The sequence below is a fragment of the Lissotriton vulgaris genome, chromosome 1_1, assembly GCF_964263255.1.
Source record: "Lissotriton vulgaris chromosome 1_1, aLisVul1.2, whole genome shotgun sequence".
NCBI classification, from domain to species: domain Eukaryota; kingdom Metazoa; phylum Chordata; class Amphibia; order Caudata; family Salamandridae; genus Lissotriton; species Lissotriton vulgaris.
This window is the reverse complement of record NC_141685.1, coordinates 128,994,460-129,138,638: the sequence shown is the minus strand read 5'-3', so window position 1 is coordinate 129,138,638 and position 144,179 is coordinate 128,994,460. Positions and strand designations below refer to the sequence as shown.

General features: G+C 40.9%; 1 protein-coding gene across 1 annotated transcript; it reads left to right on the top strand.

The window, feature by feature from the left end:
* Positions 1–1,694: 1,694 nt before the first annotated feature.
* On the top strand, positions 1,695–2,984 carry LOC147737757 (uncharacterized). The gene has a single exon (XM_086935254.1). The coding sequence runs from the start codon at positions 1,695–1,697 to the stop codon at positions 2,982–2,984; it is 1,290 nt and encodes a 429-aa protein (XP_086791380.1).
* Positions 2,985–144,179: the final 141,195 nt, after the last annotated feature.

Genomic DNA, 144,179 nt, shown 5'->3' with positions numbered 1-144,179 from the left:
GTTTGGTGCCAGTCCACATGACTTTAAGATCTGCCTTTGGGATTCTATGTTACAAGTCCATAGGGTACATTTATCCTTTGTGAGCTTAATAAAATGTTGGAAATTCTACAAATCCTGACTCTTACATCCAAGTACTCTCAGGCTACCATTCTACACTTTGCTCTGTCTGAAGAACAGCTCAACATTTTCAAAATTCTGCAATTCTGTATTGATATGGCTTGTAAATTATATTTGGGGAAATTTACATGTATTATGTATTAACTATTTAATTTTAATACTATAGGTGATTGAAATTACGGACGAAGAAAGCAAGATTTAGCACCAGGCAACTGAATGTTAGTGCCATAAGAAGGATTATTTTGAAAAACTGAAGGACATCCAGCATTCTAAGTTTAAACAATTTCCAGAATCTAGGTGTGGCGAGGAAGCGGGAGCTGAGGAAAGTACTATACTTGTAAGTGAAGTCTCTAATTTAGCATTTCATTAACCCTGAGCAAAGCCATATCTGTGCACACAGCATTAGAAATAATCACAGAAAGAACAATCACAGCATCCTCATCTGAAATATTATCAAAAAGACAAATTACCTCAGCATGACAGAATAACGTTCATCTAAAGCATCATGTCATTTCAGAGAGGAAGCACACACTGCATAAAAGAAAGATATAACAAAAGGTTTCTTCTGCAAACCATCAAAGAAAAGACTCTGAAAGAAGACTCCGAAGCTGACTCATTAACAACCAAAAGATTGGAAAATCGCCTCTGTTCAACAACCGTTTATAACCTGTCACACAAGTTTGAGACTATCTGCCTCGGGATATAACACCTCGACCCACTCTGCTCACTCTGGCGAAAACCTTAAAAATCCACCACTTTATTGTTTTCATGACCATCTAAGATTGTTTCCTTTTTAATGTGTACTGTTCTGTAATTCTATGTAAATCGCCTCAACATTCTGTTGTGCAGGAGGGATATGTAAAAACTGATTAAATGAGCACCGTTGCACTATAGCTAATGGTAGGTAGAAAGCTTTATTCGAGTTGCACAACATACATTTTAGCTATAGCTAATGTAAATAAATCCTCGTCTTCAGAACTACACCTTACACCAAACATAGAAAGGGTAAAATTAACTGTTGTTCTGCGACTGGTGAGCCACAATAGTACTGTGCATGTTCTAATGTTCTCAGTTACTGCCATTACTTCAGTGCAAAAAGGTACTTCTGAGTTTAATCATTAAATATCAGACTAACACCTTATCACTGCATTGCTAAGAACCTATACAAATAGATTTGAGAAAAACTTCAGTCACAAAATAAGTTGCTGCCGGAGAGGCTATAACCAAAAGACTATTATCGGCTAGAAACATTTCGACATGTGTTACAGGGCTGCATCCAGACATATTTTGCTCAATTCAAGTGTTAAGAAGATTACACACAATTTCTTCTACAGATAAACACTGAACATTATCTAAACAAGCTTGACTCTAAAATCGGGTTCCCTCGTACCGTGGCATATAAGCAAGAGAATACTAAATGTAACTCTAGGAATACACCTTATAAAAACACGTGCTGTGAGAATAAATTCAGTGTTCAAACCCGCCTCAATCAAAGCAAAATAACCCAAGTTGGGGAAATAAATTACCTGTGCCAAAAAAGATTCAGCCGTCAATCTCATCTCACTGAATTTGAGAGAATGCACACTGGGAAAAACATCTCTCAGTGCTCTGAATGCCAAAAAAGTTTCAGCAGTAAATATTATCTCACTGAGCATATAAGAATCCACACTGGAGAAAAACCTTATCAGTGCTCTGAATGCCAAAAATGTTTCAGCTTTAAATCTAGACTCACTGCACATGTGAGAATCCACACTGGGGAAAAGCATCAGTGCTCTGAATGCCCAAAAAGTTTCAGCTTGAAATCTCATCTCACTGCACATGTGAGAATCCACACTGGGGAAAAACCTTATCAGTGCTCTGAATGCCAGAAAAGGTTTAGTATCAAACCAAGTCTATATCGACATGCATTAACCCACTCTGTGGAAAAACCTTACCAGTGCTCTGAATGCCCAAAAGGTTTCAGCTTGAAATCTCATCTCACTGAACATATGAGAATCCACACTGGGAAAAACCTCTCTCAGTGCTCAGTGTGCCCAAAAAGTTTCAGCAGTAAATATCATCTCACTAAACATATGATAATCCACACTGGGAAAAACCTCTCTCAGTGCTCAGTGTGCCCAAAAAGTTTCAGCAGTAAATCGTATCTCACTGAGCATATGAGAATCCACACTGGGGAAAAACCTTATCAGTGCTCTGAATGCCAGAAAAGGTTTAGTATCAAACGGTGTCTATATCGACATGCATTAACCCACTCTGTGGAAAACCCTTATCAGTGCTCTGAATGCCCAAAACATTTCAAACTTAAATCACTTCTAACTGCACATTTGAGATTCCACACTGGGGAAAAACCTTATCAGTGCTCTGAATGCCAGAAATGTTTCATTAACAGAAACAGGCTCACGCTGCATATAAAAACCCACACTGGGGAAAAACCTTATCAGTGCTCTGAATGCCCGAAATTTTTCTGTCACAAAGGAGAACTCACTAAACATACTAGGACCCACACTGGGGAAAAACCTTATCAGTGCATTGAATGCGACAAATGTTTCAGTAATAAAAACCGTCTCACTCATCATATAAGAACCCACACTGGGGAAAAACCTTATCAGTGCTCTGAATGCCAGAAATGTTTCTATGACAAAAGAAGACTCACTAAACATACTTGGACCCACACTGGGGAAAAACCTAATCAGTGCATTGAATGCAACAAATGTTTCAGTGATAAACGCCATCTCAAACAGCATATAAGAACCCACACTGGGGAAAAACCTTATCAGTGCTCCGAATGCCAAAAATGTTTCATCCGTAAACGTGATCTCACTGCACATGTGAGAATCCACACTGGGGGAAAAACATCAGTGCTCTAAATGTCAGAAAAGATTCAGAGGTAGAGATGTACACATGCACCATAAGAAAACTCACCATCAAAAATTATTCAGTGCTCCAAATGCGAGAAAAGCATAAATTGTAAACGCAATCGCACACTACATGAGCAGACGCACAGAGGGGAAAAACATTACCAATGCTATGAATGCCAGAAATTCCTATTTAATAGGCACACTCTCACTAACCATAAGCGACTCCATACTGATGAAAAACCTTATGAGTGCTCTGAATGCCTGAAAAGCTGCAGAGAAAAACACAATCTCACCATGAGAAACTCCACACTGTAGTAAACCCTTGTGCCATAAAAGCTTGAATCTGAAAGATAGTGTTATGCTTCATGAGAAGTCCCACTCTGGGGAAAAGCCTTACGAGTGCTCGAAATGCAAGCAAAGTTTTGGTTACAAATTACTTCTCACTTGTCATGAGCCAACTCACACGGGAGAAAAAAGCCTTATGTGTGTTCTGAATGTCAGATAAGGTTTAGTCTTGAATACATGTCACTTCACATGAGAGAATTCACACTGGACTAAAGCCATATACAGGAGGGGAAAGCCATAAACGTTTTACTCAGAAAGGAGATCTCACTAAACATGACAAATGCATCCACACCAGGTGAAAAGTAAGGCCTATCTTGAGTTGCAGAAAAGCTTCTAACAACCTGACTTTACATGAGAGAGCACATATTGCAGTTGCAATAGGATTCATCAAGAAACTCTTGCAGGATAACTTAGGCTGCCCGCATGCAACCTCCAAAGAAATTTCAGGTTTTGAAAATGTTCTAATTGCAACAAAATCCATAATTTAAGTATCTGAAAGTTACAAAACTCTCAAGGTCTTTACTTGACACAGAGAAGTGTTAGTACTTGCAAAAATCAACTAATTACCAAAAAATTCACAATATTAATGTCTTAAATTTTCTCCACCCAAAAGGTTTCTACTCACCCTTGTTTCTTAACATATGACTGAAATCTAGATTTTCATGATAAGATTAAGCCTAGGCGGTGTTCCTCAATAAAGAACTGTCAAAAAAAACTCTGGCGGTCTACATGGAGTTCTACGAGCAGCAGAGTGTGTTAGGGTCATGCCGTTCGTGGTGATTTTGATCTCCGATTGTTGTCATTGTGAATGGCACCATGTGCAGCGCAAGAGGGTGCAACTGCTTCTACTCGAGCGGCAGCTTTGTCAATGCGAAGGAAGGTTTCTCAACGCGAGTGGTAGTGACCTGCCGCGACCACTCGCATTGAGATATCCGATAACGAATCTCACCAGGAAGTTGATTTTGCTCGCCAACTAGACCTTGGCAGCGCAAGCAAGTAAAATTTCATCAGGAGGTGGATTTTCCTCGCTCCAGTACATGACGTTGAAGAGCGCGAGCTTGAAAAAGAACCTTGCTACGCTCCACGGTGCAGAGTTTTTAGGAACTCCGCAAGCTCCGCTGAGTACGGGAAACTCTGCAAGCAGAGTTTACCACCCGGAATTAGATAATAAACAACAGCAGGAAAACATAACAAACCAGTTACTTGCCTCCGATACCGCTCTTTCTGGGGGATACTCCTTTAACTACAGATTCCTTACCGTGTGAATATTTCCCACACGCCATACCTGATCCTCAAACTTTAAAGCAGTCCTGCTGCCCGCAGTAGGAGACATCATGCAGCTCAGTGTCGACATCATTCTGCTCTAGAAGTGACAAGCGTAGACACATAGAAGCAGTTCCCATGCGCACTGTGAACAACTACAGAGGTCGATGAGTTTATTATCTCACAGGTCTGTATCACATATGCAGGTCCTGGGCAGATATTAATTCACCATTTTTATCATGATTAGAATTCAGACGAGGCCTTTTCATTTCCAAAAAATCTAATTGTATTTTCAGCAGCAAGTGTATATATAAATCGTTGAGTGATGACTGCACAGTGCTCAAGATGAAAGTGATATGATGAAAAAACCGTCCGATCCACATTTTGTACACAGAAACAGGGCTGTAAATACTTTTGTACAATACAAGTTAAGCAAAGGCGATTCTTAGAAGACATAATTTATATGAAATAGCCCCTGTATAGTCAATGTTTCGACCGTTCCAGTTAATTACCGTGGTCTCAACAGGACGGTAGATCGCCGCCTCTCCAATATGCTTCTCAACTATATTCTATACAACCCAGCAAGGATTCTTCTGTATCTCGGGGCAGCGTACCTGGGAGGAAGTCACATTCAATTAAGCAGATCCAGGGCCCGTTCGTCGGACCAAACAACTGCAGCCAGTGAATCCTCAGCTCACTGTCAAACAAGTTCAAGTGTGACTTGTTGTGGAGTTGGGTCTCTGCCGGTCACAAGGGTTCCCTAGTCTCTATCTCCCATATGGCCTTCCCATTCCAGAAGTAATACATCCGTCGCCACTGTTAAGTCTGGGTGGAATAGGAAGAGGGGTCTGCCACTGGCATAATCTAATTCACTGGAGAAAATGTTGGATACTGCCTACAATAGGGTGAGTCAGTGTCTGGAGGGACACAAAGAGGTTTTGCAGCTGCACCAGTTGTAGCAGCAGGTCCCTCAGTGGCATGATATCCCGGACTTTGGCTTTATGTGCTATGGCTTTGAAAGAACTGGGAGACCTGTTGGGTTTGCAGCAGGGTCTGGCGCTGGCAGTATTGAAAAACCCTACAGTAACCAAAAGGGGACGAGATTTGTGATGAAATTGCGTGGCGGAGGCAGACAGACCAAAGGAATCTGCCTGGGGCCTAGTCCACTTTCTTGCTTAAAAGGCGAGAGCCATCGAATAGCTTGGCCATTAACGATGCTCGGGTATCTTTAGAGAACCATATAGACCTAATCTTGGCAATGCACTGTAGTTCTATACTCAAGCCAGTCGCCTGACCCAAGCAAAAGGCTAAGTCCAAGTCACAACATAGTACAAACTTTGCTGCAACACATCTATCCTGAATAGCTTGTGTTCGCCGGCAGAGTTTGGGGCACTGTTTCCCACAGGGCATGATTACATTTGGGAGCATTGTCATTGAGACACTCCAGGATTTAGCGAACTGCAAAAAAAAATCGCCAGTTTTGTAACAAATCTGCATTTTTCATAAAAATTCCAGTGAATGCTACCTCGTCCTTGCATTGATCCAGCGCTCGCCAATGGGCCAATAAAGGACGAGTTTTAGCAGCAGGCAAGTGATGTGTTCTTGGTTTATTTACTCCTCACCGGCCTGCCTGCTGTTTTGCATTCATCTGGAGGGCTTCGGACTCCACCACCAGAGAGTAGGACCTTTCTGGCTGCAGCATGGACTCTTCTGCAGCCAGAGGAGAGAACAGACTGTACGTCGTAGAACGGGGCAAAAAGAATATCAGGTATGTTATACTGGCATGCTGCAGCAGTGTGCGCCTGTCTCCTCCACTCCTACAGCTTGCCCGTTCTTCCTTATCCTCGCCAAGGGCTGTGGGTGCCCTAGGCAAGGAAATCGAAGGGGGCGTGGGCAAACCAGCATGGTGGCCCCTGAGAGGGGGCAGTATATTAATGCAGGGGTCCAGCTCCCATGGGGGATGTGGTGGGACCGGACACAAGACAAGATTTAAATGCAGTGGAACACCGGGGCCAGTGGACCAATATTTTTCTAAAGGGGCCCACCAAACGCGCCAGTGCCCCATCCACTGCTTGAAAAAACAAATGGTTGAGCCCTCTGGTCTTTATTTGGTGGCTCCCACTCACACCTTCTCATCCAGCTTTCCCTCACTAGTGTTTTGGTGCTGGGGGTCCAGTGTTTTCAGGATACAATGGTGAGTGTAGACGGTAGTGTTTGGCAATAGGCACAATGGTAGGGTAGGGGTCACTTTGGGTGGGGGTGGCAGGATAGAGGGCAGTGTTATGGCAGAAGCAGACAGTGTAGCCATGTAGTGTTTTGAGGGTAGATTGCAGTGTGAGGGAGTAGCTTTAGGGCAAGCAGAAAGGGCCAGTGTTTTGTGGAAACGGATGATGGCAGTGTTTTGGGGAAAGGGGCTATGGTGGTGGGTGGGGTTGGTGGCAGTGCTGTGTGGTAGGGTGGCATGGAAAAGGGCTAGGCTATTCGAACTCCTTTTTGTTCTTTTGTGGAGTCTAGGAGGGTAGATTCTGCTGGTTCTAGATCTCTTGGGCTGTCTGGTAACTACAATATACTCTTGCTGCTTCAAGGCTCCGGTTGGTCTGGGGTTCAGTACACTTCTGGGAAACTCAGAACCTTGTGGGATGGATCCATATTTTTGAACTCCCACTTGCAAAGGGTGGAAGTAACATGTGTGCCCATCTCCCTTTCACAATTTGCATCATGCCTATCCTATCTTTTACAGGACTGGCCCAACGGAAACTCTTTGTTTTGTAGCACATTTCTGTTTTTTTTTTTGCATTTTTCAAATTATTTGATTTTGAGGATATTAAGTGTTTACAACAGGGGTCTTCAACCTTTTCTGAAGTGAGAGCTACTTCTGATCAGTGAAAGTCTTGAGCTACTCAAGGCTAATCATCTTGCACATTGTTACTAGTCAGTTTGTCAAGTAGGGCCTTTTAGATTGAAGACTAACCATCTGTCTGCGCCTTTCGCGCCATGGTACTCCTATGATCTCAAGAAATGTAAAAGAAAATGTAGGCACCAATAGCAATTTTGGAGGAAGAGTTACAGCCTACTGTTCAACACAGTTAAATCACTTTCATCCTTTGGTTATAAAAATTAAACAACTCCCAACCAAAAAGCTGTGATGAACTAGCCGAATTCTTTTTTCCAAAGTAAATAAAATATTCCTGGATTTTAAGATAACACCAGATAATCTTCAGGGACAGATACAGTGGAGGAACGTACGGTGAATAAACTAACCTACAATTTCCTGGTAATAAGTACATTCACCCCACTTTCTGAAGAGAAAGTCTCTAATCTTATCAACACTATGAAATGTGGAGCCCTGCAGATTCTTGCCCTCCATCCGGTGGTTCAACACCTAACAGGTTCACTGTACGGCAGGACGGACAAACTCAGCTGCCGATGCATAATGGATTACAAATGGCATCTTCTCTCGAAGGTGGTGCAAGGTCTCCTTCAGCAGTGGAAAGAGCCTTGGTTAGATCTATTCACCACCGAAGAGAACGCTCAAATGTCAGCAGTTCTGCGTGTTAGAGTTTCCAAGGCGGCTCTCACTCGGCGACCCTTTTCGTTGCGAGTGGAGTTGCGGCCTCCTGTACGCCTTTCCGCCTGTACCACTTCTGCCAAGATTGCGGAAGTAGATCAAACGCGACCAGTCCCAAGTCATTCTTGTGGCTCCTAACTGGGCACGAAGAGTCTGCTACGCTGAGCTCTTGAGCATGGCCATCGATCCTATTGTTAACAGATTTCTGAAGTGCATTACTCATCTCTTTCCTCCTTCTCCTTTCGTAATGCCCCAGTAGGATTTGAATCTTGTCCTCACTTATCTGATGTGTGCTCCCTCTGAGCGCCTACATAATTGTCCTATTTGCTTCCTTTGAAGACTGCTTTTTTGCTTGCCATCACCTCTGCTTGCATTTTAAAAAATCCACCAGGTCAGACAGAGAGATTGTCTGCAACGCAATAGCACTTTTAACTACACTTTTAATAATGGTATCTAGCGCCGCTTACCTGCCTTGTACGTGTTCCCCCTGGTCCGCCGCGGCTTGTGCCGTTTGTGCTGAGGGGATTAACACGGCCATCTTTGCTCCCTTGCTTCCCTGGATGCTAGATCAGCGGTCCATGCGCTGTTGTAGTCCCACCCACTTCCTCTAACTAAAAGGAGGTGCGTCGAGCGGACACCCAGCTGAACATTTTAAAAAAACCACCAGGTCTGACAGTGATTGTCTGCAACGCAATAGCGCTTTTAACTTCACTTTTAAAAATTATATCTTGCGCCGCTTACCTGCCTTGTACGTGTTCTCCCTGGTCCGCCGCGGCTTGTGCCGTTTGTGCGGAGGGGATCAACACACCCATCTTTGCTCCCTTTCCTCCCTGGAGGCTAGGTCAGCGGTCCATGCGCTGGTGTAGTCCCACCCACTTCCGATAGCTAAAAGGTGCCCCGAGCGGACACACAGCTAAACATTTTAAAAAATCCACCAGGTCAGACAGAGCGATTGTCTGCAACACAAAAGCGCTTTTAACTTCACTTTTAAAAATTGTATATTGTGCCGCTTTCCTACCTTGTATGTGTTCCCCATGGTCCGCCGCGACCTGTGCCGTTTGTGCGGAGGGGATCAACACGGCCATCTTTGCTCCCTTGCCTCCCTGGACACTAGGTCAGCGGTCCATGCGCTGGCGTAGTTCCGCCCACTTCTTTTAGCTAAAAGGAGGTGCGCCGAGCAGACACACAGCTGAAGATTTAAAAAAATTCCACCAGGTCAGACAGAGCGATTGTCTGCAACGCAATAGCGCTTTTAACTTCACTTTTAAAAATGGTATCTTGCGCTGCTTACCTGCCTTGTGGATCACTGACAGAATATCGACAGTCAAAATATCGACTTGCCAAAATATCGAGGTAAAAATATAGAATGCCAGAATATCGACTTCCTATCTACAAACAGGTAAGTACAAAAATATTGACTCCAAAATATCGATAAGAAAAAATATAGACAGTAAAAATATCGAATTTTTTAAATATCTTAAAAGTAATTTAAAACTAATATAATAATAAATATAATTAATTTAAACATACTTAAAATACTTAAATAAACTTAAAATTAATAAATAATTAATGTAACCTAAAAATTTTTTTTAAAACATATATATATATATCTCCTTCTATGCTGGCGTAGCGTACTATCGTGGCTACGCAAGGCGAAGCTGCAAGGAGTTGATTTTCCATATATATATATATATATATATATATATATATATATATATATATATATATATATATATATATATATATATATATATATATATATATACATATTATAAACAAAACATATACAATATTTTTTTCGTAGGATAGCGAGAGGGTTAAATTTACTATTCACACTCCAGAGAGTGCAACAGTAGGGTAAGCGTTGGAAAGCGTTGGATAGCGTAAGGTTAAAAATTACTATTCCCACTCCAGTGAGCGCAACAGTAGGGAAAGCGTTGGATAGCATAGGGGTAAAAATTACTATTCCCACTCCAGTGAGTGCAACAGTAGGGAAAGCGTTGGATAGCGTAGGGGTAAAAATTACTATTCCCACTCCAGTGAGTGCAACAGTAGGGATAGCGTAGGGGTAAACATTACTATTCCTACTTCAGAGAGTGCAACAGTAGGGAAAGCGTTGGATAGCGTAGGGGTAAAAATTACTATTCCAACTCCAGAGAGTGCAACAGTAGGGAAAGCGTTGGATAGCGTAGGGGTAAAAATTACTATTCCCACTCCAGTGAGTTCAATAGTGGGGAAGGTAAATACTTCATATATAAATATAAATAACATAAATATTAATACCAATTAAAAAATAATTAAAATAGTTTACAATTTTATAAAATATATTAATTAATCAATTAAAATTACAAATAAAAATTAACTAATAATTAAAATCACCTACTAATACTAATTATTTACCAATTAACAATAAATTCATTTACAATATAAAAATAAATAAAAATTAGACACAAAAGTATATTTAAAAAATGTAATTACTTACAATTAAATTACTTCCCAAGCTATTCCCCTATAAACACACAACCCACTACAGAAACTAATGTAATAAAAGTAACATATTTATCAATTAAGCATTTACAATAATTTACAAATTATATTTTAATTAATTACCAATTAATAATTAACAAATAATTCTTAAAAAATAATAAATAAAATAACATATTTAATTAATTATAATGAAATTACTTCCCACCCTATTCCCCTATAAACCCACAACCCGCTACAGAAAATAAATTACTAAAATTAACATATTTATCAATTAAAATTAATTACCAATTATATTTTAATTAAATACCAATTAATATTTAATTAACATTTAATTCTAAATAAATACCAATAAATAAAATAACATATTTCATTAATTATAATTAAATTACTTCCCACCCTATTCCCCTATAAACCCACAACCCGCTACAGAATTATATTACACAAAAATTAAAAATTAATATTAACTTACCTTAAATTCGATATTTTAGTTGTCTATATTCTGTCTAGTCGATATTCAATCCATTCTATATTTTTGATTCGATATTATGTCCATTCTATTTGATATTAAAATTTCCTAGTCGATATTTTGGTAGTCTATGTTATGTCTAGTCGATATTATGTCTTTTCTATATTTTTTACTCGATATTATGTCTAGTCGATAATAAAAAAACTCGATATTTTGACTCTATACCCTGCCTTGAATGTGTTCCCCCTGGTCTGCCGCGGCTTTGGACGTTTGTGCGGAGGAAATCAACATGGCCATCTTTGCTCCCTTGCCTCCCTGGACGCTAGATCAGCGGTCCATGCGCTGGTGTAGTCCCGCCCACTTCCTTTAGCTAAAAAGAGGTGCGCTGAGCGGATGCGCGCCAAAGGCAAGCCCGTCTGCGTCCGTCCGCGCCAGACCGACGCCAAACGCCAGACACCCTGCCCATTTTCATCCACAACTCCCTCCTAATTCTCCCTTACCATTAACAATGACTCCGATTCAATATACCAGCAAGGAGCTTCTCTCACTTACCAAAGCCTACCCTTTGGTAGCTGGCCCCATTCCCTCTTATAACATCAGGGCACCCTCTATTCAAAAACATCCTCCTATCAAAGGACAAGCCAAACAAATAAAAAACAAAATTAAACCTCCTCTACTCAGTCCAGAACAACCAGAACATAAACACCGAATTGGTCTATACTGTAACTGTAATCACAGAGACATGGCTTCACGAACTCTTGCAACCCGACCTCTCCGTGGCTCTCCCACCTGACTACCAAATAATTAGACTGGGCAGAAAAACTAGAAAGGCGGCGACATAGCTATTGCCTTCAGAACCACTACCATAATTAATATGGTAGAGGCCGTGCAGGCCACTTGGGGTGAAATCTGCATTTTCTCCATGGAGAACGCAAAAGGGGGAACCTGGAAAGGTGCCCTTCTCTATAGGCCACCCGGAAATAAAACCCATTTTCCCAATCAATCAATCAATCAATCAAGGCATTTGTATAGCGCACTACTCACCCGGAGGGTCTCAAGGCGCTTAGGGGAAGGGGGGTCTGCTATTGCTCGAACAGCCAGGTCATGAGTTGTCTCCTGAAGGCGAGATGGTCCTGGGTCAGACGGAGGTGGGTGGGGAGGGAGTTCCACGTCTTGGCCGCCAGGTACGAGAAGGATCTTCCTCCGGCGGTGGCTCTTCGGATGCGTGGTACAGCGGCGAGGGCGAGGCTTATCGAACGTAGCTGGCGGGTGGGCGTGTAGAAGGTCAGGCGGTCGTTGAGGTACTTGGGGCCCAGGTCGTGGAGGGACTTGTGTGTGTGGGTGAGGAGTCTGAACGTGATTCTCTTGCTGACGAGGAGCCAGTGCAGGTCCCTCAGGTGTCCGGAGATGTGGCTGCGTCGGGGGATGTCCAGGATGAATCGGGCGGAGGCGTTCTGGATGCGTTGGAGCCGTTTCTGTAGCTTGGCTGTGGTTCCGGCGTAGAGGGTGTTTCCGTAGTCCAGTCGGCTCGTGACGAGTGCCTGGGTGACCATCTTCCTGGTTTCGGTCGGGATCCATCGGAAGATCGTACGGAGTGTGCGTAGGGTGTTGAAGCATGATGAGGAGACGGTGTTGACTTGTCTGGTCATCGAGAGGGAGGAGTCCAGGATGAAGCCCAGGTTGCGTGCGTGGTCTGTTGGCTTGGGTGCGCTGCTTGGGGCCGGGGGCCACCAGGTGTCGTCCCAGGTGGAGGGCGATGACCCCAGGATGAGGACTTCCGTCTTGTCTGAGTTCAGTTTCAGGCGGCTGTTCTTCATCCACTCGGCGACGTCTTTCATCCCTTCGTGTAGGCTAGTTCTGGCGTTGGCGGGGTCACTGGTGAGGGAGAGAATCAGTTGGGTGTCGTCGGCGTAGGAGATGATGTTGAGGTTGTGTTGGCGTGCGATGGCTACAAAGGGTCTCATGTAGACGTTGAAGAGGGTGGGGCTGAGTGATGATCCTTGCGGTACGCCGCAGATGACTTCGGTGGCCTCGGATCGAAACGGGGGGAGGTGGACTCTCTGTGTTCTTCCGGTGAGGAACAAAATGATCCATTCCAGAGCCTTCTCTTGGACACCTGTGTTGCTCAGGCGATGGACTAGGGTGCGGTGGCATACAGTGTCGAACGCTGCCGAGAGATCCAGGAGGATGAGGGCCGCTGTTTCCCCGTTGTCGTGCAGGGTTCTGATGTCGTTGGTGGCTGCGATGAGGGCGGTCTCTGTGCTGTGGTTGGCTCGGAAACCGGACTGCGAGGGGTCAAGGGATCCGTTCGTCTCGAGGAAGGCGGCCAGCTGTCTGTTGACGGTCTTCTCTATGACTTTGGCAGGAAAAGGGAGGAGCGAGATGGGGAGAAAGTTCTTGAGGTCGGTGGGGTCCGCTGTTGGTTTCTTCAGTAGGGCGCTGAGCTCGGCGTGCTTCCAGCTCTCCGGTAAGGTGGCGGTGTTGAAGGAGATGTTGATGATGTCCCGCAGTTGGGGTGCGATGATGGAGTGGGCCTTGTTGAAGACGTGGTGGGGGCAGGGGTCGGTCGGAGACTTGGAGTGGATGGTGTTCATTGTGCGGGCTGTGTCTTCGGTGGTCACCGTGGTCCAGGTGCCGAGGGTGACGGTGGGGGGCGTTGGTTCGACGGTGGGGAGCGTGGCTGGTGCGCCGAAGCTGTTGTGGATGTCGGCGATCTTGCGGTGGAAGAACGAGGCGAGACAGTCGCAGAGGTCTTGAGAAGGAGTGATGTCGTTTTTGCCGGTGCTGGGGTTGGAGAACTCCTTGACGATGCTGAAGAGTTCCTTGCTGTCGTGGGCGTTGTTGTCCAGTCGTTCCTTCAGTGTTTTCTTCTTGGTACTGCGGATGAGCTGGTGGTGCTTGCGGGTGGTTTGTTTGAGGGTGGTCATGTTGTCTCTGGTCTGTTTGAGGAGCCAGGCTTTCTCGAGGGTGTGGCAGTTCTTCTTGGAGTCCTTGAGTTCGTCGGTGAACCAGCTGGCTTTCCTGCTTCTGGGTCTGCTGGGAGGGTTCTTCAGTGGCGCGAGGACGTCTGCGCAGGAGGTCAGCCACTGTGTGAAGTTGCGGGCTGCTTCGTTGGGGTCCGTTGTGCTTGCGGGCGGGTTCTGGCTGAGGGAGGTGGTGATCTGCTCGGCGGTGATCTTGCTCCAGCTCCTGTGAGGAACCTGTTGCGGGTGGCGGTGGGTCATTGTTCTTCTGAAGCTGAAGTGGACGCAGCTGTGGTCGGTCCAGTGAAGTCCGGTAGAGTGGCTGAAGGTGATGTCCTTGCTGGATGAGAAGACGGGATAAAGCGTGTGGCCTGCGTAGTGAGTGGGGGTGTTGACCAGTTGCTTGAGTCCGAGGTTTGCGAGGTTGTCCATGAGGGCAGTGGTGTTGCGGTCCTTGTTGTTCTCCAGGTTCCCTAGTAACCTTACCGAGACGATAGCACCACATGTCCTAGATGCCGATAATTTTCTGCTACTAGGCGACTTCAATTTTCACTCCGAGCTTAATACAGACCCTCATACCCATGACCTTATCAACAGTCTTGAAACCCTAGGTCTAAAACAAATGGTGACCGGCCCCACGCATGACGCAGGCCACACCCTAGAGGTGTGGCGCCGCGGCCAGGGCAACTGACACTGTAATCTGGGGATCACGGTTCGATTCCCGGTGCCGGCGGCAGATTAGCCCAGCACCATGTGACTCTGGGCAATAGCTCGCTTAATCTTCCCGACGGCCCCCAGCGCCTGGAGACCCTTACGGGTGATTGTTCTCGCTTTACAAATGTGGATAATTATGATTATTGTTATTATTATTTACCAACTCCCCGAATGTAAATATAGATCAACCTACCCCCATCCTATGGTCTGACCACTAGGTAATAAAGTTTCATTTGAATGGGTTATTAACACAATCCCACCCCACGAAAGAATATAAACTAAGCAGATCCTGGAATAAAATGAACCTAGATTCCTTCGCTGCCAATTACATTCCGCTTGCTCTCTCCGAAAACAACAAATTTCAACCAGGCTGCCAAAAGCTTTGATTTTAAATCCGTACATCCCTGGACATTATTGCCCCCAAGAAAATAACTAAATGTCCGAAGAAAATATCCCCATGGTACACCCCTGATCTAAAAAGTGAAAAACTCATCGTAAGGAAGGCAGAACGCAAATGGAGACATACGAAAGACATCATGGATAGGCAGCACCATAAAACTTTACACCACCATTACATGGAAAGCATAGCGACAACCAAAATAGCATATTTAGTCAACCGAATCAAGCAAGCTGCGAACTCTCATAAGGAACTATATAAGATCGTGAAGGAATTCACCAATCCCCCTTCCAGTCTACCATCTCAAACCGCCTCCCAGGAATGGGTTGACTCCCCCTCAGATTTCTTCATTTCCAAAATAAATGATATCTATAAAGCGTTCCCTCTAAAAAACAATACTCCACCGCAGCAAAAATCGGCAGTATCTCTCCCCAGCCCTGTCAACTACCTGAAAAATGTCAATGCAATAACAGAGGAAAACACCTCTGTAACACTTAGGAAGATGCAATCAGGTTCGCCAGAAGATCCAGCGTCCCCACAAATCCTATCTAAAATTGAACAAATTCTTATCCCCTTCTTAACCAAAATCCTGAACTTATCACTAGCACAGTCAACAGTTCCTTCTCATTGCAAAAAAAACGTGGTTAGGCCAGTCATGAAAAAAACATCTGCTGACCCCAAACAACTATCGAACGACAGGCCTATCTCACTGCTCCCCCTGTTTGGGAAAGTAATAGAGTCAATGATCAATAAGCAATTATCAAATCATCTACAAAACAACAAAATCCTTGATCCGTCACAGTCGGGCTTCCGATCCCATCACAGCACGGAAACGGCTCTGGTCGAGATTGCCGACAACATCTGGCTCTCTCTAGATGCCAGGCAGTCTGCCATCCTAATCCTGCTAGATTTGTCGGCTGCCTTCGACACCATATCTCATACCATCCTTCTGGAGCGCCTAAAGGAGTGTGGTGTCGAAAGACCCCGCTCTACAGTGGATCAAAAGCTATCTCTCAGACGGGTCCTTTAAGGTAAAAATTGATGGATTCTCGTCCAAAGGCCAGACTATCGACAAGGGCGTTCCCCAGGGATCAATCTTTTTAACCTATGTATGTCACCCTTGGCTAAAATAAATAATCAGAGCACATGGTTTCGATACCGTGTCATACGCCGACGACACACAGCTATTGATCAGTCTTGGCCCCGATCATATCAATACGTAGCACAGATTCATATCAATGACTGGATGTCCAACAACCATCTTCTGCTCAATGCGAGCAAGACAGAGATTCTGCTCTTTGGTGACACCCAAAACATTTGGTCCCCTAACTGGTGGCCACCCTCATTAGGGTCGTGCCCCTCACCCAAGCTAGCTGTCCGCAACCTAGGAGTTATAATGAACAACAAACTCTCTATGGCCGACCACGTAAATACCGTTAAGCATACATGATATGGCATAATGCGATCCCTCAGGAACATTTTTAAATGGATCCCACTTCACTCTCGCTTGCCCCTTATTCAGGGACTAATTATAAATCACCTAGACTATGGAAATGCACTGTTTGCATCCATAAATGATGAGCTCCTATCTAAACTCCAAGTACTGCAGAACACCGCAGTTAGGCTGGTGTTAAATCTCCCTCCACGCTCACCATCGGCTCCCAGCCTAAAGACTCTTCACTGGCTCCCTATCAGAAAGAGGATTAATTTCAAGATATGCCGTCTAGTACATAAAACAGTCAACAACAATGGCCCAACCTATTTAGCAAAGAAACTGACTAAATATCAGCCAGTAAGAACGCTCCGATCGGTCAGCAAGCACCTGTTGACCATCCCAAAGGTCCGCACTGTGAAAAACAGTTGTAGGTCTTCCTCCAGAACCACGCCTGAGCAATGGAATGCATTGCCCCTACAGCTCCGTCTTGAAACCAACCACAAGTCATTTCGGAAAGCCCTAAAACATGGCTTTTCTAAACACTCTGTCCTGATCTGGCTTTCAGCGAGCGCTATGAGACCTGCGGGTGACATAGGCGCTTAACAAAAACCAATACATACAGGGTGAGTGAGCTTCAGGCTTATCTTGCAGACCTCCCTTTCTTGCTGTCCATCCGGACAAAGTAGTCCTCCGTATAAGCCATCTTTTCTGCCCAAAGTGATTGCTTCTTTCCACATAGGTCTGACCATCACATTGACTACCTTCATCCCACCTCTGCACCCTTCCAAAGAGGAGGTGAGATTCCACTGCCTGCACCCAAAACGTGCACTTTCTTTCTACCTTGACCGCACTAAAGACTTCCGGGGGGATGATCAACTCTTTGCGGATTTTGTGGCCACCCAGAAAGGTCGGGCAATGCACAAAGGTACCATCTCTCGATGGGTCGTCTTATGCATTAAGATCTGTTATTTTTGGCACCGACTCCACCAGGGCGACGGCAGCCACTACTGCTTTGGGACGTGGAGTTCCGCTGGTTGACATCTGTCACACAGCCACGTGGGCATCCCTGCACACGTTTACTACCCAATTACTGCCTGGATAGCCGTTCTGTTCTCCAGGACTTCTTGGTGTGAACTTAGTGTGGTATTGCTGGGGTATCTGTTCTATGGTAAGGAATCTATAACTAAAAGTCTCTTTCAGATGAACAAGTTACTTACCTCCAGTAACGATGTATCTGTAAGAGGTATATATTTGTTATAGATTCCTTACCGCCCCACCCATCCTCCACATTCTGCACACTGACTTTTAGGGATAGGGACTCCCTTGCAGGGCCCTAGTTTTGTGCACCAATGGTCAGAGTCTTGCATGGGTCTGCGCTTCTGGCATTGAATGTCGTGTCAGAACTGAGGTTAGTGCTCAGGAGAGGAGTCTAAGTAGACACTGCACCATCATTCCGGCGACCAGGACGCCAATGACGGACGCGGAGTCGACCGATGCCACCTACCGACACGCAGGGTTACTGCTAAGAAAAAATTCCTTGGATCCTGTCTTGACGCCTAGGGGCAATTCTAAGGTAGGGAATCTATAACTAACATATTTTTCTTACAGATACATCGTTACCGAAGGTAAGTAACTTGTACGTTTTGTGCCTGCCAGGTATGGTGCATCAATTGAGGGGAGATAATGAACAACATTAAGATATAAAGAAAACTGGGTGGGTGCCAGTGCACAGCCTTGGCGAACACCTTAATTTATAGGAAATCGTTCAGTCACCTGGCCCTGGGTTCTCCAGCGAACCTGGGCATAATCGTGGATATCTTCTTCCTAAAGCCTGTCTGAAAGGAAGACACGTTGGCCTTAGCAGCAGTCCATTCCTCAGTCTTGCTCAAGACCAGTTGGGCAGAAATGTTCTTCGCACAGTTGATCAAGCTGATCAGCCTGTAATTGGCTGGATGGAATCTATCCCCCTTCTTATATATCGGGACAACGTCCGCTCCCTTCCAAGAGTCAGGTACTGGGGCACCACCGATAATGGCATTAGTTAAGGAAAGGTTATACTAAGACAATTTATCTCTTTCTAGCAGAAGGATATATGATGCAATGCTGTCTAATCCTAGAGCTCTACCTCTGGTTATTGCATCCAGAGCTGAGGATGTCGGCTAGGTCAAGGAAAGGGCAAGGTACAGCTATAGAGTTGTCTGTTTACACAGTCCCCAGCACAGTGTCCAGCTCATTAAATGGAGTTACTGAATAAAGATTGTAGAAATGATTAACCCAGGCCTGGGGATAAATGTTATTTTGCAGAGGTGATGCAGAGACATCTCTCCCCTCCACTTTGCAAGTGCCCAAAACCTGGTGGAGTTCTTAAGAGACCAAGACAATTTGAGTTGTTGCCCTCTTTCCTCCGCCCATTCTTTCTTAGCCCGAGCCTGGGCCCTTTTGTACCTCTCTCCACCCAGACTGATTTCTGAGATGTCCTTTGTGCAAAGTCGATTCAGAAAAGGGGGTGGTGATGAACAGAGTGTCTGAATTAAGCAGACCACTCTTACCCAGTCCAAGGATCAGGGCTTGATCCATCACCGTTATTTATCTCACTGCACCATCCCAGCTCAGAACCTGGCTATATGCAAATCAGTCTGTCCCTGGCCCAGTGCATCATGGGAACAGGGCAGACTAAACTACCAAGCCAATTCTTCACCAGAAAGGAGACAAGCTACCGGGGACCGGTTTCTGGCATTTCAGCCGTCTTCGGCCCGGCTTGCTTGAATCCTGATGGTGCAGTGAGAAAGGGACTCATGTCTGAGTATACCCTGCCACACCTATAGTGGCCAAAAACGATTCAGAAAAGGGGGTGGTGATGAACAGAGTGTCTGAATTAAGCAGACCACTCTTACCCAGTCCAAGGATCAGGGCTTGATCCATCACCGTTATTTATCTCACTGCACCATCCCAGCTCAGAACCTGGCTATATGCAAATCAGTCTGTCCCTGGCCCAGTGCATCATGGGAACAGGGCAGACTAAACTACCAAGCCAATTCTTCACCAGAAAGGAGACAAGCTACCGGGGACCGGTTTCTGGCAAAGTGCCTTACCCAGATATCTACGTGAAAGTCTGAATTCCTTATTAAACCAATTGTTTACTTTAGGAAAATTCTGTTTGTGCCAGTAAATAGGGACTATAAGGTAGGACAATATTTTCTTGAAGTTGTTGTGGAAGCAGTCATTGGCATGCCACACTCTTAGTTCTTGCAAATCAATTTCCCGAAGGTAGTGATAGATTGATCTTCACCTCGCCAGATGACCAAAATATCATTGATACACACATATAACTGAAATCCCAATTGGCACAGACAAACCATGGGAACAAAAGCAGTGATTGGGATAGGACCGGGCCTGAATACCATTTTCCCTTGTCCATGTAGGATAGTCCCAAATCTCCATTGGTTGCAATAGGAACAAGGGAGTTGTCCCTTCTCTGACGAAGGGGGCCCCATTAGACTTGACCTTTTCCACGTGAGCGATTTTTCAGGGTGTGTGGTGAAGTGCCACAGGTCACCTAACATACAAGAGAATACGTATGGCTAACCATATAGAACTATGGCTCCTGATAACCAGATGCCTTAGAATATGTGCGAGGGACACTGCCTGTTCTTTTCTATATTTTCAGATATATATCTTTTTTTTATTGTCCTCTCATGAGCTCAGAAGAAGATGACCACCACCAGATTGTAATTGTAATTGTAATTGTAATTTGGATTTATATAGCGCCTATCACCCAGGAGTCTCTAAGCGCTTGCTTTGGGAACCCGTCCTGGCTTTTCCCTGTGAGATAGCCCCTACTGGGCATCCCCAAGGTGAAAGCCAGGCATCCCGCCGCGGGGGGGCATAGTGGAGATTAAGCAAGCTATTGCCCAGAGTTGCAGAGTGTGAACCCGTGATTCGAGTAGGCGCCGAAGTGAGAATTATCAAGTCCGTGGACATTTTGGCTCAAGACCCTGCCGCGTCTGGAATTGAACCCTGGTCCCGGGTCTGACCTCTGCTTCAGGGTCTGCCTCCTCTAACAAGTGAGCCACACTTCTCCACCGGTGGACATGGCCCAAACATCTTACACTTATCCATACAAGATTGGGCACTCTGATTCGAGTGCACCGACATCTCTATACCCTTAAACATATGGGGCTGACCTCTTGCAACAGGATACATGCGTAGTACAAGGGACATGGTTTACACACCCATCACTCATTTCTGCTATGAGCAATCTGGTTTTCGGGTGTGCTGATTCTTCTAATGGGTCTTCTGCCCTTGGGTATACGGCGCTGACCCTTTAAAAACACATCCCAGTACATTGTGGTATTTGCCTTTAACTTCGATGGAGGCCCGTCTTTAGTGATTCTATTCCACGTGAAGAAGCGGCTGTGTGTGACAGAGGCACGAAAGCCTTCAGCATTTAGTGCACGTTGATTCAGATTCATGCTGCCGGCATGGGACTACATTTCCCAAGTACACGTGGTCACGCGACTGCATCAGAGTGATGCGATTATACAACCTGAGTGAGTAGCCACACACCTTAGCTAGCCCCGGGTCCTCTATTCAAGCAATTACTCTGGACACCGTCCTCCATCTGCTGTGGTGTAACTGATTGCTGGCTCCCCGTATATAGGTATGGCTCTGTGACCCTACGTTTGTTATATCTTGAATTGTTTGTGCCTTGAGACGTCTTTTCTTTTTTTTCTTGCAATGAAAACGTAAAGAACGTAAAGAATGTTGCATTCGTGTTAAAGATATGAACGTTTCAAAGAACACTCTCTCATGTCGTAGGAAAGTTCTCAGTGCACATGTGGCAGGTGTTGTGTCTTGAAAACAAAGCACGCTGCACCCATTCTGAGGTCAACTATTTTAAGTGCATTTCCTCCATTGCATCGCAGCCTTGTTATTGCAGTGCACATCAAACATGTCTGCTGTTTTCAACTTGAAGGATGCTGCATGTATGTTTAAACTAGGCAGTGTCATCATGTGCCTTACCGCTGCATATTTTGATGGGGAAGTTGGTTCTGAAATCTAAGCACACTGTACTTGTGTATCTGAAAGAAACAGGTTAGTATTAGATTCCTTACCTTAGAATATCCCCAGGCGTCAGACTGGATCCAGAAACATTTGCGTAGCAGTACCCTTGCTTCGTCGTCTGCGGCTCCATGTCTGTCGTTGGTGCCGGGATGACGTTGCCGGAGTACTTAGACGCCGCCCTCGCGCGCTGACGTCAGTTCTTCTTTTTTCCGCGCCAGTACCCTTTAGTCAATTTTTGACTAAACTTTTTGATCTGTTTTTTCGAGTCGATCGACTCCCGACGGTGCCGGTAGGGATGCCCGTGTTCAAACCCTGCGTCGATTGCAGCCGACTGATGTCGGTTACCGACCCCCATCGCCGGTGTCTTCATTGTCTGGGCCCCGACCACGACAACTGAGCCTGCTCCGACTGCCGGGCCCTGACGTCCAAGGCTAGACGGGAGCGGTCCCGCAAGCATCTTAAGCTCCGGCAGTCGTCCCGTGCCGTTCGATGTCCCGACGGAGGTCGAGGGACGGGTCGCGGGGTCGGAGCCATCATAGCTCCAGGAGTCGGCATCGGTCTTCGGGCTCAAGATCCTCAGGTAGGAGGCATGAGAAGTCAGGAAGGCGTCATCGCTCTTCCAACCCCCCCCGACGCTCGCGCGACACGGCCGGGGGTTCGGGTGACACTGCCCACGCGGCTCTGACGGAGTCGCGGGCGTCGCGGCCTGCTCCATACCCGCCGGTCCCTGGGCATGACGCGACGCCGGAGGAGATCGAGCACTTCCTCATGGCCATGAGGTCGCTCCCTCCTCCATCGGGTTCCGAGGCGCCTTCGGGCCCAGCGGCCACGGCTAGGGGGCCTAGCGGGTCGGGTGCTTTGGCCCCGACACCGTCGGGTGCTTCGGCCCCGGCGCCGCCGGCGACTTCGCTCCCGGCGCCGCAGGCCCCCACTGGATCCGGTTCCGGGTCGTCGCCGGTCGACCTCACAACCTTACCGGCGCCGACCCCTAGGGTGTCACTCGATCCTACCCTCGATTCGGTTACGGCGCCGCTGGGCACCGCTCTCGACGCCGCTTGGAGATTTTTACTTCAATGAACCGGCCCCATCCTTTGAACCAGAATATCAAAAGATGGGCGACGAGGGGGATTGGGAGGGGTCTGAGGACCCTCTGGCACAGGAGTGTCAGTCTCAACAGGACTGGACAGGTGAGCTAGGTAATGCCAGTGGGCTGGACACTTCGCCAGACACTGGTTTTGTCACCCCTCCTACCATGGCTTCGTAGGAGGGGGCTGCCTACAGTGTGGTGCTGATGCGGGCGGCCAAGGCCTTGGGCCTAGAGCTCCCCGTCGCGGCCGTGAGGACTAACCTCCTCACTGAGGTCCTTAAACCGCAGGCAAGCTTGGCTGAGCCTCTACTGCCGTTTAATGAGGCCTTGTCAGACGTTCTTCTGGGCACTTGGTCCAAGCCCGCTACAGGACAGCCTGTAGATAGGAACATATCCAGACGCCACCGCCCGGCTCCAGGCGACCCTTGCTTCCTGTCCACCCACCCCACCCCCGAGAGCCTGGTCATCCAGGCCTCTAACTCCCAGACCGCATTCCCGACGGCTCCACCCGATCGGGAATCCAAGAGGTGGGGAACAGCCTTTACAACGCGGGCATTACCACGCGCTGCAATTACTACACTGCTTTTACAATGCAAGTCATTTCAATGACTTGCGCTGGAGGGCGCTGTTAGACAATAGGAGAAGTTAATTTACTTGGGTTCCAGACCTTTCACACACCTGCAATAACAAGCCCTCAGGGCAGAAATAAAGGGGGTCTGTGTACATTTGTCTCCACTACAGGGGGGATTAAAGTACTTAGTTATTCGTTTACTGAGTACTACCAGATCCTAACAATCAGCTGGGGCCATGCCAAGAATATGATTTTAATACATTTTTATAATAATGTGCCTATAAACACTTTGGAAAACGTAATTAATAATTTGATGCATAGCTTCACCACTATCAAGGACCATAGAACAGGGGAGATTATTTTGTCCTGGGTAGGTGATTTTAATTGTACTGTCTGCCCCAATAGCCCGCAGGGCATTTGCGGCCTAGGTGAGCATAGGGACGACAACCCGACCCATTTCATCCACTCTAATCTGGGTGACATGCTGAATATTATGATTTTTCTTTTTAATTTGTCTTATATAAATGAGTTATGCTCCCCAACTATCCAGTTTCAGCCAACCTTCCATGGGAGGGGGTGTAACTCAACGATAGATTTTACTCTTTTATCGACAAACCCATGCGCGGTTAGCAACGCCATGGGAAACATTGGATGTCATTTTCGTAGACCACTACCCGATTTCCTTTAAAGAAAAAATTGAAGGGTGCCATCAGACTTCGGGGGACAGATTTTTATATCAACCGGTGATCAACTTAGCAAGTCAAAACGGATACTCCATTAAATGGGATAAGGTGGAACCAGCGGGTCTGATAAAAAACTTAGTATTAGCAACCAATGAATATATTTATATTTGTCTGTCACTAACTGAGGAACCATCGAAAATTCTGGGTTCTTTCTTAAAAATCCAAGCAGAATTAAAAAGGTTATTGACCAGAGAACACCGACCAGAATCAAACCGACCAAATGGCTGGTTTGACAAAAATTGCACTAAAACACTCAAAGCTCTACATGCAGCACCAAGATCTTCCCTGGAGATTCGTCAGGCTAGAAAGCTGTATCGAGCAGCAGTTAAAACCAGGAAAACATCACTGAAGCAAGAGGCCTGGTCGGCTCTGCTTGTAGCTTCAAAAAGAAGGGACAACACCGCTTTTTGGAAACCGGTTAATGCCCCTTACTTGCAGAACAAAGAGACAGACGTTATAGATGTAGCTATTAACGGGGAAACCTGGGTTAACCATTTTAAACACCTTTATTATAAAGTAAATCCCTCGGACCCTGTAAATTCTATATCCGAAAATATGGTTGCAGATTATGATAACAATTCATTGGTTTCATTCCCGCTGGGTATCACCTTTACTTGCGAAGAGGTCATCAAGGCAATGAAAGAAAGCCCTTCAGGTAAAGCTCCAGGCCCAGATGGAGTCCCAATAGACGTTTATAAATCTGAGATCAGTCTTTGGGCTCCCTTGCTAACTAACGTTTTGAATAACGCAAATTATTATGGGTTTATACCGACCTGGACTGAAGCAATAGTTGTCCCTATTTTTAAAAAAGGAGACAGGAATTACCCCACCTGCTACCGGCCAATCTCGCTCCTTGATGCACTAATGAAGGTAGCAGGCCGTATAGTTTTAAACAGAATTCAAACATGGGCAGAGGAGGGTGACATCATTTCAAACCTACAGTACGGATTTAGAACGGGTAAAGGTACAGTAGAGCAGGGATTAAACCTGGCCCTCATAAAAGCAAAGTACACACAGGCCAAAAAGGGAAACCTCTTCGTCACCTTTGTGGACCTGAGTTCCACTTTCGATTGTGTGGACCATGAGAAATTATGGTCTACACTATCGGACATGGGTATAGATGATCAAATTCTCATATTTATTAAGGAATTATACAGGGGCGCGGGTGCCAGGGTACGCTATGGCAGAATGGGGGAGTACTCAGGAAAGTTCCCCATTAGGAGAGGTGTGAGACAGGGGTGCATACTAGCACCCCTTCTCTTCACCCTATATATAAATTCCATTGGCAAACATCTCAAGGAGTCACAGTATGACTACCCGTCCATCAAGGGGTCACCGGTGCCAATATTTCTATACGCTGACGATGCCGCTATTATGTCCCAAACTAGGGTCAGCCTACAGAGGGCTGTCTTGAAATTTACCAACTTCATGAGAGAAAGGGGGTTAAAAGTCAACATCCCGAAAACCTAAACTATGGCTTGCGGGCCTGGCACTAAGAGGGCACCCTGCCCAATTTTCCTCGAGGGGAGGAAGATTGAGACCACAGAACAATTCTCCTACCTCGGAAAAAACTTTGATAGGAGAGGCATCTGGCACACAGCAATGAGCGCCAGAAACCTAGCCTTCTCCCGGGCAGTGGGAGCCCTGAACAACTTTGCGGCTAAATTAGGGGGTAGACCTGTGAAAGAACTGTCTCTAATATATAAAGCCAAATGCATTTCAACAGCAACATATGGATCAGGAATTTGGGGAATTGAGAACACACTACTGATTCAACAAAGTGAGAACCAGTACCTTAGATACTTGTTAGGGTCCCCCAAATCAACTGCCACTTATATCGTACATATTGAACAGGGCCTACCGTACATTTCAGATGCCATAAAAATTGCCCCCATATTATTATGGCACAAGGATTGGTTTAACCCCTGAGACATCGCTAAACAGAGACCTAATTTCTGTCTGCCTCACCCTTGACGGTGTTAGCAAGATCAAATGGCTAGCCTACGTAGAAAATATGATGACTGAGATTGGTCACCCAGAGGACTTTACGAGGCCATCTAGTATGGAAGTAGTTGCAAGAAAGTTACTGAAAAAAATGGCCCTTGACGATTTAGCCAATAAGAGATGGGGTTCGGAAAAAGCTAAAATTTCAGTTGTGGATTATCAGCAAATTACTACACACAAAGGACCCCAAATGTATCTCTTATGTCATTTAAACTGTTATACACGTATGTTATTGACCCGTTTCAGGTTTGGTACCTGCTTTCGTTTAACCACTTTCCCAGCCTGCAATAACTTGTCAAGGGAGAAGCTTATTTGTCCCTGTGATGACACTTCTGTCCAATCAAATATTCAAGGTATATTATTTTATAAATATTATACAGTGCCCAGGGGGATCCTTCTGAAACCAATCTTGAGGGTGTGGGGGCATCATACTTACAGAACAGCCTTTGTTAGGCAAAAAAAATGTGATCAAGTTCAGAAACTCGATGTAAATAATCATGACAACTAACTATATTTTAGACTTTTTTGTATTTATTGGAACAATAAGTTTTTAACTTTGGAGAACTTAATAATTTGTATAACCGCAACTAATGTGTTAGGCACAATCTAAATGTACACTTTTATGAATTCAATTTTGAGCATCGAATAAAGCTTTTTGAATTTGATTTGAATTGATATATACCCGGTACACAATCAAAAACCATTGCAAGCCACAGCCCAATTATCGTCTCTAGGTACCTCGGGTTCTTGGTGAACCTATAATTCCTATATATCCCAGCAACCAGAAGGGTCCAGCAGACTACTTTTCAGAAATGTGTAGTTTTCTAGGATCCAATATTGCTTTCACATCCATTACTGCCACTAACTGGAAGGAGGTTGAAAGCACAAAAAACAGGCTATGTCCCAGAAAAATGCCAGCCGTTTTCTCCTGCAGCACTTTGTCCCCATTTAAAAAATAATAATAATAATAATTGCTGTATTTTGGCAAATTTCTCAGTTCCTTCCAGGGAAATCCACCAATCCTGGGTATCTTTAGAATCCTCAAGATGTTAAAAGAAAAGGATGCAAATTTGGCGTAGATACCTTATGTGGACAGAACGTTACGGCTGAATCGCAAACTACCCCAAGTAGGCTTAGCACGGGGGCAAGTAGGGGGGAAGCCTAGCAGCGAAGGGGTGAAGACTGCTTCTATATAGGTTACATCAACTTTTTACCAGTTCCTGCATGGACAGGAAGCATACCTCTGTCATCCAGAAACCTAATTTCTAACAACACCTTAATGCTGAAGAGTAACAACTTCCTGATTAATCTACTGAACTTCTTCACACAATCACTGCAATTATATGGTTTTACCCCATTGTGTGTTCTCTGGTGGTGTTTTAGGTTTGATAAACATATAAAGCTCATCCCAGATTCATTGCAATCAATCAATCAGAGTACTTGTAAAGCGCGCTACTTACCCGTGAGGGTCTCAAGGCGCTGAGGGGAGGGGGGTGCCGCTACTGCTCGAAGAGCCAGGTCTTCAGGAGTCTTCTGAAGGCGAGTAGGTCTTGGGTCTGCCGTAGGTGGGTAGGGAGGGTGTTCCAGGTCTTGACGGTGAGGTAGGAGAAGGATCTGCCGCCGGAGGTCATTCGTTGGATGCGGGGGACAGCGGCGAGGGCGAGGCTGGCGGAGCGGAGCTGGCGGGTGGGGGTGTAGAAGCTGAGTCTGCTGTTCAGGTATGCTGCTCCGGCATTGTGGAGTGCTTTGTGTGCGTGGGTGAGGAGCTTGAAGGTGATCCTCTTGTCGACGGGGAGCCAGTGTAGGTCTCTCAGGTGGAGGGTGATGTGGCTGCGGCGAGGGACGTAGACGATCAGTCGGCGGAGGCGTTTTGGATGCGTTGTAGTCGTCGTAGGTGTTTGGCTGGGATTCCTGCATAGAGTGCGTTGCCGTAGTCCAGTCTGTTGCTGACGAGGGCCTGCATCACCGTTCTTCTTGTTTCGGTTGGGATCCACTTGTGGATCATGCGGAGGGTGTTGTAGCAGGAGGAGGAGACGGCGTTGGCCTGCTTAGACATGGAGAGGGGAGAGTTGAGGATGAATCCTAGGTTGGGTGCATGGTCGGTGGGTGTCGGTGCTGTTCCCAGTGTGGTCAGCCACCAGGAGTCGTCCCAGGCTGAGGGGGTAGGTCCGAGGATGAGGACCTCCGTCTTGTTCGAGTTCAGTTTCAGACGGCTGCTCCTCATCCAGTCGGCGACTGCCTTCCTTCCCTCGTGGAGGTTTGTTTTGGCGGTGTGTGGGTCCTTGGTGAGGGAGAGGATGAGCTGGGTATCATCGGCGTAGGAGATGATGTTGAGGTCGTGATGGCTCGCCACTTGTGCGAGGGGGGCCATGTAGATGTTGAACAGCGTCGGGCTGAGCCCTGGGGGATGCCGCAGATGATGTCGGTGGCTTCGGATCGGAAGGGTGGTAGGCGGACACTCTGGGTTCTGCCGGAGAGGAAGGACGTAGTCCAGTCAAGGGCATTCTCTTGGATTCCGGCTTCTTGGAGGCGTGTCTTTAGAGTGCGATGGCAGACCGTGTCGAAGGTGGCTGACAGGTCCAGGAGAATGAGGGCTGATGTTTCGCCGTTGTATAGTTGACGCCTGATGTCGTCTGTGGCGGCGATGAGGGCTGTCTCGGTGCTGTGGTTTCGTCTGAATTGCATGTCGGCGATTTCCTCGATGACCTTCGCCGGGAATGGGAGCAGGGAGATCGGCCGGAAGTTCTTGAGGTCCTTGGGGTCCGCCTTGGGCTTCTTGAGGAGGGCGTTGATTTCGGCGTGCTTCCAGCTTTCCGGGAATGCCGCTGTTTCGAAGGAGATGTTGATGACCTTCCGTAGTTGGGGTGCGATGGCTGCGTCTGCTTTGTTGAATGCGTGGTGTGGGCACCGGTCTGATGGAGATCCTGAGTATATGGAGTTCATGACCTTGCGTGTCTCGTCGTCGTTGACGTTGGACCAGGAGGTCAGGTGGTTGGCGCTGGTGGTGTTTGCAGGGGAGGTGGAGTCTGGCGTAGCCGGGGCGGTCGTTGTGTTGAAGCTGTCGTGAATGTCAGCGATCTTGTTGTGGAAGAAGATGGCCAGTGAGTCGCACAGTTCTTGTGAGGGCGGGATGTCGTTGGCATTGGCGCTGGGGTTCGAGAGTTCTTTTTACGATGCTGAAGAGCTCTTTGCTGTTGTGTGCGTTGTTATCCAGGCGGTCTTTGAAGGAGGATCTCTTGGCTGATCTGATGAGGTGGTGATGTCTGCGGGTGGCGTTCTTGTGGGCTGCGTGGTTGTCTGGTGTGCTTTCGTGGAGCCGTTTCTTCTCCAGTTTCCGGCATGCGCATTTTGAGGTCTGGAGCTTGTCGGTGAACCAGGTGGCTCTCTTGCTGGCGTGGCTGTTGGATGGTTTCTTGAGTGGAGCGAGGGTGTTGGCACAGTCGTCGATCCACTGTCTAAAGTTGCGGGCTGCGGCGTCTGGGTTGGTGGGATCGGTGGGTGGGTTCGGGGCGAGGGTGGTGATCAGCTGGTCTTCAGTGACTTTGCTCCAGCAGCGGCGAGGCAGCTGTTGGGTGCAGTGGTGCGTTGTTGGTTTCTTGAAGGTGAAATGGATGAAGCGGTGGTCGGTCCAGTGGAGTTCGGTGGTGTGGTCAAATTCGACGTGGGTGCTTGTGGAGAAGATGGGGTCCAGCGTGTGGCCGGCGGCGTCAGTGGGTGTGGTGACGAATTGTCTGAGGCCGAGGTTGGCGAGGTTGTTGATCAGCGTCGCGGAGTTGGCGTCTTTGTTGTTCTTGAGGTGGACGTTCAGGTCCCGAGGAGGATGTAGCCCCTGGAGGTGAGTGCGTGGGTGCTGGCGAGGTCGGCGATGGAGTCACTGAACTGAGCCCGGTGTCCGGGGGGTCTGTAGACGAGTGTTCCTCTGAGGGTGGTGTTGGGGTCGGTGTGGATCCGGAAGTTCAGGTGTTCGGAGGTGTTGAGGGTGTTGTCTGCGTGGGTGGCGACCTTGAGGGTGGACTTGTGGACGATGCCTATTCCTCCTCCTATTCTGTTGGCGCGATCCCTGCGGGTGATCTTGTAACCGTCCAGGATGGCTATGGCGATGTTGGGCGCCGAGGAGTCGTTCCACCAGGTCTCAGTTCGGAAGGCCACGTCTGGGGAAGAGGTGTAGAACAGATCCCAGAGCTCAACGGCGTGTTTGTGTGCAGAGGGGGTGCTGAGGAGTATGCAGCGGAGGTGGTTGGGTCCAGTCCTTGGAGGTTTGGTGGCTCTGTCGCTGATGAAGCTGCAGCTGCGGCAGGAGAAAGGTCCGTGGGTCCGTTTCGGGCGGCCTGGAAGTGGTGTGGTTTAGGCCGGCGTTGAGTGCGTGGAGGGTGCTGGGGCCGTAGGGGAGTCTGGTGTTGTGGCATTCGCGGGGTCCAGGGGTTCTGGCGCGGGGCGCGGACGGGCGCAGACTGCACATCTTCTGGCATATATATATGGGAGGTGGGAGGGAGGAGCAGCTGGGAGGCGGGAGCAGGGAGTGGGCAGAAGGACGGGGAAACAGTGGGACAGAGAGCAGAATGGGGTGCAAGGAGGGTTAATACAGTGGCACTGAGGGCAAAAACGGGGCACACAGAGGGGGAAAAACAGTGGCACGGAGGGCAAAACGGGGCACAACAGAGGGGAAAACCGAGTGGCACAGAAGCAAAAGCGGGGCACAGAGAGGGGGAAAAACAGTGGCACAGAGTACACAACGGGGCACAGAAACGGGGGTAGAGCACACTTACCAGCGGGTACTCGACAACGGCAGCAGGGGCACACAGGTGAAGCTGCGTGGAGGGGGAGCGACCTACCAGGAGGGTCAGGGGTCGCTTAATGCGCAGCCTCCGGCTTATATGGGGAGGTGGGAGGGAGGAGCAGCTGGGAGGGGGGAGCACCGAGTGGGCAGGGGGGCGGGGAAACAGTGGGACAGAGAGCAGAATGGGGCGCAAAGAGGGAGAAAACAGTGGCACAGAGGGCAAAAACGGGGCACAACAGAGGGGAAAAAGGAGTGGCACAGAAGCAAAAATGGTGCACACATAGGGGGAAAAACGAGTGGCACAGAGAGCAAAAGCGGAGCACAGAGGAGGGGGAAGACAGTGGCACAAAGGGCAAAACGGGGCACAGCAGAGGGGAAAAATGAGTGGCACAGAGAGCAAAAGCGGAGCACAGAGGAGGGGGAAGACAGTGGCACAGAGGGCAAAACGGGGCAAAACAGAGGGGAAAATCGAGTGGCACAGAAGCAAAAACGGGGCACAGAGAGGGGGAAAAACAGTGGCCCAGAGGGCGCAAACGGGGCACAACAGAGGGGAAAAACGAGTGGCACAGAATCAAAAACGTGGCACAGAGAGGGAGAAAAACAGTGGCACAGAGGGCAAAAACGGGGCACAACAGTGGAAAAACGAGTGGCACAGAGGGCAAAATGGGGCACAGAGAGCGGGAAAAACAGTGGCACAGAGGGCACAAACGAGGCACAACAGAGGGGAAAAACGAGTGGCACAGAAGCAAAAACGGGGCACAGAGAGGGGGAAAAACAGTGGCACAGAGGGCAAAATGGGGCACATCAGAGGGGGAAAACGAGGGGCACAGAAGTAAAAACGGGGCACAGAGGGGGAAAAACAGTGGAACAGAGGGTAAAACGGGGCACAACAGAGGGGAAAAACGAGTGGCACAGAAGCAAAAACGGGGCAGAGAGAGGGGGAAAAACAGTGGCACAGAGGGCACAAACGGGGCACAGAAACGGGTAGAGCACATTTACCAGCGGGTACTCGGCAGCGGCAGCAGGAGCACACAGGCGGAGCTGCGTGGGGGGCGAGCGACCTACCAGGAGGGTCAGGGGTCGCACTTGAATGGTCTTTCCCCGTGTGTGTTTTCTGATGCTGTTTTAGGTGTGATAATTGACTAAACCTCTTCACGCATTCACTGCACTTGAATGGTTTTTCCTCTGTGTGTTCGCTGATGATACTTTAATGTTGATGAATGCCTAAAAGTACTTCCACATTCACAGCAGTGCTATGGTTTTTCCCCAGTGTGCATTTTCTGATGCTGTTTTAGGTGTGATAACTGACTAAAGCTCTTCACACATTCACTGCATTTGTATGGCTTTTCCCCTGTGTGTGTTCGCTGATGATTCCTTAATGTTGACGAATACCTTAAACTACTTCCACATTCACTGCAATCATATAGTTTTTCCCTTGTGTGTGTTTGACGATGTTTTTGGTGAAATGATAATGGACTAAAACTCTTTACAGATCCAGTGCAATGGTATGGTTTTTCCCCTGTATGTGTTCGCTGATGTGTTTGTAAGAATTTCATAAAGCTCTTTACACATTCAGTACATTTGATTTGTTTTTTCCCAGTGTGCATTTGCTGAGGGGGCATTATTTCTGATGACAAACTAAAGCTCACTTTGCCTGCGTCTGAGACTTCTCTCTTGGTTAGTGTCTCTGAGTCGGGTATATATTTGTTTACATCCCATGACTGCTTCATGATGGGCCAACATGACTGATAAAGAACTTGTGATATTATCACATTGCCTGTGTGTGGAAATTTGCATATTGGCTTTGCGATATAATAATAAAGTGCAATCGTCACCGAATACTTCCCACACTCATAATATGTATAAGGCTTCTTTGTGGGGTATTGTGTCTTTAGACTGGATAATGGTTCTGCACGCTTGCGGGTAAAGTTTCATCCTTCTTCTTGTCTGTGCAAATTGGGACAGTACATTGTATTTTAGATAGTAGAACTCCTATTTCTTTTAGCTTTCAGTTGTCTGGCCCCACTCCATTGTGCTTTTCTCTGGTTGCTATGAAATGGCCTGAAAGATACTGAAAATACACTTCTAGCACTGAATGGTGGTCTGATATAACTTTAGAAATGAAAAAAGTGCTGTAATCAAATCCGATGAATCGCACAATCAAAGCTAGTATTAGACACGTTTACAAAGGAGCTGGTTTATCTGTGTTGTCTTAATTTTGTAGAGGTAATTTTTTTGTCTTGAGGCATGGAGCTGCCCAGCTCCGACTCGCAGAATCACTCAATTTCCCACGGCGCTTCTTCCAGGATCTGTCAGTTTATGTTCGTGTTCGTCTGTCTCTGACTGCATTTATGTTTTTATTAACACTGGAACTCAATATTTCAGACTGTGTTTTTGCAGATGTATAATATTACCTTCATTGGTCTGAAACATTTTGAACATTCAAGTATTGCTTTCTGTCGGATGGAAAGAGATTTAAAATTAATTAAATGATAACATAATGGAATGTGCATACAGAATTTTTAATTGACTGTAAAACATCTCTTCAGTACCATCTTTGAAACTTATGCAGGCACATTTAACCATATACAGATATTTAAATAAAGGTTCTATTGAACTTGTCTCATCTTATTTAGATTAGCAAAGGTGGTCATTTACCAGTATTCATAAAGCAGCTTAGTTAATAAAAAGGGCGCTTGCATCCCACTCACAAACTAGTTACAGTTACAGCCTTGACACATCACCGCCATCTTTTAAAAAGGACACTTGTCACCACTTTTTTCCTGCAATGAGTTCAAAAGGTACTTTACCAGTGATCAAATGAGGTGTAGATCTATAAGCCCACATCAAATCTGATAGCTACTTCACAGTCTACTCTGGATGTCACGGTGCTCTGGATACACTCTACTAGAAACTTGTTTGAATCTCTTTACTTTTCTGTTGGCTTTAGGGTGATTCAATGGCGTGGGTAAATGTTTCAACCCACACTTGCCTAAAAACTCTGTCTTGGTGTAAGAAATGAATTGAACTCCATTGTCCATGAGCAGCTCCTCAGGAGTCCCATTTCTAGCAAACAAGCCACATACTACAGCCCACCTGGAAAGATGATCCATCATGACAATAAAGTGTCTCATATTGGAAGGTAATACATGAAAAGGTCCCAAGAAAAATTAACCACAATTGTCTGCCACACCTTCCCAGGACATAAAACAGACACAGCAGTAGGCACAGTCGTCACTAAATGTTTACGACTCAAACAGCATTGTGCACAATTGCTCACTAATGCTTCTACCTCCACATTCACTCCAGGCCACCAGATATGATTTCTTATTTTACGCTTAGTGGCACTCATACCCAGGTAACCTACATAAGCTGTGTCAAAAATCCTTTGGTGGAAATATCTCTGGAAACAACTTATCACCTCTTAGGAACTATCCTCCTTCCAAAGGTAAAGCATCCACCACCTTGCAATAAGATTGCAAAGATATACCCAAAGTTTTTTCCCTAGGCCACTCAAAGTTCACAAGATTCATGACCTTTTTCAATACAGCATCCTCCTGCAACCGAACACACAATACCATCATATCGGAACAAATGGCCACATTTTCAAATTTGCCAATGGTACATTCCTCAATTTCTACATGTACATCGACCTCACACAAATCTCCAGCATCTGGTAACTGAAACAGAAAATCTGTTCTTACGTAATTTTGTCCCACAATGTGATTCACACTAAAATTGAACTCCAATAATTTGATAGATAATCTGGCAGTGGCTTTCTTAATTTTGTTTCCAGACAAAATATGAACGATTGTTCTGTGATCTATCCTCAAACAAACTTTGTTTCCCCAGAGACATGGCTTAAACTTGTCACACCCTTAACACACACCAACTTTACTTTTTCTATTGCAGAATATCTTGTTTCCACTTCTTTCATCCTTCTGGAATAAAACCCTACAGTGCCTTCCTCGCCATCCTTCACTTGTGACAAAACAGCCCCCATGCAATAGGCACTAGAAGCACAAAATGATGGGTCCTTCAACATAAGGCTGTAGTGCAGGAGCACATATAGTACTTTGTTTGATGCAATCAAAACTTTGTTGACATACTGCAGACCATTCAAATTCTACATTCTTTTACCAATTGCCTAAAGCATTCAGTCAGGTCTGCAAATTATGTAATAAACTTTGCACAGATTCCGTACAGACCTAAAAAAGACCTGAGTTGCTCCTTATTAGTTGGATTTGGTGCATTTACAATAATATCAACAATGCTCGGTTAGGGTTGAACCCATTCAGATGTCAACACATGGTCTAGGCACTCAACTTAATTTACTCCAAAGATACATTTGCCTTCTCTGATAGTAACCCCACTGGACACCACTCTTTCAACATATTTGTCATGCACTGCTTTCGTATTAGCAAATATCAAGATGTCATCAAAAAATATCACTACATTTGAGATGTTCTCGAACATTTTGAAACTCAGAAGCAGTGGAGACCAGCCCAAACGGCATGTGACAAAACTGGAACACACCATTAGGAAGGGACGAAGACAGTAAGATGCCGAGATTGTTCATTCAATACCACCTAATGATATGCTGCTACGAGGTCCATTTTCAAAACCATTTAGACTGATCTACAGCAATAATCAAGGCTTCAATGTGTAGAAGAGGAGCATTTCCCACCCAAATCGCACTGTTTAAAGAAAAGATCCATGGTACACCACAATCAGAACAGCTTTATGCCGACCAGGGGCTTATGACATTGTATTAGAAGGTTAAATATGCAATTAGCTTGTCTGGGTTCCATCCACAATCCCACGGCCTTAATGCAGTTAGACTTGGAAAAGGTCTTTGACTCAGTCGAAAGGTCCTTCTTGCAAGCTATTCTGTGCTTAAGTGAAGCTGCTATATACTAAACCCTAGTCCAGAGTCTGTGTCAATGTTATTCTATCTCAACAGTTCTTTGTTATCAGTTGGGGCACCCATCAGGGCGGTCTCCTCTCCCTTCTCCTATTCGCCCTCGTCATAGAAGCCCTGGCTAAATTAATCAGAACGGATGCCCAAGTTTGGGGGGGGGGGGCTTAGGTGGGGTGGAGACCTGAAGGAACGAATCTCTCTGTAGGTGGACGGTGTCCTACTAAATATCCAACACCCAACCCGTTTGATTCCAAGGTCGATGCATATGCTGGAGATATACGACGAGGTGGATGGCCTGAAGGTAAACTCGGGCAAGTCTGCTGTTATCTCATTAGTGGGCGCTCCCCTGGAATTGCCTATGATATCTAAGACAATTAGACTTGTAACGGGGTCATTTGAATACCTAGGGATGCATATAACCAAGGAACCTGGGGGCCTGCTGGGAACGCAAAAGGAACATTCGACGAGAAGGAGCACCCTCCCCCTCAATATGTTGGTGTGTTTAACCCATTTCAAAAGGGTGGCACGTCCACCACTGCTCTATGTCCTGTAAAACAACCCATTTAACGTCCCCCACATGTTGGTTCATGAAAGTACAGTCCAGCATCAATACCTATGTGGGTCTCTCACAGGAATTGCATACAGTCCCCTGAAGACAGAGATTTGGGGGCAGTGGATCCGAAACTAAACTACTGGGTGGCTCAGATGTTCCCGATTAGTGGATATTTGGAGATCGGAAAGACCCGACCACAAAACTTAAATATACAGCTCTTACCGGGAGCACCCCATAGTCCTGTAGAGGGAGACACTTCTTCCAGACCTACCAGCACTCACGGCTATCCCTATTGTCAGTAGGAGAGAGACAGTGCATTGGGTGGATTGGCACAAGGCATTCACAAAGGAGAAACCGCTATGGAGGAGTATATTTCTGGCAAAAACAGTGGGGCTCCAAGGTTTTGTGAAATGGGATAGACTAGGGATCTCCAACCTAGGTGACTTTTGGCGGACAGACCATATGATGTCATATGAACAAATGATTGTTCAACAACAACAAGGGACCCCAATTTTAGTCAGCAGGGACCTCGGGGAGCATACTTTTATCAAACAACATTGGTCCCCAACATAGGAAATTTTCAACACACAATGAAATATAGACAGAGTCAATCTATATTTTTAGAAAGGCATGTCCAGCCGGACAGTGGTCTTTCAGAGTTTTTTACTCTAAATTTATGTATTCAAATCACATGAAAATGCCTTCCAACAATCAGCCAGAGTGGACCACAAGCCTGTGTCCAGTACTAACAGAGCAGGTACATAGGGTTGATATACAAAGCAAAGAAGGGCTTTATAAGGCAAAACAAATTACTCTATAAACAATACAATTGTACAGGGTATCACAACTAAGCACTTCACATCCTATAGTAATCATAGTTTGATATATGTGCTTATAAGGTCGACAGCGTTTCGGACCCTTAGTAAATCACAGGGTCCATCATCAGGACAGATACAATGAAAAGCCTTATGGTTTTTAGCCTCTAAATGCCTGAAGGGAGGAAGAGGAAATATTCACATTAAGTTCCACAAACAGTATCTACAAGAAAACAAGTGACTAGTGGGTGACCAGTGTCCAACGCAACACTAATAGGGTGTACAAGGTGGTGTGTGCGACGCATAGTTGTGGAAGATCTTATCCTTGTGGGGAGAGGGGAAGGGCGGACTTTCTGTCAGTACGGTAGTGCAAGTGCATAGTGAGGCGGACTATGTGATCGAGCCCGTCGTGACTTAAAATACCGCAGTGACTACAGCGGAATGGGGGAGAGAGTCACAATAGGCAACAAGGGTGAAAGTGCTAGGTTAGGCGGGCTATGCGATCGAGCCCGTCGTGGCTTAAAACCATACCGCAGTGTTTACAGGGGGCTCGGCGGACTAGAGGGAGCCAGGGTTGGCAGCGTGGTATATACCGTGGGGGCTCGGCGGACTGGAGGGAGCCAGGATTGTCAGCAAAGTGCTTACCGAAGCGCCTCACAAGGTAGAGGCTAGATCCTAGGATGGTGGAAATTGATGCGTTCACCCTAAAAAACATTAGAGAGAAAAAAACAACGCGGCCAGCACCGGGGAAGCCCGCGAGTAATTGCGGAAGAATTAGTCTTACCACAATCCGGTTGCCGAAGCCGCGGTAATACGTGGTTTTCAACGGCTGCCAGGGGACCTGGGGATGAAGAAGGAGTAACTCAAGTATGGCAGTGAACGAGGGGAGGCATGGGTAACAAGGGTCAAGGGGATAAACTTACCGGGTTAGTCGGTATAGAGTCTACTTCCTGGCGTGCTCACAGAAGAATGAGAAAAGCAATGTATTTGCTTCTGATAGGTCAAAGGAAGGGGCATAGAAATAAACGAGGGGCTCCTATAAGCGCCATCTTAGAGCAGTGAAAAAGTGAGTGAGGGAGTGATAAAAATAAGGGAAGGACCATGGTGAATAATAGAGTTAGTGACGGGCTTGAGAACAGGCAATTAGACAGTACATTTAAAATGCATGGTTAAAACAGGTTACAATTCTGACTACATTCAGCACCAGGAATTAAATAAGGGCAGTCCATTCATCTTGAAGGTTGAGACCAGAGTTAAGACTATCAGTCTTCAAAATCCATTTGAGTTCCTCTCTGTTCAGGAGGCGGGTGAGATCACCACCCCTAGGTGGAATGATGATTTGGGAGATTACGGTCCAACGGATATCATTCTCCGAGTGTCCTTTGTAAATGGTAAATTCTGAGTGTGCTCCTACACCAAATTCTTACTGTGCTCCCAACCTGATACCTATCTTTAATATTTCCAACCACTTACTTACTGACCACGAATCATCGCTCCTCCAAAGAGGATTATCCTTTGTCCCTTCCTCCTACCCCAATTTCTTGGACTTACAATCTGAATTGATGACCTTCTTTCGCAAATTAAGACTGCGCTCCTACTTTGAACTCAATCCTTCTGAACCTAAAATTACTGTCACACCTTTTAGGCCACCATCTACTTTTTCCCCTACTACTAATATGATACCTAGAGAGATTGTCACGTTTGAGAAGGTTATTCTAAAAGAAATTTCTGAACTAGAAAAGTCCCATCTCTTCATACCTTTTAACATCCCTATTGAAGAAAAGAATGCCATCTCCACCTTGAAAAACAACAATCAGCTAATAATTAAACCGGCTGACAAGGGCGGTGGCATTGTCCTACAGGACATTGACAATTATAAAGAGGAACTACAACGTCAGGTTTCCAATACTGATCATTATTGTAGGTTACCCTGTAATCCTACAAAGGAACTGCAGTCGGTTATCAAGCAGCTTACTGCAGAAGCCATGTCTAACGGCATCATTAGCCAACATGAATATAACTATCTCAACACCACCAACCCCAGAATACCAGTGATCTATACTTTACCAAAGATCCATAAAAGACTTGACAGACCCCCAGGGAGGCCGATAGTGTCAGGCTGTGGTTCGGTTTTAGAACCACTTGGCCATTACGTCAACCATTTTCTAAAGGACTTTGTACCAACAACCCAGTGCTATATTAGAGACAGTATGCACATGATAAACATCATAGAAAATCATGCATTCAATCCTGAAACTGAGACCTTGTGTACATTAGACGTAGAGTCTTTGTACACGAACATACCTCAGAGAGACTCCCTTTGTGTGATGGAAGGAATCCTTAACACCAGACCAAGTCCCCACAGGGTTCCAACCCTATTCATCATACAACTCTTAGAAATTTGTCTAACCCAGAACTTCTTCATGTACGATTCTCAGTACTACCAACAGGTACGGGGTACATCTATGGGGGCTATTTTTGCCCCCACCCTGGCAATACTGTACATGGACTGGTTGGATACTAACACTATTTTGTCTCCTACAAACCCCTTTTACCAAGGATTGAACATGTGGAAGAGATATATAGACGATATCTTTTTAATCTGGGGGGGCACTGTCTCCTAGCTTCAGGGCCTTCTGCACTGGCTGAACCATAATTGTAATGGCCTTACTTACACCATTTCTCACAATCAAAACAGTATTGCCTTTCTTGACTTGAATATCCAACACCAAGAGGGCATTCTATATACTTCCCTGTTCCGCAAACCAACGGAGAGAAATACTTTATTACGGTATGACAGCTGTCACCCCAGGGCTCTGAGGGACAGTCTGCCATACTCCCAGTTCCTGAGACTGAGGAGAAATTGCTATAAAAAGGAAGATTACTTTTGGGAGGCGAATATACTATCTGAGAAACTCAAGTTCAGAGGGTACCCTAGACGTCTAATTAAGAACTCTATGAAAAGAGCCTGGTACTGTCCACGTGAGACTCTCCTGGAACCCAAACCTAAACAGTTGGCAGAAAAACTGGTGTGTGTTACTACCTACTCTCCAATCTCCAACCGGGTTAAACAATGTGTCAAGAAGAACTGGCACATCTTAAATTCAGGGGTGCTCAATTGGGATACTCCCCTCTTTGCCTTCAAGAAAAATAAAAACCTCAAAGACCAACTGGTGAGGGCAGCATTACCATCTGTTAGAAATGTGACCCTTCATGATCATTGACAATTACCTCCACTCTTGGGCCACTCTCGCTGTGGGTCCTGCATTGTATGTGATTTCTCAGTTGATGGCAAGGAATTTGTGTATAAAAATGTAAGAAATGTACTTAAAACATTCACAAATTGCAATAGTCAGAATATTGTATATGCCATTTTTTGCTCATGCAACATGATATACGTGGGCCAAACTAAACAAAAAATTAAGATGAGGATATCGCAACATCGCAGCCGTATCCGGTGTAAAACAACGAATGCCCCGTTGGTGGAACATTTCCTGGAAAAAGGACACTCGGAGAATGATATCCGTTGGACCGTAATCTCCCAAATCATCATTCCACCCAGGGGTGGTGATCTCACCCGCCTCCTGAACAGAGAGGAACTCAAATGGATTTTGAAGACTGATAGTCTTAACTCTGGTCTCAACCTTCAAGATGAATGGACTGCCCTTATTTAATTCCTGGTGCTGAATGTAGTCAGAATTGTAACCTGTTTTAACCATGCATTTTAAATGTACTGTCTAATTGCCTGTTCTCAAGCCCGTCACTAACTCTATTATTCACCATAGTCCTTCCCTTATTTTTATCACTCCCTCACTCACTTTTTCACTGCTCTAAGATGGCGCTTATAGGAGCCCCTCGTTTATTTCTATGCCCCTTCCTTTGACCTATCAGAAGCAAATACATTGCTTTTCTCAGTCCTCTGTGAGCACGCCAGGAAGTAGACTCTATACCGACTAACCCGGTAAGTTTATCCCCTTGACCCTTGTTACCCGTGCCTCCCCTCGTTCACTGCCATACTTGAGTTACTCCTTCTTCATCCCCAGGTCCCCTGGCAGCCGTTGAAAACCACGTATTACCGCGGCTTCGGCAACCCGATTGTGGTAAGACTAATTCTTCCGCAATTACTCGCGGGCTTCCCCGGTGCTGGCCGCGTTGTTTATTTCTCTCTAATGTTTTTTAGGGTGAACGCATCAATTTCCACCATCCTAGGATCTAGCCTCTACCTTGTGAGGCGCTTCGGTAAGCACTTTGCTGCCAATCCTGGCTCCCTCCAGTCCGCCGAGCCCCCACGGTATATACCACGCTGCCAACCCTGGCTCCCTCTAGTCCGCCGAGCCCCCTGTAAACACTGCGGTATGGTTTTAAGCCACGACGGGCTCGATCGCATAGCCCGCCTAACCGAGCACTTTCACCCTCGTTGCCTATTGTGACTCTCTCCCCCCATTCCGCTGTAGTCACTACGGTATTTTAAGTCACGACGGGCTCGATCACATAGTCCGCCTCACTATGCACTTGCACTACCGTACTGACAGAAAGTCCGCCCTTCCCCTCTCCCCACAAGGATAAGATCTTCCACAACTATGCGTCGCACACACCACCTTGTACACCCTATTAGTGTTGCGTTGGACACTGGTCACCCACTAGTCACTTGTTTTCTTGTAGATACTGTTTGTGGAACTTAATGTGAATATTTCCTCTTCCTCCCTTCAGGCATTTAGAGGCTAAAAACCATAAGGCTTTTCATTGTATCTGTCCTGATGATGGACCCTGTGATTTACTAAGGGTCCGAAACGCTGTCGACCTTATAAGCACATATATCAAACTATGATTACTATAGGATGTGAAGTGCTTAGTTGTGATACTCTGTACAATTGTATTGTTTATAGAGTAATTTGTTTTGCCTTATAAAGCCCTTCTTTGCTTTGTATATCAACCCTATGTACCTGCTCTGTTAGTACTGGACACAGGCTTGTGGTCCACTCTGGCTGATTGTTGGAAGGCATTTTCATGTGATTTGAATACATAAATTTAGAGTAAAAAACTCTGAAAGACCACTGTCCGGCTGGACATGCCTTTCTAAAAATATAGATTAACTCTGTCTATATGAACAAATGATGGCGGAACACGAGCTGCATAAATCACGATTGTTTCTCTATCTACAGCTTCGGCATGTGCTGGATAACTGCAGACAACATGCCAAGGCGCTCCAGGACAATAGCACCTTAAAGGACCGACTAACAATGTTGGCAATTCAGGTTAAGGGCAACTCCTGCTAATACAGGACTTTGGGATGTAATATCTTGCACTCATTAACCAGATTAAGAGAGCAATGGGAGGTTGATGTGAGGCTCCAGAAGTAAGAAGAGTGAAAGGAGGCAAAAATGGCGGTGTGAGAACTAATGATTCTAGCCCACTTGAGACAAATTCAATTTAAGTACTTCCAAAGAATACACAATGTCACAGTGAGGTTCTGGGAAATATGACAGGGCAGCGGTCCCGAGTGCCTCCACTCCAGTAGTGCTAGTGGCACTCTGATACATGTGGTGCTGGAACGTCGAATGATTCAGCGATACTGGGATTCAATATTCCGTGCACTGGAGGTGGTGATTGAATTCATGATGGACAGCGACCAGAAACTGACAATCTTTGGAGTGTTTCCAGGGTGGACGGAAACTGGGTCACAAATGACTGATTGGGATTGGGTGAATTCTGGCTAAGTGTGACATCGCAGGCTACAGGCGATCCAGCGAGGTCCCCTGTTGGTGGAATGGTAAAGGTGAAAGTTTCTGCTCGCTGGCAGAAGAGGAAGTAAATAGGTCTAGAGGCTGCCCTAAAAAAAAAAAAACAACATCTGGGGGCAATGGAGGGAGCAATACAACATTTCTTGACTGACGTAAGTGTAGAGCAGTCCAACAGGAGGAGAGGAACGACCATTCACTTGAGGCAGGGGAGAGAGCCTTATGGCGGTTAGCACATCTATTCACTATGGAACAGACAGGGAGCCCGTGTGGGCATTCGAGGACCCAGAGCATTAAGCAAATACTGCAACTGGGACCAGTCGCCCACAAACAGGAAAAGCCACCAGTTAACGCCAGAGTCATACCATTGCATCCAATGAGAGGGCCCAAACATGGTGACTTGGCCCATACAGTGACCACTGGATAGGTGTTAGAGAATGCACCCCACTCTCCCCAGCTCAACCTACAACTGAGGCACGAGCAACGCTATGCAAACAACGCTGCAAGGTATGACTCTCATGGAGGGCCCATCTTCAGACACCTTGAGTGGAGGTTATACCAGTGAGAGTCAATCAGCAAAACATGAGCGAGAGAGAGAAGGAAACTGAGGACTTGGTCACATCCTTAAGGGCTGACACCACTACCCTGAAGCAATAGGTCAAAGAACTGCACACAACTACAGAGGTCCTGGGGCGAAACTTGAAGACTTTGAGGATCGCTCAAGATGAAATAATATTCGCTTGCTAGTGGTCCTGGAAACAGCATAGGGTCCAACAGTTGATGTCATTGTTGAGAGCATTATTCTCAAATTGTTACAACCCAGAGACTACTTCTTTGTTGAGTGGGCCCATAGGATCCCTGGTGCCCGTAGCAAACCGGGAGTGCCCTCGTTCATGATAATAGCCCGCATCTTGAACTTCAGAGATTGGGACTTCATTCTTCAGGCAGGGTGCTGGGCTCCACCGGTCAAATTTGAAAAACACAGTCATTTGTTTTTTACCTACACTTTACCCTCAGAGTCTAAAGACTCTGCTGCAACTTTGCAGAGGTGAAACCGGTTCTAAGGAAGTGAGATGTTAATTCCAGCACCGCTCAAACTGGTAGCAGAAGAAAAATCCTGGCACTTTGTGCCCCTAGAGATGGTTTGGGAGTGGCTCGAGGGCTCGAAGGTGCACGACTGAAGAACAACTCCAGACGACAGCAAAATGAATGTACCACCATAGACCGCAGAACGGAAAGCAACACTGCACGCAACAAAAGTTGGTCGATGCAACCACCCTAAACCCAGGAGATGGCGTCTCTGAGAGTGCAGTGGGACCGGTTTGACGGAGTTGGTTGACACTGATTACAATGCAGGCTATTCCCACCACAGTATAGCAATAACACATACAGCTCTTTGTGACTCAAAACAGCCATATTTAGAATGCTGCAGCAGTCAATAAACAGATGCCAGTCCCATTCTGATAAGGTAAGTAATTTCAGAGGGAAGGGCGGGTGGAGCACCTACTGGTGGGAACCACTGTGTCCTACTGTTTAAGTAATGGTTATGGGCGACAGGCACTCTGTAATGTTAGGGGGGTGGGCAGTTCCATGTCCGCTATGCAAGGAGGCAGAGAGAGTTTCTGTGTTTTACTGTGTTTTTTTGTTTTCTCTGATGATTTGCATAGGGAAAACATTGAGGTTTTAAGGCACTGACATCACACTTTGACACAAACGCACACTTAGTTCCCCTGCCCAATTTCTCGGCCCAGCCCACGGCCCTGCAGGGCAGCAGCCATCGCTGCCTTGTCCACACACCCAGATGGAGGGAAGGGTAGATAAACCAGATATCAAGCTGTTATCCTGTAAATGGCCTGGGCGTCAAAATTAAAAGGAGTGTTTTAGTGCAATACCACAAGTGGCAGTCCCTGATGTGGACCTTCTCCTGGTCTCACCTGAAATGCAGCACTTACAAAGCCCTTGATAGAGGGGGTTATAAATTAGTGGCCACTGCTGCTTACACCACAGGCTCCAGAAGGGTTGGGATTCTGATAACAAAGTTGCTCCCATTTATCGTGCAAGGGGTCCGGCCGGATACCCATGGGCGGTATGTGGCACTCACTAGAGCGGAGAGGGGCAGACGATTAATATATGCTGGGACTATGTCCCGCCACGCCTCCATGGCACTTCGCTCCTTGATTTGGGTGCCTTCTGCTCTGACTACTGGACGGCATATTGATTATGGGGGAAGGGGTGACTTCAATCTGACAGTGTGCGAGGAACGCGATCAATGGCTACCCAGACAGGCAAGTTCCCCCCACCACCTGCTCTTTGACTTCCTTACAGCCCTAGGGTTGACTGACATTCGATGGGCACACACAATTCCAGGGAACAGCAGTTCACATTCCACTTGGGGGCACACAGCAGTCTCTCCCGTATAGACTATCTTTTGACCTTGACTCAACATCTCCATTGTTTCTCAAAGGTCCGTCACCTGGCAAGAGAAATTACAGGTCATTGCCCCATATGGGTGATATTCGGCCTGGGTGGAAACACTGCAAGGCGAGCCATATCAATTAACCCCAAGTATCTTAAACTACCCCAGATCAGAAAGGTTGATAGATGCCACTAAGCATTACTTTACTGAAAATGGGACATCAGTAGACTCCTCTCAGACCCGCTAGGAGGCGTATAGGGCGGTGATAAGGGAACAGGCCTTCTCCCTCATAGCAGGACACGAAAGGAAAAGAGGCCCAGCTTGAAACGCTGGAACATGAAATTCACACGCCAAAGAGGGACTTGGTTGTACAGGACAGTAGTAACACCAAACACACACTCCTTATGAATCCAAGGGAATACAGAGATGTGGCTACTGATGCCCCCGAATGAGTCATAGGACCTCACAGAGTTTACATGAGTCAGTAACAAAGTGGGCAAACTGTTGGCCTGGTTAGATAGGAGGGAATAGACGGGCCGCTGGGTACTGGAGGTGAGGACACTGGAGGATAACTTAGTAAAAGTGGAAAAAGTGTGGTAGACGCAATTGGCGCCTATTACACCCAGTTATACTCCCCTGCGGTGATAACCACAGTGGAAGAATCCTGAGATCTACTAGCCAACATCCATCTGCCAAGTTTCCCCACCTCAGATCGCGATCCCCGTGAGGGAGGAAATAATGGAGGATGAAACTGCATAAGCCATATGGGATTCGTCATCGGGCGAAGAGGTAGGCCTTGACGGGATACCAATCGAGCTGCATAAATGAATCTATGATGTTACAACGCAAACAATTACAAAGCATGTCTTTACAATGCAGGTTTTACATCACAGCTATCTTTACAACGCATGCCATTACAATGCATTTGTAGAAACTGCCTTCACAACGCATTCTATTACAACGCATACCATTACAACGCATAATACTTTTAGGGTAACAGTGGGAAAAGTGTTGTTTAGTGTAGGGGTAAAATTACTATTCCAATTCCAGTGAGTGCAACAGTAGGGTAAGTGTTGAATAGTGTAGGGGTAAAAATTACTATTCCCATTCCAGTGAGTGCAACAGTAGGGTAAGTGTTGGAGGGTGCAGGGGTAAAAATTACTATTCCCATTCCAGTGAGTGCAACAGTAGGGTAAGTGTTGGAGGGTGCAGGGGTAAAAATTACTATTCCCATTCCAGTGAGTGCAACAGTAGGGTAAGTGTTGGAGGGTGCAGGGGTAAAAATTACTATTCCAATTCCAGTGAGTGCAACAGTAGGGTAAGTGTTGAATAGTGTAGGGGTAAAAATTACTATTCCCACTCCAGTGAGTGCAACAGTAGGGTAAGTGTTGGAGGGTGCAGGGGTAATAATTACTATTCCCATTCCAGTGAGTGCAACAGTAGGGTAAGTGTTGGATAGTGTAAGGGAAAAAATTACTATTTCCATGTGCCCACAAACCCATACCCACCCTAAAACAAAAAAAACTCCATTACTTACCTTAGAAATGCAATGTATTGGCATGCGTTGTAATGGCATACGATGTAATGGCATGCGTTGTAAGGCCATGCGTTGTAGTGACATGCGTTGTAGTGACATGCGATGTAAATGCAGTTGCGTTGTAACACTCACGTTTTAAAGGTTGTAATGACTGCGTTGTAATGGGTGCTTCCCGTATAAACTGTTGGTTCAGGACATAGTCCCTCGTGTGCTCCAAATGTTCAAGGAGAGCCGCCAACGAGGCTCAGTGCCCAGAGACCAGATGCTGGACACAATAGTGGGCATCTCAAAAGACGGGAACACTTCCCACGACTTAGCCTCATATAGGCCAATTTTGCTCCTTAGCACCAAAGCTAAGATCGTGGTTAAGGTCCTGGCTTCCAGACTCATCAAAATTATTAAGGACCTGGTCTACCCAGACCCGTCGGGCCTTATGCCGTATCATAGCACCTGCCTGGCTTTATGTGATAGATCCTGAGAACCCTTTGGACAGAATAATGCAGAACCTTACCACTGCTGGCTGCTATTCAGGATATACAATAAACTGGCGAAAATCTCAAATATATAATCTGCAGAGTTGACTGCCAAAATTGCCCCGTGAAATAGACCCCACAGACTTCTATTCTCAGGCTTTATGTGACCACTGACCCGGACTCATTTTTTCCACAACAACCAGTCACCACCGATAGAGAGACAGACGAGGAATGTCCCACACTGGAGGTTTCTCCCACTATCGCTCCCGAGCAGAGAAGCACTTTTTAAGATGATGTCCCGAACTTGTTTTCTTTGTCTTGAAAAACTAGCCATACACTCTCCCTAATTTGTATTTTCAGAAAATCAAGAGTGAGGTTGGGCCATTGCTCTTAGACAGAGACCCTGTGAAGTTAGAGCAACACAAATCGACAAAGGGATGGTATGACGGGGGACTGGCACTACCAAACATCCAGAAATATTATTGGGCTGTGCAGCTGACCACTATTAATGAATAGGTTTTTCGCTCCACATAGGAACTGGTCTGCCGGATGTAAATGTATGTAAATGTATTGGCATTTATATAGCGCACTACTTACCCGTAGGGTCCCAAGGCGCTTCGACCGCTGCGAAACCCTTCCTGGCTTCCCTGAGAGATGGTCCCTTAATGGGTATCTCCAGGGTGAGACCAGGCATCCCCGGCGGTCTGGTGGGGCCGTTAGTGAAGATGAGGCAAGCTAATGCCCAGAGTTGCCGAGTGTGATCGCAGATCAGAGTGGGCACCGAGGCGAGAGAATTATCGAGTCCGCTGACCCTGGTCCAGAAACCTGATACAAAACGAACAATTGATGGACAGAATGTGGAACAATGACAAACATTCCCTCCAGTACAGAGATCTAGGCCCAAATTCATAGTTTTTTCGCTTTCCACGCCATTCAGTTTAAACCCAGCCATATGCAAATCAATCTTGATCCTGTGCCCAATGGGAACAGGCCAGGTCCTCCCTGGAAACAGGCAAACTGGGACCGGATTTGTGTATCATCCCCATCAGCCAGGCTAGCTTGATTCCAGTGGCATGGAGACTGCGGGACCCATGTCTGGGCATACCCGGCGCACTTGGGGTGACAAATGCAAAAAGAACAATTGATGGACAGAATGCAGAACAATGGCATACATTCGCCCCAGTACAGAGATCTGAGCCTAAATCAATTTTTTTTGCCATTCCAGTTTGGACCCAGCCATATGCAAATCAATCTTGACCCTGCAACCAATGGGAACAGTCAAGCTCGAACTGCCAGGCCCTCCCTGAACTGGAAACAAGCATCCTAGGACCGGTTTCGGGCTTTCAGCCCTCATCAGCCAGGATATCTTGACTCCAGTGGCATGGATAGTGTGGGACCCACGTCTGGGCATACCTGGCCCACTCGAGGTGACAAATGCAAAACAAGCCTTGGCATAGCCAATAGGTCTCACTTTTGGGACCTTATAAGTATTTAGTTATGCAGCACAATATCCTTGGTGCAACAACATCAAAGTCCCAAAGGCGAGACCTATTGGCTATGTAAATGCTTGTTAATGTATGTTGAATATCTAATTAACTGTAGTACAATGTAAACAAGCATTGGTAAAAGCAGTAGGTTTCTCCTATCTGATTAGTAATTTTTTTTCAAGTTTTAGCTTGGTGAGCAGTTCGGCAATATAATTTAAAGGAACTTTGAAAAAGCGTTATGACTTGTTTGAGAAAGGCAAATAATGAAAGGTAACGTGTGCAGTTCTATGCAGGGAAGAAGACTAGTTATCAGTGGTGTAAGTTACAAAGAAGAGACCACGAGCAGAAGAATGTGAAAGCGCTAAGTGTCTGTATGTCTTGCGTGACGTCATTCATTTCTGGCAGGCTTCACTTTCCCAGATCATTGAGAGTGCACTATGGTTCTGCGGGGACTGTACCGATCCGATTTAAATGCACTTTCTTTTCTTAAGTCACAAATGTATGAAACAGTTAAGAGTCTGGAAACCACTATACAGCCCATTGCCCTGAATGTTTACTCTCAGTGTCCTGAATATGCACCCATGCGAGTTAGTCACCCTAGTTGCATAAGATAAAAAAGCAACGACAATGGCTTCGTTGTTTAGAATATTGAAAATGCTTCACTTCTGAAATGATGAGACTGTGAAAGAACTATAAGGAGTCTCTTTGAATTGACATACATAGTGAAGGGTGGTCCTGCTAGAGAGAGACCCGTCCCACTTAAAGCCCCGCGTAGGACAATATGAAAGAAGCATGTGAACAGATACAAACACTATTCCTCTGTAGAAAGTACGCATGTTTACCTGATAATAAACAGAAAGCATCACTTCTGAAATGATGAGACTGTGAAAGAACTATAAGGAGTCTCTTTGAATTGACATAAAGAGTGAAGGGTGGTCCTGCTAGAGAGAGACCCGTCCCACTTAAAGCCCTGTGTATGACAATATGAAAGAAGCCTGTGAACAGATACAAATACTATTCCTCAGTAGAAAGTACGCATGTTTACCTGCTAATAACCACAAAGCATCATTTCTGAAATGATGAGACTGTGAAAGAACTATAAGGAGTCTCTTTGAATCGATATACATAGTTAAGGGTGGTACTGCTAGATAGAGACCCGTCCCACGTATGACAATATGAAAGAAGCCTGTGAACAGATACAAATACTATTCCTCTGTTGAAAGTACGCATGTTTACCTGCTAATAAACACAAAGCATCATTTCTTCGCGGGTGCTTATATCAAATGAAATGAATTCATGCCCTGAATCTCTGCTTTAAAAACAGACTTGTCAATGAAACCCATCGACTTGTAAACTTGGTACAGACACTATGGCTGCAGGTCATACTTTCTGTCATGACCACAAATGCTGCAACCCTATGAGCTGCTGCCACACGGTAAACCACTGGCTTAGTAATCCTCCCTGCCAAGAGGCTCCTTGCGGCCTCGTTTATATTGGGCATGTGTCACCGAGCGCTCTCTGATTTGGAATCAAACCTTTTCTTCCTACCGGATTGCCTCCTCGGATATCATTTACTTCCGTTTCTCTTCAGCAGCGACGCACAGGCTGTTGGTGGTTATTCGGAGTTTAGCGCAGCTGATTCAGGGCTGACACCATCTACGCTGGAGGGCAATCTTCCTGTTGATACAGTAAAACTATTTATTATCCCCCCCCCCCCCAGCCTTGCAATGCAGTTTTCTTGCGCCCGAAGCGCAGAGGCTTTGAGGAGGAGGTCGGATCATCACCAGGACTCCCAGCAGACGACCTTGGGGGGCCCTTTGCTCACCGAGGACGGACGGTATCCGTGTGGAAACCCCCACAGAAAAACCAGCAGCGAGACACAAAACCCACCCTCGAAATGTGCCCACGCCTGACGAAGTCATTACATTGGTACTATTTATAAGATTAATTTAAATAGAAGGCAGCAGAACACCACTTCCTTAAGAGCAGCTACGACGGGTATAAATACATCTACAGGAATGCAGCTGAATGAATGGATGAATGAACCTGCCATCACTGACCCGGAAGAGGAAAGTCCATTTCGCCTTTCACCAGCAGAAAAACACAAATTAATAAAACTACCAGAATGCTAGCCCCAGAACTCCCAAGTGCATTATGGTATATGCAGTTCACTGTAATGTTTCAAGCATGCGACATTCACCAACAGGGAACAGTCCATTTGGTCTGTGGGGCCTCATTTTCAAATGTCACTAGCTCCATTTTAGCAACGAGCGCACCCCCATGTTTCGTCAACTGCATTGAACCCACAGATCCAGAGGCGCTTGACACAAAGAGCTGAACGCTGCAGGTTAGTCAAACCGCAACTGGCCAGACCTACACACTATGTCACAGCTGCGCACGAACAGGACCACGCGTCACAGGTGCGCACGAGCAGGACCGCGCGTCACAGCTGCGCACGTGCGGAGCGAAGATACCAACTGAAATCGCTGAGTTAGGACCTAGTCCTGGACAGTTCTCACTCAACCTGCGCAGAGGAAGGACACTTTCCCCCGCATAGAGGAGCCAAGCCGAGGCGCTTAAAGATATCTCAGCATGTGCGGTGTGTTGTCCTCAACGCATGCGCAGTTAATCTATGTTGTCCTCAACGCATGCGGAGTTAGTCTAAGGCCTCTTTACCCTGCGCTGTGGGAAGTTATGTCAATCACCAGCGCATGCGCAGTTGTTCATCCTCAGGCCCTCTTTTAACCCGACCATAGCAGGGCCCACAGGACCCACATGAAACCCCAGGTGAGGTCAAGAGGCACAAAGATTATCTGGTGCTGGGGGTCTCCAGCCTGCTGTACGGGATTCATTTTGTTGTTGTCTGCATTGATCGATGATTAGTAGTGTGGCTCACTGGTTAGAGGCGGCAGACCCGAGAGCAGAGGACGGCCCGGGACCAGGGTTCGATTCCCGGCGCGGCAGGTTTCTGGACCAGGGTCAGCGGACTCGATAATTCTCTCGCCTCGGTGCCCACTCTGATCAGCGATCACACTCGGCAACTCTGGGCATTAGCTTGCCTCATCTTCACTAACAGCCCCACCAGACCGCCGGGGATGCCTGGTCTCACCCTGGAGATACCCATTAAGGGACCATCTCTCAGGGAAGCCAGGAAGGGTTTCGCAGCGGTCAAAGCGCCTTGGGACCCTACGGGTAAGTAGTGCGCTATATAAATGCCTATACATACATTTGTATCAAAAATGCTCATTGACCCTCATTGGTCATCCATTCCTATGTGACCCTTGAGTATATCCAGTCATATCCCTTCCCTATGTATATAGAGATAACTCTAATCACTAGTATATGCAGTAGACCTTTGTACTCTACCATTCCTATGTGACTCTTAGAGTATATCCGTTCGTATCCCTTCCCTATGTATATAGAGATAACTCTAATCACTAGTATATGCAGTAGACCTTTGTACTCTCTACCATTCCTATGTGACTCTTAGAGTATATCCATTCGTATCCCTTCCCTATGTATAGAGATAACTCTAATCACTAGTATATGCAGTAGACCTTTGTACTCTACCATTCCTATGTGACTCTTAGAGTATATCCGTTCGTATTCTTTCCCTATGTATATAGAGATAACTCTAATCACTAGTATATGTAGTAAACCTTTGTACTCTACCATTCCTATGTGACTCTTAGAGTATATCCATTCGTATCCCTTCCCTATGTATAGAGATAACTCTAATCACTAGTATATGCAGTAGACCTTTGTACTCTACCATTCCTATGTGACTCTTAGAGTATATCCGTTCGTATCCCTTCCCTATGTATATAGAGATAACTCTAATCACTAGTATATGTAGTAGACCTGTACTCTCTTCCATTCCTATGTGACTCTTAGAGTATATCCATTTGTATCCCTTCCCTATGTATAGAGATAACTCTAATCACTAGTATATGTAGTAGACCTGTACTCTCTACCATTCCTATGTGACTCTTAGAGTATATCCATTCGTATCCCTTCCCTATGTATATAGAGATAACTCTAATCACTAGTAAATGCAGTAGACCTTTGTACTCTACCATTCCTATGTGACTCTTAGAGTATATCCGTTCGTATCCCTTCCCTATGTATATAGAGATAACTCTAATCACTAGTATATGCAGTAGACCGTTGTACTCTCTACCATTTCTATGTGACTCTTAGAGTATATCCATTCGTATCCCTTCCCTATGTATATAGAGATAACTCTAATCACTAGTATATGCAGTAGACCTTTGTACTCTCTACCATTCCTAAGCGACTCTTAGAGTATATCCATTCGTATCCCTTCCCTATGTATATAGAGATAACTCTAATCACTAGTATATGCAGTAGACCTTTGGACTCTTAGAGTATATCCTATGTGACTCAGAGTATATCCATTCGTATCCCTCCCCTATGTATATAGAGATAACTCTAATCACTAGTATATGTAGTAGACCTGTACTCTCTTCCATTCCTATGTGACTCTTAGAGTATATCCATTTGTATCCCTTCCCTATGTATAGAGATAACTCTAATCACTAGTATATGTAGTAGACCTGTACTCTCTACCATTCCTATTTGACTCTTAGAGTATATCCGTTCGTATCCCTTCCCTATGTATATAGAGATAACTCTAATCACTAGTATATGCAGTAGACTTTTGTACTCTACCATTCCTATGTGACTCTTAGAGTATATCCATTCGTATCCCTTCCCTATGTATATAGAGATAACTCTAATCACTAGTATATGCAGTAGACCGTTGTACTCTCTACCATTTCTATGTGACTCTTAGAGTATATCCATTCGTATCCCTTCCCTATGTATATAGAGATAACTCTAATCACTAGTATATGCAGTAGACCGTTGTACTCTCTGCCATTTCTATGTGACTCTTAGAGTATATCCATTCGTATCCCTTCCCTATGTATATAGAGATAACTCTAATCACTAGTATATGCAGTAGACCTTTGTACTCTACCATTCCTATGTGACTCTTAGAGTATATCCATTCGTATCCCTTCCCTATGTATATAGAGATAACTCTAATCGCTAGTATATGCAGTAGACCTTTGTACTCTACCATTCCTATGTGACTCTTAGAGTATATCCGTTCGTATCCCTTCCCTATGTATATAGAGATAACTCTAATCACTAGTATATGTAGTAGACCTGTACTCTCTTCCATTCCTATGTGACTCTTAGAGTATATCCATTCGTATCCCTTTCCTATGTATAGAGATAACTCTAATCACTAGTATATGCAGTAGACCTTTGTACCATCTACCATTCCTATGTGACTCTTAGAGTATATCCATTCGTATCCCTTCCCTATGTATATAGAGATAACTCTAATCACTAGTATATGCAGTAGACCTTTGTACTCTCTACCATTCCTATGTGACTCAAAGTATATCCATTTGTATCCCTTCCCTATGTATATAGAGATAACTCTAATCACTAGTATATGTAGTAGACCTGTACTCTCTTCCATTCCTATGTGACTCTTAGAGTATATCCATTTGTATCCCTTCCCTATGTATAGAGATAACTCTAATCACTAGTATATGTAGTAGACCTGTACTCTCTACCATTCCTATGTGACTCTTAGATCCATTCGTATCCCTTCCCTATGTATATAGAGATAACTCTAATCACTAGTATATGCAGTAGACCTTTGCACTCTACCATTCCTATGTGACTCTTAGAGTATATCCGTTCGTATCTCTTCCCTATGTATATAGAGATAACTCTAATCACTAGTATATGTAGTAGACCTGTAATCTCTACCATTCCTATGTGACTCTTAGAGTATATCCATTCGTGTCCCTTCCCTGTGTATATAGAGATAACTCTAATCACTAGTATATGTAGTAGACCGCTGTACCATATACCATTCCTATGTGACTCTTAGAGTATATCCATTTGTATCCCTTCCCTATGTATAGAGATAACTCTAATCACTAGTATATGTAGTAGACCTGTACTCTCTACAATTCCTATGTGACTCTTAGAGTATATCCATTCGTATCCCTTCCCTATGTATATAGAGATAACTCTAATCACTAGTATATGTAGTAGACCTGTACTCTCTTCCATTCCTATGTGACTCTTAGAGTATATCCATTCGTATCCCTTCCCTATGTATATAGAGATAACTCTAATCACTAGTATATGTAGTAGACCTGTACTCTCTACCATTCCTATGTGACTCTTAGAGTATATCCATTCGTATCCCTTCCCTATGTATATAGAGATAACTCTAATCACTAGTATATGCAGTAGACCGTTGTACTCTCTACCATTTCTATGTGACTCTTAGAGTATATCCATTCGTATCCCTTCCCTATGTATTTAGAGATAACTCTAATCACTAGTATATGCAGTAGACCTTTGTACTCTCTACCATTCCTATGCGACTCTTAGAGTATATCCATTCGTATCCCTTCCCTATGTATATAGAGATAACTCTAATCACTAGTATATGCAGTAGACCTTTGTACTCTCTACCATTCCTATGCGACTCTTAGAGTATATCCATTCGTATCCCTTCCCTATGTATATAGAGATAACTCTAATCACTAGTATATGCAGTAGACCTTTGTACTCTCTACCATTCCTATGTGACTCAGAGTATATCCATTCGTATCCCTCCCCTATGTATATAGAGATAACTCTAATCACTAGTATATGTAGTAGACCTGTACTCTCTTCCATTCCTATGTGACTCTTAGAGTATATCCATTTGTATCCCTTCCCTATGTATAGAGATAACTCTAATCACTAGTATATGTAGTAGACCTGTACTCTCTACCATTCCTATTTGACTCTTAGAGTATATCCATCCGTATCCCTTCCCTATGTATATAGAGATAACTCTAATCACTAGTATAAGCAGTAGACCGTTGTACTCTCTGCCATTCCTATGTGACTCTTAGAGTATATCCGTTCGTATCCCTTCCCTATGTATATAGAGATAACTCTAATCACTAGTATATGCAGTAGACTTTTGTACTCTACCATTCCTATGTGACTCTTAGAGTATATCCATTCGTATCCCTTCCCTATGTATATAGAGATAACTCTAGTCACTAGTATATGCAGTAGACCGTTGTACTCTCTACCATTTCTATGTGACTTCCCAGATCATTGAGAGTGCACTATGGTTCTGCGGGGACTGTACCGATCCGATTTAAATGCACTTTCTTTTCTTAAGTCACAAATGTATGAAACAGTTAAGAGTCTGGAAACCACTATACAGCCCATTGCCCTGAATGTTTACTCTCAGTGTCCTGAATATGCACCCATGCGAGTTAGTCACCCTAGTTGCATAAGATAAAAAAGCAACGACAATGGCTTCGTTGTTTAGAATATTGAAAATGCTTCACTTCTGAAATGATGAGACTGTGAAAGAACTATAAGGAGTCTCTTTGAATTGACATACATAGTGAAGGGTGGTCCTGCTAGAGAGAGACCCGTCCCACTTAAAGCCCCGCGTAGGACAATATGAAAGAAGCATGTGAACAGATACAAACACTATTCCTCTGTAGAAAGTACGCATGTTTACCTGATAATAAACAGAAAGCATCACTTCTGAAATGATGAGACTGTGAAAGAACTATAAGGAGTCTCTTTGAATTGACATAAAGAGTGAAGGGTGGTCCTGCTAGAGAGAGACCCGTCCCACTTAAAGCCCTGTGTATGACAATATGAAAGAAGCCTGTGAACAGATACAAATACTATTCCTCAGTAGAAAGTACGCATGTTTACCTGCTAATAACCACAAAGCATCATTTCTGAAATGATGAGACTGTGAAAGAACTATAAGGAGTCTCTTTGAATCGATATACATAGTTAAGGGTGGTACTGCTAGATAGAGACCCGTCCCACGTATGACAATATGAAAGAAGCCTGTGAACAGATACAAATACTATTCCTCTGTTGAAAGTACGCATGTTTACCTGCTAATAAACACAAAGCATCATTTCTTCGCGGGTGCTTATATCAAATGAAATGAATTCATGCCCTGAATCTCTGCTTTAAAAACAGACTTGTCAATGAAACCCATCGACTTGTAAACTTGGTACAGACACTATGGCTGCAGGTCATACTTTCTGTCATGACCACAAATGCTGCAACCCTATGAGCTGCTGCCACACGGTAAACCACTGGCTTAGTAATCCTCCCTGCCAAGAGGCTCCTTGCGGCCTCGTTTATATTGGGCATGTGTCACCGAGCGCTCTCTGATTTGGAATCAAACCTTTTCTTCCTACCGGATTGCCTCCTCGGATATCATTTACTTCCGTTTCTCTTCAGCAGCGACGCACAGGCTGTTGGTGGTTATTCGGAGTTTAGCGCAGCTGATTCAGGGCTGACACCATCTACGCTGGAGGGCAATCTTCCTGTTGATACAGTAAAACTATTTATTATCCCCCCCCCCCCCCAGCCTTGCAATGCAGTTTTCTTGCGCCCGAAGCGCAGAGGCTTTGAGGAGGAGGTCGGATCATCACCAGGACTCCCAGCAGACGACCTTGGGGGGCCCTTTGCTCACCGAGGACGGACGGTATCCGTGTGGAAACCCCCACAGAAAAACCAGCAGCGAGACACAAAACCCACCCTCGAAATGTGCCCACGCCTGACGAAGTCATTACATTGGTACTATTTATAAGATTAATTTAAATAGAAGGCAGCAGAACACCACTTCCTTAAGAGCAGCTACGACGGGTATAAATACATCTACAGGAATGCAGCTGAATGAATGGATGAATGAACCTGCCATCACTGACCCGGAAGAGGAAAGTCCATTTCGCCTTTCACCAGCAGAAAAACACAAATTAATAAAACTACCAGAATGCTAGCCCCAGAACTCCCAAGTGCATTATGGTATATGCAGTTCACTGTAATGTTTCAAGCATGCGACATTCACCAACAGGGAACAGTCCATTTGGTCTGTGGGGCCTCATTTTCAAATGTCACTAGCTCCATTTTAGCAACGAGCGCACCCCCATGTTTCGTCAACTGCATTGAACCCACAGATCCAGAGGCGCTTGACACAAAGAGCTGAACGCTGCAGGTTAGTCAAACCGCAACTGGCCAGACCTACACACTATGTCACAGCTGCGCACGAGCAGGACCACGCGTCACAGGTGCGCACGAGCAGGACCGCGCGTCACAGCTGCGCACGTGCGGAGCGAAGATACCAACTGAAATCGCTGAGTTAGGACCTAGTCCTGGACAGTTCTCACTCAACCTGCGCAGAGGAAGGACACTTTCCCCCGCATAGAGGAGCCAAGCCGAGGCGCTTAAAGATATCTCAGCATGTGCGGTGTGTTGTCCTCAACGCATGCGCAGTTAATCTATGTTGTCCTCAACGCATGCGGAGTTAGTCTAAGGCCTCTTTACCCTGCGCTGTGGGAAGTTATGTCAATCACCAGCGCATGCGCAGTTGTTCATCCTCAGGCCCTCTTTTAACCCGACCATAGCAGGGCCCACAGGACCCACATGAAACCCCAGGTGAGGTCAAGAGGCACAAAGATTATCTGGTGCTGGGGGTCTCCAGCCTGCTGTACGGGATTCATTTTGTTGTTGTCTGCATTGATCGATGATTAGTAGTGTGGCTCACTGGTTAGAGGCGGCAGACCCGAGAGCAGAGGACGGCCCGGGACCAGGGTTCGATTCCCGGCGCGGCAGGTTTCTGGACCAGGGTCAGCGGACTCGATAATTCTCTCGCCTCGGTGCCCACTCTGATCAGCGATCACACTCGGCAACTCTGGGCATTAGCTTGCCTCATCTTCACTAACGGCCCCACCAGACCGCCGGGGATGCCTGGTCTCACCCTGGAGATACCCATTAAGGGACCATCTCTCAGGGAAGCCAGGAAGGGTTTCGCAGCGGTCGAAGCGCCTTGGGACCCTACGGGTAAGTAGTGCGCTATATAAATGCCTATACATACATTTGTATCAAAAATGCTCATTGACCCTCATTGGTCATCCATTCCTATGTGACCCTTGAGTATATCCAGTCATATCCCTTCCCTATGTATATAGAGATAACTCTAATCACTAGTATATGCAGTAGACCTTTGTACTCTACCATTCCTATGTGACTCTTAGAGTATATCCGTTCGTATCCCTTCCCTATGTATATAGAGATAACTCTAATCACTAGTATATGCAGTAGACCTTTGTACTCTCTACCATTCCTATGTGACTCTTAGAGTATATCCATTCGTATCCCTTCCCTATGTATAGAGATAACTCTAATCACTAGTATATGCAGTAGACCTTTGTACTCTACCATTCCTATGTGACTCTTAGAGTATATCCGTTCGTATCCCTTCCCTATGTATATAGAGATAACTCTAATCACTAGTATATGTAGTAGACCTGTACTCTCTTCCATTCCTATGTGACTCTTAGAGTATATCCATTTGTATCCCTTCCCTATGTATAGAGATAACTCTAATCACTAGTATATGTAGTAGACCTGTACTCTCTACCATTCCTATGTGACTCTTAGAGTATATCCATTCGTATCCCTTCCCTATGTATATAGAGATAACTCTAATCACTAGTAAATGCAGTAGACCTTTGTACTCTACCATTCCTATGTGACTCTTAGAGTATATCCGTTCGTATCCCTTCCCTATGTATATAGAGATAACTCTAATCACTAGTATATGCAGTAGACCGTTGTACTCTCTACCATTTCTATGTGACTCTTAGAGTATATCCATTCGTATCCCTTCCCTATGTATATAGAGATAACTCTAATCACTAGTATATGCAGTAGACCTTTGTACTCTCTACCATTCCTAAGCGACTCTTAGAGTATATCCATTCGTATCCCTTCCCTATGTATATAGAGATAACTCTAATCACTAGTATATGCAGTAGACCTTTGGACTCTTAGAGTATATCCTATGTGACTCAGAGTATATCCATTCGTATCCCTCCCCTATGTATATAGAGATAACTCTAATCACTAGTATATGTAGTAGACCTGTACTCTCTTCCATTCCTATGTGACTCTTAGAGTATATCCATTTGTATCCCTTCCCTATGTATAGAGATAACTCTAATCACTAGTATATGTAGTAGACCTGTACTCTCTACCATTCCTATTTGACTCTTAGAGTATATCCGTTCGTATCCCTTCCCTATGTATATAGAGATAACTCTAATCACTAGTATATGCAGTAGACTTTTGTACTCTACCATTCCTATGTGACTCTTAGAGTATATCCATTCGTATCCCTTCCCTATGTATATAGAGATAACTCTAATCACTAGTATATGCGGTAGACCGTTGTACGCTCTACCATTTCTATGTGACTCTTAGAGTATATCCATTCGTATCCCTTCCCTATGTATATAGAGATAACTCTAATCACTAGTATATGCAGTAGACCTTTGTACTCTCTACCATTCCTAAGCGACTCTTAGAGTATATCCATTCGTATCCCTTCCCTATGTATATAGAGATAACTCTAATCACTAGTATATGCAGTAGACCTTTGGACTCTTAGAGTATATCCTATGTGACTCAGAGTATATCCATTCGTATCCCTCCCCTATGTATATAGAGATAACTCTAATCACTAGTATATGTAGTAGACCTGTACTCTCTTCCATTCCTATGTGACTCTTAGAGTATATCCATTTGTATCCCTTCCCTATGTATAGAGATAACTCTAATCACTAGTATATGTAGTAGACCTGTACTCTCTACCATTCCTATTTGACTCTTAGAGTATATCCGTTCGTATCCCTTCCCTATGTATATAGAGATAACTCTAATCACTAGTATATGCAGTAGACCGTTGTACTCTCTGCCATTCCTATGTGACTCTTAGAGTATATCCGTTCGTATCCCTTCCCTATGTATATAGAGATAACTCTAATCACTAGTATATGCAGTAGACCTTTGTACTCTACCATTCCTATGTGACTCTTAGAGTATATCCATTCGTATCCCTTCTGTTAGATCTGGGGGTCTCTAGTTGGCAGAGGTAAGTACCTTAGACCAAGTAGGGACCCTTGCTTCTAGTCAGGGTGAAGGAATATACACAGTAGATAACCTCCGCTCTCCTCTAGGTAGCTTGGCGCGAGCAGGCAGGCTTATCCCCAAGGCAATGTGTATAATATTTGCACTTAACACAACAATAATCCCCAATCCACCACAAACTGAGACCACACAGGTAAGTATATTTTATAAAAATATATATAACTTTATCTGGTTGCAGCAATGTAAATAAGGCAGTTGCACGATAATCACTTTAGTATAGGAATGATGCACTTAATCTTAATTGGTGGTACTTAATTTCAGGAAGTTCTCAGGTAAAACAAATGTCTCAAGTCTCTGTCATCAGTTAGAACTAATGCCACTGATTTCTAATGGATGCGCTCTAAAAACGAGCAGTCCAAACAATGCCAGCGTTAAAGAAATATGCCACAATGAGCCCCTGGCGTCAGGGACTCTAAGCGCTTCAAGCGCGTCTCACCCGGATGCTTGGAGGGGGGGGGGGACTTCCTTCCCCGTGCTCGTAGTGACGTTGGGCCCCCAGGCGCACCTCGCGGGTGAAGGCTCAGTAGTGCTCCAGCCCGGCCGGTCTCAGGACGCTCTCCGCCCGCTCTTGATCCTTCAGAGAGCAGCGGGGAGCAGAGACGGCAGGCCGGGGGCTGGAACACTCGATAAGATCCCTCGGCGAGGTCAGGTCAGTCTTCCCCGGGCCCGGCGGTGATCTCGGCGAATTCTCCCGGCTCCTCGGCAGCTTCAGTCGAGGCAGCCAATCCTGTCGCAGCCCTCAGGTCGAGCCCCTCTGAGCGCGAGGCCGCCAACCAATGGCAGCGCGGCCTCGCCGATGACGCTCCGCCGGCTCAGCCAATCCCGTCGCGGCTCTGGTGAGGGGGCTCGGCTCTCTCACCCTATCAGAGCGCGGCGGGCTCGATCTTTAGCACGCAGTCACCGGGAAGATTCGGGACACTTTTCACGGGGGTTACTGACCCCGGGCTGCGACGGTGACACGGCCAGCAATTGTTTTCCAGCGCTCCTTGCGCTGAGGAGACCCACAAGCTCAGATCTTCGCCCCACACGTGTCGATGTACACGGCGACCTCGGCCACACGGCAGGCTGGTTCAGCGCGGCGCCCTCACTCGGGTTAGAGAGCAGCCAGTGCGCTACACAGCCACACACAGTGTCTCACGATCTTTGCACTGCACAGCAGCTTCAGGGGGCGCAGCAGAATCTTGTGGTCCTTGGGCAACCTTTATGTTCCTGGGTTGCAGACAGGGAGCCAGCTCTTCCCAGGCCCTTGGAGATTCAGGTTGCAGACACAGCACACAGCAAAGTCTTAGCAGTTTCAAGCAGGCAGGGTCACAGCTCACAGCAAAGTCCCTTTCTTCTCCTCTCCTTCAGTTGGATAGCAGGATAGGTCAGCCCTTAAAGCACACAGCAAGGCAATCTTCCATCAGCTCCTTCAGCAGTCCTTCTTCTGGCAGAGGTTCCTCTTGATTGTAGAATCTGAACTTCTGTTGTCAGGGGTCCTTCTCTTATACCCCAAAACGTCTTTGAAGTCCTTTGAAGTCTTTTGAAGTCTTTGTGCAGAAGGGGCCCTGAGCCCTGTCTAAACCAGTTCTGGGGGTTGCTGGAGCACTGGGGTGTTTCTGGTTTCCTTCTGGGAGTCAGCTTTATGGTCAGGCAGGCACAGCCCTTTACTATCAGATGCTATCTCCTCCCACTTCCTTGGCAGCAGATGCTGCCTTTCATCCACGGGCTGGCCCAGATAACCCCCTGGGGGCTCTGCAGACCCTGTCATCCTCAAACCAGACAGTCAATCCACAACCAGTCCCAGGCACACAGAAAGGTTAGACAAGAGAACAGCCACTTTCTAAAAGTACTATTCTCAAACACTGAATTTAAAAACAACCTTTACTAAAAGATGTGTTATTAAATTCTGAGTTCAGGGATATCATTCACTTATGTCCCATCTTGTTCCTATGGGAAGATAGGCTGGTATCCTTTGGGACCAGCCTCCCCCATGTTAATCTATGGAGCAAGATAGCCTTACAGCAGTGAGCACCCAAAATGGCTGCTGCTCACTACCAGAGCATGTTACCTGCACAAGTACATGCTCTACCGTATCCATGCACTGCACCCTGCCCAGGGGGTTACCTTGAGCCTTCCATAGGGGTGACTGGGGTGCACAGACAGGGAAGGGTTAGGCCCAGCCAGTGGGGACACTGGCCAGGCGGACATGGCAGTCCACTGACTGCACACAGGCCCTGCGCTGGCAGGCCTGAGACATCATTTTAGGGCTACTCATGTGGGTGGCACAATCTGCGCTGCAGCATCTGTCATCACCAGCCCTGGCACACACGTTGCACTTTACTAGGGACTTCATGGTGATACAAATATGCCAATCAGGGATACCCAATCAATATGACAATTTACAGAGGGAGCACTTACCCTCTGACACTGATCAGCAGTGGCAGAGGGTCCAAAGCATCTAAACCAGCAAAAACGAAATCCAGCACAGCATCAAAAATACATGAGTCAGAGGCAAAAAGATGGGGGAAAAACCACGCCAAGGATGTCAGGTCTAACACCTTCCCTATGTATATAGAGATAACTCGAATCACTAGTATATGCAGTAGACCGATGTACTCTCTACCATTTCTATGTGACTCTTAGAGTATATCCATTCGTATCCCTTCCCTATGTATATAGAGATAACTCTAATCACTAGTATATGCAGTAGACCGTTGTACTCTCTACCATTTCTATGTGACTCTTAGAGTATATCCATTCGTATCCCTTCCCTATGTATATAGAGATAACTCTAATCACTAGTATATGCAGTAGACCTTTGTACTCTCTTCCATTCCTACGTGACTCTTAGAGTATATCTATTCGTATCCCTTCCCTATGTATATAGAGATAACTCTAATCACTAGTAGACCATTGTACTCGCTACCATTTCTACGTGACTCTTAGAGTATATCCATCCGTATCCCTTCCCTATGTGTATATAGAGATAACTCTAATCACTAGTATATACAGTAGACCGTTGTACTCTCTACCATTTCTATGTGACTCTTAGAGTATATCCATTCGTATCCCTTCCCTATGTATATAGAGATAACTCTAATCACTAGTATATGCAGTAGACCGTTGTACTCTCTACCATTTCTATGTGACTCTTAGAGTATATCCATTGGTATCCCTTCCCTATGTATATAGAGATAACTCTAATCACTAGTATATGCAGTAGACCTTTGTACTCTCTACCATTCCTATGCGACTCTTAGAGTATATCCATTCGTATCCCTTCCCTATGTATATAGAGATAACTCTAATCACTAGTATATGCAGTAGACCGTTGTACTCTCTACCATTTCTATGCGACTCTTAGAGTATATCCATTCGTATCCCTTCCCTATGTATATAGAGATAACTCTAATCACTAGTATATGCAGTAGACCTTTGTACTCTCTACCATTTCTATGTGACTCTTAGAGTATATCCATTCGTATCCCTTCCCTATGTATATAGAGATAACTCTAATCACTAGTATATGCAGTAGACCTTTGTACTCTACCATTCCTATGTGACTCTTAGAGTATATCCATTCGTATACCTTCCCTATGTATATAGAGATAACTCCAATCACTAGTATATGCAGTAGACCTTTGTACTCTACCATTCCTATGTGACTCTTAGAGTATATCCATTCGTATACCTTCCCTATGTATATAGAGATAACTCCAATCACTAGTATATGCAGTAGACCTTTGTACTCTACCATTCCTATGTGACTCTTAGAGTATATCCATTCGTATCCCTTCCCTATGTATATAGAGATAACTCTAATCACTAGTATATGCAGTAGACCTTTGTACTCTCTACCATTTCTATGTGACTCTTAGAGTATATCCGTTCGTATCCCTTCCCTATGTATATAGAGATAACTCTAATCACTAGTATATGTAGTAGACCTGTACTCTCTTCCATTCCTATGTGACTCTTAGAGTATATCCATCCGTATCCCTTCCCTATGTATATAGAGATAACTTTAATCACTAGTATATGCAGTAGACCTTTGTACTCTACCATTCCTATGTGACTCTTAGAGTATATCCGTTCGTATCCCTTCCCTATGTATATAGAGATAACTCTAATCACTAGTATATGCAGTAGACCTTTGTACTCTACCATTCCTATGTGACTCATAGAGTATATCCGTTCGTATCCCTTCCCTATGTATATAGAGATAACTCTAATCACTAGTATATGCAGCAGACCTTTGTACTCTCTTCCATTCCTACGTGACTCTTAGAGTATATCCATCCGTATCCCTTCCCTATGTATATAGAGATAACTCTAATCACTAGTATATGCAGTAGACCTTTGTACTCTACCATTCCTATGTGACTCTTAGAGTATATCCGTTCGTATCCCTTCCCTATGTATATAGAGATAACTCTAATCACTAGTATATGCAGTAGACCTTTGTACTCTACCATTCCTATGTGACTCTTAGAGTATATCCATTCGTATCCCTTCCCTATGTATATAGAGATAACTCTAATCACTAGTATATGCAGTAGACCGTTGTACTCTCTACCATTTCTATGTGACTCTTAGAGTATATCCATTCGTATCCCTTCCCTATGTATATAGAGATAACTCTAATCACTAGTATATGCAGTAGACCTTTGTACTCTACCATTCCTATGTGACTCTTAGAGTATATCCATTTGTATCCCTTCCCTATGTATATAGAGATAACTCTAATCACTAGTATATGCAGCAGACCGTTGTGCTCTCTTCCATTCCTATGTGACTCTTAGAGTATATCCATCCGCATCCCTTCCCTATGTATATAGAGATAACTCTAATCACTAGTATATGCAGCAGACCGTTGTGCTCTCTTCCATTCCTACGTGACTCTTAGAGTATATCCATCCGTATCCCTTCCCTATGTATATAGAGATAACTCTAATCACTAGTATATGCAGTAGACCTTTGTACTCTCTTCCATTCCTATGTGACTCTTAGAGTATATCCATTTGTATCCCTTCCCTATGAATAGAGATAACTCTAATCACTAGTATATGTAGTAGACCTGTACTCTCTACCATTCCTATGTGACTCTTAGAGTATATCCATTCGTATCCCTTCCCTATGTATATAGAGATAACTCTAATCACTAGTATATGTAGTAGACCTGTACTCTCTACCATTCCTATGTGACTCTTAGTGTATATCAATTCGTATCCCTTCCCTATGTATATAGAGATAACTCTAATCACTAGTATATGTAGTAGACCGCTGTACCATATGCCATTCCTATGTGACTCTTAGAGTATATCCATTTGTATCCCTTCCCTATGTATAGAGATAACTCTAATCACTAGTATATGGAGTAGACCTTTGTACTCTACCATTCCTATGTGACTCTTAGAGTATATCCATTTGTATCCCTTCCCTATGTATATAGAGATAACTCTAATCACTAGTATATGCAGTAGACCTTTGTATTCTACCATTCCTATGTGACTCTTAGAGTATATCCATTCGTATCCCTTCCCTATGTATATAGAGATAACTCTAATCACTAGTATATGTAGTAGACCGCTGTACCATATACCATTCCTATGTGACTCTTAGAGTATATCCATCCGTATCCCTTCCCTATGTATATAGAGATAACTCTAATCACTAGTATATGCAGTAGACCTTTGTACTCTCCACCATTTCTATGTGACTCTTAGAGTATATCCATCCGTATCCCTTCCCTATGTATATAGAGATAACTCTAATCACTAGTATATGCAGTAGACCTTTGTATTCTACCATTCCTATGTGACCCTTAGAGTATATCCATTCGTATCCCTTCCCTATGTATATAGAGAACTCTAATCACTAGTATATGCAGTAGACCGTTGTACTCTCGACCATTTCTATGTGACTCTTTGAGTATATCCATTCATATCCCTTCCCTATGTATATAGAGATAACTCTAATCACTAGTATATGCAGTAGACCTTTGTACTCTACCATTCCTATGTGACTCTTAGAGTATATCTGTTCGTATCCCTTCCCTATGTATATAGAGATAACTCTAATCACTAGTATATGTAGTAGACCTGTACTCTCTTCCATTCCTATGTGACTCTTAGAGTATATCCATCCGTATCCCTTCCCTATGTATATAGAGATAACTTTAATCACTAGTATATGCAGTAGACCTTTGTACTCTACCATTCCTATGTGACTCTTAGTGTATATCCATTCGTATCCCTTCCCTATGTATATAGAGATAACTCTAATCACTAGTATATGTAGTAGACCTGTACTCTCTTCCATTCCTATGTGACTCTTAGTGTATATCCGTTCGTATCCCTTCCCTATGTATATAGAGATAACTCTAATCACTAGTATATGCAGTAGACCTTTGTACTCTCTACCATTTCTATGTGACTCTTAGTGTATATCCATTTGTATCCCTTCCCTATGTATATAGAGATAACTCTAATCACTAGTATATGTAGTAGACCTGTACTCTCTTCCATTCCTATGTGACTCTTAGTGTATATCCATTCGTATCCCTTCCCTATGTATATAGAGATAACTCTAATCACTAGTATATGCAGTAGACCTTTGTACTCTCTACCATTTCTATGTGACTCTTAGAGTATATCCATTCGTATCCCTTCCCTATGTATATAGAGATAACTCTAATCACTAGTATATGTAGTAGACCTGTACTCTCTTCCATTTCTATGTGACTCATAGAGTATATCCGTTGGTATCCCTTCCCTATGTATATAGAGATAACTCTAATCACTAGTATATGCAGTAGACCTTTGTACTCTCTTCCATTCCTATGTGACTCTTAGAGTATATCCATTCGTATCCCTTCCCTATGTATATAGAGATAACTCTAATCACTAGTATATGCAGTAGACCTTTGTACTCTCTTCCATTCCTATGTGACTCTTAGAGTATATCCATTTGTATCCCTTCCCTATGTATATAGAGATAACTCTAATCACTAGTATATGCAGCAGACCGTTGTGCTGTCTTCCATTCCTATGTGACTCTTAGAGTATATCCATCCGTATCCCTTCCCTATGTATATAGAGATAACTCTAATCACTAGTATATGCAGTAGACCTTTGTACTCTCTACCATTCCTATGTGACTCTTAGAGTATATCCGTTCGTATCCCTTCCCTATGTATATAGAGATAACTCTAATCACTAGTATATGCAGCAGGCCTTTGTACTCTCTTCCATTCCTACATGACTCTTAGAGTATATCCATCCGTATCCCTTCCCTATGTATATAGAGATAACTCTAATCACTGGTATATGCAGTAGACCTTTGTACTCTACCATTCCTATGTGACTCTTAGAGTATATCCGTTCGTATCCCTTCCCTATGTATATAGAGATAACTCTAATCACTAGTATATGCAGCAGACCGTTGTACTCTCTACCATTCCTATGTGACTCTTAGAGTATATCCATTCGTATCCCTTCCCTATGTATATAGAGATAACTCTAATCACTAGTATATACAGTAGACCTTTGTACTCTACCATTCCTATGTGACTCATAGAGTATATCCGTTCGTATCCCTTCCCTATGTATATAGAGATAACTCTAATCACTAGTATATGCAGTAGACCGTTGTACTCTCTACCATTTCTATGTGACTCTTAGAGTATATCCATTCGTATCCCTTCCCTATGTATATAGAGATAACTCTAATCACTAGTATATGCAGTAGACCTTTGTACTCTCTACCATTTCTATGTGACTCTTAGAGTATATCCGTTCGTATCCCTTCCCTATGTATATAGAGATAACTCTAATCACTAGTATATGTAGTAGACCTGTACTCTCTTCCATTCCTATGTGACTCTTAGAGTATATCCATCCGTATCCCTTCCCTATGTATATAGAGATAACTTTAATCACTAGTATATGCAGTAGACCTTTGTACTCTACCATTCCTATGTGACTCTTAGAGTATATCCGTTCGTATCCCTTCCCTATGTATATAGAGATAACTCTAATCACTAGTATATGCAGTAGACCTTTGTACTCTACCATTCCTATGTGACTCATAGAGTATATCCGTTCGTATCCCTTCCCTATGTATATAGAGATAACTCTAATCACTAGTATATGCAGCAGACCTTTGTACTCTCTTCCATTCCTACGTGACTCTTAGAGTATATCCATCCGTATCCCTTCCCTATGTATATAGAGATAACTCTAATCACTAGTATATGCAGTAGACCTTTGTACTCTACCATTCCTATGTGACTCTTAGAGTATATCCGTTCGTATCCCTTCCCTATGTATATAGAGATAACTCTAATCACTAGTATATGCAGTAGACCTTTGTACTCTACCATTCCTATGTGACTCTTAGAGTATATCCATTCGTATCCCTTCCCTATGTATATAGAGATAACTCTAATCACTAGTATATGCAGTAGACCGTTGTACTCTCTACCATTTCTATGTGACTCTTAGAGTATATCCATTTGTATCCCTTCCCTATGTATATAGAGATAACTCTAATCACTAGTATATGCAGTAGACCTTTGTACTCTACCATTCCTATGTGACTCTTAGAGTATATCCATTTGTATCCCTTCCCTATGTATATAGAGATAACTCTAATCACTAGTATATGCAGCAGACCGTTGTGCTCTCTTCCATTCCTATGTGACTCTTAGAGTATATCCATCCGCATCCCTTCCCTATGTATATAGAGATAACTCTAATCACTAGTATATGCAGCAGACCGTTGTGCTCTCTTCCATTCCTACGTGACTCTTAGAGTATATCCATCCGTATCCCTTCCCTATGTATATAGAGATAACTCTAATCACTAGTATATGCAGTAGACCTTTGTACTCTCTTCCATTCCTATGTGACTCTTAGAGTATATCCATTTGTATCCCTTCCCTATGTATAGAGATAACTCTAATCACTAGTATATGTAGTAGACCTGTACTCTCTACCATTCCTATGTGACTCTTAGAGTATATCCATTCGTATCCCTTCCCTATGTATATAGAGATAACTCTAATCACTAGTATATGTAGTAGGCCTGTACTCTCTACCATTCCTATGTGACTCTTAGTGTATATCCATTCGTATCCCTTCCCTATGTATATAGAGATAACTCTAATCACTAGTATATGCAGCAGACCGTTGTGCTCTCTTCCATTCCTATGTGACTCTTAGAGTATATCCATCCGCATCCCTTCCCTATGTATATAGAGATAACTCTAATCACTAGTATATGCAGCAGACCGTTGTGCTCTCTTCCATTCCTACGTGACTCTTAGAGTATATCCATCCGTATCCCTTCCCTATGTATATAGAGATAACTCTAATCACTAGTATATGCAGTAGACCTTTGTACTCTCTTCCATTCCTATGTGACTCTTAGAGTATATCCATTTGTATCCCTTCCCTATGAATAGAGATAACTCTAATCACTAGTATATGTAGTAGACCTGTACTCTCTACCATTCCTATGTGACTCTTAGAGTATATCCATTCGTATCCCTTCCCTATGTATATAGAGATAACTCTAATCACTAGTATATGTAGTAGACCTGTACTCTCTACCATTCCTATGTGACTCTTAGTGTATATCAATTCGTATCCCTTCCCTATGTATATAGAGATAACTCTAATCACTAGTATATGTAGTAGACCGCTGTACCATATGCCATTCCTATGTGACTCTTAGAGTATATCCATTTGTATCCCTTCCCTATGTATAGAGATAACTCTAATCACTAGTATATGGAGTAGACCTTTGTACTCTACCATTCCTATGTGACTCTTAGAGTATATCCATTTGTATCCCTTCCCTATGTATATAGAGATAACTCTAATCACTAGTATATGCAGTAGACCTTTGTATTCTACCATTCCTATGTGACTCTTAGAGTATATCCATTCGTATCCCTTCCCTATGTATATAGAGATAACTCTAATCACTAGTATATGTAGTAGACCGCTGTACCATATACCATTCCTATGTGACTCTTAGAGTATATCCATCCGTATCCCTTCCCTATGTATATAGAGATAACTCTAATCACTAGTATATGCAGTAGACCTTTGTACTCTCCACCATTTCTATGTGACTCTTAGAGTATATCCATCCGTATCCCTTCCCTATGTATATAGAGATAACTCTAATCACTAGTATATGCAGTAGACCTTTGTATTCTACCATTCCTATGTGACCCTTAGAGTATATCCATTCGTATCCCTTCCCTATGTATATAGAGAACTCTAATCACTAGTATATGCAGTAGACCGTTGTACTCTCGACCATTTCTATGTGACTCTTTGAGTATATCCATTCATATCCCTTCCCTATGTATATAGAGATAACTCTAATCACTAGTATATGCAGTAGACCTTTGTACTCTACCATTCCTATGTGACTCTTAGAGTATATCTGTTCGTATCCCTTCCCTATGTATATAGAGATAACTCTAATCACTAGTATATGTAGTAGACCTGTACTCTCTTCCATTCCTATGTGACTCTTAGAGTATATCCATCCGTATCCCTTCCCTATGTATATAGAGATAACTTTAATCACTAGTATATGCAGTAGACCTTTGTACTCTACCATTCCTATGTGACTCTTAGTGTATATCCATTCGTATCCCTTCCCTATGTATATAGAGATAACTCTAATCACTAGTATATGTAGTAGACCTGTACTCTCTTCCATTCCTATGTGACTCTTAGTGTATATCCGTTCGTATCCCTTCCCTATGTATATAGAGATAACTCTAATCACTAGTATATGCAGTAGACCTTTGTACTCTCTACCATTTCTATGTGACTCTTAGTGTATATCCATTTGTATCCCTTCCCTATGTATATAGAGATAACTCTAATCACTAGTATATGTAGTAGACCTGTACTCTCTTCCATTCCTATGTGACTCTTAGTGTATATCCATTCGTATCCCTTCCCTATGTATATAGAGATAACTCTAATCACTAGTATATGCAGTAGACCTTTGTACTCTCTACCATTTCTATGTGACTCTTAGAGTATATCCATTCGTATCCCTTCCCTATGTATATAGAGATAACTCTAATCACTAGTATATGTAGTAGACCTGTACTCTCTTCCATTTCTATGTGACTCATAGAGTATATCCGTTGGTATCCCTTCCCTATGTATATAGAGATAACTCTAATCACTAGTATATGCAGTAGACCTTTGTACTCTCTTCCATTCCTATGTGACTCTTAGAGTATATCCATTCGTATCCCTTCCCTATGTATATAGAGATAACTCTAATCACTAGTATATGCAGTAGACCTTTGTACTCTCTTCCATTCCTATGTGACTCTTAGAGTATATCCATTTGTATCCCTTCCCTATGTATATAGAGATAACTCTAATCACTAGTATATGCAGCAGACCGTTGTGCTGTCTTCCATTCCTATGTGACTCTTAGAGTATATCCATCCGTATCCCTTCCCTATGTATATAGAGATAACTCTAATCACTAGTATATGCAGTAGACCTTTGTACTCTCTACCATTCCTATGTGACTCTTAGAGTATATCCGTTCGTATCCCTTCCCTATGTATATAGAGATAACTCTAATCACTAGTATATGCAGCAGGCCTTTGTACTCTCTTCCATTCCTACATGACTCTTAGAGTATATCCATCCGTATCCCTTCCCTATGTATATAGAGATAACTCTAATCACTGGTATATGCAGTAGACCTTTGTACTCTACCATTCCTATGTGACTCTTAGAGTATATCCGTTCGTATCCCTTCCCTATGTATATAGAGATAACTCTAATCACTAGTATATGCAGCAGACCGTTGTACTCTCTACCATTCCTATGTGACTCTTAGAGTATATCCATTCGTATCCCTTCCCTATGTATATAGAGATAACTCTAATCACTAGTATATACAGTAGACCTTTGTACTCTACCATTCCTATGTGACTCATAGAGTATATCCGTTCGTATCCCTTCCCTATGTATATAGAGATAACTCTAATCACTAGTATATGCAGTAGACCGTTGTACTCTCTACCATTTCTATGTGACTCTTAGAGTATATCCATTCGTATCCCTTCCCTATGTATATAGAGATAACTCTAATCACTAGTATATGCAGTAGACCTTTGTACTCTCTACCATTTCTATGTGACTCTTAGAGTATATCCGTTCGTATCCCTTCCCTATGTATATAGAGATAACTCTAATCACTAGTATATGTAGTAGACCTGTACTCTCTTCCATTCCTATGTGACTCTTAGAGTATATCCATCCGTATCCCTTCCCTATGTATATAGAGATAACTTTAATCACTAGTATATGCAGTAGACCTTTGTACTCTACCATTCCTATGTGACTCTTAGAGTATATCCGTTCGTATCCCTTCCCTATGTATATAGAGATAACTCTAATCACTAGTATATGCAGTAGACCTTTGTACTCTACCATTCCTATGTGACTCATAGAGTATATCCGTTCGTATCCCTTCCCTATGTATATAGAGATAACTCTAATCACTAGTATATGCAGCAGACCTTTGTACTCTCTTCCATTCCTACGTGACTCTTAGAGTATATCCATCCGTATCCCTTCCCTATGTATATAGAGATAACTCTAATCACTAGTATATGCAGTAGACCTTTGTACTCTACCATTCCTATGTGACTCTTAGAGTATATCCGTTCGTATCCCTTCCCTATGTATATAGAGATAACTCTAATCACTAGTATATGCAGTAGACCTTTGTACTCTACCATTCCTATGTGACTCTTAGAGTATATCCATTCGTATCCCTTCCCTATGTATATAGAGATAACTCTAATCACTAGTATATGCAGTAGACCGTTGTACTCTCTACCATTTCTATGTGACTCTTAGAGTATATCCATTTGTATCCCTTCCCTATGTATATAGAGATAACTCTAATCACTAGTATATGCAGTAGACCTTTGTACTCTACCATTCCTATGTGACTCTTAGAGTATATCCATTTGTATCCCTTCCCTATGTATATAGAGATAACTCTAATCACTAGTATATGCAGCAGACCGTTGTGCTCTCTTCCATTCCTATGTGACTCTTAGAGTATATCCATCCGCATCCCTTCCCTATGTATATAGAGATAACTCTAATCACTAGTATATGCAGCAGACCGTTGTGCTCTCTTCCATTCCTACGTGACTCTTAGAGTATATCCATCCGTATCCCTTCCCTATGTATATAGAGATAACTCTAATCACTAGTATATGCAGTAGACCTTTGTACTCTCTTCCATTCCTATGTGACTCTTAGAGTATATCCATTTGTATCCCTTCCCTATGTATAGAGATAACTCTAATCACTAGTATATGTAGTAGACCTGTACTCTCTACCATTCCTATGTGACTCTTAGAGTATATCCATTCGTATCCCTTCCCTATGTATATAGAGATAACTCTAATCACTAGTATATGTAGTAGGCCTGTACTCTCTACCATTCCTATGTGACTCTTAGTGTATATCCATTCGTATCCCTTCCCTATGTATATAGAGATAACTCTAATCACTAGTATATGTAGTAGACCGCTGTACCATATACCATTCCTATGTGACTCTTAGAGTATATCCATTTGTATCCCTTCCCTATGTATAGAGATAACTCTAATCACTAGTATATGGTGTAGACCTTTGTACTCTACCATTCCTATGTGACTCTTAGAGTATATCCATTTGTATCCCTTCCCTATGTATATAGAGATAACTCTAATCACTAGTATATGCAGTACACCTTTGTATTCTACCATTCCTATGTGACTCTTAGAGTATATCCATTCGTATCCCTTCCCTATGTATATAGAGATAACTCTAATCACTAGTATATGTAGTAGACCGCTGTACCATATACCATTCCTATGTGACTCTTAGAGTATATCCATCCGTATCCCTTCCCTATGTATATAGAGATAACTCTAATCACTAGTATATGCAGTAGACCTTTGTACTCTCTACCATTTCTATGTGACTCTTAGAGTATATCCATCCGTATCCCTTCCCTATGTATATAGAGATAACTCTAATCACTAGTATATGCAGTAGACCTTTGTATTCTACCATTCCTATGTGACCCTTAGAGTATATCCATTCGTATCCCTTCCCTATGTATATAGAGAACTCTAATCACTAGTATATGCAGTAGACCGTTGTACTCTCGACCATTTCTATGTGACTCTTTGAGTATATCCATTCATATCCCTTCCCTATGTATATAGAGATAACTCTAATCACTAGTATATGCAGTAGACCTTTGTACTCTACCATTCCTATGTGACTCTTAGAGTATATCGGTTCGTATCCCTTCCCTATGTATATAGAGATAACTCTAATCACTAGTATATGTAGTAGACCTGTACTCTCTTCCATTCCTATGTGACTCTTAGAGTATATCCATCCGTATCCCTTCCCTATGTATATAGAGATAACTTTAATCACTAGTATATGCAGTAGACCTTTGTACTCTACCATTCCTATGTGACTCTTAGAGTATATCCGTTCGTATCCCTTCCCTATGTATATAGAGATAACTCTAATCACTAGTATATGTAGTAGACCTGTACTCTCTACCATTCCTATGTGACTCTTAGTGTATATCCATTCGTATCCCTTCCCTATGTATATAGAGATAACTCTAATCACTAGTATATGTAGTAGACCTGTACTCTCTTCCATTCCTATGTGACTCTTAGTGTATATCCGTTCGTATCCCTTCCCTATGTATATAGAGATAACTCTAATCACTAGTATATGCAGTAGACCTTTGTACTCTCTACCATTTCTATGTGACTCTTAGTGTATATCCATTTGTATCCCTTCCCTATGTATATAGAGATAACTCTAATCACTAGTATATGTAGTAGACCTGTACTCTCTTCCATTCCTATGTGACTCTTAGTGTATATCCATTCGTATCCCTTCCCTATGTATATAGAGATAACTCTAATCACTAGTATATGCAGTAGACCTTTGTACTCTCTACCATTTCTATGTGACTCTTAGAGTATATCCATTCGTATCCCTTCCCTATGTATATAGAGATAACTCTAATCACTAGTATATGTAGTAGACCTGTACTCTCTTCCATTTCTATGTGACTCATAGAGTATATCCGTTGGTATCCCTTCCCTATGTCTATAGAGATAACTCTAATCACTAGTATATGCAGTAGACCTTTGTACTCTCTTCCATTCCTATGTGACTCTTAGAGTATATCCATTCGTATCCCTTCCCTATGTATATAGAGATAACTCTAATCACTAGTATATGCAGTAGACCTTTGTACTCTCTTCCATTCCTATGTGACTCTTAGAGTATATCCATTTGTATCCCTTCCCTATGTATATAGAGATAACTCTAATCACTAGTATATGCAGCAGACCGTTGTGCTGTCTTCCATTCCTATGTGACTCTTAGAGTATATCCATCCGTATCCCTTCCCTATGTATATAGAGATAACTCTAATCACTAGTATATGCAGTAGACCTTTGTACTCTCTACCATTTCTATGTGACTCTTAGTGTATATCCATTCGTATCCCTTCCCTATGTATATAGAGATAACTCTAATCACTAGTATATGTAGTAGACCTGTACTCTCTTCCATTCCTATGTGACTCTTAGTGTATATCCATTCGTATCCCTTCCCTATGTATATAGAGATAACTCTAATCACTAGTATATGCAGTAGACCTTTGTACTCTCTACCATTTCTATGTGACTCTTAGAGTATATCCATTCGTATCCCTTCCCTATGTATATAGAGATAACTCTAATCACTAGTTTATGTAGTAGACCTGTACTCTCTTCCATTTCTATGTGACTCATAGAGTATATCCGTTGGTATCCCTTCCCTATGTATATAGAGATAACTCTAATCACTAGTATATGCAGTAGACCTTTGTACTCTCTTCCATTCCTATGTGACTATTAGAGTATATCCATTCGTATCCCTTCCCTATGTATATAGAGATAACTCTAATCACTAGTATATGCAGTAGACCTTTGTACTCTCTTCCATTCCTATGTGACTCTTAGAGTATATCCATTTGTATCCCTTCCCTATGTATAGAGATAACTCTAATCACTAGTATATGTAGTAGACCTGTACTCTCTACCATTCCTATGTGACTCTTAGAGTATATCCATTCGTATCCCTTCCCTATGTATATAGAGATAACTCTAATCACTAGTATATGTAGTAGACCTGTACTCTCTACCATTCCTATGTGACTCTTAGAGTATATCCATTCGTATCCCTTCCCTATGTATATAGAGATAACTCTAATCACTAGTATATGCAGTAGACCTTTGTACTCTCTTCCATTCCTATGTGACTCTTAGAGTATATCCATTTGTATCCCTTCCCTATGTATATAGAGATAACTCTAATCACTAGTATATGCAGCAGACTGTTGTGCTGTCTTCCATTCCTATGTGACTCTTAGAGTATATCCATCCGTATCCCTTCCCTATGTATATAGAGATAACTCTAATCACTAGTATATGCAGCAGACCGTTGTGCTCTCTTCCATTCCTACGTGACTCTTAGAGTATATCCATCCGTATCCCTTCCCTATGTATATAGAGATAACTCTAATCACTAGTATATGCAGTAGACCTTTGTACTCTCTTCCATTCCTATGTGACTCTTAGAGTATATCCATTCGTATCCCTTCCCTATGTATATAGATAACTCTAATCACTAGTATATGTAGTAGACCTGTACTCTCTACCATTCCTATGTGACTCTTAGTGTATATCCATTCGTATCCCTTCCCTATGTATATAGAGATAACTCTAATCACTAGTATATGTAGTAGACCGCTGTACCATATACCATTCCTATGTGACTCTTAGAGTATATCCATTTGTATCCCTTCCCTATGTATAGAGATAACTCTAATCACTAGTATATGCAGTAGACCTTTGTACTCTACCATTCCTATGTGACTCTTAGAGTATATCCATTCGTATCCCTTCCCTATGTATATAGAGATAACTCTAATCACTAGTATATGCAGTAGACCGTTGTACTCTCGACCATTTCTATGTGACTCTTTGAGTATATCCATTCGTATCCCTTCCCTATGTATATAGAGAACTCTATTCACTAGTATATGCAGTAGACCTTTGTACTCTACCATTCCTATGTGACACTTAGAGTATATCCGTTCGTATCCCTTCCCTATGTATATAGAGATAACTCTAATCACTAGTATATGCAGCAGACCTTTGTACTCTCTTCCATTCCTACATGACTCTTAGAGTATATCCATCCGTATCCCTTCCCTATGTATATAGAGATAACTCTAATCACTAGTATATACAGTAGACCTTTGTACTCTACCATTCCTATGTGACTCATAGAGTATATCCGTTCGTATCCCTTCCCTATGTATATAGAGATAACTCTAATCACTAGTATATGCAGTAGACCGTTGTACTCTCTACCATTCCTATGTGACTCTTAGAGTATATCCATTCGTATCCCTTCCCTATGTATATAGAGATAACTCTAATCACTAGTATATACAGTAGACCTTTGTACTCTACCATTCCTATGTGACTCATAGAGTATATCCGTTCGTATCCCTTCCCTATGTATATAGAGATAACTCTAATCACTAGTATATGCAGTAGACCGTTGTACTCTCTACCATTTCTATGTGACTCTTAGAGTATATCCATTCGTATCCCTTCCCTATGTATATAGAGATAACTCTAATCACTAGTATATGCAGTAGACCGTTGTACTCTCTACCATTTCTATGTGACTCTTAGAGTATATCCATTCGTATCCCTTCCCTATGTATATAGAGATAACTCTAATCACTAGTATATGCAGTGGACCTTTGTACTCTACCATTCCTATGTGACTCTTAGAGTATATCCATTCGTATCCCTTCCCTATGTATATAGAGATAACTCTAATCACTAGTATATGCAGTAGACCTTTGTACTCTCTACCATTTCTATGTGACTCTTAGAGTATATCAGTTCGTATCCCTTCCCTATGTATATAGAGATAACTCTAATCACTAGTATATGTAGTAGACCTGTACTCTCTTCCATTCCTATGTGACTCTTAGAGTATATCCATCCGTATCCCTTCCCTATGTATATAGAGATAACTTTAATCACTAGTATATGCAGTAGACCTTTGTACTCTACCATTCCTATGTGACTCTTAGAGTATATCCGTTCGTATCCCTTCCCTATGTATATAGAGATAACTCTAATCACTAGTATATGCAGTAGACCTTTGTACTCTACCATTCCTATGTGACTCATAGAGTATATCCGTTTGTATCCCTTCCCTATGTATATAGAGATAACTCTAATCACTAGTATATGCAGTAGACCGTTGTACTCTCTACCATTCCTATGTGACTCTTAGAGTATATCCATTCGTATCCCTTCCCTATGTATATAGAGATAACTCTAATCACTAGTATATGCCGTAGACCGTTGTACTCTCTACCATTCCTATGTGACTCTTGGAGTATATCCATTCGTATCCCTTCCCTATGTATATAGAGATAACTCTAATCACTAGTATATGCAGTAGACCGTTGTACTCTCTACCATTCCTATGTGACTCTTAGAGTATATCCATTCGTATCCCTTCCCTATGTATATAGAGAAACTCTAATCACTAGTATATGCAGTAGACCTTTGTCCTCTCTTCCATTCCTATGTGACTCTTAGAGTATATCCATTCGTATCCCTTCCCTATGTATATAGAGATAACTCTAATCACTAGTATATGCAGCAGACCGTTGTGCTCTCTTCCATTCCTATGTGACTCTTAGAGTATATCCATCCGTATCCCTTCCCTATGTATATAGAGATAACTCTAATCACTAGTATATGCAGCAGACCGTTGTGCTCTCTTCCATTCCTACGTGACTCTTAGAGTATATCCATCCGTATCCCTTCCCTATGTATATAGAGATAACTCTAATCACTAGTATATGTACTAGACCTGTACTCTCTACCATTCCTATGTGACTCTTAGAGTATATCCATTCGTATCCCTTCCCTATGTATATAGAGATAACTCTAATCAGTAGTATATGTAGTAGACCTGTACTCTCTACCATTCCTATGTGACTCTTAGTGTATATCCATTCGTATCCCTTCCCTATGTATATAGAGATAACTCTAATCACTAGTATATGTAGTAGACCGCTGTACCATATACCATTCCTATGTGACTCTTAGAGTATATCCATCCGTATCCCTTCCCTATGTATATAGAGATAACGCTAATCACTAGTATATGCAGCAGACCTTTGTACTCTCTTCCATTCCTATGTGACTCTTAGAGTATATCCATTTGTATCCCTTCCCTATGTATATAGAGATAACTCTAATCACTAGTATATGCAGTAGACCTTTGTACTCTCTACCATTTCTATGTGACTCTTAGAGTATATCCATCCGTATCCCTTCCCTATGTATATAGAGATAACTCTAATCACTAGTATATGCAGTAGACCTTTGTATTCTACCATTCCTATGTGACTCTTAGAGTATATCCATTCGTATCCCTTCCCTATGTATATAGAGATAACTCTAATCACTAGTATATGCAGTAGACCGTTGTACTCTCGACCATTTCTATGTGACTCTTTGAGTATATCCATTCGTATCCCTTCCCTATGTATATAGAGATAACTCTAATCACTAGTATATGCAGTAGACCTTTGTACTCTACCATTCCTATGTGACTCTTAGAGTATATCCGTTTGTATCCCTTCCCTATGTATATAGAGATAACTCTAATCACTAGTATATGCAGCAGACCTTTGTACTCTCTTCCATTCCTACATGACTCTTAGAGTATATCCATCCGTATCCCTTCCCTATGTATATAGAGATAACTCTAATGACTCTTAGAGTATATCCATCCGTATCCCTTCCCTATGTATATAGAGATAACTCTAATCACTAGTATATGCAGTAGACCTTTGTACTCTCTACCATTTCTATGTGACTCTTAGAGTATATCCGTTCGTATCCCTTCCCTATGTATATAGAGATAACTCTAATCACTAGTATATGTAGTAGACCTGTACTCTCTTCCATTCCTATGTGACTCTTAGAGTATATCCATCCGTATCCCTTCCCTATGTATATAGAGATAACTTTAATCACTAGTATATGCAGTAGACCTTTGTACTCTACCATTCCTATGTGACTCTTAGAGTATATCCGTTCGTATCCCTTCCCTATGTATATAGAGATAACTCTAATCACTAGTATATGCAGTAGACCTTTGTACTCTACCATTCCTATGTGACTCATAGAGTATATCCGTTCGTATCCCTTCCCTATGTATATAGAGATAACTCTAATCACTAGTATATGCAGCAGACCTTTGTACTCTCTTCCATTCCTACGTGACTCTTAGAGTATATCCATCCGTATCCCTTCCCTATGTATATAGAGATAACTCTAATCACTAGTATATGCAGTAGACCTTTGTACTCTACCATTCCTATGTGACTCTTAGAGTATATCCGTTCGTATCCCTTCCCTATGTATAGAGATAACTCTAATCACTAGTATATGCAGTAGACCGTTGTACTCTCTACCATTTCTATGTGACTCTTAGAGTATATCCATTCGTATCCCTTCCCTATGTATATAGAGATAACTCTAATCACTAGTATATGCAGTAGACCTTTGTACTCTACCATTCCTATGTGACTCTTAGAGTATATCCATTTGTATCCCTTCCCTATGTATATAGAGATAACTCTAATCACTAGTATATGCAGCAGACCGTTGTGCTCTCTTCCATTCCTATGTGACTCTTAGAGTATATCCATCCGCATCCCTTCCCTATGTATATAGAGATAACTCTAATCACTAGTATATGCAGCAGACCGTTGTGCTCTCTTCCATTCCTACGTGACTCTTAGAGTATATCCATCCATATCCCTTCCCTATGTATATAGAGATAACTCTAATCACTAGTATATGCAGTAGACCTTTGTACTCTCTTCCATTCCTATGTGACTCTTAGAGTATATCCATTTGTATCCCTTCCCTATGTATAGAGATAACTCTAATCACTAGTATATGTAGTAGACCTGTACTCTCTACCATTCCTATGTGACTCTTAGAGTATATCCATTCGTATCCCTTCCCTATGTATATAGAGATAACTCTAATCACTAGTATATGTAGTAGACCTGTACTCTCTACCATTCCTATGTGACTCTTAGTGTATATCCATTCGTATCCCTTCCCTATGTATATAGAGATAACTCTAATCACTAGTATATGTAGTAGACCGCTGTACCATATACCATTCCTATGTGACTCTTAGAGTATATCCATTTGTATCCCTTCCCTATGTATAGAGATAACTCTAATCACTAGTATATGGAGTAGACCTTTGTACTCTACCATTCCTATGTGACTCTTAGAGTATATCCATTTGTATCCCTTCCCTATGTATATAGAGATAACTCTAATCACTAGTATATGCAGTAGACCTTTGTATTCTACCATTCCTATGTGACTCTTAGAGTATATCCATCCGTATCCCTTCCCTATGTATATAGAGATAACTCTAATCACTAGTATATGCAGTAGACCTTTGTACTCTCTACCATTTCTATGTGACTCTTAGAGTATATCCATCCGTATCCCTTCCCTATGTATATAGAGATAACTCTAATCACTAGTATATGCAGTAGACCTTTGTATTCTACCATTCCTATGTGACTCTTAGAGTATATCCATTCGTATCCCTTCCCTATGTATATAGAGAACTCTAATCACTAGTATATGCAGTAGACCGTTGTACTCTCGACCATTTCTATGTGACTCTTTGAGTATATCCATTCATATCCCTTCCCTATGTATATAGAGATAACTCTAATCACTAGTATATGCAGTAGACCTTTGTACTCTACCATTCCTATGTGACTCTTAGAGTATATCGGTTCGTATCCCTTCCCTATGTATATAGAGATAACTCTAATCACTAGTATATGTAGTAGACCTGTACTCTCTTCCATTCCTATGTGACTCTTAGAGTATATCCATCCGTATCCCTTCCCTATGTATATAGAGATAACTTTAATCACTAGTATATGCAGTAGACCTTTGTACTCTACCATTCCTATGTGACTCTTAGAGTATATCCGTTCGTATCCCTTCCCTATGTATATAGAGATAACTCTAATCACTAGTATATGTAGTAGACCTGTACTCTCTACCATTCCTATGTGACTCTTAGTGTATATCCATTCGTATCCCTTCCCTATGTATATAGAGATAACTCTAATCACTAGTATATGTAGTAGACCTGTACTCTCTTCCATTCCTATGTGACTCTTAGTGTATATCCGTTCGTATCCCTTCCCTATGTATATAGAGATAACTCTAATCACTAGTATATGCAGTAGACCTTTGTACTCTCTACCATTTCTATGTGACTCTTAGTGTATAGCCATTTGTATCCCTTCCCTATGTATATAGAGATAACTCTAATCACTAGTATATGTAGTAGACCTGTACTCTCTTCCATTCCTATGTGACTCTTAGTGTATATCCATTCGTATCCCTTCCCTATGTATATAGAGATAACTCTAATCACTAGTATATGCAGTAGACCTTTGTACTCTCTACCATTTCTATGTGACTCTTAGAGTATATCCATTCGTATCCCTTCCCTATGTATATAGAGATAACTCTAATCACTAGTATATGTAGTAGACCTGTACTCTCTTCCATTTCTATTTGACTCATAGAGTATATCCGTTGGTATCCCTTCCCTATGTATATAGAGATAACTCTAATCACTAGTATATGCAGTAGACCTTTGTACTCTCTTCCATTCCTATGTGACTCTTAGAGTATATCCATTCGTATCCCTTCCCTATGTATATAGAGATAACTCTAATCACTAGTATATGCAGTAGACCTTTGTACTCTCTTCCATTCCTATGTGACTCTTAGAGTATATCCATTTGTATCCCTTCCCTATGTATATAGAGATAACTCTAATCACTAGTATATGCAGCAGACCGTTGTGCTGTCTTCCATTCCTATGTGACTCTTAGAGTATATCCATCCGTATCCCTTCCCTATGTATATAGAGATAACTCTAATCACTAGTATATGCAGTAGACCTTTGTACTCTCTACCATTTCTATGTGACTCTTAGTGTATATCCATTCGTATCCCTTCCCTATGTATATAGAGATAACTCTAATCACTAGTATATGTAGTAGACCTGTACTCTCTTCCATTCCTATGTGACTCTTAGTGTATATCCATTCGTATCCCTTCCCTATGTATATAGAGATAACTCTAATCACTAGTATATGCAGTAGACCTTTGTACTCTCTACCATTTCTATGTGACTCTTAGAGTATATCCATTCGTATCCCTTCCCTATGTATATAGAGATAACTCTAATCACTAGTATATGTAGTAGACCTGTACTCTCTTCCATTTCTATGTGACTCATAGAGTATATCCGTTGGTATCCCTTCCCTATGTATATAGAGATAACTCTAATCACTAGTATATGCAGTAGACCTTTGTACTCTCTTCCATTCCTATGTGACTCTTAGAGTATATCCATTCGTATCCCTTCCCTATGTATAGAGATAACTCTAATCACTAGTATATGTAGTAGACCTGTACTCTCTACCATTCCTATGTGACTCTTAGAGTATATCCATTCGTATCCCTTCCCTATGTATATAGAGATAACTCTAATCACTAGTATATGTAGTAGACCTGTACTCTCTACCATTCCTATGTGACTCTTAGAGTATATCCATTCGTATCCCTTCCCTATGTATATAGAGATAACTCTAATCACTAGTATATGCAGTAGACCTTTGTACTCTCTTCCATTCCTATGTGACTCTTAGAGTATATCCATTTGTATCCCTTCCCTATGTATATAGAGATAACTCTAATCACTAGTATATGCAGCAGACTGTTGTGCTGTCTTCCATTCCTATGTGACTCTTAGAGTATATCCATCCGTATCCCTTCCCTATGTATATAGAGATAACTCTAATCACTAGTATATGCAGCAGACCGTTGTGCTCTCTTCCATTCCTACGTGACTCTTAGAGTATATCCATCCGTATCCCTTCCCTATGTATATAGAGATAACTCTAATCACTAGTATATGCAGTAGACCTTTGTACTCTCTTCCATTCCTATGTGACTCTTAGAGTATATCCATTCGTATCCCTTCCCTATGTATATAGATAACTCTAATCACTAGTATATGTAGTAGACCTGTACTCTCTACCATTCCTATGTGACTCTTAGTGTATATCCATTCGTATCCCTTCCCTATGTATATAGAGATAACTCTAATCACTAGTATATGTAGTAGACCGCTGTACCATATACCATTCCTATGTGACTCTTAGAGTATATCCATTTGTATCCCTTCCCTATGTATAGAGATAACTCTAATCACTAGTATATGCAGTAGACCTTTGTACTCTACCATTCCTATGTGACTCTTAGAGTATATCCATTCGTATCCCTTCCCTATGTATATAGAGATAACTCTAATCACTAGTATATGCAGTAGACCGTTGTACTCTCGACCATTTCTATGTGACTCTTTGAGTATATCCATTCGTATCCCTTCCCTATGTATATAGAGAACTCTAATCACTAGTATATGCAGTAGACCTTTGTACTCTACCATTCCTATGTGACACTTAGAGTATATCCGTTCGTATCCCTTCCCTATGTATATAGAGATAACTCTAATCACTAGTATATGCAGCAGACCTTTGTACTCTCTTCCATTCCTACATGACTCTTAGAGTATATCCATCCGTATCCCTTCCCTATGTATATAGAGATAACTCTAATCACTAGTATATGCAGTAGACCTTTGTACTCTACCATTCCTATGTGACTCATAGAGTATATCCGTTCGTATCCCTTCCCTATGTATATAGAGATAACTCTAATCACTAGTATATGCAGTAGACCGTTGTACTCTCTACCATTCCTATGTGACTCTTAGAGTATATCCATTCGTATCCCTTCCCTATGTATATAGAGATAACTCTAATCACTAGTATATACAGTAGACCTTTGTACTCTACCATTCCTATGTGACTCATAGAGTATATCCGTTCGTATCCCTTCCCTATGTATATAGAGATAACTCTAATCACTAGTATATGCAGTAGACCGTTGTACTCTCTACCATTTCTATGTGACTCTTAGAGTATATCCATTCGTATCCCTTCCCTATGTATATAGAGATAACTCTAATCACTAGTATATGCAGTAGACCGTTGTACTCTCTACCATTTCTATGTGACTCTTAGAGTATATCCATTCGTATCCCTTCCCTATGTATATAGAGATAACTCTAATCACTAGTATATGCAGTGGACCTTTGTACTCTACCATTCCTATGTGACTCTTAGAGTATATCCATTCGTATCCCTTCCCTATGTATATAGAGATAACTCTAATCACTAGTATATGCAGTAGACCTTTGTACTCTCTACCATTTCTATGTGACTCTTAGAGTATATCCGTTCGTATCCCTTCCCTATGTATATAGAGATAACTCTAATCACTAGTATATGCAGTAGACCGTTGTACTCTCTACCATTCCTATGTGACTCTTAGAGTATATCCATTCGTATCCCTTCCCTATGTATATAGAGATAACTCTAATCACTAGTATATGCCGTAGACCGTTGTACTCTCTACCATTCCTATGTGACTCTTGGAGTATATCCATTCGTATCCCTTCCCTATGTATATAGAGATAACTCTAATCACTAGTATATGCAGTAGACCGTTGTACTCTCTACCATTCCTATGTGACTCTTAGAGTATATCCATTCGTATCCCTTCCCTATGTATATAGAGAAACTCTAATCACTAGTATATGCAGTAGACCTTTGTCCTCTCTTCCATTCCTATGTGACTCTTAGAGTATATCCATTCGTATCCCTTCCCTATGTATATAGAGATAACTCTAATCACTAGTATATGCAGCAGACCGTTGTGCTCTCTTCCATTCCTATGTGACTCTTAGAGTATATCCATCCGTATCCCTTCCCTATGTATATAGAGATAACTCTAATCACTAGTATATGCAGCAGACCGTTGTGCTCTCTTCCATTCCTACGTGACTCTTAGAGTATATCCATCCGTATCCCTTCCCTATGTATATAGAGATAACTCTAATCACTAGTATATGTACTAGACCTGTACTCTCTACCATTCCTATGTGACTCTTAGAGTATATCCATTCGTATCCCTTCCCTATGTATATAGAGATAACTCTAATCAGTAGTATATGTAGTAGACCTGTACTCTCTACCATTCCTATGTGACTCTTAGTGTATATCCATTCGTATCCCTTCCCTATGTATATAGAGATAACTCTAATCACTAGTATATGTAGTAGACCGCTGTACCATATACCATTCCTATGTGACTCTTAGAGTATATCCATCCGTATCCCTTCCCTATGTATATAGAGATAACTCTAATCACTAGTATATGCAGCAGACCTTTGTACTCTCTTCCATTCCTATGTGACTCTTAGAGTATATCCATTTGTATCCCTTCCCTATGTATATAGAGATAACTCTAATCACTAGTATATGCAGTAGACCTTTGTACTCTCTACCATTTCTATGTGACTCTTAGAGTATATCCATTCGTATCCCTTCCCTATGTATATAGAGATAACTCTAATCACTAGTATATGCAGTAGACCGTTGTACTCTCGACCATTTCTATGTGACTCTTTGAGTATATCCATTCGTATCCCTTCCCTATGTATATAGAGATAACTCTAATCACTAGTATATGCAGTAGACCTTTGTACTCTACCATTCCTATGTGACTCTTAGAGTATATCCGTTTGTATCCCTTCCCTATGTATATAGAGATAACTCTAATCACTAGTATATGCAGCAGACCTTTGTACTCTCTTCCATTCCTACATGACTCTTAGAGTATATCCATCCGTATCCCTTCCCTATGTATATAGAGATAACTCTAATGACTCTTAGAGTATATCCATCCGTATCCCTTCCCTATGTATATAGAGATAACTCTAATCACTAGTATATGCAGTAGACCTTTGTACTCTCTACCATTTCTATGTGACTCTTAGAGTATATCCGTTCGTATCCCTTCCCTATGTATATAGAGATAACTCTAATCACTAGTATATGTAGTAGACCTGTACTCTCTTCCATTCCTATGTGACTCTTAGAGTATATCCATCCGTATCCCTTCCCTATGTATATAGAGATAACTTTAATCACTAGTATATGCAGTAGACCTTTGTACTCTACCATTCCTATGTGACTCTTAGAGTATATCCGTTCGTATCCCTTCCCTATGTATATAGAGATAACTCTAATCACTAGTATATGCAGTAGACCTTTGTACTCTACCATTCCTATGTGACTCATAGAGTATATCTGTTCGTATCCCTTCCCTATGTATATAGAGATAACTCTAATCACTAGTATATGCAGCAGACCTTTGTACTCTCTTCCATTCCTACGTGACTCTTAGAGTATATCCATCCGTATCCCTTCCCTATGTATATAGAGATAACTCTAATCACTAGTATATGCAGTAGACCTTTGTACTCTACCATTCCTATGTGACTCTTAGAGTATATCCGTTCGTATCCCTTCCCTATGTATAGAGATAACTCTAATCACTAGTATATGCAGTAGACCGTTGTACTCTCTACCATTTCTATGTGACTCTTAGAGTATATCCATTCGTATCCCTTCCCTATGTATATAGAGATAACTCTAATCACTAGTATATGCAGTAGACCTTTGTACTCTACCATTCCTATGTGACTCTTAGTGTATATCAGTTCGTATCCCTTCCCTATGTATATAGAGATAACTCTAATCACTAGTATATGCAGTAGACCTTTGTACTCTCTACCATTTCTATGTGACTCTTAGAGTATATCCATTCGTATCCCTTCCCTATGTATATAGAGATAACTCTAATCACTAGTATATGTAGTAGACCTGTACTCTCTTCCATTCCTATGTGACTCTTAGTGTATATCCATTCGTATCCCTTCCCTATGTATATAGAGATAACTCTAATCACTAGTATATGCAGTAGACCTTTGTACTCTCTACCATTTCTATGTGACTCTTAGAGTATATCCATTCGCATCCCTTCCCTATGTATATAGAGATAACTCTAATCACTAGTATATGTAGTAGACCTGTACTCTCTTCCATTTCTATGTGACTCATAGAGTATATCCGTTCGTATCCCTTCCCTATGTATATAGAGATAACTCTAATCACTAGTATATGCAGTAGACCTTTGTACTCTCTTCCATTCCTATGTGACTCTTAGAGTATATCCATTCGTATCCCTTCCCTATGTATATAGAGATAACTCTAATCACTAGTATATGCAGTAGACCTTTGTACTCTCTTCCATTCCTATGTGACTCTTAGAGTATATCCATTTGTATCCCTTCCCTATGTATATAGAGATAACTCTAATCACTAGTATATGCAGCAGACCGTTGTGCTCTCTTCCATTCCTATGTGACTCTTAGAGTATATCCATCCGTATCCCTTCCCTATGTATATAGAGATAACTCTAATCACTAGTATATGCAGCAGACCGTTGTGCTCTCTTCCACTCCTACGTGACTCTTAGAGTATATCCATCCGTATCCCTTCCCTATGTATATAGAGATAACTCTAATCACTAGTATATGCAGTAGACCTTTGTACTCTCTTCCATTCCTATGTGACTCTTAGAGTATATCCATTTGTATCCCTTCCCTATGTATAGAGATAACTCTAATCACTAGTATATGTAGTAGACCTGTACTCTCTACCATTCCTATGTGACTCTTAGAGTATATCCATTCGTATCCCTTCCCTATGTATATAGAGATAACTCTAATCACTAGTATATGTAGTAGACCTGTACTCTCTACCATTCTTATGTGACTCTTAGAGTATATCCATTCGTATCCCTTCCCTATGTATATAGAGATAACTCTAATCACTAGTATATGCAGTAGACCTTTGTACTCTCTTCCATTCCTATGTGACTCTTAGAGTATATCCATTTGTATCCCTTCCCTATGTATATAGAGATAACTCTAATCACTAGTATATGCAGCAGACCGTTGTGCTCTCTTCCATTCCTATGTGACTCTTAGAGTATATCCATCCGTATCCCTTCCCTATGTATATAGAGATAACTCTAATCACTAGTATATGCAGTAGACCTTTGTACTCTACCATTCCTATGTGACTCTTAGAGTATATCCATCCGTATCCCTTCCCTATGTATATAGAGATAACTCTAATCACTAGTATATGTAGTAGACCTGTACTCTCTACCATTCCTATGTGACTCTTAGAGTATATCCATTCGTATCCCTTCCCTATGTATATAGAGATAACTCTAATCACTAGTATATGCAGTAGACCTTTGTACTCTACCATTCCTATGTGACTCTTAGAGTATATCCGTTCGTATCCCTTCCCTATGTATATAGAGATAACTCTAATCACTAGTATATGTAGTAGACCTGTACTCTCTACCATTCCTATGTGACTCTTAGTGTATATCCATTCGTATCCCTTCCCTATGTATATAGAGATAACTCTAATCACTAGTATATGTAGTAGACCTGTACTCTCTTCCATTCCTATGTGACTCTTAGTGTATATCCGTTCGTATCCCTTCCCTATGTATATAGAGATAACTCTAATCACTAGTATATGCAGTAGACCTTTGTACTCTCTACCATTTCTATGTGACTCTTAGTGTATATCCATTCGTATCTCTTCCCTATGTATATAGAGATAACTCTAATCACTAGTATATGTAGTAGACCTGTACTCTCTTCCATTCCTATGTGACTCTTAGTGTATATCCATTCGTATCCCTTCCCTATGTATATAGAGATAACTCTAATCACTAGTATATGCAGTAGACCTTTGTACTCTCTACCATTTCTATGTGACTCTTAGAGTATATCCATTCGTATCCCTTCCCTATGTATATAGAGATAACTCTAATCACTAGTATATGTAGTAGACCTGTACTCTCTACCATTCCTATGTGACTCTTAGAGTATATCCATTCGTATCCCTTCCCTATGTATATAGAGATAACTCTAATCACTAGTATATGCAGTAGACCTTTGTACTCTACCATTCCTATGTGACTCTTAGAGTATATCCGTTTGTATCCCTTCCCTATGTATATAGAGAACTCTAATCACTAGTATATGCAGTAGACCTTTGTACTCTACCATTCCTATGTGACTCATAGAGTATATCCGTTTGTATCCCTTCCCTATGTATATAGAGATAACTCTAATCACTAGTATATGCAGTAGACCGTTGTACTCTCTACCATTCCTATGTGACTCTTAGAGTATATCCATTCGTATCCCTTCCCTATGTATATAGAGAAACTCTAATCACTAGTATATGCAGTAGACCTTTGTACTCTACCATTCCTATGTGACTCATAGAGTATATCCGTTTGTATCCCTTCCCTATGTATATAGAGATAACTCTAATCACTAGTATATGCAGTAGACCGTTGTACTCTCTACCATTTCTATGTGACTCTTAGAGTATATCCATTCGTATCCCTTCCCTATGTATATAGAGATAACTCTAATCACTAGTATATGCAGTAGACCTTTGTACTCTACCATTCCTATGTGACTCTTAGAGTATATCCATTCGTATCCCTTCCCTATGTATATAGAGATAACTCTAATCACTAGTATATGTAGTAGACCTGTACTCTCTACCATTCCTATGTGACTCTTAGAGTATATCCATTTGTATCCCTTCCCTATGTATATAGAGATAACTCTAATCACTAGTATATGCAGTAGACCTTTGTACTCTCTTCCATTCCTATGTGACTCTTAGAGTATATCCATTTGTATCCCTTCCCTATGTATATAGAGATAACTCTAATCACTAGTATATGCAGCAGACCGTTGTGCTCTCTTCCATTCCTATGTGACTCTTAGAGTATATCCATCCGTATCCCTTCCCTATGTATATAGAGATAACTCTAATCACTAGTATATGCAGCAGACCTTTGTACTCTCTTCCATTCCTATGTGACTCTTAGAGTATATCCATTTGTATCCCTTCCCTATGTATAGAGATAACTCTAATCACTAGTATATGTACTAGACCTGTACTCTCTACCATTCCTATGTGACTCTTAGAGTATATCCATTCGTATCCCTTCCCTATGTATATAGAGATAACTCTAATCAGTAGTATATGTAGTAGACCTGTACTCTCTACCATTCCTATGTGACTCTTAGTGTATATCCATTCGTATCCCTTCCCTATGTATATAGAAATAACTCTAATCACTAGTATATGTAGTAGACCGCTGTACCATATACCATTCCTATGTGACTCTTAGAGTATATCCATCCTTATCCCTTCCCTATGTATATAGAGATAACTCTAATCACTAGTATATGCAGCAGACCTTTGTACTCTCTTCCATTCCTATGTGACTCTTAGAGTATATCCATTTGTATCCCTTCCCTATGTATATAGAGATAACTCTAATCACTAGTATATGCAGTAGACCTTTGTACTCTCTACCATTTCTATGTGACTCTTAGAGTATATCCATCCGTATCCCTTCCCTATGTATATAGAGATAACTCTAATCACTAGTATATGCAGTAGACCTTTGTATTCTACCATTCCTATGTGACTCTTAGAGTATATCCATTCGTATCCCTTCCCTATGTATATAGAGATAACTCTAATCACTAGTATATGCAGTAGACCGTTGTACTCTCGACCATTTCTATGTGACTCTTTGAGTATATCCATTCGTATCCCTTCCCTATGTATATAGAGATAACTCTAATCACTAGTATATGCAGTAGACCTTTGTACTCTACCATTCCTATGTGACTCTTAGAGTATATCCGTTCGTATCCCTTCCCTATGTATATAGAGATAACTCTAATCACTAGTATATGCAGCAGACCTTTGTACTCTCTTCCATTCCTACATGACTCTTAGAGTATATCCATCCGTATCCCTTCCCTATGTATATAGAGATAACTCTAATGACTCTTAGAGTATATCCATCCGTATCCCTTCCCTATGTATATAGAGATAACTCTAATCACTAGTATATGCAGTAGACCTTTGTACTCTCTACCATTTCTATGTGACTCTTAGAGTATATCCGTTTGTATCCCTTCCCTATGTATATAGAGATAACTCTAATCACTAGTATATGTAGTAGACCTGTACTCTCTTCCATTCCTATGTGACTCTTAGAGTATATCCATCCGTATCCCTTCCCTATGTATATAGAGATAACTTTAATCACTAGTATATGCAGTAGACCTTTGTACTCTACCATTACTATGTGACTCTTAGAGTATATCCGTTCGTATCCCTTCCCTATGTATATAGAGATAACTCTAATCACTAGTATATGCAGTAGACCTTTGTACTCTACCATTCCTATGTGACTCATAGAGTATATCCGTTCGTATCCCTTCCCTATGTATATAGAGATAACTCTAATCACTAGTATATGCAGCAGACCTTTGTACTCTCTTCCATTCCTACGTGACTCTTAGAGTATATCCATCCGTATCCCTTCCCTATGTATATAGAGATAACTCTAATCACTAGTATATGCAGTAGACCTTTGTACTCTACCATTCCTATGTGACTCTTAGAGTATATCCGTTCGTATCCCTTCCCTATGTATATAGAGATAACTCTAATCACTAGTATATGCAGTAGACCGTTGTACTCTCTACCATTCCTATGTGACTCTTAGAGTATATCCATTCGTATCCCTTCCCTATGTATATAGAGATAACTCTAATCACTAGTATATACAGTAGACCTTTGTACTCTACCATTCCTATGTGACTCATAGAGTATATCCGTTCGTATCCCTTCCCTATGTATATAGAGATAACTCTAATCACTAGTATATGCAGTAGACCGTTGTACTCTCTACCATTTCTATGTGACTCTTAGAGTATATCCATTCGTATCCCTTCCCTATGTATATAGAGATAACTCTAATCACTAGTATATGCAGTAGACCTTTGTACTCTACCATTCCTATGTGACTCTTAGTGTATATCAGCTCGTATCCCTTCCCTATGTATATAGAGATAACTCTAATCACTAGTATATGCAGTAGACCTTTGTACTCTCTACCATTTCTATGTGACTCTTAGAGTATATCCATTCGTATCCCTTCCCTATGTATATAGAGATAACTCTAATCACTAGTATATGTAGTAGACCTGTACTCTCTTCCATTCCTATGTGACTCTTAGTGTATATCCATTCGTATCCCTTCCCTATGTATATAGAGATAACTCTAATCACTAGTATATGCAGTAGACCTTTGTACTCTCTACCATTTCTATGTGACTCTTAGAGTATATCCATTCGCATCCCTTCCCTATGTATATAGAGATAACTCTAATCACTAGTATATGTAGTAGACCTGTACTCTCTTCCATTTCTATGTGACTCATAGAGTATATCCGTTCGTATCCCTTCCCTATGTATATAGAGATAACTCTAATCACTAGTATATGCAGTAGACCTTTGTACTCTCTTCCATTCCTATGTGACTCTTAGAGTATATCCATTCGTATCCCTTCCCTATGTATATAGAGATAACTCTAATCACTAGTATATGCAGTAGACCTTTGTACTCTCTTCCATTCCTATGTGACTCTTAGAGTATATCCATTTGTATCCCTTCCCTATGTATATAGAGATAACTCTAATCACTAGTATATGCAGCAGACCGTTGTGCTCTCTTCCATTCCTATGTGACTCTTAGAGTATATCCATCCGTATCCCTTCCCTATGTATATAGAGATAACTCTAATCACTAGTATATGCAGCAGACCGTTGTGCTCTCTTCCACTCCTACGTGACTCTTAGAGTATATCCATCCGTATCCCTTCCCTATGTATATAGAGATAACTCTAATCACTAGTATATGCAGTAGACCTTTGTACTCTCTTCCATTCCTATGTGACTCTTAGAGTATATCCATTTGTATCCCTTCCCTATGTATAGAGATAACTCTAATCACTAGTATATGTAGTAGACCTGTACTCTCTACCATTCCTATGTGACTCTTAGAGTATATCCATTCGTATCCCTTCCCTATGTATATAGAGATAACTCTAATCACTAGTATATGTAGTAGACCTGTACTCTCTACCATTCTTATGTGACTCTTAGAGTATATCCATTCGTATCCCTTCCCTATGTACATAGAGATAACTCTAATCACTAGTATATGCAGTAGACCTTTGTACTCTCTTCCATTCCTATGTGACTCTTAGAGTATATCCATTTGTATCCCTTCCCTATGTATATAGAGATAACTCTAATCACTAGTATATGCAGCAGACCGTTGTGCTCTCTTCCATTCCTATGTGACTCTTAGAGTATATCCATCCGTATCCCTTCCCTATGTATATAGAGATAACTCTAATCACTAGTATATGCAGTAGACCTTTGTACTCTACCATTCCTATGTGACTCTTAGAGTATATCCATCCGTATCCCTTCCCTATGTATATAGAGATAACTTTAATCACTAGTATATGCAGTAGACCTTTGTACTCTACCATTCCTATGTGACTCTTAGAGTATATCCGTTCGTATCCCTTCCCTATGTATATAGAGATAACTCTAATCACTAGTATATGTAGTAGACCTGTACTCTCTACCATTCCTATGTGACTCTTAGTGTATATCCATTCGTATTCCTTCCCTATGTATATAGAGATAACTCTAATCACTAGTATATGTAGTAGACCTGTACTCTCTTCCATTCCTATGTGACTCTTAGTGTATATCCGTTCGTATCCCTTCCCTATGTATATAGAGATAACTCTAATCACTAGTATATGCAGTAGACCTTTGTACTCTCTACCATTTCTATGTGACTCTTAGTGTATATCCATTCGTATCCCTTCCCTATGTATATAGAGATAACTCTAATCACTAGTATATGTAGTAGACCTGTACTCTCTTCCATTCCTATGTGACTCTTAGTGTATATCCATTCGTATCCCTTCCCTATGTATATAGAGATAACTCTAATCACTAGTAAATGCAGTAGACCTTTGTACTCTCTACCATTTCTATGTGACTCTTAGTGTATATCCATTCGTATCCCTTCCCTATGTATATAGAGATAACTCTAATCACTAGTATATGTAGTAGACCTGTACTCTCTTCCATTTCTATGTGACTCATAGAGTATATCCATTCGTATCCCTTCCCTATGTATATAGAGATAACTCTAATCACTAGTATATGTAGTAGACCTGTACTCTCTTCCATTTCTATGTGACTCATAGAGTATATCCGTTGGTATCCCTTCCCTATGTATATAGAGATAACTCTAATCACTAGTATATGCAGTAGACCTTTGTACTCTCTTCCATTCCTATGTGACGCTTAGAGTATATCCATTCGTATCCCTTCCCTATGTATATAGAGATAACTCTAATCACTAGTATATGCAGCAGACCGTTGTGCTCTCTTCCATTCCTACGTGACTCTTAGAGTATATCCATCCGTATCCCTTCCCTATGTATATAGAGATAACTCTAATCACTAGTATATGCAGTAGACCTTTGTACTCTCTTCCATTCCTATGTGACTCTTAGAGTATATCCATTTGTATCCCTTCCCTATGTATAGAGATAACTCTAATCACTAGTATATGTAGTAGACCTGTACTCTCTACCATTCCTATGTGACTCTTAGAGTATATCCATTCGTATCCCTTCCCTATGTATATAGAGATAACTCTAATCACTAGTATATGTAGTAGACCTGTACTCTCTACCATTCCTATGTGACTCTTAGAGTATATCCATTCGTATCCCTTCCCTATGTATATAGAGATAACTCTAATCACTAGTATATGCAGTAGACCTTTGTACTCTCTTCCATTCCTATGTGACTCTTAGAGTATATCCATTTGTATCCCTTCCCTATGTATATAGAGATAACTCTAATCACTAGTATATGCAGCAGACCGTTGTGCTGTCTTCCATTCCTATGTGACTCTTAGAGTATATCCATCCGTATCCCTTCCCTATGTATATAGAGATAACTCTAATCACTAGTATATGCAGCAGACCGTTGTGCTCTCTTCCATTCCTACGTGACTCTTAGAGTATATCCATCCGTATCCCTTCCCTATGTATATAGAGATAACTCTAATCACTAGTATATGCAGTAGACCTTTGTACTCTCTTCCATTCCTATGTGACTCTTAGAGTATATCCATTTGTATCCCTTCCCTATGTATAGAGATAACTCTAATCACTAGTATATGTAGTAGACCTGTACTCTCTACCATTCCTATGTGACTCTTAGAGTATATCCATTCGTATCCCTTCCCTATGTATATAGAGATAACTCTAATCACTAGTATATGTAGTAGACCTGTACTCTCTACCATTCCTATGTGACTCTTAGTGTATATCCATTCGTATCCCTTCCCTATGTATATAGAGATAACTCTAATCACTAGTATATGTAGTAGACCGCTGTACCATATACCATTCCTATGTGACTCTTAGAGTATATCCATTTGTATCCCTTCCCTATGTATAGAGATAACTCTAATCACTAGTATATGCAGTAGACCTTTGTACTCTACCATTCCTATGTGACTCTTAGAGTATATCCATTCGTATCCCTTCCCTATGTATATAGAGATAACTCTAATCACTAGTATATGTAGTAGACCGTTGTACTCTCGACCATTTCTATGTGACTCTTTGAGTATATCCATTCGTATCCCTTCCCTATGTATATAGAGAACTCTAATCACTAGTATATGCAGTAGACCTTTGTACTCTACCATTCCTATGTGACACTTAGAGTATATCCGTTTGTATCCCTTCCCTATGTATATAGAGATGACTCTAATCACTAGTATATGCAGCAGACCTTTGTACTCTCTTCCATTCCTACATGACTCTTAGAGTATATCCATCCGTATCCCTTCCCTATGTATATAGAGATAACTCTAATCACTAGTATATGCAGTAGACCTTTGTACTCTACCATTCCTATGTGACTCATAGAGTATATCCGTTCGTATCCCTTCCCTATGTATATAGAGATAACTCTAATCACTAGTATATGCAGTAGACCGTTGTACTCTCTACCATTTCTATGTGACTCTTAGAGTATATCCATTCGTATCCCTTCCCTATGTATATAGAGATAACTCTAATCACTAGTATATGCAGTAGACCTTTGTACTCTACCATTCCTATGTGACTCTTAGAGTATATCCATTCGTATCCCTTCCCTATGTATATAGAGATAACTCTAATCACTAGTATATGCAGTAGACCTTTGTACTCTCTACCATTTCTATGTGACTCTTAGAGTATATCTGTTCGTATCCCTTCCCTATGTATATAGAGATAACTCTAATCACTAGTATATGTAGTAGACCTGTACTGTCTTCCATTCCTATGTGACTCTTAGAGTATATCCATCCGTATCCCTTCCCTATGTATATAGAGATAACTTTAATCACTAGTATATGCAGTAGACCTTTGTACTCTACCATTCCTATGTGACTCTTAGAGTATATCCGTTCGTATCCCTTCCCTATGTATATAGAGATAACTCTAATCACTAGTATATGCAGTAGACCTTTGTACTCTACCATTCCTATGTGACTCATAGAGTATATCCGTTTGTATCCCTTCCCTATGTATATAGAGATAACTCTAATCACTAGTATATGCAGTAGACCGTTGTACTCTCTACCATTCCTATGTGACTCTTAGAGTATATCCATTCGTATCCCTTCCCTATGTATATAGAGATAACTCTAATCACTAGTATATGCCGTAGACCGTTGTACTCTCTACCATTCCTATGTGACTCTTGGAGTATATCCATTCGTATCCCTTCCCTATGTATATAGAGATAACTCTAATCACTAGTATATGCAGTAGACCGTTGTACTCTCTACCATTCCTATGTGACTCTTAGAGTATATCCATTCGTATCCCTTCCCTATGTATATAGAGAAACTCTAATCACTAGTATATGCAGTAGACCTTTGTACTCTCTTCCATTCCTATGTGACTCTTAGAGTATATCCATTCGTATCCCTTCCCTATGTATATAGAGATAACTCTAATCACTAGTATATGCAGCAGACCGTTGTGCTCTCTTCCATTCCTATGTGACTCTTAGAGTATATCCATCCGTATCCCTTCCCTATGTATATAGAGATAACTCTAATCACTACTATATGCAGCAGACCGTTGTGCTCTCTTCCATTCCTACGTGACTCTTAGAGTATATCCATCCGTATCCCTTCCCTATGTATATAGAGATAACTTTAATCACTAGTATATGTAGTAGACCTGTACTCTCTACCATTCCTATGTGACTCTTAGAGTATATCCATTCGTATCCCTTCCCTATGTATATAGAGATAACTCTAATCACTAGTATATGCAGTAGACCTTTGTACTCTACCATTCCTATGTGACTCTTAGAGTATATCCGTTCGTATCCCTTCCCTATGTATATAGAGAACTCTAATCACTAGTATATGCAGTAGACCTTTGTACTCTACCATTCCTATGTGACTCATAGAGTATATCCGTTTGTATCCCTTCCCTATGTATATAGAGATAACTCTAATCACTAGTATATGCAGTAGACCGTTGTACTCTCTACCATTCCTATGTGACTCTTAGAGTATATCCATTCGTATCCCTTCCCTATGTATATAGAGAAACTCTAATCACTAGTATATGCAGTAGACCTTTGTACTCTACCATTCCTATGTGACTCATAGAGTATATCCGTTTGTATCCCTTCCCTATGTATATAGAGATAACTCTAATCACTAGTATATGCAGTAGACCGTTGTACTCTCTACCATTTCTATGTGACTCTTAGAGTATATCCATTCGTATCCCTTCCCTATGTATATAGAGATAACTCTAATCACTAGTATATGCAGTAGACCTTTGTACTCTACCATTCCTATGTGACTCTTAGAGTATATCCATTCGTATCCCTTCCCTATGTATATAGAGATAACTCTAATCACTAGTATATGTAGTAGACCTGTACTCTCTACCATTCCTATGTGACTCTTAGAGTATATCCATTCGTATCCCTTTCCTATGTATATAGAGATAACTCTAATCACTAGTATATGCAGTAGACCTTTGTACTCTCTTCCATTCCTATGTGACTCTTAGAGTATATCCATTCGTATCCCTTCCCTATGTATATAGAGATAACTCTAATCACTAGTATATGCAGCAGACCTTTGTACTCTCTTCCATTCCTATGTGACTCTTAGAGTATATCCATTTGTATCCCTTCCCTATGTATAGAGATAACTCTAATCACTAGTATATGTACTAGACCTGTACTCTCTACCATTCCTATGTGACTCTTAGAGTATATCCATTCGTATCCCTTCCCTATGTATATAGAGATAACTCTAATCAGTAGTATATGTAGTAGACCTGTACTCTCTACCATTCCTATGTGACTCTTAGTGTATATCCATTCGTATCCCTTCCCTATGTATATAGAGATAACTCTAATCACTAGTATATGTAGTAGACCGCTGTACCATATACCATTCCTATGTGACTCTTAGAGTATATCCATTTGTATCCCTTCCCTATGTATATAGAGATAACTCTAATCACTAGTATATGCAGTAGACCTTTGTACTCTCTACCATTTCTATGTGACTCTTAGAGTATATCCATCCGTATCCCTTCCCTATGTATATAGAGATAACTCTAATCACTAGTATATGCAGTAGACCTTTGTATTCTACCATTCCTATGTGACTCTTAGAGTATATCCATTCGTATCCCTTCCCTATGTATATAGAGATAACTCTAATCACTAGTATATGCAGTAGACCGTTGTACTCTCGACCATTTCTATGTGACTCTTTGAGTATATCCATTCGTATCCCTTCCCTATGTATATAGAGATAACTCTAATCACTAGTATATGCAGTAGACCTTTGTACTCTACCATTCCTATGTGACTCTTAGAGTATATCCGTTCGTATCCCTTCCCTATGTATATAGAGATAACTCTAATCACTAGTATATGCAGCAGACCTTTGTACTCTCTTCCATTCCTACATGACTCTTAGAGTATATCCATCCGTATCCCTTCCCTATGTATATAGAGATAACTCTAATGACTCTTAGAGTATATCCATCCGTATCCCTTCCCTATGTATATAGAGATAACTCTAATCACTAGTATATGCAGTAGACCTTTGTACTCTCTACCATTTCTATGTGACTCTTAGAGTATATCCGTTCGTATCCCTTCCCTATGTATATAGAGATAACTCTAATCACTAGTATATGTAGTAGACCTGTACTCTCTTCCATTCCTATGTGACTCTTAGAGTATATCCATCCGTATCCCTTCCCTATGTATATAGAGATAACTTTAATCACTAGTATATGCAGTAGACCTTTGTACTCTACCATTCCTATGTGACTCTTAGAGTATATCCGTTCGTATCCCTTCCCTATGTATATAGAGATAACTCTAATCACTAGTATATGCAGTAGACCTTTGTACTCTACCATTCCTATGTGACTCATAGAGTATATCCGTTCGTATCCCTTCCCTATGTATATAGAGATAACTCTAATCACTAGTATATGCAGCAGACCTTTGTACTCTCTTCCATTCCTACGTGACTCTTAGAGTATATCCATCCGTATCCCTTCCCTATGTATATAGAGATAACTCTAATCACTAGTATATGCAGTAGACCTTTGTACTCTACCATTCCTATGTGACTCTTAGAGTATATCCGTTCGTATCCCTTCCCTATGTATATAGAGATAACTCTAATCACTAGTATATGCAGTAGACCGTTGTACTCTCTACCATTCCTATGTGACTCTTAGAGTATATCCATTCGTATCCCTTCCCTATGTATATAGAGATAACTCTAATCACTAGTATATACAGTAGACCTTTGTACTCTACCATTCCTATGTGACTCATAGAGTATATCCATTCGTATCCCTTCCCTATGTATATAGAGATAACTCTAATCACTAGTATATGCAGTAGACCGTTGTACTCTCTACCATTTCTATGTGACTCTTAGAGTATATCCATTCGTATCCCTTCCCTATGTATATAGAGATAACTCTAATCACTAGTATATGCAGTAGACCTTTGTACTCTACCATTCCTATGTGACTCTTAGTGTATATCAGTTCGTATCCCTTCCCTATGTATATAGAGATAACTCTAATCACTAGTATATGCAGTAGACCTTTGTACTCTCTACCATTTCTATGTGACTCTTAGAGTATATCCATTCGTATCCCTTCCCTATGTATATAGAGATAACTCTAATCACTAGTATATGTAGTAGACCTGTACTCTCTTCCATTCCTATGTGACTCTTAGTGTATATCCATTCGTATCCCTTCCCTATGTATATAGAGATAACTCTAATCACTAGTATATGCAGTAGACCTTTGTACTCTCTACCATTTCTATGTGACTCTTAGAGTATATCCATTCGCATCCCTTCCCTATGTATATAGAGATAACTCTAATCACTAGTATATGTAGTAGACCTGTACTCTCTTCCATTTCTATGTGACTCATAGAGTATATCCGTTCGTATCCCTTCCCTATGTATATAGAGATAACTCTAATCACTAGTATATGCAGTAGACCTTTGTACTCTCTACCATTTCTATGTGACTCTTAGAGTATATCCGTTCGTATCCCTTCCCTATGTATATAGAGATAACTCTAATCACTAGTATATGTAGTAGACCTGTACTCTCTTCCATTCCTATGTGACTCTTAGAGTATATCCATTCGTATCCCTTCCCTATGTATATAGAGATAACTCTAATCACTAGTATATGCAGTAGACCTTTGTACTCTCTACCATTTCTATGTGACTCTTAGAGTATATCCATTCGCATCCCTTCCCTATGTATATAGAGATAACTCTAATCACTAGTATATGTAGTAGACCTGTACTCTCTTCCATTTCTATGTGACTCATAGAGTATATCCGTTCGTATCCCTTCCCTATGTATATAGAGATAACTCTAATCACTAGTATATGCAGTAGACCTTTGTACTCTCTTCCATTCCTATGTGACTCTTAGAGTATATCCATTCGTATCCCTTCCCTATGTATATAGAGATAACTCTAATCACTAGTATATGCAGTAGACCTTTGTACTCTCTTCCATTCCTATGTGACTCTTAGAGTATATCCATTTGTATCCCTTCCCTATGTATATAGAGATAACTCTAATCACTAGTATATGCAGCAGACCGTTGTGCTCTCTTCCATTCCTATGTGACTCTTAGAGTATATCCATCCGTATCCCTTCCCTATGTATATAGAGATAACTCTAATCACTAGTATATGCAGCAGACCGTTGTGCTCTCTTCCACTCCTACGTGACTCTTAGAGTACATCCATCCGTATCCCTTCCCTATGTATATAGAGATAACTCTAATCACTAGTATATGCAGTAGACCTTTGTACTCTCTTCCATTCCTATGTGACTCTTAGAGTATATCCATTTGTATCCCTTCCCTATGTATAGAGATAACTCTAATCACTAGTATATGTAGTAGACCTGTACTCTCTACCATTCCTATGTGACTCTTAGAGTATATCCATTCGTATCCCTTCCCTATGTATATAGAGATAACTCTAATCACTAGTATATGTAGTAGACCTGTACTCTCTACCATTCTTATGTGACTCTTAGAGTATATCCATTCGTATCCCTTCCCTATGTATATAGAGATAACTCTAATCACTAGTATATGCAGTAGACCTTTGTACTCTCTTCCATTCCTATGTGACTCTTAGAGTATATCCATTTGTATCCCTTCCCTATGTATATAGAGATAACTCTAATCACTAGTATATGCAGCAGACCTTTGTACTCTCTTCCATTCCTACGTGACTCTTAGAGTATATCCATCCGTATCCCTTCCCTATGTATATAGAGATAACTCTAATCACTAGTATATGCAGTAGACCTTTGTACTCTACCATTCCTATGTGACTCTTAGAGTATATCCGTTCGTATCCCTTCCCTATGTATATAGAGATAACTCTAATCACTAGTATATGCAGTAGACCGTTGTACTCTCTACCATTCCTATGTGACTCTTAGAGTATATCCATTCGTATCCCTTCCCTATGTATATAGAGATAACTCTAATCACTAGTATATACAGTAGACCTTTGTACTCTACCATTCCTATGTGACTCATAGAGTATATCCATTCGTATCCCTTCCCTATGTATATAGAGATAACTCTAATCACTAGTATATGCAGTAGACCGTTGTACTCTCTACCATTTCTATGTGACTCTTAGAGTATATCCATTCGTATCCCTTCCCTATGTATATAGAGATAACTCTAATCACTAGTATATGCAGTAGACCTTTGTACTCTACCATTCCTATGTGACTCTTAGTGTATATCAGTTCGTATCCCTTCCCTATGTATATAGAGATAACTCTAATCACTAGTATATGCAGTAGACCTTTGTACTCTCTACCATTTCTATGTGACTCTTAGAGTATATCCATTCGTATCCCTTCCCTATGTATATAGAGATAACTCTAATCACTAGTATATGTAGTAGACCTGTACTCTCTTCCATTCCTATGTGACTCTTAGTGTATATCCATTCGTATCCCTTCCCTATGTATATAGAGATAACTCTAATCACTAGTATATGCAGTAGACCTTTGTACTCTCTACCATTTCTATGTGACTCTTAGAGTATATCCATTCGCATCCCTTCCCTATGTATATAGAGATAACTCTAATCACTAGTATATGTAGTAGACCTGTACTCTCTTCCATTTCTATGTGACTCATAGAGTATATCCGTTCGTATCCCTTCCCTATGTATATAGAGATAACTCTAATCACTAGTATATGCAGTAGACCTTTGTACTCTCTACCATTTCTATGTGACTCTTAGAGTATATCCGTTCGTATCCCTTCCCTATGTATATAGAGATAACTCTAATCACTAGTATATGTAGTAGACCTGTACTCTCTTCCATTCCTATGTGACTCTTAGAGTATATCCATTCGTATCCCTTCCCTATGTATATAGAGATAACTCTAATCACTAGTATATGCAGTAGACCTTTGTACTCTCTACCATTTCTATGTGACTCTTAGAGTATATCCATTCGCATCCCTTCCCTATGTATATAGAGATAACTCTAATCACTAGTATATGTAGTAGACCTGTACTCTCTTCCATTTCTATGTGACTCATAGAGTATATCCGTTCGTATCCCTTCCCTATGTATATAGAGATAACTCTAATCACTAGTATATGCAGTAGACCTTTGTACTCTCTTCCATTCCTATGTGACTCTTAGAGTATATCCATTCGTATCCCTTCCCTATGTATATAGAGATAACTCTAATCACTAGTATATGCAGTAGACCTTTGTACTCTCTTCCATTCCTATGTGACTCTTAGAGTATATCCATTTGTATCCCTTCCCTATGTATATAGAGATAACTCTAATCACTAGTATATGCAGCAGACCGTTGTGCTCTCTTCCATTCCTATGTGACTCTTAGAGTATATCCATCCGTATCCCTTCCCTATGTATATAGAGATAACTCTAATCACTAGTATATGCAGCAGACCGTTGTGCTCTCTTCCACTCCTACGTGACTCTTAGAGTACATCCATCCGTATCCCTTCCCTATGTATATAGAGATAACTCTAATCACTAGTATATGCAGTAGACCTTTGTACTCTCTTCCATTCCTATGTGACTCTTAGAGTATATCCATTTGTATCCCTTCCCTATGTATAGAGATAACTCTAATCACTAGTATATGTAGTAGACCTGTACTCTCTACCATTCCTATGTGACTCTTAGAGTATATCCATTCGTATCCCTTCCCTATGTATATAGAGATAACTCTAATCACTAGTATATGTAGTAGACCTGTACTCTCTACCATTCTTATGTGACTCTTAGAGTATATCCATTCGTATCCCTTCCCTATGTATATAGAGATAACTCTAATCACTAGTATATGCAGTAGACCTTTGTACTCTCTTCCATTCCTATGTGACTCTTAGAGTATATCCATTTGTATCCCTTCCCTATGTATATAGAGATAACTCTAATCACTAGTATATGCAGCAGACCGTTGTGCTCTCTTCCATTCCTATGTGACTCTTAGAGTATATCCATCCGTATCCCTTCCCTATGTATATTGAGATAACTCTAATCACTAGTATATGCAGCAGACCGTTGTGCTCTCTTCCATTCCTACGTGACTCTTAGAGTATATCCATCCGTATCCCTTCCCTATGTATATAGAGATAACTCTAATCACTAGTATATGCAGTAGACCTTTGTACTCTCTTCCATTCCTATGTGACTCTTAGAGTATATCCATTTGTATCCCTTCCCTATGTATAGAGATAACTCTAATCACTAGTATATGTAGTAGACCTGTACTCTCTACCATTCCTATGTGACTCTTAGAGTATATCCATTCGTATCCCTTCCCTATGTATATAGAGATAACTCTAATCACTAGTATATGCAGTAGACCTTTGTACTCTACCATTCCTATGTGACTCATAGAGTATATCCGTTCGTATCCCTTCCCTATGTATATAGAGATAACTCTAATCACTAGTATATGCAGCAGACCTTTGTACTCTCTTCCATTCCTACGTGACTCTTAGAGTATATCCATCCGTATCCCTTCCCTATGTATATAGAGATAACTCTAATCACTAGTATATGCAGTAGACCTTTGTACTCTACCATTCCTATGTGACTCTTAGAGTATATCCGTTCGTATCCCTTCCCTATGTATATAGAGATAACTCTAATCACTAGTATATGCAGTAGACCGTTGTACTCTCTACCATTCCTATGTGACTCTTAGAGTATATCCATTCGTATCCCTTCCCTATGTATATAGAGATAACTCTAATCACTAGTATATACAGTAGACCTTTGTACTCTACCATTCCTATGTGACTCATAGAGTATATCCGTTCGTATCCCTTCCCTATGTATATAGAGATAACTCTAATCACTAGTATATGCAGTAGACCGTTGTACTCTCTACCATTTCTATGTGACTCTTAGAGTATATCCATTCGTATCCCTTCCCTATGTATATAGAGATAACTCTAATCACTAGTATATGCAGTAGACCTTTGTACTCTACCATTCCTATGTGACTCTTAGTGTATATCAGCTCGTATCCCTTCCCTATGTATATAGAGATAACTCTAATCACTAGTATATGCAGTAGACCTTTGTACTCTCTACCATTTCTATGTGACTCTTAGAGTATATCCATTCGTATCCCTTCCCTATGTATATAGAGATAACTCTAATCACTAGTATATGTAGTAGACCTGTACTCTCTTCCATTCCTATGTGACTCTTAGTGTATATCCATTCGTATCCCTTCCCTATGTATATAGAGATAACTCTAATCACTAGTATATGCAGTAGACCTTTGTACTCTCTACCATTTCTATGTGACTCTTAGAGTATATCCATTCGCATCCCTTCCCTATGTATATAGAGATAACTCTAATCACTAGTATATGTAGTAGACCTGTACTCTCTTCCATTTCTATGTGACTCATAGAGTATATCCGTTCGTATCCCTTCCCTATGTATATAGAGATAACTCTAATCACTAGTATATGCAGTAGACCTTTGTACTCTCTTCCATTCCTATGTGACTCTTAGAGTATATCCATTCGTATCCCTTCCCTATGTATATAGAGATAACTCTAATCACTAGTATATGCAGTAGACCTTTGTACTCTCTTCCATTCCTATGTGACTCTTAGAGTATATCCATTTGTATCCCTTCCCTATGTATATAGAGATAACTCTAATCACTAGTATATGCAGCAGACCGTTGTGCTCTCTTCCATTCCTATGTGACTCTTAGAGTATATCCATCCGTATCCCTTCCCTATGTATATAGAGATAACTCTAATCACTAGTATATGCAGCAGACCGTTGTGCTCTCTTCCACTCCTACGTGACTCTTAGAGTATATCCATCCGTATCCCTTCCCTATGTATATAGAGATAACTCTAATCACTAGTATATGCAGTAGACCTTTGTACTCTCTTCCATTCCTATGTGACTCTTAGAGTATATCCATTTGTATCCCTTCCCTATGTATAGAGATAACTCTAATCACTAGTATATGTAGTAGACCTGTACTCTCTACCATTCCTATGTGACTCTTAGAGTATATCCATTCGTATCCCTTCCCTATGTATATAGAGATAACTCTAATCACTAGTATATGTAGTAGACCTGTACTCTCTACCATTCTTATGTGACTCTTAGAGTATATCCATTCGTATCCCTTCCCTATGTACATAGAGATAACTCTAATCACTAGTATATGCAGTAGACCTTTGTACTCTCTTCCATTCCTATGTGACTCTTAGAGTATATCCATTTGTATCCCTTCCCTATGTATATAGAGATAACTCTAATCACTAGTATATGCAGCAGACCGTTGTGCTCTCTTCCATTCCTATGTGACTCTTAGAGTATATCCATCCGTATCCCTTCCCTATGTATATAGAGATAACTCTAATCACTAGTATATGCAGTAGACCTTTGTACTCTACCATTCCTATGTGACTCTTAGAGTATATCCATCCGTATCCCTTCCCTATGTATATAGAGATAACTTTAATCACTAGTATATGCAGTAGACCTTTGTACTCTACCATTCCTATGTGACTCTTAGAGTATATCCGTTCGTATCCCTTCCCTATGTATATAGAGATAACTCTAATCACTAGTATATGTAGTAGACCTGTACTCTCTACCATTCCTATGTGACTCTTAGTGTATATCCATTCGTATTCCTTCCCTATGTATATAGAGATAACTCTAATCACTAGTATATGTAGTAGACCTGTACTCTCTTCCATTCCTATGTGACTCTTAGTGTATATCCGTTCGTATCCCTTCCCTATGTATATAGAGATAACTCTAATCACTAGTATATGCAGTAGACCTTTGTACTCTCTACCATTTCTATGTGACTCTTAGTGTATATCCATTCGTATCCCTTCCCTATGTATATAGAGATAACTCTAATCACTAGTATATGTAGTAGACCTGTACTCTCTTCCATTCCTATGTGACTCTTAGTGTATATCCATTCGTATCCCTTCCCTATGTATATAGAGATAACTCTAATCACTAGTAAATGCAGTAGACCTTTGTACTCTCTACCATTTCTATGTGACTCTTAGTGTATATCCATTCGTATCCCTTCCCTATGTATATAGAGATAACTCTAATCACTAGTATATGTAGTAGACCTGTACTCTCTTCCATTTCTATGTGACTCATAGAGTATATCCATTCGTATCCCTTCCCTATGTATATAGAGATAACTCTAATCACTAGTATATGTAGTAGACCTGTACTCTCTTCCATTTCTATGTGACTCATAGAGTATATCCGTTGGTATCCCTTCCCTATGTATATAGAGATAACTCTAATCACTAGTATATGCAGTAGACCTTTGTACTCTCTTCCATTCCTATGTGACGCTTAGAGTATATCCATTCGTATCCCTTCCCTATGTATATAGAGATAACTCTAATCACTAGTATATGCAGCAGACCGTTGTGCTCTCTTCCATTCCTACGTGACTCTTAGAGTATATCCATCCGTATCCCTTCCCTATGTATATAGAGATAACTCTAATCACTAGTATATGCAGTAGACCTTTGTACTCTCTTCCATTCCTATGTGACTCTTAGAGTATATCCATTTGTATCCCTTCCCTATGTATAGAGATAACTCTAATCACTAGTATATGTAGTAGACCTGTACTCTCTACCATTCCTATGTGACTCTTAGAGTATATCCATTCGTATCCCTTCCCTATGTATATAGAGATAACTCTAATCACTAGTATATGTAGTAGACCTGTACTCTCTACCATTCCTATGTGACTCTTAGAGTATATCCATTCGTATCCCTTCCCTATGTATATAGAGATAACTCTAATCACTAGTATATGCAGTAGACCTTTGTACTCTCTTCCATTCCTATGTGACTCTTAGAGTATATCCATTTGTATCCCTTCCCTATGTATATAGAGATAACTCTAATCACTAGTATATGCAGCAGACCGTTGTGCTGTCTTCCATTCCTATGTGACTCTTAGAGTATATCCATCCGTATCCCTTCCCTATGTATATAGAGATAACTCTAATCACTAGTATATGCAGCAGACCGTTGTGCTCTCTTCCATTCCTACGTGACTCTTAGAGTATATCCATCCGTATCCCTTCCCTATGTATATAGAGATAACTCTAATCACTAGTATATGCAGTAGACCTTTGTACTCTCTTCCATTCCTATGTGACTCTTAGAGTATATCCATTTGTATCCCTTCCCTATGTATAGAGATAACTCTAATCACTAGTATATGTAGTAGACCTGTACTCTCTACCATTCCTATGTGACTCTTAGAGTATATCCATTCGTATCCCTTCCCTATGTATATAGAGATAACTCTAATCACTAGTATATGTAGTAGACCTGTACTCTCTACCATTCCTATGTGACTCTTAGTGTATATCCATTCGTATCCCTTCCCTATGTATATAGAGATAACTCTAATCACTAGTATATGTAGTAGACCGCTGTACCATATACCATTCCTATGTGACTCTTAGAGTATATCCATTTGTATCCCTTCCCTATGTATAGAGATAACTCTAATCACTAGTATATGCAGTAGACCTTTGTACTCTACCATTCCTATGTGACTCTTAGAGTATATCCATTCGTATCCCTTCCCTATGTATATAGAGATAACTCTAATCACTAGTATATGTAGTAGACCGTTGTACTCTCGACCATTTCTATGTGACTCTTTGAGTATATCCATTCGTATCCCTTCCCTATGTATATAGAGAACTCTAATCACTAGTATATGCAGTAGACCTTTGTACTCTACCATTCCTATGTGACACTTAGAGTATATCCGTTTGTATCCCTTCCCTATGTATATAGAGATAACTCTAATCACTAGTATATGCAGCAGACCTTTGTACTCTCTTCCATTCCTACATGACTCTTAGAGTATATCCATCCGTATCCCTTCCCTATGTATATAGAGATAACTCTAATCACTAGTATATGCAGTAGACCTTTGTACTCTACCATTCCTATGTGACTCATAGAGTATATCCGTTCGTATCCCTTCCCTATGTATATAGAGATAACTCTAATCACTAGTATATGCAGTAGACCGTTGTACTCTCTACCATTTCTATGTGACTCTTAGAGTATATCCATTCGTATCCCTTCCCTATGTATATAGAGATAACTCTAATCACTAGTATATGCAGTAGACCTTTGTACTCTACCATTCCTATGTGACTCTTAGAGTATATCCATTCGTATCCCTTCCCTATGTATATAGAGATAACTCTAATCACTAGTATATGCAGTAGACCTTTGTACTCTCTACCATTTCTATGTGACTCTTAGAGTATATCCGTTCGTATCCCTTCCCTATGTATATAGAGATAACTCTAATCACTAGTATATGTAGTAGACCTGTACTCTCTTCCATTCCTATGTGACTCTTAGAGTATATCCATCCGTATCCCTTCCCTATGTATATAGAGATAACTTTAATCACTAGTATATGCAGTAGACCTTTGTACTCTACCATTCCTATGTGACTCTTAGAGTATATCCGTTCGTATCCCTTCCCTATGTATATAGAGATAACTCTAATCACTAGTATATGCAGTAGACCTTTGTACTCTACCATTCCTATGTGACTCATAGAGTATATCCGTTTGTATCCCTTCCCTATGTATATAGAGATAACTCTAATCACTAGTATATGCAGTAGACCGTTGTACTCTCTACCATTCCTATGTGACTCTTAGAGTATATCCATTCGTATCCCTTCCCTATGTATATAGAGATAACTCTAATCACTAGTATATGCCGTAGACCGTTGTACTCTCTACCATTCCTATGTGACTCTTGGAGTATATCCATTCGTATCCCTTCCCTATGTATATAGAGATAACTCTAATCACTAGTATATGCAGTAGACCGTTGTACTCTCTACCATTCCTATGTGACTCTTAGAGTATATCCATTCGTATCCCTTCCCTATGTATATAGAGAAACTCTAATCACTAGTATATGCAGTAGACCTTTGTACTCTCTTCCATTCCTATGTGACTCTTAGAGTATATCCATTCGTATCCCTTCCCTATGTATATAGAGATAACTCTAATCACTAGTATATGCAGCAGACCGTTGTGCTCTCTTCCATTCCTATGTGACTCTTAGAGTATATCCATCCGTATCCCTTCCCTATGTATATAGAGATAACTCTAATCACTACTATATGCAGCAGACCGTTGTGCTCTCTTCCATTCCTACGTGACTCTTAGAGTATATCCATCCGTATCCCTTCCCTATGTATATAGAGATAACTCTAATCACTAGTATATGTAGTAGACCTGTACTCTCTACCATTCCTATGTGACTCTTAGAGTATATCCATTCGTATCCCTTCCCTATGTATATAGAGATAACTCTAATCACTAGTATATGCAGTAGACCTTTGTACTCTACCATTCCTATGTGACTCTTAGAGTATATCCGTTCGTATCCCTTCCCTATGTATATAGAGAACTCTAATCACTAGTATATGCAGTAGACCTTTGTACTCTACCATTCCTATGTGACTCATAGAGTATATCCGTTTGTATCCCTTCCCTATGTATATAGAGATAACTCTAATCACTAGTATATGCAGTAGACCGTTGTACTCTCTACCATTCCTATGTGACTCTTAGAGTATATCCATTCGTATCCCTTCCCTATGTATATAGAGAAACTCTAATCACTAGTATATGCAGTAGACCTTTGTACTCTACCATTCCTATGTGACTCATAGAGTATATCCGTTTGTATCCCTTCCCTATGTATATAGAGATAACTCTAATCACTAGTATATGCAGTAGACCGTTGTACTCTCTACCATTTCTATGTGACTCTTAGAGTATATCCATTCGTATCCCTTCCCTATGTATATAGAGATAACTCTAATCACTAGTATATGCAGTAGACCTTTGTACTCTACCATTCCTATGTGACTCTTAGAGTATATCCATTCGTATCCCTTCCCTATGTATATAGAGATAACTCTAATCACTAGTATATGTAGTAGACCTGTACTCTCTACCATTCCTATGTGACTCTTAGAGTATATCCATTCGTATCCCTTTCCTATGTATATAGAGATAACTCTAATCACTAGTATATGCAGTAGACCTTTGTACTCTCTTCCATTCCTATGTGACTCTTAGAGTATATCCATTCGTATCCCTTCCCTATGTATATAGAGATAACTCTAATCACTAGTATATGCAGCAGACCTTTGTACTCTCTTCCATTCCTATGTGACTCTTAGAGTATATCCATTTGTATCCCTTCCCTATGTATAGAGATAACTCTAATCACTAGTATATGTACTAGACCTGTACTCTCTACCATTCCTATGTGACTCTTAGAGTATATCCATTCGTATCCCTTCCCTATGTATATAGAGATAACTCTAATCAGTAGTATATGTAGTAGACCTGTACTCTCTACCATTCCTATGTGACTCTTAGTGTATATCCATTCGTATCCCTTCCCTATGTATATAGAGATAACTCTAATCACTAGTATATGTAGTAGACCGCTGTACCATATACCATTCCTATGTGACTCTTAGAGTATATCCATTTGTATCCCTTCCCTATGTATATAGAGATAACTCTAATCACTAGTATATGCAGTAGACCGTTGTACTCTCGACCATTTCTATGTGACTCTTTGAGTATATCCATTCGTATCCCTTCCCTATGTATATAGAGATAACTCTAATCACTAGTATATGCAGTAGACCTTTGTACTCTACCATTCCTATGTGACTCTTAGAGTATATCCGTTCGTATCCCTTCCCTATGTATATAGAGATAACTCTAATCACTAGTATATGCAGCAGACCTTTGTACTCTCTTCCATTCCTACATGACTCTTAGAGTATATCCATCCGTATCCCTTCCCTATGTATATAGAGATAACTCTAATGACTCTTAGAGTATATCCATCCGTATCCCTTCCCTATGTATATAGAGATAACTCTAATCACTAGTATATGCAGTAGACCTTTGTACTCTCTACCATTTCTATGTGACTCTTAGAGTATATCTGTTCGTATCCCTTCCCTATGTATATAGAGATAACTCTAATCACTAGTATATGTAGTAGACCTGTACTCTCTTCCATTCCTATGTGACTCTTAGAGTATATCCATCCGTATCCCTTCCCTATGTATATAGAGATAACTTTAATCACTAGTATATGCAGTAGACCTTTGTACTCTACCATTCCTATGTGACTCTTAGAGTATATCCGTTCGTATCCCTTCCCTATGTATATAGAGATAACTCTAATCACTAGTATATGCAGTAGACCTTTGTACTCTACCATTCCTATGTGACTCATAGAGTATATCCGTGTGTATCCCTTCCCTATGTATATAGAGATAACTCTAATCACTAGTATATGCAGCAGACCTTTGTACTCTCTTCCATTCCTACGTGACTCTTAGAGTATATCCATCCGTATCCCTTCCCTATGTATATAGAGATAACTCTAATCACTAGTATATGCAGTAGACCTTTGTACTCTACCATTCCTATGTGACTCTTAGAGTATATCCGTTCGTATCCCTTCCCTATGTATATAGAGATAACTCTAATCACTAGTATATGCAGTAGACCGTTGTACTCTCTACCATTCCTATGTGACTCTTAGAGTATATCCATTCGTATCCCTTCCCTATGTATATAGAGATAACTCTAATCACTAGTATATACAGTAGACCTTTGTACTCTACCATTCCTATGTGACTCATAGAGTATATCCGTTCGTATCCCTTCCCTATGTATATAGAGATAACTCTAATCACTAGTATATGCAGTAGACCGTTGTACTCTCTACCATTTCTATGTGACTCTTAGAGTATATCCATTCGTATCCCTTCCCTATGTATATAGAGATAACTCTAATCACTAGTATATGCAGTAGACCTTTGTACTCTACCATTCCTATGTGACTCTTAGTGTATATCAGTTCGTATCCCTTCCCTATGTATATAGAGATAACTCTAATCACTAGTATATGCAGTAGACCTTTGTACTCTCTACCATTTCTATGTGACTCTTAGAGTATATCCATTCGTATCCCTTCCCTATGTATATAGAGATAACTCTAATCACTAGTATATGTAGTAGACCTGTACTCTCTTCCATTCCTATGTGACTCTTAGTGTATATCCATTCGTATCCCTTCCCTATGTATATAGAGATAACTCTAATCACTAGTATATGCAGTAGACCTTTGTACTCTCTACCATTTCTATGTGACTCTTAGAGTATATCCATTCGCATCCCTTCCCTATGTATATAGAGATAACTCTAATCACTAGTATATGTAGTAGACCTGTACTCTCTTCCATTTCTATGTGACTCATAGAGTATATCCGTTCGTATCCCTTCCCTATGTATATAGAGATAACTCTAATCACTAGTATATGCAGTAGACCTTTGTACTCTCTACCATTTCTATGTGACTCTTAGAGTATATCCGTTCGTATCCCTTCCCTATGTATATAGAGATAACTCTAATCACTAGTATATGTAGTAGACCTGTACTCTCTTCCATTCCTATGTGACTCTTAGAGTATATCCATTCGTATCCCTTCCCTATGTATATAGAGATAACTCTAATCACTAGTATATGCAGTAGACCTTTGTACTCTCTACCATTTCTATGTGACTCTTAGAGTATATCCATTCGCATCCCTTCCCTATGTATATAGAGATAACTCTAATCACTAGTATATGTAGTAGACCTGTACTCTCTTCCATTTCTATGTGACTCATAGAGTATATCCGTTCGTATCCCTTCCCTATGTATATAGAGATAACTCTAATCACTAGTATATGCAGTAGACCTTTGTACTCTCTTCCATTCCTATGTGACTCTTAGAGTATATCCATTCGTATCCCTTCCCTATGTATATAGAGATAACTCTAATCACTAGTATATGCAGTAGACCTTTGTACTCTCTTCCATTCCTATGTGACTCTTAGAGTATATCCATTTGTATCCCTTCCCTATGTATATAGAGATAACTCTAATCACTAGTATATGCAGCAGACCGTTGTGCTCTCTTCCATTCCTATGTGACTCTTAGAGTATATCCATCCGTATCCCTTCCCTATGTATATAGAGATAACTCTAATCACTAGTATATGCAGCAGACCGTTGTGCTCTCTTCCACTCCTACGTGACTCTTAGAGTATATCCATCCGTATCCCTTCCCTATGTATATAGAGATAACTCTAATCACTAGTATATGCAGTAGACCTTTGTACTCTCTTCCATTCCTATGTGACTCTTAGAGTATATCCATTTGTATCCCTTCCCTATGTATAGAGATAACTCTAATCACTAGTATATGTAGTAGACCTGTACTCTCTACCATTCCTATGTGACTCTTAGAGTATATCCATTCGTATCCCTTCCCTATGTATATAGAGATAACTCTAATCACTAGTATATGTAGTAGACCTGTACTCTCTACCATTCTTATGTGACTCTTAGAGTATATCCATTCGTATCCCTTCCCTATGTATATAGAGATAACTCTAATCACTAGTATATGCAGTAGACCTTTGTACTCTCTTCCATTCCTATGTGACTCTTAGAGTATATCCATTTGTATCCCTTCCCTATGTATATAGAGATAACTCTAATCACTAGTATATGCAGCAGACCGTTGTGCTCTCTTCCATTCCTATGTGACTCTTAGAGTATATCCATCCGTATCCCTTCCCTATGTATATTGAGATAACTCTAATCACTAGTATATGCAGCAGACCGTTGTGCTCTCTTCCATTCCTACGTGACTCTTAGAGTATATCCATCCGTATCCCTTCCCTATGTATATAGAGATAACTCTAATCACTAGTATATGCAGTAGACCTTTGTACTCTCTTCCATTCCTATGTGACTCTTAGAGTATATCCATTTGTATCCCTTCCCTATGTATAGAGATAACTCTAATCACTAGTATATGTAGTAGACCTGTACTCTCTACCATTCCTATGTGACTCTTAGAGTATATCCATTCGTATCCCTTCCCTATGTATATAGAGATAACTCTAATCACTAGTATATGTAGTAGACCTGTACTCTCTACCATTCCTATGTGACTCTTAGTGTATATCCATTTGTATCCCTTCCCTATCTATATAGAGATAACTCTAATCACTAGTATATGTAGTAGACCGCTGTACCATATACCATTCCTATGTGACTCTTAGAGTATATCCATTTGTATCCCTTCCCTATGTATAGAGATAACTCTAATCACTAGTATATGGAGTAGACCTTTGTACTCTACCATTCCTATGTGACTCTTAGAGTATATCCATTGGTATCCCTTCCCTATGTATATAGAGATAACTCTAATCACTAGTATATGCAGTAGACCTTTGTACTCTCTACCATTTCTATGTGACTCTTAGAGTATATCCATCCGTATCCCTTCCCTATGTATATAGAGATAACTCTAATCACTAGTATATGCAGTAGACCTTTGTACTCTACCATTCCTATGTGACTCTTAGAGTATATCCATTCGTATCCCTTCCCTATGTATATAGAGATAACTCTAATCACTAGTATATGCAGTAGACCGTTGTACTCTCGACCATTTCTATGTGACTCTTTGAGTATATCCATTCTTATCCCTTCCCTATGTATATAGAGATAACTCTAATCACTAGTATATGCAGTAGACCTTTGTACTCTCTTCCATTCCTATGTGACTCTTAGAGTATATCCGTTCGTATCCCTTCCCTATGTATATAGAGAACTCTAATCACTAGTATATGTAGTAGACCTGTACTCTCTTCCATTCCTATGTGACTCTTAGAGTATATCCATTCGTATCCCTTCCCTATGTATATAGAGATAACTCTAATCACTAGTATATGCAGCAGACCGTTGTGCTCTCTTCCATTCCTATGTGACTCTTAGAGTATATCCATCCGTATCCCTTCCCTATGTATATAGAGATAACTCTAATCACTAGTATATGCAGCAGACCGTTGTGCTCTCTTCCATTCCTACGTGACTCTTAGAGTATATCCATCCGTATCCCTTTCCTATGTATATAGAGATAACTCTAATCACTAGTATATGCAGTAGACCTTTGTACTCACTTCCATTTCTATGTGACTCTTAGAGTATATCCATTTGTATCCCTTCCCTATGTATAGAGATAACTCTAATCACTAGTATATGTAGTAGACCTGTACTCTCTACCATTCCTATGTGACTCTTGGAGTATATCCATTCGTATCCCTTCCCTATGTATATAGAGATAACTCTAATCACTAGTATATGTAGTAGACCTGTACTCTCTACCATTCCTATGTGACTCTTAGTGTATATCCATTCGTATCCCTTCCCTATGTATATAGAGATAACTCTAATCACTAGTATATGTAGTAGACCGCTGTACCATATACCATTCCTATGTGACTCTTAGAGTATATCCATTTGTATCCCTTCCCTATGTATAGAGATAACTCTAATCACTAGTATATGGAGTAGACCTTTGTACTCTACCATTCCTATGTGACTCTTAGAGTATATCCATTCGTATCCCTTCCCTATGTATATAGAGATAACTCTAATCACTAGTATATGCAGTAGACCGTTGTACTCTCTACCATTCCTATGTGACTCTTAGAGTATATCCATTCGTATCCCTTCCCTATGTATATAGAGATAACTCTAATCACTAGTATATACAGTAGACCTTTGTACTCTACCATTCCTATGTGACTCATAGAGTATATCCGTTCGTATCCCTTCCCTATGTATATAAGGATAACTCTAATCACTAGTATATGCAGTAGACCGTTGTACTCTCTACCATTTCTATGTGACTCTTAGAGTATATCCATTCGTATCCCTTCCCTATGTATATAGAGATAACTCTAATCACTAGTATATGCAGTAGACCGTTGTACTCTCTACCATTTCTATGTGACTCTTAGAGTATATCCATTTGTATCCCTTCCCTATGTATATAGAGATAACTCTAATCACTAGTATATGCAGTAGACCTTTGTACTCTACCATTCCTATGTGACTCTTGAAGTATATCCATTCGTATCCCTTCCCTATGTATATAGAGATAACTCTAATCACTAGTATATGCAGTAGACCTTTGTACTCTACCATTCCTATGTGACTCTTAGAGTATATCCATTCGTATCCCTTCCCTATGTATATAGAGATAACTTTAATCACTAGTATATGCAGTAGACCTTTGTACTCTACCATTCCTATGTGACTCTTAAAGTATATCCATTCGTATCCCTTCCCTATGTATATAGAGATAACTCTAATCACTAGTATATGCAGTAGACCGTTGTACTCTCTACAATTTCTATGTGACTCTTAGAGTATATCCATTCGTATCCCTTCCCTATGTATATAGAGATAACTCTAATCACTAGTATATGCAGTAGACCTTTGTACTCTACCATTCCTATGTGACTCTTAGAGTATATGCATTAGTATCCCTTCCCTATGTATATAGAGATAACTCTAATCACTAGTATATGCAGTAGACCTTTGTACTCTACCATTCCTATGTGACTCTTAGAGTATATCCATTCGTATCCCTTCCCTATGTATATAGAGATAACTCTAATCACTAGTATATGCAGTAGACCTTTGTACTCTCTACCATTTCTATGTGACTCTTAGAGTATATCCATCCGTATCCCTTCCCTATGTATATAGAGATAACTCTAATCACTAGTATATGCAGTAGACCTTTGTACTCTACCATTCCTATGTGACTCTTAGAGTATATCCATTCGTATCCCTTCCCTATGTATATAGAGATAACTCTAATCACTAGTATATGCAGTAGACCGTTGTACTCTCGACCATTTCTATGTGACTCTTAGAGTATATCCATCCGTATCCCTTCCCTATGTATATAGAGATAACTCTAATCACTAGTATATGCAGTAGACCTTTGTACTCTCTTCCATTCCTATGTGACTCTTAGAGTATATCCGTTCGTATCCCTTCCCTATGTATATAGAGAACTCTAATCACTAGTATATGTAGTAGACCTGTACTCTCTACCATTCCTATGTGACTCTTAGAGTATATCCATTCGTATCCCTTCCCTATGTATATAGAGATAACTCTAATCACTAGTATATGCAGTAGACCTTTGTACTCTACCATTCCTATGTGACTCTTAGAGCATATCCATTCGTATCCCTTCCCTATGTATATAGAGATAACTCTAATCACTAGTATATGCAGTAGACCTTTGTACTCTCTACCATTTCTATGTGACTCTTAGAGTATATCCATTTGTATCCCTTCCCTATGTATATAGAGATAACTCTAATCACTAGTATATGCAGTAGACCTTTGTACTCTACCATTCCTATGTGACTCTTGAAGTATATCCATTCGTATCCCTTCCCTATGTATATAGAGATAACTCTAATCACTAGTATATGCAGTAGACCTTTGTACTCTCTACCATTTCTATGTGACTCTTAGAGTATATCCATTCGTATCCCTTCCCTATGTATATAGAGATAACTCTAATCACTAGTATATGTAGTAGACCTGTACTCTCTTCCATTCCTATGTGACTCTTAGTGTATATCCATTCGTATCCCTTCCCTATGTATATAGAGATAACTCTAATCACTAGTATATGCAGTAGACCTTTGTACTCTCTACCATTTCTATGTGACTCTTAGAGTATATCCATTCGTATCCCTTCCCTATGTATATAGAGATAACTCTAATCACTAGTATATGTAGTAGACCTGTACTCTCTTCCATTTCTATGTGACTCATAGAGTATATCCGTTCGTATTCCTTCCCTATGTATATAGAGATAACTCTAATCACTAGTATATGCAGTAGACCTTTGTACTCTCTTCCATTCCTATGTGACTCTTAGAGTATATCCATTCGTATCCCTTCCCTATGTATATAGAGATAACTCTAATCACTAGTATATGCAGTAGACCTTTGTACTCTCTTCCATTCCTATGTGACTCTTAGAGTATATCCATCCGTATCCCTTCCCTATGTATATAGAGATAACTCTAATCACTAGTATATGCAGCAGACCGTTGTGCTCTCTTCCATTCCTACATGACTCATAGAGTATATCCATCCGTATCCCTTCCCTATGTATATAGAGATAACTCTAATCACTAGTATATGCAGTAGACCTTTGTACTCTCTTCCATTCCTATGTGACTCTTAGAGTATATCCATTTGTATCCCTTCCCTATGTATAGAGATAACTCTAATCACTAGTATATGTAGTAGACCTGTACTCTCTACCATTCCTATGTGACTCTTAGAGTATATCCATTCGTATCCCTTCCCTATGTATATAGAGATAACTCTAATCACTAGTATATGTAGTAGACCTGTACTCTCTACCATTCCTATGTGACTCTTAGAGTATATCCATTCGTATCCCTTCCTTATGTATATAGAGATAACTCTAATCACTAGTATATGCAGTAGACCTTTGTACTCTCTACCATTTCTATGTGACTCTTAGAGTATATCCATCCGTATCCCTTCCCTATGTATATAGAGAACTCTAATCACTAGTATATGCAGTAGACCTTTGTACTCTACCATTCCTATGTGACTCTTAGAGTATATCCATTCGTATCCCTTCCCTATGTATATAGAGATAACTCTAATCACTAGTATATGCAGTAGACCGTTGTACTCTCTACCATTTCTATGTGACTCTTTGAGTATATCCATTCGTATCCCTTCCCTATGTATATAGAGATAACTCTAATCACTAGTATATGCAGTAGACCTTTGTACTCTACCATTCCTATGTGACTCTTAGAGTATATCCATTCGTATCCCTTCCCTATGTATATAGAGATAACTCTAATCACTAATATATGCAGCAGACCTTTGTACTCTCTTCCATTCCTACATGACTCTTAGAGTATATCCATCCGTATCCCTTCCCTATGTATATAGAGATAACTCTAATCACTAGTATATGTAGTAGACCTGTACTCTCTTCCATTCCTATGTGACTCTTAGAGTATATCCATCCGTATCCCTTCCCTATGTATATAGAGATAACTCTAATCACTAGTATATGCAGTAGACCTTTGTACTCTACCATTCCTATGTGACTCTTAGAGTATATCCGTTCGTATCCCTTCCCTATGTATATAGAGATAACTCTAATCACTAGTATATGCAGTAGACCGTTGTACTCTCTACCATTCCTATGTGACTCTTAGAGTATATCCATTCGTATCCCTTCCCTATGTATATAGAGATAACTCTAATCACTAGTATATACAGTAGACCTTTGTACTCTACCATTCCTATGTGACTCACAGAGTATATCCGTTCGTATCCCTTCCCTATGTATATAGAGATAACTCTAATCACTAGTATATGCAGTAGACCGTTGTACTCTCTACCATTTCTATGTGACTCTTAGAGTATATCCATCCGTATCCCTTCCCTATGTATATAGAGATAACTCTAATCACTAGTATATGCAGCAGACCGTTGTGCTCTCTTCCATTCCTACGTGACTCTTAGAGTATATCCATCCGTATCCCTTCCCTATGTATATAGAGATAACTCTAATCACTAGTATATGCAGTAGACCTTTGTACTCTCTTCCATTCCTATGTGACTCTTAGAGTATATCCATTTGTATCCCTTCCCTATGTATAGAGATAACTCTAATCACTAGTATATGTAGTAGACCTGTACTCTCTACCATTCCTATGTGACTCTTAGAGTATATCCATTCGTATCCCTTCCCTATGTATATAGAGATAACTCTAATCACTAGTATATGTAGTAGACCTGTACTCTCTACCATTCCTATGTGACTCTTAGTGTATATCCATTCGTATCCCTTCCCTATGTATATAGAGATAACTCTAATCACTAGTATATGTAGTAGACCGCTGTACCATATACCATTCCTATGTGACTCTTAGAGTATATCCATTCGTATCCCTTCCCTATGTATATAGAGATAACTCTAATCACTAGTATATGCAGTAGACCGTTGTACTCTCTACCATTTCTATGTGACTCTTAGAGTATATCCATTCGTATCCCTTCCCTATGTATATAGAGATAACTCTAATCACTAGTATATGTAGTAGACCTGTACTCTCTTCCATTCCTATGTGACTCTTAGTGTATATCAGTTCGTATCCCTTCCCTATGTATATAGAGATAACTCTAATCACTAGTATATGCAGTAGACCTTTGTACTCTCTACCATTTCTATGTGACTCTTAGAGTATATCCATTCGTATCCCTTCCCTATGTATATAGAGATAACTCTAATCACTAGTATATGTAGTAGACCTGTACTCTCTTCCATTCCTATGTGACTCTTAGTGTATATCCGTTCGTATCCCTTCCCTATGTATATAGAGATAACTCTAATCACTAGTATATGCAGCAGACCGTTGTGCTCTCTTCCATTCCTACGTGACTCTTAGAGTATATCCATCCGTATCCCTTCCCTATGTATATAGAGATAACTAATCACTAGTATATGCAGTAGACCTTTGTACTCTCTTCCATTCCTATGTGACCCTTAGAGTATATCCATTTGTATCCCTTCCCTATGTATAGAGATAACTCTAATCACTAGTATATGTAGTAGACCTGTACTCTCTACCATTCCTATGTGACTCTTAGAGTATATCCATTCGTATCCCTTACCTATGTATATAGAGATAACTCTAATCACTAGTATATGTAGTAGACCTGTACTCTCTACCATTCCTATGTGACTCTTAGAGTATATCCATTCGTATCCCTTCCCTATGTATATAGAGATAACTCTAATCACTAGTATATGCAGCAGACCGTTGTGCTCTCTTCCATTCCTATGTGACTCTTAGAGTATATCCATCCGTATCCCTTCCCTATGTATATAGAGAAAACTCTAATCACTAGTATATGCAGCAGACCGTTGTGCTCTCTTCCATTCCTACGTGACTCTTAGAGTATATCCATCCGTATCCCTTCCCTATGTATATAGAGATAACTCTAATCACTAGTATATGCAGTAGACCTTTGTACTCTCTTCCATTTCTATGTGACTCTTAGAGTATATCCATTTGTATCCCTTCCCTATGTATAGAGATAACTCTAATCACTAGTATATGTAGTAGACCTGTACTCTCTACCATTCCTATGTGACTCTTGGAGTATATCCATTCGTATCCCTTCCCTATGTATATAGAGAACTCTAATCACTAGTATATGTAGTAGACCTGTACTCTCTTCCATTCCTATGTGACTCTTGGAGTATATCCATTCGTATCCCTTCCCTATGTATATAGAGATAACTCTAATCACTAGTATATGCAGCAGACCGTTGTGCTCTCTTCCATTCCTATGTGACTCTTAGAGTATATCCATCCGTATCCCTTCCCTATGTATATAGAGATAACTCTAATCACTAGTATATGCAGCAGACCGTTGTGCTCTCTTCCATTCCTATGTGACTCTTAGAGTATATCCATCCGTATCCCTTCCCTATGTAGATAGAGATAACTCTAATCACTAGTATATGCAGCAGACCGTTGTGCTCTCTTCCATTCCTATGTGACTCTTAGAGTATATCCATTCGTATCCCTTCCCTATGTATATAGAGATAACTCTAATCACTAGTATATGCAGCAGACCGTTGTGCTCTCTTCCATTCCTATGTGACTCTTAGAGTATATCCATCCGTATCCCTTCCCTATGTATATAGAGATAACTCTAATCACTAGTATATGCAGCAGACCGTTGTGCTCTCTTCCATTCCTACGTGACTCTTAGAGTATATCCATTTGTATCCCTTCCCTATGTATAGAGATAACTCTAATCACTAGTATATGTAGTAGACCTGTACTCTCTACCATTCCTATGTGACTCTTGGAGTATATCCATTCGTATCCCTTCCCTATGTATATAGAGATAACTCTAATCACTAGTATATGTAGTAGACCTGTACTCTCTACCATTCCTATGTGACTCTTAGTGTATATCCATTCGTATCCCTTCCCTATGTATATAGAGATAACTCTAATCACTAGTATATGTAGTAGACCGCTGTACCATATACCATTCCTATGTGAATCTTAGAGTATATCCATTTGTATCCCTTCCCTATGTATAGAGATAACTCTAATCACTAGTATATGGAGTAGACCTTTGTACTCTACCATTCCTATGTGACTCTTAGAGTATATCCATTCGTATCCCTTCCCTATGTATATAGAGATAACTCTAATCACTAGTATATACAGTAGACCTTTGTACTCTACCATTCCTATGTGACTCATAGAGTATATCCGTTCGTATCCCTTCCCTATGTATATAAGGATAACTCTAATCACTAGTATATGCAGTAGACCGTTGTACTCTCTACCATTTCTATGTGACTCTTAGAGTATATCCATTCGTATCCCTTCCCTATGTATATAGAGATAACTCTAATCACTAGTATATGCAGTAGACCGTTGTACTCTCTACCATTTCTATGTGACTCTTAGATTATATCCATTTGTATCCCTTCCCTATGTATATAGAGATAACTCTAATCACTAGTATATGCAGTAGACCTTTGTACTCTACCATTCCTATGTGACTCTTGAAGTATATCCATTCGGATCCCTTCCCTATGTATATAGAGATAACTTTAATCACTAGTATATGCAGTAGACCTTTGTACTCTACCATTCCTATGTGACTCTTAAAGTATATCCATTCGTATCCCTTCCCTATGTATATAGAGATAACTCTAATCACTAGTATATGCAGTAGACCGTTGTACTCTCTACAATTTCTATGTGACTCTTAGAGTATATCCATTCGTATCCCTTCCCTATGTATATAGAGATAACTCTAATCACTAGTATATGCAGTAGACCTTTGTACTCTACCATTCCTATGTGACTCTTAGAGTATATGCATTAGTATCCCTTCCCTATGTATATAGAGATAACTCTAATCACTAGTATATGCAGTAGACCTTTGTACTCTACCATTCCTATGTGACTCTTAGAGTATATCCATTCGTATCCCTTCCCTATGTATATAGAGATAACTCTAATCACTAGTATATGCAGTAGACCTTTGTACTCTCTACCATTTCTATGTGACTCTTAGAGTATATCCATCCGTATCCCTTCCCTATGTATATAGAGATAACTCTAATCACTAGTATATGCAGTAGACCTTTGTACTCTACCATTCCTATGTGACTCTTAGAGTATATCCATTCGTATCCCTTCCCTATGTATATAGAGATAACTCTAATCACTAGTATATGCAGTAGACCGTTGTACTCTCGACCATTTCTATGTGACTCTTAGAGTATATCCATCCGTATCCCTTCCCTATGTATATAGAGATAACTCTAATCACTAGTATATGCAGTAGACCTTTGTACTCTCTTCCATTCCTATGTGACTCTTAGAGTATATCCGTTCGTATCCCTTCCCTATGTATATAGAGAACTCTAATCACTAGTATATGTAGTAGACCTGTACTCTCTACCATTCCTATGTGACTCTTAGAGTATATCCATTCGTATCCCTTCCCTATGTATATAGAGATAACTCTAATCACTAGTATATGCAGTAGACCTTTGTACTCTACCATTCCTATGTGACTCTTAGAGCATATCCATTCGTATCCCTTCCCTATGTATATAGAGATAACTCTAATCACTAGTATATGCAGTAGACCTTTGTACTCTCTACCATTTCTATGTGACTCTTAGAGTATATCCATTTGTATCCCTTCCCTATGTATATAGAGATAACTCTAATCACTAGTATATGCAGTAGACCTTTGTACTCTACCATTCCTATGTGACTCTTGAAGTATATCCATTCGTATCCCTTCCCTATGTATATAGAGATAACTCTAATCACTAGTATATGCAGTAGACCTTTGTACTCTCTACCATTTCTATGTGACTCTTAGAGTATATCCATTCGTATCCCTTCCCTATGTATATAGAGATAACTCTAATCACTAGTATATGTAGTAGACCTGTACTCTCTTCCATTCCTATGTGACTCTTAGTGTATATCCATTCGTATCCCTTCCCTATGTATATAGAGATAACTCTAATCACTAGTATATGCAGTAGACCTTTGTACTCTCTACCATTTCTATGTGACTCTTAGAGTATATCCATTCGTATCCCTTCCCTATGTATATAGAGATAACTCTAATCACTAGTATATGTAGTAGACCTGTACTCTCTTCCATTTCTATGTGACTCATAGAGTATATCCGTTCGTATTCCTTCCCTATGTATATAGAGATAACTCTAATCACTAGTATATGCAGTAGACCTTTGTACTCTCTTCCATTCCTATGTGACTCTTAGAGTATATCCATTCGTATCCCTTCCCTATGTATATAGAGATAACTCTAATCACTAGTATATGCAGTAGACCTTTGTACTCTCTTCCATTCCTATGTGACTCTTAGAGTATATCCATCCGTATCCCTTCCCTATGTATATAGAGATAACTCTAATCACTAGTATATGCAGCAGACCGTTGTGCTCTCTTCCATTCCTACATGACTCTTAGAGTATATCCATCCGTATCCCTTCCCTATGTATATAGAGATAACTCTAATCACTAGTATATGCAGTAGACCTTTGTACTCTCTTCCATTCCTATGTGACTCTTAGAGTATATCCATTTGTATCCCTTCCCTATGTATAGAGATAACTCTAATCACTAGTATATGTAGTAGACCTGTACTCTCTACCATTCCTATGTGACTCTTAGAGTATATCCATTCGTATCCCTTCCCTATGTATATAGAGATAACTCTAATCACTAGTATATGTAGTAGACCTGTACTCTCTACCATTCCTATGTGACTCTTAGAGTATATCCATTCGTATCCCTTCCTTATGTATATAGAGATAACTCTAATCACTAGTATATGCAGTAGACCTTTGTACTCTCTACCATTTCTATGTGACTCTTAGAGTATATCCATCCGTATCCCTTCCCTATGTATATAGAGAACTCTAATCACTAGTATATGCAGTAGACCTTTGTACTCTACCATTCCTATGTGACTCTTAGAGTATATCCATTCGTATCCCTTCCCTATGTATATAGAGATAACTCTAATCACTAGTATATGCAGTAGACCGTTGTACTCTCTACCATTTCTATGTGACTCTTTGAGTATATCCATTCGTATCCCTTCCCTATGTATATAGAGATAACTCTAATCACTAGTATATGCAGTAGACCTTTGTACTCTACCATTCCTATGTGACTCTTAGAGTATATCCATTCGTATCCCTTCCCTATGTATATAGAGATAACTCTAATCACTAATATATGCAGCAGACCTTTGTACTCTCTTCCATTCCTACATGACTCTTAGAGTATATCCATCCGTATCCCTTCCCTATGTATATAGAGATAACTCTAATCACTAGTATATGTAGTAGACCTGTACTCTCTTCCATTCCTATGTGACTCTTAGAGTATATCCATCCGTATCCCTTCCCTATGTATATAGAGATAACTCTAATCACTAGTATATGCAGTAGACCTTTGTACTCTACCATTCCTATGTGACTCTTAGAGTATATCCGTTCGTATCCCTTCCCTATGTATATAGAGATAACTCTAATCACTAGTATATGCAGTAGACCGTTGTACTCTCTACCATTCCTATGTGACTCTTAGAGTATATCCATTCGTATCCCTTCCCTATGTATATAGAGATAACTCTAATCACTAGTATATACAGTAGACCTTTGTACTCTACCATTCCTATGTGACTCACAGAGTATATCCGTTCGTATCCCTTCCCTATGTATATAGAGATAACTCTAATCACTAGTATATGCAGTAGACCGTTGTACACTCTACCATTTCTATGTGACTCTTAGAGTATATCCATCCGTATCCCTTCCCTATGTATATAGAGATAACTCTAATCACTAGTATATGCAGCAGACCGTTGTGCTCTCTTCCATTCCTACGTGACTCTTAGAGTATATCCATCCGTATCCCTTCCCTATGTATATAGAGATAACTCTAATCACTAGTATATGCAGTAGACCTTTGTACTCTCTTCCATTCCTATGTGACTCTTAGAGTATATCCATTTGTATCCCTTCCCTATGTATAGAGATAACTCTAATCACTAGTATATGTAGTAGACCTGTACTCTCTACCATTCCTATGTGACTCTTAGAGTATATCCATTCGTATCCCTTCCCTATGTATATAGAGATAACTCTAATCACTAGTATATGTAGTAGACCTGTACTCTCTACCATTCCTATGTGACTCTTAGTGTATATCCATTCGTATCCCTTCCCTATGTATATAGAGATAACTCTAATCACTAGTATATGTAGTAGACCGCTGTACCATATACCATTCCTATGTGACTCTTAGAGTATATCCATTCGTATCCCTTCCCTATGTATATAGAGATAACTCTAATCACTAGTATATGCAGTAGACCGTTGTACTCTCTACCATTTCTATGTGACTCTTAGAGTATATCCATTCGTATCCCTTCCCTATGTATATAGAGATAACTCTAATCACTAGTATATGTAGTAGACCTGTACTCTCTTCCATTCCTATGTGACTCTTAGTGTATATCAGTTCGTATCCCTTCCCTATGTATATAGAGATAACTCTAATCACTAGTATATGCAGTAGACCTTTGTACTCTCTACCATTTCTATGTGACTCTTAGAGTATATCCATTCGTATCCCTTCCCTATGTATATAGAGATAACTCTAATCACTAGTATATGTAGTAGACCTGTACTCTCTTCCATTCCTGTGTGACTCTTAGTGTATATCCGTTCGTATCCCTTCCCTATGTATATAGAGATAACTCTAATCACTAGTATATGCAGCAGACCGTTGTGCTCTCTTCCATTCCTACGTGACTCTTAGAGTATATCCATCCGTATCCCTTCCCTATGTATATAGAGATAACTAATCACTAGTATATGCAGTAGACCTTTGTACTCTCTTCCATTCCTATGTGACCCTTAGAGTATATCCATTTGTATCCCTTCCCTATGTATAGAGATAACTCTAATCACTAGTATATGTAGTAGACCTGTACTCTCTACCATTCCTATGTGACTCTTAGAGTATATCCATTCGTATCCCTTACCTATGTATATAGAGATAACTCTAATCACTAGTATATGTAGTAGACCTGTACTCTCTACCATTCCTATGTGACTCTTAGAGTATATCCATTCGTATCCCTTCCCTATGTATATAGAGATAACTCTAATCACTAGTATATGCAGCAGACCGTTGTGCTCTCTTCCATTCCTATGTGACTCTTAGAGTATATCCATCCGTATCCCTTCCCTATGTATATAGAGAAAACTCTAATCACTAGTATATGCAGCAGACCGTTGTGCTCTCTTCCATTCCTACGTGACTCTTAGAGTATATCCATCCGTATCCCTTCCCTATGTATATAGAGATAACTCTAATCACTAGTATATGCAGTAGACCTTTGTACTCTCTTCCATTTCTATGTGACTCTTAGAGTATATCCATTTGTATCCCTTCCCTATGTATAGAGATAACTCTAATCACTAGTATATGTAGTAGACCTGTACTCTCTACCATTCCTATGTGACTCTTGGAGTATATCCATTCGTATCCCTTCCCTATGTATATAGAGAACTCTAATCACTAGTATATGTAGTAGACCTGTACTCTCTTCCATTCCTATGTGACTCTTGGAGTATATCCATTCGTATCCCTTCCCTATGTATATAGAGATAACTCTAATCACTAGTATATGCAGCAGACCGTTGTGCTCTCTTCCATTCCTATGTGACTCTTAGAGTATATCCATCCGTATCCCTTCCCTATGTATATAGAGATAACTCTAATCACTAGTATATGCAGCAGACCGTTGTGCTCTCTTCCATTCCTACGTGACTCTTAGAGTATATCCATCCGTATCCCTTCCCTATGTATATAGAGATAACTCTAATCACTAGTATATGCAGTAGACCTTTGTACTCACTTCCATTTCTATGTGACTCTTAGAGTATATCCATTTGTATCCCTTCCCTATGTATAGAGATAACTCTAATCACTAGTATATGTAGTAGACCTGTACTCTCTACCATTCCTATGTGACTCTTGGAGTATATCCATTCGTATCCCTTCCCTATGTATATAGAGATAACTCTAATCACTAGTATATGTAGTAGACCTGTACTCTCTACCATTCCTATGTGACTCTTAGTGTATATCCATTCGTATCCCTTCCCTATGTATATAGAGATAACTCTAATCACTAGTATATGTAGTAGACCGCTGTACCATATACCATTCCTATGTGACTCTTAGAGTATATCCATTTGTATCCCTTCCCTATGTATAGAGATAACTCTAATCACTAGTATATGGAGTAGACCTTTGTACTCTACCATTCCTATGTGACTCTTAGAGTATATCCATTCGTATCCCTTCCCTATGTATATAGAGATAACTCTAATCACTAGTATATGCAGTAGACCGTTGTACTCTCTACCATTCCTATGTGACTCTTAGAGTATATCCATTCGTATCCCTTCCCTATGTATATAGAGATAACTCTAATCACTAGTATATACAGTAGACCTTTGTACTCTACCATTCCTATGTGACTCTTGCAGTATATCCATTCGTATCCCTTCCCTATGTATATAGAGATAACTCTAATCACTAGTATATGCAGTAGACCTTTGTACTCTACCATTCCTATGTGACTCTTAGAGTATATCCATTCGTATCCCTTCCCTATGTATATAGAGATAACTTTAATCACTAGTATATGCAGTAGACCTTTGTACTCTACCATTCCTATGTGACTCTTAAAGTATATCCATTCGTATCCCTTCCCTATGTATATAGAGATAACTCTAATCACTAGTATATGCAGTAGACCGTTGTACTCTCTACAATTTCTATGTGACTCTTAGAGTATATCCATTCGTATCCCTTCCCTATGTATATAGAGATAACTCTAATCACTAGTATATGCAGTAGACCTTTGTACTCTACCATTCCTATGTGACTCTTAGAGTATATGCATTAGTATCCCTTCCCTATGTATATAGAGATAACTCTAATCACTAGTATATGCAGTAGACCTTTGTACTCTACCATTCCTATGTGACTCTTAGAGTATATCCATTCGTATCCCTTCCCTATGTATATAGAGATAACTCTAATCACTAGTATATGCAGTAGACCTTTGTACTCTCTACCATTTCTATGTGACTCTTAGAGTATATCCATCCGTATCCCTTCCCTATGTATATAGAGATAACTCTAATCACTAGTATATGCAGTAGACCTTTGTACTCTACCATTCCTATGTGACTCTTAGAGTATATCCATTCGTATCCCTTCCCTATGTATATAGAGATAACTCTAATCACTAGTATATGCAGTAGACCGTTGTACTCTCGACCATTTCTATGTGACTCTTAGAGTATATCCATCCGTATCCCTTCCCTATGTATATAGAGATAACTCTAATCACTAGTATATGCAGTAGACCTTTGTACTCTCTTCCATTCCTATGTGACTCTTAGAGTATATCCGTTCGTATCCCTTCCCTATGTATATAGAGAACTCTAATCACTAGTATATGTAGTAGACCTGTACTCTCTACCATTCCTATGTGACTCTTAGAGTATATCCATTCGTATCCCTTCCCTATGTATATAGAGATAACTCTAATCACTAGTATATGCAGTAGACCTTTGTACTCTACCATTCCTATGTGACTCTTAGAGCATATCCATTCGTATCCCTTCCCTATGTATATAGAGATAACTCTAATCACTAGTATATGCAGTAGACCTTTGTACTCTCTACCATTTCTATGTGACTCTTAGAGTATATCCATTTGTATCCCTTCCCTATGTATATAGAGATAACTCTAATCACTAGTATATGCAGTAGACCTTTGTACTCTACCATTCCTATGTGACTCTTGAAGTATATCCATTCGTATCCCTTCCCTATGTATATAGAGATAACTCTAATCACTAGTATATGCAGTAGACCTTTGTACTCTCTACCATTTCTATGTGACTCTTAGAGTATATCCATTCGTATCCCTTCCCTATGTATATAGAGATAACTCTAATCACTAGTATATGTAGTAGACCTGTACTCTCTTCCATTCCTATGTGACTCTTAGTGTATATCCATTCGTATCCCTTCCCTATGTATATAGAGATAACTCTAATCACTAGTATATGCAGTAGACCTTTGTACTCTCTACCATTTCTATGTGACTCTTAGAGTATATCCATTCGTATCCCTTCCCTATGTATATAGAGATAACTCTAATCACTAGTATATGTAGTAGACCTGTACTCTCTTCCATTTCTATGTGACTCATAGAGTATATCCGTTCGTATCCCTTCCCTATGTATATAGAGATAACTCTAATCACTAGTATATGCAGTAGACCTTTGTACTCTCTTCCATTCCTATGTGACTCTTAGAGTATATCCATTCGTATCCCTTCCCTATGTATATAGAGATAACTCTAATCACTAGTATATGCAGTAGACCTTTGTACTCTCTTCCATTCCTATGTGACTCTTAGAGTATATCCATCCGTATCCCTTCCCTATGTATATAGAGATAACTCTAATCACTAGTATATGCAGCAGACCGTTGTGCTCTCTTCCATTCCTACATGACTCTTAGAGTATATCCATCCGTATCCCTTCCCTATGTATATAGAGATAACTCTAATCACTAGTATATGCAGTAGACCTTTGTACTCTCTTCCATTCCTATGTGACTCTTAGAGTATATCCATTTGTATCCCTTCCCTATGTATAGAGATAACTCTAATCACTAGTATATGTAGTAGACCTGTACTCTCTACCATTCCTATGTGACTCTTAGAGTATATCCATTCGTATCCCTTCCCTATGTATATAGAGATAACTCTAATCACTAGTATATGTAGTAGACCTGTACTCTCTACCATTCCTATGTGACTCTTAGAGTATATCCATTCGTATCCCTTCCTTATGTATATAGAGATAACTCTAATCACTAGTATATGCAGGAGACCTTTGTACTCTCTACCATTTCTATGTGACTCTTAGAGTATATCCATCCGTATCCCTTCCCTATGTATATAGAGAACTCTAATCACTAGTATATGCAGTAGACCTTTGTACTCTACCATTCCTATGTGACTCTTAGAGTATATCCATTCGTATCCCTTCCCTATGTATATAGAGATAACTCTAATCACTAGTATATGCAGTAGACCGTTGTACTCTCTACCATTTCTATGTGACTCTTTGAGTATATCCATTCGTATCCCTTCCCTATGTATATAGAGATAACTCTAATCACTAGTATATGCAGTAGACCTTTGTACTCTACCATTCCTATGTGACTCTTAGAGTATATCCATTCGTATCCCTTCCCTATGTATATAGAGATAACTCTAATCACTAATATATGCAGCAGACCTTTGTACTCTCTTCCATTCCTACATGACTCTTAGAGTATATCCATCCGTATCCCTTCCCTATGTATATAGAGATAACTCTAATCACTAGTATATGTAGTAGACCTGTACTCTCTTCCATTCCTATGTGACTCTTAGAGTATATCCATCCGTATCCCTTCCCTATGTATATAGAGATAACTCTAATCACTAGTATATGCAGTAGACCTTTGTACTCTACCATTCCTATGTGACTCTTAGAGTATATCCGTTCGTATCCCTTCCCTATGTATATAGAGATAACTCTAATCACTAGTATATGCAGTAGACCGTTGTACTCTCTACCATTCCTATGTGACTCTTAGAGTATATCCATTCGTATCCCTTCCCTATGTATATAGAGATAACTCTAATCACTAGTATATACAGTAGACCTTTGTACTCTACCATTCCTATGTGACTCACAGAGTATATCCGTTCGTATCCCTTCCCTATGTATATAGAGATAACTCTAATCACTAGTATATGCAGTAGACCGTTGTACTCTCTACCATTTCTATGTGACTCTTAGAGTATATCCATCCGTATCCCTTCCCTATGTATATAGAGATAACTCTAATCACTAGTATATGCAGCAGACCGTTGTGCTCTCTTCCATTCCTACGTGACTCTTAGAGTATATCCATCCGTATCCCTTCCCTATGTATATAGAGATAACTCTAATCACTAGTATATGCAGTAGACCTTTGTACTCTCTTCCATTCCTATGTGACTCTTAGAGTATATCCATTTGTATCCCTTCCCTATGTATAGAGATAACTCTAATCACTAGTATATGTAGTAGACCTGTACTCTCTACCATTCCTATGTGACTCTTAGAGTATATCCATTCGTATCCCTTCCCTATGTATATAGAGATAACTCTAATCACTAGTATATGTAGTAGACCTGTACTCTCTACCATTCCTATGTGACTCTTAGAGTATATCCATTCGTATCCCTTCCCTATGTATATAGAGATAACTCTAATCACTAGTATATGCAGTAGACCGTTGTACTCTCTACCATTTCTATGTGACTCTTAGAGTATATCCATTCGTATCCCTTCCCTATGTATATAGAGATAACTCTAATCACTAGTATATGTAGTAGACCTGTACTCTCTTCCATTCCTATGTGACTCTTAGTGTATATCAGTTCGTATCCCTTCCCTATGTATATAGAGATAACTCTAATCACTAGTATATGCAGTAGACCTTTGTACTCTCTACCATTTCTATGTGACTCTTAGAGTATATCCATTCGTATCCCTTCCCTATGTATATAGAGATAACTCTAATCACTAGTATATGTAGTAGACCTGTACTCTCTTCCATTCCTATGTGACTCTTAGTGTATATCCGTTCGTATCCCTTCCCTATGTATATAGAGATAACTCTAATCACTAGTATATGCAGCAGACCGTTGTGCTCTCTTCCATTCCTACGTGACTCTTAGAGTATATCCATCCGTATCCCTTCCCTATGTATATAGAGATAACTAATCACTAGTATATGCAGTAGACCTTTGTACTCTCTTCCATTCCTATGTGACCCTTAGAGTATATCCATTTGTATCCCTTCCCTATGTATAGAGATAACTCTAATCACTAGTATATGTAGTAGACCTGTACTCTCTACCATTCCTATGTGACTCTTAGAGTATATCCATTCGTATCCCTTACCTATGTATATAGAGATAACTCTAATCACTAGTATATGTAGTAGACCTGTACTCTCTACCATTCCTATGTGACTCTTAGAGTATATCCATTCGTATCCCTTCCCTATGTATATAGAGATAACTCTAATCACTAGTATATGCAGTAGACCTTTGTACTCTACCATTCCTATGTGACTCTTAGAGTATATCCATTCGTATCCCTTCCCTATGTATATAGAGATAACTCTAATCACTAGTATATGCAGTAGACCTTTGTACTCTCTACCATTTCTATGTGACTCTTAGAGTATATCCATCCGTATCCCTTCCCTATGTATATAGAGATAACTCTAATCACTAGTATATGCAGTAGACCTTTGTACTCTACCATTCCTATGTGACTCTTAGAGTATATCCATTCGTATCCCTTCCCTATGTATATAGAGATAACTCTAATCACTAGTATATGCAGTAGACCGTTGTACTCTCGACCATTTCTATGTGACTCTTAGAGTATATCCATCCGTATCCCTTCCCTATGTATATAGAGATAACTCTAATCACTAGTATATGCAGTAGACCTTTGTACTCTCTACCATTTCTATGTGACTCTTAGTGTATATCCATTCGTATCCCTTCCCTATGTATAGAGATAACTCTAATCACTAGTATATGTAGTAGACCTGTACTCTCTACCATTCCTATGTGACTCTTAGAGTATATCCATTCGTATCCCTTCCCTATGTATATAGAGATAACTCTAATCACTAGTATATGTAGTAGACCTGTACTCTCTACCATTCCTATGTGACTCTTAGAGTATATCCATTCGTATCCCTTCCCTATGTATATAGAGATAACTCTAATCACTAGTATATGCAGTAGACCTTTGTACTCTCTACCATTTCTATGTGACTCTTAGAGTATATCCATTCGTATCCCTTCCCTATGTATATAGAGATAACTCTAATCACTAGTATATGCAGTAGACCTTTGTACTCTACCATTCCTATGTGACTCTTAGAGTATATCCGTTCGTATCCCTTCCCTATGTATATAGAGATAACTCTAATCACTAGTATATGCAGTAGACCGTTGTACTCTCTACCATTTCTATGTGACTCTTAGAGTATATCCATTCGTATCCCTTCCCTATGTATATAGAGATAACTCTAATCACTAGTATATGCAGTAGACCTTTGTACTCTACCATTCCTATGTGACTCTTAGAGTATATCCATTCGTATCCCTTCCCTATGTATATAGAGATAACTCTAATCGCTAGTATATGCAGTAGACCGTTGTACTCTCTACCATTTCTATGTGACTCTTAGAGTATATCCATTCGTATCCCTTCCCTATGTATATAGAGATAAGTCTAATCACTAGTATATGTAGTAGACCTGTACTCTCTTCCATTCCTATGTGACTCTTAGTGTATATCCGTTCGTATCCCTTCCCTATGTATATAGAGATAACTCTAATCACTAGTATATGCAGTAGACCTTTGTACTCTCTACCATTTCTATGTGACTCTTAGAGTATATCCATTCGTATCCCTTCCCTATGTATATAGAGATAACTCTAATCACTAGTATATGTAGTAGACCTCTACTCTCTTCCATTCCTATGTGACTCTTAGTGTATATCCATTCGTATCCCTTCCCTATGTATATAGAGATAACTCTAATCACTAGTATATGCAGTAGACCTTTGTACTCTCTACCATTTCTATGTGACTCTTAGAGTATATCCATTCGTATCCCTTCCCTATGTATATAGAGATAACTAATCACTAGTATATGTAGTAGACCTGTACTCTCTTCCATTTCTATGTGACTCATAGAGTATATCCGTTCGTATCCCTTCCCTATGTATATAGAGATAACTCTAATCACTAGTATATGCAGTAGACCTTTGTACTCTCTTCCATTCCTATGTGACTCTTAGAGTATATACATTTGTATCCCTTCCCTATGTATATAGAGATAACTCTAATCACTAGTATATGCAGCAGACCGTTGTGCTCTCTTCCATTCCTATGTGACTCTTAGAGTATATCCATCCGTATCCCTTCCCTATGTATATAGAGATAACTCTAATCACTAGTATATGCAGCAGACCGTTGTGCTCTCTTCCATTCCTACGTGACTCTTAGAGTATATCCATCCGTATCCCTTCCCTATGTATATAGAGATAACTCTAATCACTATTATATGCAGTAGACCTTTGTACTCTCTTCCATTCCTATGTGACTCTTAGTGTATATCCATTCGTATCCCTTCCCTATGTATATAGAGATAACTCTAATCACTAGTATATGCAGTAGACCTTTGTACTCTCTTCCATTCCTATGTGACTCTTAGTGTATATCCATTTGTATCCCTTCCCTATGTATAGAGATAACTCTAATCACTAGTATATGTAGTAGACCTGTACTCTCTACCATTCCTATGTGACTCTTAGAGTATATCCACCCGTATCCCTTCCCTATGTATATAGAGATAACTCTAATCACTAGTATATGTAGTAGACCTGTACTCTCTACCATTCCTATGTGACTCTTAGTGTATATCCATTCGTATCCCTTCCCTATGTATATAGAGATAACTCTAATCACTAGTATATGTAGTAGACCTGTACTCTCTTCCATTTCTATGTGACTCATAGAGTATATCCGTTCGTATCCCTTCCCTATGTATATAGAGATAACTCTAATCACTAGTATATGCAGTAGACCTTTGTACTCTCTTCCATTCCTATGTGACTCTTAGAGTATATCCATTTGTATCCCTTCCCTATGTATATAGAGATAACTCTAATCACTAGTATATGCAGTAGACCTTTGTACTCTCTTCCATTCCTATGTGACTCTTAGAGTATATCCATCCGTATCCTTCCCTATGTATATAGAGATAACTCTAATCACTAGTATATGCAGCAGACCGTTGTGCTCTCTTCCATTCCTACATGACTCTTAGAGTATATCCATCCGTATCCCTTCCCTATGTATATAGAGATAACTCTAATCACTAGTATATGCAGTAGACCTTTGTACTCTCTTCCATTCCTATGTGACTCTTAGAGTATATCCATTTGTATCCCTTCCCTATGTATAGAGATAACTCTAATCACTAGTATATGTAGTAGACCTGTACTCTCTACCATTCCTATGTGACTCTTAGAGTATATCCATTCGTATCCCTTCCCTATGTATATAGAGATAACTCTAATCACTAGTATATGCAGTAGACCTTTGTACTCTACCATTCCTATGTGACTCTTAGAGTATATCCATTCGTATCCCTTCCCTATGTATATAGAGAACTCTAATCACTAGTATATGCAGTAGACCGTTGTACTCTCTACCATTTCTATGTGACTCTTTGAGTATATCCATTCGTATCCCTTCCCTATGTATATAGAGATAACTCTAATCACTAGTATATGCAGTAGACCTTTGTACTCTACCATTCCTATGTGACTCTTAGAGTATATCCATTCGTATCCCTTCCCTATGTATATAGAGATAACTCTAATCACTAATATATGCAGCAGACCTTTGTACTCTCTTCCATTCCTACATGACTCTTAGAGTATATCCATCCGTATCCCTTCCCTATGTATATAGAGATAACTCTAATCACTAGTATATGTAGAAGACCTGTACTCTCTTCCATTCCTATGTGACTCTTAGAGTATATCCATCCGTATCCCTTCCCTATGTATATAGAGATAACTCTAATCACTAGTATATGCAGTAGACCGTTGTACTCTCTACCATTCCTATGTGACTCTTAGAGTATATCCATTCGTATCCCTTCCCTATGTATATAGAGATAACTCTAATCACTAGTATATGCAGCAGACCGTTGTGCTCTCTTCCATTCCTACGTGACTCTTAGAGTATATCCATCCGTATCCCTTCCCTATGTATATAAAGATAACTCTAATCACTAGTATATGCAGTAGACCTTTGTACTCTCTTCCATTCCTTTGTGACTCTTATAGTATATCCATTTGTATCCCTTCCCTATGTATAGAGATAACTCTAATCACTAGTATATGTAGTAGACCTGTACTCTCTACCATTCCTATGTGACTCTTAGAGTATATCCATTCGTATCCCTTCCCTATGTATATAGAGATAACTCTAATCACTAGTATATGTAGTAGACCTGTACTCTCTACCATTCCTATGTGACTCTTAGTGTATATCCATTCGTATCCCTTCCCTATGTATATAGAGAACTCTAATCACTAGTATATGTAGTAGACCGCTGTACCATATACCATTCCTATGTGACTCTTAGAGTATATCCATTCGTATCCCTTCCCTATGTATATAGAGATAACTCTAATCACTAGTATATGTAGTAGACCTGTACTCTCTTCCATTCCTATGTGACTCTTAGTGTATATCTGTTCGTATCCCTTCCCTATGTATATAGAGATAACTCTAATCACTAGTATATGCAGTAGACCTTTGTACTCTCTACCATTTCTATGTGACTCTTAGAGTATATCCATTCGTATCCCTTCCCTATGTATATAGAGATAACTCTAATCACTAGTATATGTAGTAGACCTGTACTCTCTTCCATTCCTATGTGACTCTTAGTGTATATCCGTTCGTATCCCTTCCCTATGTATATAGAGATAACTCTAATCACTAGTATATGCAGCAGACCGTTGTGCTCTCTTCCATTCCTACGTGACTCTTAGAGTATATCCATCCGTATCCCTTCCCTATGTATATAGAGATAACTAATCACTAGTATATGCAGTAGACCTTTGTACTCTCTTCCATTCCTATGTGACACTTAGAGTATATCCATTTGTATCCCTTCCCTATGTATAGAGATCACTCTAATCACTAGTATATGTAGTAGACCTGTACTCTCTACCATTCCTATGTGACTCTTAGAGTATATCCATCCGTATCCCTTCCCTATGTATATAGAGATAACTCTAATCACTAGTATATGCAGCAGACCGTTGTGCTCTCTTCCATTCCTACGTGACTCTTAGAGTATATCCATCCGTATCCCTTCCCTATGTATATAGAGATAACTCTAATCACTAGTATATGCAGTAGACCTTTGTACTCTCTTCCATTTCTATGTGACTCTTAGAGTATATCCATTTGTATCCCTTCCCTATGTATAGAGATAACTCTAATCACTAGTATATGTAGTAGACCTGTACTCTCTACCATTCCTATGTGACTCTTGGAGTATATCCATTCGTATCCCTTCCCTATGTATATAGAGATAACTCTAATCACTAGTATATGTAGTAGACCTGTACTCTCTACCATTCCTATGTGACTCTTAGTGTATATCCATTCGTATCCCTTCCCTATGTATATAGAGATAACTCTAATCACTAGTATATGTAGTAGACCGCTGTACCATATACCATTCCTATGTGACTCTTAGAGTATATCCATTTGTATCCCTTCCCTATGTATAGAGATAACTCTAATCACTAGTATATGGAGTAGACCTTTGTACTCTACCATTCCTATGTGACTCTTAGAGTATATCCATTTGTATCCCTTCCCTATGTATATAGAGATAACTCTAATCACTAGTATATGCAGTAGACCTTTGTACTCTCTACCATTTCTATGTGACTCTTAGAGTATATCCATCCGTATCCCTTCCCTATGTATATAGAGATAACTCTAATCACTAGTATATGCAGTAGACCTTTGTACTCTACCATTCCTATGTGACTCTTAGAGTATATCCGTTCGTATCCCTTCCCTATGTATATAGAGATAACTCTAATCACTAGTATATGCAGTAGACCGTTGTACTCTCTACCATTCCTATGTGACTCTTAGAGTATATCCATTCGTATCCCTTCCCTATGTATATAGAGATAACTCTAATCACTAGTATATACAGTAGACCTTTGTACTCTACCATTCCTATGTGACTCATAGAGTATATCCGTTCGTATCCCTTCCCTATGTATATAGAGATAACTCTAATCACTAGTATATGCAGTAGACCGTTGTACTCTCTACCATTTCTATGTGACTCTTAGAGTATATCCATTCGTATCCCTTCCCTATGTATATAGAGATAACTCTAATCACTAGTATATGCAGTAGACCGTTGTACTCTCTACCATTTCTATGTGACTCTTAGAGTATATCCATTTGTATCCCTTCCCTATGTATATAGAGATAACTCTAATCACTAGTATATGCAGTAGACCTTTGTACTCTACCATTCCTATGTGACTCTTAGAGTATATCCGTTCGTATCCCTTCCCTATGTATATAGAGATAACTCTAATCACTAGTATATGCAGTAGACCTTTGTACTCTACCATTCCTATGTGACTCATAGAGTATATCCGTTCGTATCCCTTCCCTATGTATATAGAGATAACTCTAATCACTAGTATATGCAGTAGACCGTTGTACTCTCTACCATTCCTATGTGACTCTTAGAGTATATCCATTCGTATCCCTTCCCTATGTATATAGAGATAACTCTAATCACTAGTATATGCCGTAGACCGTTGTACTCTCTACCATTTCTATGTGACTCTTAGAGTATATCCATTCGTATCCCTTTCCTATGTATATAGAGAACTCTAATCACTAGTATATGCAGTAGACCTTTGTACTCTACCATTCCTATGTGACTCTTAGAGTATATCCATTTGTATCCCTTCCCTATGTATATAGAGATAACTCTAATCACTAGTATATGCAGTAGACCTTTGTACTCTCTACCATTTCTATGTGACTCTTAGAGTATATCCATTCGTATCCCTTCCCTATGTATATAGAGATAACTCTAATCACTAGTATATGTAGTAGACCTGTACTCTCTTCCATTCCTATGTGACTCTTAGTGTATATCCGTTCGTATCCCTTCCCTATGTATATAGAGATAACTCTAATCACTAGTATATGCAGTAGACCTTTGTAATCTCTTCCATTCCTATGTGACTCTTAGAGTATATCCATTCGTATCCCTTCCCTATGTATATAGAGATAACTTTAATCACTAGTATATGCAGTAGATCTTTGTACTCTCTTCCATTCCTATGTGACTCTTAGAGTATATCCATTCGTATCCCTTCCCTATGTATATAGAGATAACTCTAATCACTAGTATATGCAGCAGACCGTTGTGCTCTCTTCCATTCCTATGTGACTCTTAGAGTATATCCATCCGTATCCCTTCCCTATGTATATAGAGATAACTCTAATCACTAGTATATGCAGCAGACCGTTGTGCTCTCTTCCATTCCTACGTGACTCTTAGAGTATATCCATCCGTATCCCTTCCCTATGTATATAGAGATAACTCTAATCACTAGTATATGCAGTAGACCTTTGTACTCTCTTCCATTCCTATGTGACTCTTAGAGTATATCCATTTGTATCCCTTCCCTATGTATAGAGATAACTCTAATCACTAGTATATGTAGTAGACCTGTACTCTCTACCATTCCTATGTGACTCTTAGAGTATATCCATTCGTATCCCTTCCCTATGTATATAGAGATAACTCTAATCACTAGTATATGTAGTAGAC

What these genes read in the sequence shown, in the direction of transcription:
- LOC147737757 (XM_086935254.1), top strand. Translation starts at nt 1,695, where the DNA reads ATGCACACTGGGAAAAACATCTCTCAGTGCTCTGAATGCCAAAAAAGT.